The sequence below is a fragment of the Esox lucius genome, chromosome 15 (genome assembly GCF_011004845.1).
Source record: "Esox lucius isolate fEsoLuc1 chromosome 15, fEsoLuc1.pri, whole genome shotgun sequence".
Classification (NCBI taxonomy): Eukaryota; Metazoa; Chordata; class Actinopteri; order Esociformes; family Esocidae; genus Esox; species Esox lucius.
The window spans coordinates 6,631,605-6,737,824 of NC_047583.1; the positions used below are offsets into that span (position 1 = coordinate 6,631,605).

Sequence of the window (106,220 nt, forward strand, 5' to 3'; positions counted from 1 at the left end):
GAGATGATTTTTAACATTCACTGTCCAAAAATGTCAAAACGTTAGGCTGTGCAACTTTGTCATTTGTTCACCCACTTCCTTGGTCAGGCCCTCCAAGTTATGGCATATAGAGTGTGTGTAAAAAATGCAGCCGCCGAAGCCAGTAGAACAGTTCCATTGCAGGAAAGAACATTTCTCGGCTTGGTTGCAGTGATTCCCTTCATGTACATTTCATAAATAAATAAAGACTCCTTATAATTCACACCATGGTCAAATTGCCGGCATTTGTGCTGCGTATGAATGAGATGGGATTCTATGTATCTAACAATAATGTCCCCCTTCTGTTTGTAATGTTTTATGACTTTGTCCATAACAAGTGACTCTGTATGGGTTCGCTTTAGTTCCGGACCCATCAATACAAATTAAATGCTGTTGGAAATCAGTGTCCTAATTGGCCATTTGTGAATTATATTGATACAGTTAAACCGACTAACGTTTCTTACTAAGTTTTCCTCCACCACAAATAGCGTCTATGAACTGTTAGATTTTGCCACTGGCGTTTGAAAACCCAGTAATAGGCTGTAACAGTATCTACTGTTACAGGTCTTCTCTAACCAATACGCTATTTAACTAGGGGTAGTCAGTCAGTCAGTAAGAGACATTCACTCTTCTTAGCCGGCTCCACTTACGTGGAGAGACAAAAACTTTCTCTTGGTGCACAAGCAACACAACACAGGTACTAGCTTATCTACAAGTACCTCTTAGGCAAATCCTCTTTTCACTCAACCTGTTACTCTATATCCATCCTACTCAATAGAAATCTGCACTCTAGTAGGTACCTCACACGGGTATCACACTTCCTTTCTCATTATTTTCAGTTGTCTGCTGCCAATAAGTGGAAGGAATTGCAGAACACTTTCCATTACTTATATCTTAAAAAACAAATTGTCTGATCTGATTTCTGAACACTGCCCCAAGCGCCTTTTCCATGTGTATTTTCAATTGTGCTCAAAAGTTTGCATACCCTCGGAGAATTGATAATATATTTACCGTTTGTAAAGAAAACATGATGTGCAACTGTGATTTGCACATCATTGCATTCTGTTTTTATTTGCTTTTTACGTGGCGTCCCCAATTTTTTGGAAACGCTGTTGTGTAGTATGCCAGATTAGTATGTGGATTGGCACGCATATAAGGTCGGTGTTGCAAGCTGCTCACACATTTCTGTTCCCAGATGCATTTGTAAGTTGTCTTCCAAAATGAGGTGCTAAGACGACCACGTTGCTAACCGTGTCCCTGAGACGACTGAAAAATAACTAGTCGCGATTTGATGTTTGCACTGTAGATTATAATAATAGCTAGCTAGGCTAGAGAGTTTGCTCACATTAGCATGCGCTCCCGATAGTTAGCAATATCAAGTATTGACAAAAAAGTACTTTACCACAAAAAGGATGAGATTTCTCAAAGGCTGTGTCTGGTAAGCCCACTTTATTGACGATGTTTCTTGGGTTGAGTGAATGTTAAATTCGTCAATTAAAAAATTTGATTTTAAAACCGGTGTTAAGGACCTCCGGACGCTTTAGGCGAGAGAAACGGTCTGCCATGTTTTTTGACTTATTGTTTCCGATAGACCAACACTTGCATATGCAGCTTCTCATCATGTTGACATGGTTGTGAATTAGGCATAAAACATCAAATTCCTATAATTTAACTGGTGCCAAAAGCATTCATTTTAACACGTATTTCCTATTAAATCAGCAGTTATTGCTTGGTCTGATGACTTAAAACATGCTTATTCACAAAGGATGCTCATCAGTTTCAAGCAGAAGGACCCTGAAGCAGGAAGGTATACGCTCTAGTTCAGACAGAACCATTTCACATTTTAATTCCTACTTTGCGTTTTTAACAAACGCTCAATTTACTATTCATGGCTTACAAGTAATTATTTTTGGAAAAGTCAGTGTTATCCCTTATATGTGAATGTAACTTGGATTCACAGTGATATTAAAAACTTTCACATCTAGGGGTGGAGAAGGGCGCCATCTACTGTTTGACAGGAGCAGTGAATAGTTCCAGGAGAGTAACACTTGAATGAAGTCTTCTCAGACGTCCTGAGGTCAATCAGTCAATCAATCAAATGTATTTATAAAGCCCTTTTTAAAACAGCAGTTGTCACATAGGGCTTTTACAAAAACAACCTTAAAAACCCCAAGGAGCAAACAACAGTAGTGTTGAATTTCACTGGCTAGGAAAAACTACCTAAGAAGGCCGAAATTTAGGAAGACCCAGGCTCAGAGGGGTGACCAGTCCTCTTCTGGCTGTGCCGGGTGAAATATTAAGAATCCTATTGTAATAATTAATAAATGCATGTGAGCAAAGTCCAGAGTCTATTTAAACTTAGACCGGGTCAGAAGCCTGACCAGATGGACAAGGACAGGGACAACATGGGGGAGGGGGGAGATTTCAGCACAGTGGCGGCTGAAATCGTCAGGTATCGTCTTGATCTGCAACACAACCAGGAGGACTTTGGACAGGGACAGCAACGGGCCCCCCAAACCAGGTACTCCGCAGGTGTGGACCAGAACCTCATGTCCTCCTAAAGTTTAAAACGAGGAGACTGGGAAAATTCAGAAAATGCATTCCTCATATAAACAACGAGAACTTAGTGGGGAAGGAGAACTGACCATTCTGTACAAAAATAAGGGATTTAATAGAGATTGTTGCCTGTTTAATCAGACAGCTCTCCCAACCATGAAGTGTTTGCCAGAACCTGAGTGACCTGCCACAAGGGGCTGCTAGAATGCGAGGAGGTAAGGCAGCCCTAAGCAACATCCACCCCACCAAGAACAGAAGTGTTGCAATGGAGACGCCTTTTGCTGACCTGTTTCTTCCAGGACCACAGGCCCAGTTTTCTGTGTGACTTCACAATTTTCTAGTGTTTTCTAATCCAAGGAGGATCTACCCTTCTGGTGGTGTTATATATCAAAGAGCATTTGTCTGTTCTCTATAATGATGTCCATCTCCAGATTCTACATTATAAACATGCTCAAAAATACCATGATACAAATCTGAGGCTCCATTGAGCTAATAATTCACCTGTTATTGCTGAGACCACTCAAGGTTGTGAAGACTTAGGCTTAATCTCTGTAACAAATAAACAACATTATGAATAGAAAATCTGAGTGTATTTTATGACGGAGATGTACTCATTTATCATAGAGGAAATTAATTGCGTATTTGCATTCTTTACTGAAGCTGGTGATTTCATGATTAAAGCCTATTAAGATTGAGCAATGTTGCGCATCTTCACCTTTCCGGTCTTCAAAGGTTTAACTAAGAGTACGTGCGCCCTAAAGCGAAAGCCTACGCAACAATTTCGTGTCATGTGTAGGTTTGCAAAACCGTACAGCTGGTGTGTACTGACAAACTCCCATGACGCTAGGACACTAGGAATACCCTTCAGGCTATTTAAAACAACCTCCCGCCCTGCTTCCTTTCGTGAACTCATGGTTATTCTAGTTATTTATTTTTTCAATACTGACTTCGCTGATAGCCTACCTACAGTTCATTCACTTAAGTTAGTTGTGGTTGGATGTAAGAGCGTCTTTTAAATAGCTAAAATGGAATAATAAAAACTAAAGTAACAAAATGTGGGACGTTTACAGGTCAATCTGCCCAGAATCAAATAATTCTTGTGTCATTTTGTTGTAATTCACAGAGGGAATAGTTAGTGAGGGTCATACATAAATCCTTAACTTGACCCACGTTTTTTGCGTTCCGATGTGCTGAGGTTTTACTGACTAGGTGTGTACCCGATGACGCACCAGGTGAAAGATATATAACGCCTAAAGACACGTACTGAGCTAGTATAGACCACAAACGAACAATGGATGAGAATCAGCAGAAGTCTGTTCTTAAAGAAGGATTCCTAGTGAAGCGGGTAAAATTTGCTAGACCGTTATACGACATAGAATGTTGCTGCTGAATATTATTAATGTTAAAAGCTGATCAAAAAGTAATCTATATTTATATAACTTTTCTTATTCTTACTACAGGGACACCTAGTTCACAACTGGAAGGCTCGCTGGTTTGTGCTCATGCCAGATACGTTGATGTACTACAAATTTGATGGGGGCAAGAGAGACTCATCTCAACGCGGAAGAATATTGTTGACCGAATGCGAAATAACGTGTCCGTTTCTGGACTTTGACAACCGGCCGGTGAGTTAACTACACTTTTACCTGTTAGTTGGTATTTAACTTTCTATAAGCTGATGGCCATTAAACATTATTACAACAGCATTATATTAAGTATTCATTATCAGATCAGAAGTACCTTACTATATTCAGAACTAAATTCTACTGTGTTTTTAGTAATTTAGAAGACCATATTATACAGAGCGACTCATATTACATAAATTTGTTCTATACACGTTGTATTTGTGGCAGTTGGAGGAGATGGGATTAATTAGTCATTTTGAAGCTGATGATATGAGGGTCAGATTGGCTATTTTGCCATGACACTGGGGTTATCACCTCTACTCTTATGATAAGGGCCTTTGATCTTCAGTGTCCTAAAAGAGTCAGAACTTAATGGGTCATAATGTAATATCCCATGAGAAAGATGACATGTTATACAAGGCAATGTCACGTCTACTGCCCTGGGGTATTGGGATTTAGTCTTTAGGCTCATCCATATTCGGGAGCAAATCAGTTATCCTCTGCTTCACAGCACACTTGACCGTTTTTAGGTGCCGTTGGTTTGTCCAATTATCAACATTTCAAGCTAGCTTTGGGGTGAGCTTCTGATACCTTCTGATAATTACGGGTTGAACATTAGAAAAATGTGTGATTGAATATTCATGCGATTGAATATTTGTTTCCTTGCAGAATACTCACCAGACATACAGACATGTCATCATAACCAGAATACTCTGTACATATTTTTTACATGATACCGTTTAACCATGAAGCAGTTTCACACCGTTGTTGCGAGCACAGTGTTTTCAAAGGTGGGATACATCGTCATCATCTTGTGGGTGTGGTCTTCAGGAACTAATACCCAGGGATATTCTCTGTGTTTCCTTCGTCCTCAGCTGGTCTTCAAGCTGCGGACCAAGTGTTCAGCTGAGCATTTCCTGGAGGCGTGTTCTCGCGAGGAGCGGGACCAATGGGTAGCGGACATCCGTGCGGCCGTGGAGAAACTCCGCCCAGCAGATTCGTCTCCCTCCAGCCAGCCTAAGACCCCTGTACCCGGGTCATTACAACTACACGATGTCAGCCTGAAGTAAGACACATAGACGCCTTTGCTGAAAGACTTCCCTCAGCCGGTGTTGCTTGTGAAAATGACGCTATTACAGCCAGACGATTGGTTAGAAAATCCACTTCAGTGATGTCATTCCAACGTGTTTTTCTGTCTCAACAAGTCCATTCATCACATGATTGAGGTCTTCAGTTAACCTATATGAATGTAGCTAGCATTGCTGGTTAGCGGTGAAGCCGGAGGGGGAGTGGCTAAAGCTGACTATGTGTGTGTGTGTGTGTGTGTGTGTGTGTGCCCCCTCCTCAGTCAGGTGGTGGACTCCATGTATGATGTCCACAGTGGCATCAAGCTGTCCAGCCACGCAGAACAGGCCATCACCCACAGAAACTGCTTCACAGGTGAGACCGTCTGACCCGCGCCATGACACACGCAACACGTGCCACTCAGCAGACATCTGTGATCCTAGCGGGAACTGAGTCTGCCAATGGAGCAGCCCGACGGACGCCGTTGCTTCGTGTGTTGTAGATGGATGGAACGACAGTGGTGCTTCATGCTGAGGTCCATTGATGTAACACACTGCCCCCCCCCCCCCCCATCTCCCTATCCTTCTCTGTCCTCAAGGTTCTGCAGTGGTGGACTGGCTGATGTTCAGTCAGCGGGCTCTGACCCGTGTCGAGGCCGTGACCCTTGCCTCGGCCATCCTGGAGGAAGGTTTCCTCCGGCCCGTGGGTCTGAGGAGCTTGGAGGCCCAGCGCATCCATGAACTCAGCGAGCAGTTCCTGGACGATTCCACCGCTCTGTACGGCTTTGTAAGTGACTGCCTGGTCCCTGGCTGCGATACCCGCTTGGCTTCGTGAAGGCTAACCGAATGACCTGCGGGGTGGCTTGTTGACTGGTTTTCTTTCATCCATTCACTCCCTGCTGTGGGTTCCGTCTGCGTGTTATCCAGATGTAGCGTGTAACCGCCCTTCCTGGTCCGTGTGTCTGTGTCGCCCCAAGCAGGCAGAGAATTTTAAAAAGAGAGGAAGTGTGAAGGCGGACACGTCCCCGTCGAATTCAGAGCTGAGCGGGAAAGTCGTCAAGAGGGGCTATCTTCTGAAACAGGTGAGGAAAATTCCCATCCCACCAGCGGTTGGCAGTTTCCAGCCCAAACCCACCCCCCTCCCCCCGCCCCCTCGTCCCGTCCCCCCAGTACAGTGCTGCTATTCTCTGCGTCACCTGGGGCGTGTTGGTTCAAGCCCCCTCTCCTTCTCTGACACAGGGACACAAGAGAAAGAACTGGAAGGTCAGACTGTTTGTGCTGCGCTCAGAGCCGGGGTACCTGCACTACTATGACCCCAGTAAGGTGAGAGTCTGTTGCGTCGCCCTGCGTGTGATCCTGATCCTAGATCTGTAGCTGGGTGGACCCCTTCGGAGTTATCATCACTCACTCTGTCTGTCTTCTTTGGTGGTGAATGACCTCATGTTGTTTGTGTTGACATCAGGATGACGTCAGTCCAGCGGGAGGGTTCTCTCTTCGAGGCTGTCTGGTCTCTGCTCTGGAGGATAATGGGGTTCCTTCAGGTGAGTCACACACACGCGCACACACACGCACACACACTAAAACAGTCAGTCAATAAATCAGTCAATAGGTAGCTGTTCTCCAGCAGAGGTGTGGCTGATAAGAGTCTGGCTTGCTGCCTGTGTTCAGGAAGGCACACCTTGGCAAATGTTTTCCTGGGAAAAGAAATGCAGGTAGTGTCTCCTTATCTGAGGATGTTGTTTAGTTACTAACAAGCAAGGAGCAAATGGGAGAATGTCAGGGAGCCACTGTCCGTTCTCAGGTGTCTTCCTCTCTTCCTACCCTCAATTCTAACTCCTCATGTCCCCTTCGTCTTGCTCTCTCCATCATGCCCACTTTTCCCACTAGGAGTAAAGGGTAAAGTACAAGGAAACCTGCTGAAGGTCATCACTCAGTCAGATGCCCACTACTACATCCAAGCCCCCAGCAGACAGGAGAAGATGGAGTGGATAGAAGCTATCAAGGCACACAGCTAGTGTTGGACATCACCTGGACACCTCGATCCTTGAAGAATATAATGTGTGAACTTAGTTAAACTGGCATTAACTGTCAGAACCTGACGAGGAATGCTTTGTTTGTTTTTTTATTCAACCACAGATTATTGATTTGTCTTCAGTGCTTTAGGTCAACCGTTGGGTCAACTTTGTGTTTTAACTTTGATCTGAGGTTATACATTCCATGAATGTAACAATATACAGTTACGTTTGGAATAATCGTAAACATGTAAATAGATTTATAATTTGACTCTGTTGTTTGAGTGTTGAATAATGTATGTTGTGTGAATCAATTTCAGTACTGTGTGTGTGCGTGTGTGTGTGTGTGTGTGTACATGTAAATCAGTAGTTATGTAGTTCAGGTACAGACACGTAGCCAGTGCTACTTCATTTCACAGCCATCTGGTTGAGGTTCAAACACACTGTGACCTGTGGGAAATAACATCATGCTTGCAGCCAGACCAGACCAGACCTGTCATCCATAAACACACTACATTGCTTAAGTATTCATCCCTCCTTGGACTTTCACAATGTGTTGCGTTTCAAGTGCGACTGAAGTGTATTTAATTGTGTTTTTTTAATTTTATATAAATTATCTCCTCAAAATACTCTGTCATGTCAAAGTGGAAGAACAATTCAATGAAAAATAAAACGCTAATAAACTTTGATAAGTATTCATCTCCCTGAGTCAATACATGTTGGAAAACTCCTTCGGTAGTGATTACATCTGTGAGTCTTACTGGGTGATGCATCTTTAAAAGCTTCGTAAACATGGGCTGTGCAATATTCAGCAACTCCTAATACAATTCTTACAGTTCGTCTGTCAAGGTATTTAGGATCATGAATAGACCACCATTTTAAAACAAGTCCAGACAGGCCACTCAGGAACATTCAAGGTATGCTGCAACATTTTAAATAAACAAATATACAGACAAATATTCCAAAACCCGCCCTCTGAGTAGCACACTAGTCTAACCCACAGCCTCAGTACAGCTGATTCACAGCAGCCGGGGGTTTCCGACTCCAGAGGTTCAGCAGAAGGCGACACAAACTGGCTCAACACTGCCCCGCAGTGGATGTTGGATAGGGCTTTATGGTCTCGCTGCACTCTGGTTCCGTGGGATAGGGTCGAAAACCTGCAGACTTTATCGTGGTCGTTGACCAGGGACTGTGCTGTCCTCAGGCGAGTCTCTCCAACACTTCCTGTTTGAGCTAGTTGTGTATCTTGGCTATCTCGTCGTAGCGCGACGTTCACCCGAGGTGACCCCTGTGACTTGTCAGGGCGCATTTGGCCTTGATGTTGTTACTGTCCTGCTGAAAGGCGAGTTCCTCACTGTCGTTGCCACCACCACGCCTGAAAATACGGTGCCGTTTCCTGTTAGATTTATTCCAAGTAATTTCATCATCAATTATCTTGTGAGGTGAACCAGAGCTGTGGCTCATTAATGGGGGGGGGGGGGGCATGAGGAAACAACTAGCAAACTTGTCTCCTGCCTGCCTGGTTTGCTAGGTCTGATTATTTGTCTGGTTTGCTAGTTGTCTGGTTATTTGCCTGGTTGGCTAGTGGGCTGGTTATATGCAGAGGTGTCGCACAAAATTCTGGGCCTGTACATAGGCGGTCTCAGAAGGCCCCTCCCCTCTTTAGTCAATATTCAAATATTTTCCGAGGGCCCCTCTACAGGTTAGGGCCCTATATACTTAGTACCCCTTTCCCCCCCGGTCCAACGCCACTGGTTATATGATACAACTTGAAGGACACAATAACATAGATCTGTTAAAAAAAGTGAAAAGAACTGAAACGTTTATTATTGTAATCGATACAATGATTAATTTCAAGTATAATGAGGTTCTGTCCTACAGACGCACCAAAAGTAGAATATAGATGCTTACAGAACTTGATACTGGGCTAATATTTCTGACAAGAACTAACACCAAAGGATATGACATGCATTAGTAGCTCTGTAGCTCTAAGCAATGAGCTGGGCACTGTTCTGTACACGGGAACATATTAAAGACATTCTTGCTTCAGTGGAAATGTTGAACTTCTTGCACTAAAGGAGTGTTCAGAGGACCCTTAGCAGCAATCTCAGTTCTCTTTTGGATGTGTTCTGGCAAAAATCTGTCTGACTTGGAGATGCAAGAAATGTTCTGGGTTTAGATCGCTCAAACTCTCTGTTCTCCAGGTTTGTCTGTGTTCTGCCGCAACAGATGGGCATGTATTTTGCATCACAGTCATCAGACAGATGTGGCCAAATGCAGCATTGTTGATTTTGATATTTAATATCTCATCGAAAATAGTGTTTTCCCAATGGCAAGGTACTGTAGCATAAAGGCCATCAAAAATTTCAAAAACAAAATATTTCCAATCATTTTGTTTTTTTCTTGTAAGGATATCCATCAATCTTGACAATTATATTGACTACATTCAGTGACTGTAGTCTAAATCAGGGGTTGTAAAAATCTCCTCTTGGAACCACAGCCTTTCCATGCACATGAACAATTCCACAGCTAGCACACATGATTTAACCTGTCTACTAATCATCAAGCCCTTGTATAAGTGGATCATGTTCGAGGCTAACACAAATGCGAAACAACCGGGGTTCCCTGAGGACAGGTTTGAGAACCTCTGGTCTAAATTAACTAGTCACAACCCTAGCAACAGATCTAGTGAAGGCACTTGTCTCGACACACAATAATTAAGAAGCACGTGTTATTTGTTGCAATCAAAAGTGCCGAACACAAGGATCGAGTTATTACCAATAATGTCCACCAATCTTCTACACTAATACCCTGCCCGCCTTTAACAAAGTCCACTACTTTGGTAGCTTCGCTCAGTCATCCTGGCCCCAAGCTGCAACACCAGGTATAGAAAAGTAGTGCACTATATGAGGGTTGGGGTGTCACTGTGGACGCCCCCCGGAGCGCGGTGCCGGTTTAGGCCACCTTGGTGAGCAGCAGGTCCCCGGAGACTCGCAGGGCGGTGAGGGAAGCCAGCGGGGACACGCGGTGACTGAAGCCGCACAGCGGCTGGCCGTCCACCAGGATGCGAAACTGCTGGTGTTCACACACTATCTCCATCTGGGGGATTGGGAGGGGGATACAGACCAGAAGAGGATCGGACAGACAGGGGGGGAGAGATGTTGTATATTGGCCAACAAACTGCAGTGAACTGTGCAGTCCTAATGCATGTCAAATAAAATCTAGTTGGAAAACATTAATAAATTGTGTTTTTAACTGCTGAAAAGGATGTTATTGAGGTCTTTTCAGCAGGTCAGAGGTCAGTATAAGTTGGAGTTCAGGAATGACACACTTATTACCAGTTGTTGTAGAAATATTTCCTGGTTGTATGTGGTTAAAAACACTGTCCCACTTACGTCTGAATGCAGTTAGTGTGGGCTGATTGCAGCATTAAAAACAAGTCTAGATCGGTAACTCTGAAACCACAGACCTCCTAATTCAGAGCTTTTTCAAGGCAACCGTGAAAAAGAGAATTACCGAACCCAGAATTCCACAACTCAGAGATTATACTAAAGCTCAAACCTACTGACTTTAAGACCACTGATGTGATCATTTTAGATATCCCAGTGGTTGTGAATGCTCCGTGCTACATGTGGTTCGTGAGTACAGGGCTGATCTGCTCCTGGGGATCCACCCACGGGATGTAGGGATTTTCTCCCACTCCAGACACGACTAACCTAGCTCTTATCTAGTTAGTTATCAGAATTAGGCAAGGGTTGGAGTAAAAAAACTACAAGGCAGCACCTTTCCAGGATCAGTGTGGAGTAGCCCTGGTTTGGGCTCTGAATTACATGTGTACAATCCTCAGATTCAAATGTATAGTTCAGCTTTCTTTTACACCTGCCCCGTAACTGCCCTGGCGTAACAGAACGGTGCTAGCTCAGCCCCCGTTTATCACCAACTACTGGTTGCACAAGACCTAGGCGAATAGAAGGGCATAACCCTGGCCAGAGGGGTAAACACACAACGTTTACAGGGCTCTAACTGTGGACTCACCTTAAATGGCTCACCGGCAGCAAATGGGAAGTAAGCCAGAGTGTTTTCTGAGGTGCCCCAACTCCCGGCCTGACGGGCATTACGCTGGATCGCCTTGTTCTGGAAGTTGACCTTCATCTGCAAACCCACGTCTCCCTCGGAGTCCTCGTCCACAGGGTCACTGGACAGGGACACCACCATGCTGTACACAACACAGCTCAGAGTTCAAAGGGGCAAGTACAAAACACGCTGGACAGAAATGAAGAGAACAGACTCAAGTGGATGAGTACCGGAGAGAGAGTCCAGCAGACATCAGGTAAGGATGTTTCACGCGGCGATAGGTCGCCTAAAGGGCTTAAGATCCCAGGTGAAACAAATCTGGGGTCCAGTTCCTGACCGAGGCAGTTTGCTCAAATCATGTTTGCACCCCCCAAAAATCTCCAGGTCGGAGGGGTTGGGTTAAATGCAGAAGTCAAATCTCACCTGTCCGTTGCGTGTAGACGGACAAATGTCCCCTTTCTCGTTTTTACCAGGATCACCTGCAGATGCCTTCAGCATCCTTTATCATATTCTGACCACCTCACTACACTGGAGCCATTTACCATTGGTTGGCCTGTCGCGATATGCTGCTTGCCTGTTTTTTCCCTTGAGCACTATAGGAGTTGAATAACTTATTATTATTAACAGGATAGTGGGGAGATACAGTAGAATGGAAAGATAGAACAGAGAGATTGAACAGTGACAAAAGACAGTGAGCTATTTGACAATTCAACAAGCTTTGTGAATACAGTAGCCTACTGTATTTGGCCAATGGGGCTGAATAACTTAGAGCTGGGATCCTTCATTTTCACAATAACAAAGCAGTATTTTGGGTTCTGATGGGGGACAACAATTTGACTAAGCTCGCTAGGAATGTATAAGTTATTATTTTTCCAAGTAGTGACCTATCGTGGTCCAGCGTTCAAAGCCACTGCTGAAGCATGGGTTGAATCCAGCCCACTGTTCCTTCAAAAGATATTTCTGCTCCATCATTCCCCATTGTCTAATAAAGCAACAAGAAAGCCTTTAAATACATGTAAAAAGTATTTAAATAACGAACCCCGCATTAGAAAGTAACCTTTATTATAAAGCACGCAAAATCAACAATTTGGTTAAACCAAATAACTCGCATTTTAACTGATACTGCTATTCTTTCCAAAAAAGGAGGGATAAATGGTAAATGCCCAAATAAGGGGGCCTTGATCTTATCTTCTCCCAGAAGAGCTGAGCTCACCAATCCTTCACGGAATCTGACGTTTTCCCACGCATATTTTAAGCTACAAAGAGAGTAGAAAAATGGGCATAAATCAAGAAGCTCTTGTAATTCCGGTATATCTTCCATTATATAATATCATTTTATATATGGTACCATTTTTTATTAATGTGCCCTTATATCATATTCTATACTGCATTATTCTATTTTATAATTTTCTGTTTTAGCCTATTCTATGATTTTCTATCGTGGTGTCCTAAAATTGCTTTGCTTAGAGTCTTGTATTTGGATTCAATTAAGATCTTAACGGTGTGATGGGCTGAACAATCCTCCCATTGTCCCAGTGCATGCCGGTCGTGGCCGTGGACTTGCAAATGTGAAATGCATGCACAGTCCATTGATTAATTAATTAAACACATAGATAATGTACATTATTGGAACAGATAGAAAACAGGTGTGTCGCTCAACCTTTGGGGCTTCTTGTTAATAATTCCCATGACAACCAGTCTCATCGTGGGCCGGAGTCCACCTTTAATTTCCCCGACATACTCCTCCTGAATGACATAAAATATTGGCTTGTAATAAGGCTTCATGCAACAAAAAGAATATATTCACAGATAACACAAAATTAAATGACTAAACGGCAGTATATGGACGTTTATTGCTGTATATCCGTTTTAAGGTATTTCCTTGAAATAGCTGATCAGTCTTAATAATAATGGTATCCTTATTTAAAATCCTAGGAATGCTCAGGGCAAACTTTAGCATTTACCCGCTGAAACACGGCATGAACAATTCCCTACAAAATATTATATTAAAATAAAAAAACGGATTCACTAGGCTATAATTTAATGATAAGAAGAACAAACGATTTGATAAATCTATTAAATTATTCTGTGATATCTTATCAAAAAACGAATCCAACTGCAGCAGTTGAAAATGAAATTGCAATCCAAACAAAAATATAAGAAGAACCGATAATAACTCCGCTACTTACATTTTCTTTATTGTCCTTTTCTGCCATTCCCTTTTCCATTTCTTTGAATGTGAGACAGGTTGGAGCGTGATGCCAGCAGGGACCCCGAGATAGTAGCCTATAGTAGAATTGGCAAACCCCGCCTTCTGGTTGTCATAGAGACAGCTAGGCTCCTGCCGAATAAATGGCGCTTGAATGATGAAGGTTATCAAATATTAATAAAAACACCCATAAATAAATGTAATTAGGATGCGTAATCCCACCTATCCAGTGTGACCCTTTTAATCCAATTATATGACATTTAAAATACAGTGGCAAACAAGACTAGTCTCAACGGAACAAGTCAATCCTGCTTACAGTTAAATTATGAAGAAATACATGAAATTCAGGATTCAACCAAACCCAGCAACCAATATAATTTCAAATAACAGAGTGTGTAAATGACAGCCGCACATTCGCATACGGAAACCTAACAATCCAGGTATGAACCGGTATGAACAGTAGCTATAAATATTTATTTCCATTGGCTGGCAGTTCAGAGAAAACTCCCATCATCCAATTCTTTGATTTTATCAATAGGCGTTTTTCACGAGCAAAATAATTAAACTTTTATTTTTAAAAAGATTGTGATACTTTAGTGAGAAGATGTAGAAATATTTGCATACTGCTGCACAAAACGTGGGAGCGATCTATTTTAACCTTTGAACCGCGAGCGCCAATCAGCTGATTACGTCACGTGACATCACTCTCATGGCCACTGTGTGCACGCAGCATAACAAGTCGGCAGAGGAAATACCAAATATTAAAATCTTCTAAAAAGTAATACATTCTACTCGGGAAACAGTAAGTTCATGTGTTTGAGTTTTTCATCAAGCGATTATTTAGTTGTTAGTTGCTGTAAGCATAAACAGTTTTCATTTTGCTTGTAGTTGGTTACATCTTTGATGAAATGACAGTCCGTCTGACATTTAGCTGTTCCTCGTTATTTGGATGTGTTTAATAATTAGCTAATGTCTAATAATGTTGTCCATTGTTGAATCGCTCTTCATTAAAATATGCACAAACCTTGTTGTATAAAGTGTCGAGGTTACTAGAACGTGTCCAATACATGTCTGACAGCCTTTATTGATGGAACAAACTAACAAGTGAACAATCTGTTTTCAAACTATCTGCTTAAGTGCGATTGCATAGAATGTTTCTAAATATACGCTGCCAACCCTAAAATGCAATACTGCTCGACTGCATTGCAACGATCCTACGCTTCTAGATTCTGATTGTATAAAAATCATCATAATTATATTGTCTTCTCGGTCTTTTGTTGTCTGCTCTCTACACGGAACCGGAGTTGTTTTTTAATATCATCATAATAATATTGTGATTATATCATATATTTTTCCTCTCACAAGTCTTGTATGAGCACTGACTACTGCTGATCTTAAAAGTGCTGTATGATGAAATTATTTTATGATTGATTTTGTGATTGTGAGTTATTTTTATTCTCATTATTGTTATTCCGAGAGTTTGGATTTTAAATCAATCACTATGTGGCTCAAGTAAGGATTTCTCGTGTTTTTTCTAGGGTTTTGTGTACTTATTGATTTCATTAGTTCAAAATGACAACACTTTATGCCTAGTGCTAAATGTATACCAACATTTTTGTGATAGAATAATATGTCAAAATTGAGCGCTCTGTTTAATATGAGTTGCCTGGACTGCCAGAAATCTGACCCATTGACCCCACCCAACTGGTATTTTATCTTCAGTTGTTGGTCTGAAGGGAATTTGTATCATCTCAAAAGTCTTGTCTTCAGCCAATGAAAGATAGTTCAGTTGGATTATATTCAGGAAAGTCAAGACTCCAATAAACAGAAGGGTAGCTTAGTGCTTAGAGCTTCTGACCAGTAACCAGATTCGATTGAATCACCAAACCCCCACGGTTAAAGAAATAATTTCTAATGATGTTCCAAAATGTTGTTTTTGTTAAGCCTAATGTTTGATCTCTGTCTCTGATAGATGTTTTTCTGTGCCATAATGGCTCCCTTTCATTTCAAGGCCGTTTGTTCCTTATGTTGACAGGCGCCAGTAGCATACAGTAAAGGTAATGCCCGTAATCAAGGCCAGCCACCTAACTCTGTTATGCCTACTCAGGTGATGTGACAGACACACCTGACTAACCAGTAACACTCGTCCAGCCAATTAAAGTGTTGTCATTTCTAAATCATGAAACACTATACTAAACGCTATGTACACAGATATTCTCAAATAACATTTGTGAATCTAACCTCGAGGAATTTCTTTAAAGGTGCACTCCAGTCACGTGATCGCCCCTCTGAAAGTACCAAGCTCCTTGAAAAACACACTGTTCTAAAACCCACTGTTTTTACCTTGGGTCACATTGTTTCAATGTGACCTCGTCCTGTCTCGGACAGATCGCCATCAATCACAATCTCAATCCGACTGAGTTCCAGGGTTCCAGCAGGCGATTTGTGGAGAGGGTTGCACTGCTCCCTCTGTCTCTATCTTGTCTTCTAAACTAATGTGTGCTTTGCAAGTTGGCACTTTTTAGCTGGGAAGTGATTTCAGATTGATTATCATGTGACTTTGGTCATCCATTCATTTTAAATGCAAAAAACATTTGGAGTGAACAGCCAAAAGAAAAGAAAAATGCTTCACTGTGTCAGAATTGCAGAGGGCACTGTAAAATCAAACCGACACAAGGTCTTCCTTTCCTTGTTTCAGATGAGGGATACTTCTGCTCCTGGTTACTCCTCCACCACTATGCGGTGAACAACCGGGGCTAACCCATTGACCCTGAGGTGACCACGTTGTCTTGATCACTACTCTCAGCAGGAGGGGGCAGATATGCACCCATACGGCTGTGACCCAGGGACCTCGCTGCGGGAGCTCTTTAGGTTCTTCACCCGGTGCCTGCAGGGTGGGGAGTGGGAGCTGTCCGCGGCCTGTGTTCCTCAGCTGGGAGAGGCTGGAGGAGAGGTGTCGCGCCGCCTACGGGACATAATTAAGGCCATCATCACACACCCTCACCTGCTACCGTGAGTTAGGCTGTATAACTTGAGGAGAGGGGTGACAGGCGGCAGGGCTTTAGTTGGTTTTCACTTCACTGTAGCAAAACCTTTGCTTTGGTACAACATTTTTGAATGAGAACTAGCTTTTCTTACTGGACGTCTTCAGTCCCCTCCCGTCACCCTGTTTCAGGTGTATTTTTTGTTGTTGTCATCACACAGTTCTGGTTACTTTCCCTTTAGTTGGGAGTTCTGCTTTTTTTAATAGCCTATATAAAAGTCTTGTTAATGACATGGTCTTTGGTGTGGTATAGATGGAAGAGTGTTGGCAGCCCCCACAGACTAGCCTGGTTCTGGCTTCAGGTTCTGGAGAAGTGGACCAAGAAAGAGGTACACTGTTGTCTGTTAAATGCAGTTTCCCCATCCTACATGTCTTTGGGTCTAAACAATCAGTCAATCCGAACATTAATTAATGATTCAACCAGTCAGTTAATTACACAACCACAATATCAGTAAACCAGTAAGTCAATCACACAACCACTATGTCAATAGACCAGTACGTTAATCACACAACCACTATGTCAATAGACCAGTACGTTAATCACACAACCACTATGTCAATAGACCAGTACGTTAATCACACAACCACTATGTCAATAGACCAGTACGTTAATCACACAACCACTATGTCAATAGACCAGTACGTTAATCACACAACCACTATGTCAATAGACCAGTACGTTAATCACACAACCACTATGTCAATAGACCAGTACGTTAATCACACAACCACTATGTCAATAGACCAGTACGTTAATCACACAACCACTATGTCAATAGACCAGTACGTTAATCACAACCACTATGTCAATAGACCAGTACGTTAATCACACAACCACTATGTCAATAAACCAGTTGGGGATATTCTGTTGTGCAGGTGTCTAGGTCGGTCAGGAGAGAACTGGAGTTTCTACTCCTCCTAGAGGAGCTGGGAGAGGAGGTGCCAGATACAACGCTCCAGGTCTTTAAACACATGGATAACCCTGTTGAAATTACAATACAGCACGAGTTTGTACGATTTATAGACTGTAGATTTCAGACCAGAGATTACAGCTGTTCTTAGAAAACCAGAACTTCCATAATCTTTAGAACAGAAACAGGGTTTTAGTAAGTTTGTTTAATATCCTTGGAAATGGCCTTTAGTATCGCTCTAATCCCCAGGGGCTCCATCAGGCCTTCCAGACCACCCAGTCGGAGGAGAGAAAGGCCCCAGGGGAATCACCAGAAACCGGAGATGCTCTGAGTCCAAGGATTGAGTCCTGTCTCCAGGCGTTGTTGGAGAACAAGAGACCCAGACTGGCCCTGGCTCTGATACGCTTCCTGGAGGACCACCCTGGAGCCAGTAAAACCAAGGGACACAGCCTACAGGTAGGGCCAACCTTATTTTTCTAATTTAAAAATCTTTCATCTATTTTCAGATATAACATTCCTGGTTTTATGTTCTGAAATCAGTTGCGTTGTTATGATGATGATTTATTTATTACAGGACACATTCATTAGATATCTGATTGAGAGGCTGGAGGGCCAGAGGCCTGGGACGGAGCCCCGGCCGGAGAAGGTGGATGGCTGGGCAGAGGAGTTGTGTACAGTCCTGGCCCTGATGCCCTGGAGGCCTGAGCGAGGCGGAGGTCAGCTGGAGGCGCTGTGCGAGGCCCTGTGGAGGGCGAGAGAGGGCTGCCTGCGAGAGGAGAGGGTCCTTAGCTCCATGCTCCGCCCCAACTGCCACGCCCTCCTCTCCCTCTACTCCTCCACCGCCCTGAGGCTGGACAGAGACCGTCTGCTGAGACAAACCCCCGGCGCGCAAGGTGAGTCGATGCGACGTGAGCCTTGTACTCTGTTCAGCAGACATGTCATCTTCAGGTTCTGGCTGATAAGAGACAGGACCAGGCCGACTTAAGGGGGAGATAAAGCTTTTACCGCTTAGATTTGGGTTGTTTAGCGCAGGTGTTCCCAACCTGGTTATTAGTACCTCTTGAGGAATTATCACAGGAGGTTATTGAGAAGAATTATGACTCAATTATGACGTGAAGCGGGACTTCAGGACTACTACACGCTAAACAAAATTTAGTTGGTGATACAGCAAAGGGAAAAAGGTGGGAGCGAGTAAATGTGTGACTGGTTTATTGCGAGGCACACATGACTGGGGTTGTTCGTGTTTCTTCATACTTCTGCTTCTGTGGTTGATTTGTGGAGCATTGGCTTTGCCCATTTCTTGCTGATTATCAGGACATTTGCTTGTGATGATGTGACTAACCTAGTCTCTTGATATTGTGTCAGGAGATACAATATCAGTTTCTTTGCCAACCATGTTTAAACACACAATTAGCTCACTTTGTGTTTTCAGAGGAATGGAATCAGTCAATATATTACACTCTGAATGATTAGGGCGTCTGCTGTCTTCAGCATCTCATTCCTGTCCATTCTTCCCTCCATTCCTCTCCATGATTCCACTGTCCCTCCATCCCAGTGGATCTTTCCGAAGCAGAGAGATTGCTCCTGGGCTTGTGTTGTCATAGTGATCGTCGCTCCGTCTGGAAAACCATCTACTTTGAGTGCCTCAGCAGCGGGAAACACTTCCTGGAACAAGCCCTGGTGAGTGCGTAGTGCTGCAGGGGGAACAGGTCCTGGTGAGTGCGTAGTGCTGCAGGCGGAACAGGTCCTGGTGAGTGCGTAGTGTTGCAGACAGAACAGGTCCTGGTGAGTGCGTAGTGCTGCAGACGGAACAGGTCCTGGTGAGTGCGTAGTGCTGCAGACGGAACAGGTCCTACTATTAAACATTCAGTCTCATTCCCGGGTAAAAGTATTCTTTACATGCATTCACACAGGTCACGACACAAATGGGTTTTAGGTACAAAGGAACAAAGTACAACCGGAGGTACAAACAACAGGGCAGACTTGTTGTTAACAATATGTGGTTCTAGCTTCAACCCCTGTACACACATACTGTTGTACAAAAGTTAGACTGGTGAACAAAGGCTCTGGGGGTGTAAAAACTTGTGGTCACTGTTGAGCTGTCTGTGGTGGCTTCTTCAGTCCCACAGGAAGGTGGAAGACCTCTGTAGGCATGCGCTCAGGAGAGGTGTGACTCGCTGGTAGAGTACTGGTAAATACACAATGGGTTCTCACTGGTAAGGATTCTTAGTCTTAGAATCACACGTTATGACATGGTGTTTTCCTGAGCGGGTCGTCAAAACCTCACGGCTTTCCCCCTGGCCTATCATAGTTTTTGAGTTGCCATCGAGTGTCCGTTTTATCCAGTTAAACCGTGTAGTCGTGGTGTTTTCTGTGTGACAGGCTGTCAAGTATTTCATGCGGCAAGTAGGGTATTTGGGTCATTCAACCAGTGTACTTAGTTATTTTCGATAGAGTCCTTGTTAGCTTGTGAATAGCTAGTAACTTCTCTTCCTGTGGCCCAATCAGACAGAGCACTCAAAGCAGAAACACAACATCGCCTCAGTCATGACACCCCCCCCCCCCCCAGGTGACTGCTCTGGACCTGGTGAAGCGGGAGGAGTTCTCCAGACTCAAGGACCTTCTGAAGGGAGAGTTCCAGCCTCTGTCACGCCTCCTGCTACTCCTGGGGTGGAGCCATTGTCAAAGCCTGGCCTCTGCTCAAACCCTGCTGCACCTCCTTCACCATGACCAGGTGAGGCGGCTCTGGGAACAGTTTAGCATTTTCTCCCCCCGGTAATGGTTATGGTTGGGGTTGGGGCAGGGGAAGCCCTTCCAAGATCTAGGATTATCGGAGGATTTCCCCAAAAGTTTGAGGCAGACAGAAGGACCTAGTAATTATCGTTTTTTCTTCCGGGCAGCCTTGTCTAACACTAACGCTGTGACCGAACAACTATCTGAGTTCACTCACATGATCAGCGGCCTTAACTAAATAAGGATGTGAATGGGAATATTGTCTGTCCTCTCTGCCCTGTTTATTAGTCATGTCTGAAAATGTCTTACAGAATCCATTAGGGCCAAGCGTCTTGCTTAATGGCACATCAATCCCTTTTGACCTTGTGGACTTTCGGCCCCTTTCCCCAGGCGCCGGCCAATGACTGTGTTCTTCGGGAGTTTGCCAAGGTTCTGTCCTCTCAGTTGGGAGTGCTGGAGTGGTGCGCTAAGAACAACCCGTGAGTACCACGGTTTTCCCTTCACCCCAGACTGGCCATGCGTACTACACTTCAATTTATGGCCATTTAAATAAATAAAAGCTATGTGTGCGTGCGTGTGTGTGTGCAGTGCGATCCCCAGGGAGGCGCTCCTTGGTCAGCTACACACCCTGGACAGTCACTCTGCTCTGCATGTCCTCCACTCCCTGACCCCTCTGGCTCGCTGTGAGGAAAGCAGGGTTCTGGACCTTCTCAACACTCTTCCCAAACCCACCACGGCAGGTCAGGGTCACCTATCGCCTCTCTGAAGGGTTGGGCTCAATTCCCTTTTTTTATTCCGACAACTGTGAGGTGAAAAAGGGATCTGAGATTCTGCTTCTGTGATTCAGTTCTGTCCCCGCCCCCCTGTGTAGAGTCCGGTGAGCTGGCGGACAGCCCTACGGTGCAGCGGAACCTGGTTCTGTACAGGGGATTCTGTGCGATGAAGTATGCCCTCTACGCCCTGTGTGTCAATGCTCACAAGTACAGCGGCTGTTCTGACTGTGTCGCTACGAATTCCTGGGGCCAGCACCCAGAGAAGTGCCCGAGCCAGCACCCGGAGAAGGACCCGAGCCAGCACCCGGAGAAGTGCTCGAGCCAGCACCCGGAGAAGGACCCGAGCCAGCACCCGGAGAAGGACCCGAGCCAGCACCCGGAGAAGGACCCGAGCCAGCACCCGGAGAAGGACCCGAGCCAGCACCCGGAGAAGGACCCGAGCCAGCACCCGGAGAAGGACCCGAGCCAGCACCCGGAGAAGGACCCGAGCCAGGCCTCTGCTACCTCAGAAGGTACTCCAGTACTGAAGTGGCTCTGACATGCCCCCTTGCACCAATGAGCAAATTTTTCAAGTGCATAGGGCGGAGTGGTTGAGTCGAGTACACTACAGTGTAGGGAAGAGAATTGAGAAGTGGTTTTGGTTTAAAGGCTGAAATGCGAAGGACACCTAAAGAAAAACACCAACACCGTTTTCAATTGCAGGTTCCTACTCGACATGAATAGAAAGGAAACAGAATAGTATTGGCATGAGTCACTGGAAAATGTGAAGTTACACTTCTAACTACTAACAGAACATCACCGTCAGCAATATCCGTCCTATTCCTTCTTGAGAGCCGAGTTGTGTTATAATGTAAAGCGGAGAAGTATCAGTGTCACTCCTCATTTCTTTCAGTAGGTATCTTCGCCTGACATTTCCTTCGTGTTTTTGCTTTCACTTCCTCCCATAGCCTTCTACTTTAAGGCTCTGTGTGAAGAGAATGGCAGGGTTACTGTCTGCGCTGTCAGTCTGTAACATTTCAGGTCATAAAGTCCCTTTTGCATTGCCAGTTATCACAAAGTGTTTATACAGATACAGATTTTCCAAACAATTAACCGCAAAGAGCAAGCATTAGTGTGTTCAACCAGAGCAGCTAGAAAAACACCTTAGAGACAGGAACCTTGGAAGAAACCTAGAGAAGATCCAGGCTCTGAGCGGTGGCTGGTACATGACCTTTAAAGACCACATGGTTCATGATTTATATTTATATTAGATTGTGGCCAGTGGGTCAATAAATCCCAACAGGAACAGGTAAGTTGTCCAGTCCTGGTTATTATTGCTGACAATATTCCCCTCTCCAGCTCTCTTTAAATTCAAATAGATTTGGTGAGATGGTAGTATGTCCTTTTGGCCAAAGCGTACTCTGTCTCAAACTGTCTCTGTCTGTCTGTCTCTCTCCCTCTGTCTCAAACTGTCTGTCTCTCTTGGTCGGTCTATCTATCTATCTAGACTGTCCTCCCTGGTTCCAGCACTGCCTGTTTGAGTGTCAGATGTATTTGGAGGCAGTACCTGCCATGTACCGGCTGGAGCTCCTGGAGAATATCTTCTCCCTGCTGTTTCTGTCCAGCGCCGACTTCACCCTCCGCCACAACCAGGTGCCTGCAGCTAGCACAGAACCCACTGGCCAGCCAGAACACACTGTGGAGGGCAGTGGAGCGGGACCGGAGAGCTCAGCCAGTCTGGGTGGAAGAGGAGAAGAGGACCAAAGCAAAGGGAACCAGCATCAACCCCCTGGTGTCCCCTCGCCAGCGCCCCTGCCAAGGCACCTGGATCTCAGCCACCTGACGGCAGGCTGCCGGGGCTTCCTGGTGGATCTGGCGGCCATGGGGGGCTTCCTGCGGTTGCTGAGGGAGAGCCTGGAGGGGTTGGTGGTGGTGGGCCAGCGGGCGGGGCAGGAGGAGGGCCGGGCGCTGGCGGGCGAGGCCGAGGTGGCGGAGAGCCTGGGCTGCTCTGTGACGGCGGAGACGTTCGGCGCTCGGCTCCAGAGGCTGTCCAAGAGGACCGCAGAGGCCCAGTGGAGGCTGCAGATCGTCACCTCCAACCAGGCCAGAGGCAACCGTGAGTGACCCCTAGTAACCCTGACGTATAACCTGTTCAGACTCTGATTCTGCGTAGAGGTTAACTGCCAAACACACTGTGAGATCAGGAGGGGACCCGTGTTTGGTCGGCGAGTGACTTGGATGACTGCCGTGTGTGATTTTGGTTTGCTTGGTGCTGCTCGGTTCTTCCATAGCCTCCGATGGCCTGCCACAGCGACAGGCGTCCAGAGTGGTGAGTCCGACCGCCGGGCTAAAACGCAGCGGTACCGGTGTCCGGAGGGGGAGGAGGTCTGGTCGGAACCACTCTGACGGGCCTGCATCGGCAGAGCCGCACGATCCGGACGTCAGCGCCAGCGCCTCAGGTAACAGACGAACAATGTGCTGTTAAACCGTTAGAGATGCCCTCAGACAAGGACGTTCACCAGAATAAATTCTGAACATGTACGATTAGTCCATGCCTATATTGCTTGGAGGAAGTTAGTACACCTCCTGTGAATATTTTAATTGTTTGACATATGGATATTTGGCCTTCATTTCAACACTATTGAAAGGTAGTCTAATTCATAAAAACACTGAAACGTTGTATTTTCATCGCAGCAACCGCCAAAGGCGTGTTTTCTATTTTGCCTGGCTATTTTAATGTGATGTCGCTGTGCCCTGTCCTAGATGGAGGTGGCGGGGAAGCAGGCCGGACAGACTGGGAGGTGTGCCCCCATGGGGATCCTCATAGCTGGGTGATTCCTGCCATGCTGTCCCCCCCGGACTCCCTGCTCATGGCCTGCATCCGCCGGGAGAACTACATGGAGGCCCGCCAGGTTAACCACACTGGGCTAAAGGCCCGGAACCAGCCCTAATACACCGATAGACACCAGCGGCCACACACACACAAAATACTAATCCCGTGGCCTCTGACCTCTGTGTTCAGGTGTCCCTGATGTTCGGCCTGGAGGGGTCTCTGTGCTGTGCGGAGCTGGTCTTCATGGAGCGCTACCGGCAGGTTCTGGAGGAGCTGGCTCGTGTGGAGCGGAAGATGGACACCCGCGCGTTGTCTTCGTCCTCGTCCTCCGAGGGCCTGGGGGCGTCTGCCGCGCCGATGCCCAGCCCGGGGCGGAGCCGCCTGGGGAGTAGTGGGCGGTCCACTCTGCAGGCCATCGAGAGCGCCGCGGCTGCCGGTACATTTGAATCGTTTTACGAAACCGTCCTCGTCACGAGAGGCTCCTAGTCAGGACAGTCGGTGAAAGCGTCACACGCGCTGCCCGGGGGGTTTACCGGTACCGTTTGGTCCCCTTTGTCGGCGCCAGCGTATCTCACTGCAAACGCCTCGCCGTCTCAGCCTCACACGGCTGTTTGGTCCCCTTTACTTGGTGGGAATGTCCTTGTGGTCGTATCCTCTCCACCGTAGCGCCTTCCTCCTTCAGGGGTGGCCTCCTGCGTCTCCAATTCTGTTCTCCTGCGTCTCCGAGTCTGTTCTCCTGCGTCTCCGATTCTGTTCTCCTGCGTCTCCGAGTCTGTTCCATTTGTAGTCCTGTCTGTTCTGCTGCGGTCAGACACTGACCCATCTGTATCTCTGCTAGGCATGGCCTTTTACTCTCTCTCCGACGTGGCTGACCGCCTCCTGTCCACCCCGGCTCGTCCCGTCCCGTCGCTTGAGGAGGGCTACTGGCTGGGCCGCTGCGTCCCTGACCCCCCGGGGACCGGCCTCCTGCACCCCCTCCTGGAGGAGCTCAGCCCCCCTGCCATGGCTGCCTTCGACCTGGCCTGCTGCCACTGCCAGCTCTGGAAGACCTCCAGACAGCTGCTGGACACCGCAGAGAGACGCCTCCTCAGCAGCCTGGAGGGACGAGGTCTGTGGGCTGTGGCGGGGTAATGTAGCGGGGGCAGGGTAATGTGTTAGGTGGGGGTAATGTCGTGCGCCCCCCCCCCCAACATCAGGACTGACTGTGGATCTCTTTCTTTCTGCAGGCCTAATAATGGATTCTAAGGTTACTCACTCCGAGGGGATCCGGGGGTTTCCTGCAGTGCTCCAGCAGATCAGTAAGATCCTCAGCCACGCTGCCAGCAGCAACAAGGGAGCAGCAAAGACAGGTCAGTGCATGTCTGTCCGTGCAAAGCTGAGTCAAGTTCACGTCCGGAGATCGGGGACTGATGGGACATGGTCAGAGGTTGACGTGTTGGAACTGGGATGGTTGACGCCTGGTTCCTGCTGGTTCCCTCTGTGATCTGGTCTCTGTAGAAGCAGCTGTGGAGGACCATGCGCCGTCCAGTCCGTTTGGCTGCTGCATTCAGGAAGTGCTGCTCTCCTGCCACCCTGGGCTGAGTGAGGAGGGCATCGCTGCCAGGCTGAGCCTGGCACAGCGCCTGGAGACCACGCTGCAGACCCTGGCCACCGCAACAGACACTGCAGGTCAGCTAACGTACGCCGCAGGTCAGCTACTTATGGACACTAGGTCTTAGCTACAGACACCACAACTGGGGTTAACGGACAGTGAAGCAAGCATAAGTGTGAGGGTCAGGGGTTAATGGTAATATTAGGAAGACTGCATAAAATGTCTTGTGTTCCTGTAGTGGATGTCCGTGCTGGCGGATCACTCCTAGCTGCCCTGGTAGAGCAGGCCGGTCTGAAACAGTCGGAGCTGGACTCCCACCCTGTCCGCTCCTCCATGAAGCAGCTCCTGTGTTCCCTGGACCAGATGTGTCCCTTTGAGCCTCAGAACGCCCCCTGCAGGCCGGACTATGTTAGGAGCTTCCTGGACTATGTCAACACGCTGGCCTCTGTGTTAGTTCGCAGTCTGGCTTCTGGGGGTGAGCAGTTTTCCTTATGGGACTTGTAATGTGATTGTGCATGCACTGCTATGAATTACATGGAATAAAAGCTGTAAATGGTGCATGTTAACCAACGATGGAAAACCTATTATCTCCAAGCTGGAAATGTTTTGTTAAAAAAAAGAATTTTGTCGGCCCTAGATTCGCTCCCTCCAACGTTTTTGCACACTAGGACAGCAGAATACATTACGAGCAGACCTTTTTTATAACTGAGACGCTGTGGCTGATCGTTAAAGCCATTTCCCCTGACGTGGTTTTGATGGTTCTGTTAAATCTCTCTCTGTGTCTGTCCGTGTCTGTCCCGTCAGACCAGGGAGGGGAAGTTAAATTGGGGAACCCTCTCCTGGTGCTCCTCCAGGCTCCATCCCAGCTGCTCTCCTACCTGCTGTTTGACAGACAGGTGTCTCCAGACAGGTAGCTGCACCGGTCCTCCTCCTTCCTTCCAGCATAACATGTATCCGTCATACCCATTTGCTGTTTGTTTTGGGAATGGGCACTTTTCATTTTACACTGTCTTTCGTGCACCATTCCACTAACGTCCGTTCCTCCCTCTGTTCCCCTCTGTCTCTATGATGTATGCCGTTGCACTAATGTCTGTTCCTCCCTCTGTTCCCCTCTGTCTCTATGATGTATGCCGTTGCACTAATGTCTGTTCCTCCCTCTGTTCCCCTCTGTCTCTATGATGTATGCCGTTGCACCTACATCTGTTCCTCCCTCTGTTCCCCTCTGTCTCTATGATCTATGCCGTTGCACTAATGTCTGTTCCTCTCTCTGTTCCCCTCTGTCTCTATGATGTATGCTGTTCCACTAACATCCGTTCCTCCCTCTGTTCCCCTGTCTCTATGATGTATGTCGTTCCACTAACAACCATTCCTGCCTCTGTTCCTCTCTCTTCAGGATGTTGGCTCTGTTGCAGCAGGAGGGTATCCACCTGAGTGTCCAGCAGGTCATCGTTCAGCACTGCTGTGAGTCTCTGCCCGTCTGGGACTGGAGCACCCGTTCGGGGATGGAGGCTAGCCCTGGTGCTTGCCCAGCGAGCCGGGCTGATCCCGGCGGGCCGGGACAAGGACCGACCCGACCGGAAGGGGCATTCGGGGTGGACAGCCTGGCAGCCCTGCTCCAATATCATGCCCACAAACACATGCCAATGCTAGGCAACGCTGAGCCCACGTCCCCTGCTCCGCTCAGCTCCGAATCTGAATCCCCGTTGGAAGATGCCCGACCAACCACGCCTCCAATCATCATCTCCAGTTCTCCTCCTTCGCCTTCGAGAACAGCCTCCTACTTTTCCCCCACCTCCTCTTTTCTCCTCACCACATCAGCCCTGGCATTCCTCAAGTCCTGCTCCCCCCTCGTAGCCACCCTGGTGTGTCTTTGTGCCAGTCGGGGGGGCGCGTCCCGGATGCAGCCGTCCGGTTGGTTGGTTTTCCGGGGCGCGACGCGCAAAGACAACACGCTGGACGGTGAGCAGGTCTCCCGGGAGGGGGACGTCCTGCTCCGGGAATTCCCCATCCTGAGGGCCTACCTTCAGGTCATGGCTCAGCCTGTCCTGGGAACACCTCTGGGGGCCGGGGAGGAGTCCACAGGGACCGTGGGAGGGGGAGGTAAGATAATGTAGCAGTTGTGGTCTGTTGTTTTGTTGCTGGTTTTGATAAATCCATCAGTTGTTGATGTCGGACAACTTCATTTTAAAATGGGTTTGTCAACATTTACTGTGCTTTAAATGGTTTAAAGGCAGTTCAATGGATGAAGTGTCTGTCTGTCTGTGTCTGTCTGTCTGTGTCTGTCTGTGTCTGTCTGTCTGTGTCTGTCTGTGTCTGTCTGTCTGTCTGTCTGTCTGTCTGTCTGTGTCTGTCTGTCTGTCTGTCTGTGTCTGTCTGTCTGTCTGTGTCTGTCTGTGTGTGTGTGTGTCTGTGTGTGTGTGTGTCTGTGTGTGTGTGTGTCTGTGTCTGTGTGTGTCTGTGTGTGTCTGTGTGTGTCTGTGTGTGTCTGTGTGTGTCTGTGTGTGTAGGTCTTGGAGCGTCTCTCTGTGGGAAGCCCCTGGCAGGTCTTCTCCTCTCGGGCCCTCAGGAGCCAGCTGCCCAGGCGGTGGCGGCAGAGGCCTTCCAGGAGGCCCTCGCCTCCAGAGACCTGACCAGAGCTCTAAACTTGTTGGAGTTGTACGGGCAGGGCTGCAGCCAGGAGGGTGCGCTGCGGGATCAGCTTCTGGCCTGGTCCGCTCTGGAAGGTTAGTTTCCCACTGGGTTCAGATCTGGGGTGAGTTTCCCACTGGGTTCAGATCTGGGATGAGTTTGTGTTGTCTGCCTGGGGGTTGTTGTCTGCTGGGTCAACATTTTGGAGACCATGTGATTTGGTTCTCTTCTCTCATTCTCACTCACTCACTCTTGCCATTGCTCCGTCCCTCTCCAGATGATGATGACCGTACAGATCAGTTGTTCCGAGTGCAGGACCCCAGTCTGAGGGCTCGTGTGGCCCTTCAGGGCCTGCAACGGTGGCCCCTGGGTCCCGCTCTGGATCTGCTGGAGTTCTGCCTCAGTCACTCCAACATGGAGGCCTCACTCAGGGGACAGCTGGAGCTCAGGAAGAGAGAGCTAGACATCTATCAACAGGTAGTTCTCATTCCGCTTTTCAGGACTGGATAAAAGCTGGGACTCTATGATTTACCACGGCTGTCTTTACCACAGCACTATTTCAGCATAAAACGTCACATTTTATGGGGTCTGTATTTCAAGTGAGCCAAATCATCTTGTGTAGTATCACTTTTGCCGTAGCAATGTCTAGCGCTTTACCGAAAGATGGCAAAATGACATATTATCAACCTCCCTGCCCAGATGCTGAGCATGCAGCCTGCGTTACCGTGGGCGACCTGGCAGGAGCTGAAGGCCGAATCTGAAAGAGACCCTGAGTCCGTCTTGTCCAGGATGTTGGAGGCCAGGGTATGCCATGCGATACATTAATGAGCCTTTATACTATCAGTCTTTATTACTTTTATAGTACACACATCTTCTCCTTGTTCATTATTTGTTAAGAGCATTCTTGGTGTGACGTCTCCGAGAGTTTCTTAAGAAGATCTATGATTTATGTTAGCAGTAGAGACTAATACGTTGTGTCTCTGTATGTAGGAGTATTCTCTGTGCGCCCAGTGGGTGGTGCTGTATCCTGTATCCGATCAGCTTAGACTGCAGCTACAGACTGAACATCTGCTACACCTGCTGGAGAAGGGACTGATGGACGACGCTTTCCAGGTATGAGGCTCAGACTGGCTACCATGGGGACCGAAGCCCGGGTACCATGGGACCGAAGCCCGGTTACCATGGGGACCGAAGCCCGGTTACCATGGGGACCGAAGCCCGGTTACCATGGGGACCGAAGCCCGGTTACCATGGGGACCGAAACCCGGGTACCATGGGGACCGAAACCCGGGTACCATTAGCTGTCGTGATGATATTTTCTAGGGTCAGATTCAAAGTGGTTGTATCAGTACTCATATCGGACCTGCTATAGGGATCAGTATGAGTGGTTTCACATCCCCTGGGGAACCTACATGAGACACATTCTCCAATTCTTTATATGAGTGGTTTCACATCCCCTGGGGAACCTCCATGAGACACATTCTCCAATTCTTTATATGAGTGGTTTCACATCCCCTGGGGAACCTCCATGAGACACATTCTCCAATTCTTTATATGAGTGGTTTCACATCCCCTGGGGAACCTCCATGAGACACGTTCTCCAATTCTTTATATTAGTGGTTTCACATCCCCTGGGGAACCTCCATGAGACACATTCTCCAATTCTTTATATTAGTGGTTTCACATCCCCTGGGGAACCTCAATGAGACACGTTCTCCAATTATTTCTAGTGTTGTATAGCTAGTAGTTTTACACATTTCTAATGCTTTGTCTTCGTCCTTTATTTCAATTTGTCCTATTTCATCCAAAAACATTAAGTCAAATCCTATCATTAATCTTACTCAGAATTGCATTACCATCTCGATGTGCCAGGCACACCACCACCTCAGGGCCCTTCCATGGTGCTTTGCCTGTAACAGGGAGAACATCAAGGGCTTTGAATTTCCTCTTGGACCGCTTGGTTTGGTTCCTCAGTGACAGTACATTCTTGAGTTCTCCCGGTGTCCCTGGCCCACCACAGTAGCTCAGTGCTCCTACTCAAACCAGACTTATACTGTTAGCTTTTGAGTTGTGTTGCTTGGGACCTCATCTTGTTTTGGTGACGCTGATTGGCTCAGCTCCTGGATGGCCTATCAGATCTGGGCCTGGAGGTGTGTGAGGGGGCTCTGGACCGCCGGCCCGGATTGGCTGCCTGCCACTTCCTGGCCGACTACCTCACACTGCACTTCCAGAGCCAGATGTCCCCCGCCCGGCGACGCCACATTTATAATCTGCACCTGGGGTCGAAGGTCAGTGTGTCTGATTCTCTTCCATATATCTGTGCGATCTAGAACTTTAGATAGTCTCTCTTTTTGTATAACTTAGAATTATATATCCTAACTCTCTCACTGAGTCTCTAAACAGGACTACTGCTCACCCCTCTCTCACTCCTCCCCTGCAGATCCTCCTGACGCTCCCCCCAGCCTCCAGGGAGGACTACTTTTCCCTCCTCTCTGAGCCACTGTTGTTGCTGGAGCAGCTCCTGATGAACCTGAAGGTACCACCCCAAATATTGTCATTGGAAGATTGTTTTATAGTGGCGATATGTTGTGTGTGTATATATACATAGACTCAAGCATTTGACCTGTTGTATTGTATTGTGCTAAGTCAGTGTTCTGGTTGGCTTGGGCTGTCTAGCTATATATGTTTATTTCTTGTTATTACTTTAGTATTCAAGCACTGTAGCAGTTGAATGTGTTATTGTATTTATGTAGGTGGATTGGGCTGTCGTAGCAGTAAGGACACTTCAGAACCTGCTACTGGGCCAGGAGGCCGGCTTCACCACCCAGGACATCGACAAGCTGCTCTCCAGCTATGCCTCCAAGGCCCTGGACTTCCCCTATGCTGCCAGTGAGAGGTCTCGCTCTGGTCAGTAACACACACGCATGTCCCCAGTGAAAGGATATCGCTAAAGCATGTCACTTCCTTTTTTACTTCAGTGGTGGCATGCAAAGTTGCTTTTATCCTGAAGAGGAAACGACACCTAATTCTACCCGTTTGCATTTTTGCGCTATATGCAGTTGTAACTTTTTGGCTGTGGAATCAATAATTATCATTCACAGAATGTTTAAATCACCCTCATTGTTTCTGCAAAGCCATGGACAAATCGTGACATTGCAGACAAAAACCAAAACCAGGAATTACTGCTGCTATAAATTAAATACAAATGTATTCATTGATACAGTATGAGGGCCTAGAAAGATTCTCGCCATTTATTCTGTCCATGAGAACCTGTCCACCAGAGAACTCCTCCAACGTAATTGAATTTGTCCACCAGCGAACTCCTCCAACGTTATTGAATTTGTCCACCAGAGAACTCCTCCAACGTTATTGAATTTGTCCACCAGAGAACTCCTCCAACGTAATTGAATTTGTGCACCAGAGATCTCCTCTGCCGTAGTTGAATTTGTGCACCAGAGATCTCCTCTGCCGTAGTTGAATTTGTCCACCAGAGAACTCCTCCAACGTGGTTGCTAGAATTGTTTGAGAAGAAAATCTCTGGGGCTGCAGTAAGGTGCAGGTCAGCGTTTCTTGATGAATGAGTGACTGTCCGACCTCTCTTCCTGTTTCCCTAGACTCAGTCATCAGTCTACACAACCACTCCCATTGTAAGTCTGTTAACATTCCTGAGCTCCAGCTGTGCCCGGTCCTCTTTGGGATTGTGTTGGCACCAAATGGTTGCCGGGGCATCTCCCCTAAATGGGTGTGGCTGCACATTGGTGGTGGGGACAGTGGAATATATCTTTACTATGTAAACACTGGTTCCATTTCCCCTTATAATGTCAATATATCTAAAACAAATGTTTTTAAACCTGACTGGCTTAATGGTGTTTACATATGCATTCTGTGATTTATAAAAAATTTTGTCCGGTGGTTGTAAATGTGGGCCCAGTTGAGCAAAAACATGTCCCAAAGAATAGTTCTGTCGTGTTTGTCCATATGCATGTCATGCCTTCAGAACCACTTACGTAAGCTTGGAATGTTTTGGCTACATGTGCTATGATAGTGATACATAAAGATCAGGTACATATATCATTACACATCCAGACCAAATTTAGGAGATTTAAAAGATTTCCCAGAATGCACCTGTAATATGTAATTGTTTTCCATCGACTTAAAACAAGTTGCTCTTTTAATGGATCATTTGTTTCTAATGGCCATAAGATACCTCAGGGTTTTTTGCATATTACTAATCACACATTTCACTTACACTTTTGAAATTACAGCGTAAACACTTTGCTTTCTATCTCGTTCTCCAGAATCTGTGATCCTCGGGATTGAAAATAAATGTAACTGCCTGTTTCTCCCCAGACTCTTTGATCAGTCTCCAGGATGACCAGAGTCCTGCCCAGGACAGCTGTCCCTCCACTCCTTCTAGAATTGAAACACCTCCGCCTGCAGCAGGTCTGAGGTCATTCTATTGTAGTCCGCTCTTTTAATCTGTTGCGTTATACTTGTTTCTGTATTCTGCTGTACTCTATTTCCTATAGTTCCCAGAATGCCCTTTACCCACTGGTCTAACCAAATACTTTCTGAATTTAACGATGATCCGTCCTCTAAATGCAGGTAGCGGCCTTTTGCACACCTCATCCTCCAGTGTGTCCCTGGACAGAGGGTCGACCGGCAAGAGGGCCCAGGGCCCCCCGACTCCGTTCCGTCCTCCAGACAAACCCCCGGGTCGTAAAGACTGGGTCCCAGATGCCCAGCAGAACGTCTGCATGGTCTGCCAGCGAGAGAGGTTCACTATGGTAAGTTACAGACTTTCGTCTCGTTCTGTTGCATATTTCTTCCTTCAAAGACATTTTTGCCTGTCTACAGTTAGGTTGTTTGGGCTCTAGGCCTGTCTACAGTTAGGTTGTTTGGGCTCTAGGCCTGTCTACAGTTAGGTTGTTTGGGCTCTAGGCCTGTCTACTTTGAGGCACTTTGGGCTCTGGGCCTGTCTACTGTAAGGCTCTTTGTCATCTAGGCCCGTCTACTGTTAGTCTCTTTGTCTTCTAGGCCTGTCTACTCTGAGGCTCTTTGGGCTCTATGCAGCTGACACATTGTTTCCTGTGTGTAACTGCCTCTGCCTCCATCCCCTGTCCCCCACCAGTTCAACCGGCGGCACCACTGCCGACGCTGTGGCCGCCTTGTGTGCCACGCCTGCTCCGACCACAGGATGGCGGTAGAGGGCTGCACTGAGGAGGAGCCGGAGGTGCGCGTCTGTGACCAGTGCCACAGCTTCTACCACGCTGAGTAAGACCCCACACTGCTCTATGGTCGTAGCTAGATGCCGTACAGCTGCACACACATGTGGCGCATTGTCCAATCCAGTTGTATGGCTTACTTACCTAATATTCCTAGCCTGTTATTTTAATTGGCCCTAACCAGCTCTGAATAGTTATTACGGTCAGAAACTGACTTCATCCTATTGGATTGTAATAGCTGATGTTTTTTTCCTTTAGCCTCTTTGTGTGTTGTCTGAGCTATGAATCAGAATGTATTGATCTCAGTTGCAATGTATACTAGATTCTGACACTGTTTTCACAGCTCTTTTTTTCACTGTGATCCATCACTGTTTTGTACATTCGCCTGAGCTAAGTAGCTATACTTGATAGTTTTCTATCTTGTTTGTGTCTCCTCATAGTTCTGATAACGAGCTGGAACAGGCTGAAGGTACAGATGTTATTATCTTTTAGGGGTGTTATCTTTTAGGGGTGTTATTATCATATAGGGATGTTATTATCACACAGGGATGTAATGATATAAAGATTTTATTGTCATATATAGATGTAATTTTCTTATGAAGATGCACATCCATGACAGACATTAGTTTGAATGTCTTCCTCCACATACTTACTCGGATTCTTCAGAATGGGGAGAACATTCTGACCATGTGCCAGGGTTAGTCAGCTGGCTAGTTGATCACAGTTCTGCCCAGAATTACAATCTGACTGTAATCCTTGGATATTGTGTCTTCTTTCTCTCACTCATTAACTGTGTCCTTCCCATCCAGTGGCAGGAAGTCCAGGGTCTGCTGAGGGAGAATTAGACGGGATGATCTTTATCCCGGAGATTCCTCAGCGTCAGTTTCACCTCAGCACCAATCCCGCAGAAAACCTACAGATACAGACACAGTTCTACTATGAACAGGTCTGGGACCAGCTCCGCCCAGTCAACTGTACCACCAACCCCATGTCAACTGTACCACTAACCCCCTGTCAACTGTACCACTAACCCCCTGTCAACTGTACCACTAACCCCCTGTCAACTGTACCACTAACCCCCGGTCAAATGTACCACTAACCCCCGGTCAACTGTACCACTAACCCCCGGTCAAATGTACCACTAACCCCCGGTCAACTGTACCACTAACCCCCGGTCAACTGTACCACTAACCCCCGGTCAACTGTACCACTAACCCCCTGTCAACTGTACCACCAACCCCCTGTCAACTGTACCACCAACCCCCTGTCAACTGTACCACCAACCCCCTGTCAACTGTACCACCAACCCCCTGTCCTATGTACCACTAACCCCCTGTCAACTGGACCACCAACATAATGCACTAACTCCTTAAAACATTCTTTGACCTGTCAGTTTTCCTTCTGGTCCCATCCAGGCTCCCAGCACATCTCTGTGTGTGGCCATCCTGTCCCTCCACAGTGACCAGACAGCCTGTGGACACCAGCTGATTGGACACTGCCGCTCACTGTCCCGTAAACTAACCAATCCCGAAGTGGATGCCCGCCTCCTTACCGATGTAATGCATCAGTTGCTGTTCAGTGCCAAACTGATGTTTGTTAAGGTGGGGCGGAGTCAGGACCTGGTCCTGTGTGACAGGTGAGAGAGCAGGCCAGACAGAACTTTACCTGCCTACGTTTTCCTCATCTTTTCTTAAAAGGGCAGTTTTCCTTTCATGCTGTTTTATCCTGAATTGATTGCTTGAATGCCTGAGGTTCATTCTTGCTTTTTGTCCTAATAATGTAAAGCACTTTAAATGTCCCTTGTGTATGAAATGTGCTATACATATAAAATTGCCTTGCCTGGTATCCCCCCCCGCCCCTTTCTGTGCCCAATCTCTTCCTCCTTCCTCCATCTCTCCCCCCTCCGCCTCCAGCTACATCAGTAAAGTGGACGTGTTAAAGATCCTGGTGACGGCCAACTACAAGTACATCCCTTCCCTAGACGACATCCTGGAGACGACTGCCGTCACACGGCTACGCAACCAGTTGCTGGAGGCAGAATACTACCAGCTGGCTGTGGAGGTATGACTATCGGAACCGCCAGTCAGCCACCCACCCAGCCAGACTATCGGAACCGCCAGTCAGCCACCCACCCAGCCAGACTAGCGGAACCGCCAGTCAGCCACCCACCCAGCCAGACTAGCAGAACCGCCAGTCAGCCACCCAGCCAGCCAGACTAGCAGAACCGCCAGTCAGCCAGCCAGACTAGCAGAACCGCCAGTCAGCCACCCAGCCAGTCAGCCACCCAGCCAGCCAGACTAGCAGAACCGCCAGTCAGCCAGCCAGACTAGCAGAACCGCCAGTCAGCCACCCAGCCACCCAGCCAGTCAGCAACCCAGCCAGACTAGCGGATCAGCCAGTCAACCACCCAGCCAGTCAGCCACCCAGCCTGCCAGCATCTTTATTGTCTAAGAGAAGACATTGATACTAGGTAATATTACTCATGTGGGGACAAGGTGGTCATCTCTGGTGGGTTTTCTGTGTTCCAGGTGTCTACTAAGAGTGGTCTGGACCCGGGTGGGGTGTGGCAGGCCTGGGGTATGGCCTCCCTCAAGGCCGGAAACCTGCTGGTTGCCAGGGAGAAATTCTCTCGATGTCTGAAGGCACCAGTGGACAAGAACCAGATCAGCCTGGGACCTCGACTACTGCGGGAGATAATCTCTCATCTGGAGAGCACTGTCCGACCCGCACTGGCCAAGGTGAGTTCCACTGTCAGACCCCCACGCTGGCCAAGGTGAGTTCCACTGTCCAACCCACGCTGGCCAAGGTGAGTTCCACTGTCCGACCCGCACTGGCCAAGGTGAGTTCAACCTGGCCAACCCACGCTGGCCAAGGTGAGTTCCACTGTCCAACAGCGTGTTGTTTACTGAGAGAACTGATGAACCCGGGTTTACCTTCCATTCACGTCTCAGGACAAATGCGTCCAGTCTTCACTGTAACTATGTTGTCCCGGCCCAAATGGCGCCGTGGCCCATGTATAGTGCGGTAGACCGGGACCTCTGGCCAACAGTCCACTGTAAAGGGAATAGGGTCCTGTTTGGGACCATACCCATAACGATGAATCTGCTTCGGCTCTTTCATAACGGCCTCTTTCTCCAGATGGCTGACCACCAGGACAGCCTCCTGGCACCAAATGAATGGCCAGGCAGGTTCCCAAATCACACCCTATTCCCAATTTAGGTCACTGGTTTTGCCTGGAGGCCTTGGACTCTGAGTTTTAAACAGTGCCAGACTGTTAGCATGGCCGGAGTACTAAACCCTCCCGACTGGGCCGCTTTAGATTTAATGACACGAGTTCTTTTGGGCAGAAGAGACGTTGAGTTATCGCCTTAGCAACAGTGAGCCTTTATAGCCCCAGCGAATAGGAATGGGTTTGTCTGGATTTAGGGAAGCTGTGTTAAATGGACCGGACTGGATGTGGAGGAGTTACACAACACTGTATTGTCTGAGCGGCCACATGCTGTTATTGTTGATAAAGCATCACTCACTCACTCCCCCTCCCTCCCTCCCCCCCTCCCCCCCTCCCCCTCAGTCCTCTAATGAGGACATCCTGATATCTCTGCGGGAGCTGGAGGATGCTCTGTGTGGGCCCGGGAGGTCGTTTGACGGGCCCGAGGGCGGGTCAGGTCGTGGCGGTGTCCTGTACCAGGAGAGTCTGTATTACCTGTCCAGCTACGGCACACACCTGGCCATCATCTCCTTCCTCATGAGGCACGACAACATGAAGGAGGCCCTGCAGCATCTGCTCACCAAGGTCAGGGGCTAAGGACCCTATTACATGCTGGGGCCTATTAGGCCATGTTACATGCTGGGGCCTATTAGGCCATATTACATGATGGGGCTTATTCATAAAGGGGACACACAGCTTCATGTTCCTCCTAGTCAGAGGCCAACACTTCTCTATCTGCTAGTGGTCCCGTAGCAAAGGCTTCCAACTCCCTCTCTGCGTCCCTCCAGAGGTGTCCTGAGGAGGTGTTCCTGGAGGGTGTCCTGCAGCCCAGCCTGGAGAAGGGTCGGCTGGGCACTCTGCAGGGCTTGTTGGAGACCCTGGACCCGGGCCTGGAGGTCTGTAGCCGGTACCTCATAGCCTCCTGTCACCTCCTGCAGCGACGTGGCCACTTCAACACACTGTACCAGGTCCAGCAGTTCATGATGGTTAGTTACGGTACAGAACCGCTGTGTTGTCGGTGCTCTGCCGAGTTATCGCCACGCAGATCTTTGAGGCCGTCCTCGCAGCTACACGCCCCTCCCTCCTCTCTTACCCTCCTCACCGTCTCTCCTCCCCCTGCTTGTCAGGACCACGTGCGGGCGGCCATGACATGCATCCGTTTCTTCACCCACGGGGCGGTGTCCTACGTGCAGCTCGGGGACCAGCAGAGGTGGCTGGTCCGGGCCAAGGAACACCTCCGGACCTACCTGCAGGAGCAGCAGGGGGGGCGGGGCGGCACTGCCGCCCGGAAGAAGAGCTCCACCAACCCCTTCAGGAAGAAGATGTCTTCCAGTGACGTGTCCAGGTGAGAGACGGAGGCCGGGGGGGAGGGGTCAGTGTAACCAACTACAGTTCGGTGTGGAGGGGGGGCGTGGCGTCAGACGCCACCGCTGTCGTCTGTCATGTGACGCTGTCGTCTCTTCCAGGCATATGAACACCATCGAGCTCCAGTTGGAAGTGACCCGGTTTCTACATCGCTGTGAGATGTCCAGCTCCAAGCATGCCCTCCCCTCGTCCTCCTCCAACTCTCCTCCTACTCTTTTCGGCCCGAGCGCCATGAAGATCGATGTAGCCTGCAAAGTACGCCTGCCCTGCGAGGCTTCTCCTGGAGATAAATACCACCTACATCCCAACTACAACCAGTTTCCTCCCTGTGTAGCTGTGAATTGTTCCACATACACTTCAGTTCACTAGCGTTTACAGATATAAAGCACTAGAAACTATAGAATATAAGACATTCTATTTGTTTTGTTTCTATGTATTTGTTCCAGGTGGCACCCTAATTCCCCCCAACAGTGTGCTACTTCCCCTATAGGCCCCTGTCAAATGTGGAGTACTACTCATTATTACTAGATAATGTAGTAAATGTAATTACCCCTGTCAAGACTGAACAGAATGTGGTTAAGCGATGTGGTCGTACAGTTATGATGACGTTGTGTTATTCCCAGGTGATGTTGGGGGGGAAGAACATAGAAGAGGGCTTTGGAATCGCATACAGAGTCATTCAGGTGAGTTATAACGGTCTTATAGGTAGCAGAGGTCATAAACTCTTTCTTCTGGAGGCATCATCAATTATTTATTTTTGGCCCAGAAAGCCAGAAGGAATGATTCACAGTGTAGACGTGTTCATAGTAAAAGCCATGTGGTTTTACAGAAGAGATACCGTCAGCTGTGCGCATAGGAGCGTGTACGGTGTGTGTGTGTCGTACTCCACCACAGTTACACGTTCCCCAATGGCCATCAATTATTGATCCTTTAAATGTGTTCTTTTGTTAACTTTTGTTAACCCTTTTTCATACTTTATTTTCCCTTGTCTCAGGGATTTCTCCTCTGGTTCAGTGTTTCAGCATTGTCCGCTCTTCCTCCCCCCCCTCAGGACTTCCAGCTGGAGGCACTGGTGGTGTATGTTCGCGCGGGCCAGAGGCTGATGCGCCAGCGGCAGTACGGTGCTGTCCGGCAGCTGTTGAAGTGCGTGGGCGAGTCGGGCACCGGCACCAAGAACGACTGCGACACAATCGTCCTCAGCTGCGTGTCCATCGCAGACAAGGGGCCCAACGATGTAAGTTGGTTACAGCAAATCCTCCAAGACAAGCCGTTCATAAATAAAGCAACCTGTCCATCTTTCAGTCAGTCCGTTTGGCGAAGAGGTCACTGGCACTTCATCAAAACTGTTTAAGCTGTAATTTGAAGTCTTCTGAATGCAATGCAGTGGAAACCACCGATATCAAAATAGAACTTGAATGACCCCACTGTCACAATAAATACATCTTACGGACTTGCCAAATATCCACATGGATTTGATTTGTTAAATTAGCATCAATGATGGCACTGACCTCTTCGCCACATTTCAGTTTACTACTGGCAGCCTTGCTCACCTTGACTGTTTTTCAGAGATGGTTTTAAAGATTTTTGCTGGTCTTGTTGTCTGTACTCAGGCGAAGGAGTTGGAGGGTCTCATTCAGGAAACCAAGAGCACCGAGACCAAGGTCACCACCTCCTCCATTCATGATATATATTAAACAGAATCCAATATAACATACAGTGTAATATACTAGACAATGTCTGTTTATACCCCCCCCCTAAAGGATTATTAGGAACACCTGTTAAATTTCTCATTAATGCAATTATCTAATCAACCAATCACATGGCAGTTGCTTCAATGCATTTAGGGGTGTGGTCCTGGTCAAGACAATCTCCTGAACTCCAAACTGAATGTCAGAATGGGAAAGAAAGGTGATTTAAGCAATTTTGAGCGTGGCATGGTTGTTGGTGGCAGACGGGCCGGTCTGAGTATTTCAAAATCTGCTCACTTACTGGGATTTTCACGCACAACCATTTCTAGGGTTTACAAAGAATGGTGTGAAAAGGGAAAAACATCCAGTATGCGGCAGTCCTGTGGGCGAAAATGCCTTGTTGATGCTAGAGGTCAGAGGAGAATGGGCCAACTGATTCAAGCTGATAGAAGAGCAACTTTGACTGAAATAACCACTCATTACAACCGAGGTATGCAGCAAAGCATTTGTGAAGCCACAACACGCACAACCTTGAGGCGGGTGGGCTACAACAACAGAAGACCCCACCGGGTACCACTCATCTCCACTACAAATAGGAAAAAGAGGCTACAATTTGCACAAGCTCACCAAAATTGGACAGTTGAAGACTGGAAGAATGTTGCCTGGTCTGATGAGTCTCGATTTCTGTTGAGACATTCAGATGGTAGAGTCAGAATTTGGCGTAAACAGAATGAGAACATGGATCCATCATGCCTTGTAACCACTGTGCAGGCTGGTGGTGGTGGTGTATTGGTGTGGGGGATGTTTTCTTGGCACACTTTAGGCCCCTTAGTGCCAATTGGGCATCGTTTAAATGCCACGGCCTACCTGAGCATTATTTCTGACCATGTCCATCCCTTTATGACCACCATGTACCCATCCTCTGATGGCTACTTCCAGCAGGATAATGCACCATGTCACAAAGCTTGAATCATTTCAAATTGGTTTCTTGAACATGACAATGAGTTCACTGTACTGAAATGGCCCCCAAGTCACCAGATCTCATCCCAATAGAGCATCTTTGGGATGTGGTGGAATGGGAGCTTCGTGCCCTGGATGTGCATCCCACAAATCTCCATCAACTGCAAGATGCTATCCTATCAATAAGGGCCAACATTTCTAAAGAATGCTTTCAGCACCTTGTTGAATCAATGCCACGTAGAATTAAGGCAGTTCTGAAGGCGAAAGGGGGTCAAACACAGTATTAGTATGGTGTTCCTAATAATCCTTTAGGTGAGTGTAGATTAAGGCCTACCTGCAGTGTGTTGATAAATGTCTATATCCTTGTAGATTAAGGCGTATCTGCAGTGTGTTGATAAATGTCTATATCCTTGTAGATTAAGGCCTACCTGCAGGTGAGTAAGCTGCGCGCGGCCTACCTGCTGGCTGTGAAGCTGGATGTGTCCAGGGCCGGGCCGCTGGTTCAGGAAGTCCTCCTGGCGGCCGAGGATGCCGGAGACTCTGTCATGCAGGATATCTGTCGCCAGTGGCTGTCAGAGCACCAGGGCACGGACAGGACGACGCCCGCAGGCTTGAAGAAAACGCCGCCGGGCCGCCCCAACGCCAGGTAACGACGTGGGGAGAACGCTTGGACCGTGATCGTAAGACACCAAACGGGCGTAAGCCGGACGAAACTGGAAGAGTACCAACAGGACACGCTTCAGTTCTCTGTTCCAAACTGTTGTCAGTTCACTCTATGCCCTAATTTACACTGTTGTGGCAAAGGCAATGTTTAGGAGAATCCTCAAACAGCTGAAACCATAGCTACGACTAGGTGTATGTGGTACAATCAGGAAATAATAGATTGCACCTAAACTGATAAACGCAATTCCTGAACTGAGCTGGACTTTTGGTTAGGAGTAACTTCCTCCAAAACTAAACTTAGTGAAACACCATTGTGCCAACTCTTTCCCTCTTTCTCACATCTGGAGGAGTGAATGACTACAGTACTTTAAATAATACTTCTCAGTTAGAGAGGTACGGAATGTTTTCACTCTGAATGGGGATTTATTGACCACTTTATCTGGACTAAGCACAGTAAAGTAACTACATTCGTAAACCCTAGTTCTCGCAAGTCTCCTACCTGTCTTGAAAGGGATTTATCTTTTATCGCTGACTGCAGAACCACTAAATATATTTATTTCTGACAAATTTAAGATGTGGTGTGATCAATGTAAAGGAGGAGACGTTTTACCCCATTTAGAGTTTCTTGCCGTTTGTTAATAATACCAATTTTCATAAGGTATGTCTTTGTGCTGGAAATTTGTCAAACGTATGACCTGTGTAATGTGCAAGTTATAGCAGAACATTTTTCAGAGCTAATGATTGGGCAAATGATTTGCCTGTGTAAAAAAGCCTTTGACAATTAGACCATTATGATGTTGTATAGCCTGAAACTAGACCTGGCCTGTGGTTCCACTCCGTATACTCTGTGCCCTGTGTTTAGCATCACTGGGAGTGGAACGTTAGCACAACCAGACCCATACCCAGGCTAGATATTTTCTGAATCCCTCTTTCAAACCCAAGGGTATTTTGGGGTCCCGAAAGGGCATTTCAGATTACTAAGATAAGACTTGCCTTTCCGTAGAAGAAACCTTATATTTTGAACAAGTTGGATTTATTAAGGGAGTCTGTCTGGGTGTATTCTAGGAGTTTTCAAACAGTGTGGACTGAAGTTAAGGGTAATTCATGATGATCAAATTCTGCAGGTTATTGTTACTACTCAGTGTTAAAGTCCTACATACAGTGTTGGACCAGACACCTGTTATAACCATGTTTTACCTGTTATTACTTGTTATTCCTACTCCCAATGTGTGTAGCCTCTGTGTGTTTTTGGGGTGGCTCCTGAATGCACCCCTCTTCCCAGCATAGTAACACACAGAATGGGCAACAGGGTGTTGTTTGGGACTTGTATATGACCTCTGAGCTGTGAAGATTCGACATTTATAAAAAGGGATTTTTGCCATAGATGTTATAACCATGATACATTTAACGACATATTATGTAATTGTTACTCTCGTTTACTCAGTCGCTTGTATTTACATTTACAGTGTAGTCCTTTATCTGACGTTCTTATTGGTGGGGGGCTACTCGCTATACTTTTTATTTTGTACTTGGAAAATAGACAGTCTAAAGTTCTTCAGGGTTAATATTAAACATATTGCTATGTTCCATGAAAATCCCTGGTAAAATTCTACACTTGGTGTTATTCCACTTTTTTGAATGTTTGAGTTGGTAAGCGGAGCCTTCAAGCAGCCCCTCGGGGTCACCTGACGAGGGGTCATGTGATCAGGGGGTATGCCGTGTGTTGCCTGCACGGTGCACCCTTGGACCCTGGTGGACAGTAATGCACTATCCGGGGATTAGGGTGATATTGCAGACACGGGCGGCGTGTAATCACTCTCTGATTGGTGACTCTATCCACACAAAAGCTGACCCCTAACCCCGTTCTCCCTAACCATCAGACCCTAGCCACTACCACCTGTTCCCTGACTCGTAACCCCCTAGAAGTGTTGTTGTTCCTTCACTGATGCACTTTACCCTCTGACCTTATCTGACATCTGGGCGCTACCAAACTGCTCTTTCCTAATTATTTTTTTTATGGAATGAAGCAATAATGTCATTGTTATTTGAATTACATCATTTCTAACTATGAGGACTATGGTATTGAATTGATAATTTACTGTTTTACAGTGGCTGTGTTGGTATAATAAAGAATGGTGTTTTCAGGGTGTTTCGTGTGTGTGTGTCCTTCCATCCATTTGTATCAGATAGAACACAGGTGTCAAACCGGTTCCACAAAGGGCCGAGTGTCTGCAGGTTTTTGTTTTTTCCTATAAATTGGTTCCTAGTTCATACCTACACAACCAGGTCAGGGTAGAAACTAACCAATCAGTGACCTAATTAACCAATCAAGTACAAGGAGAGAGCAAAAACCTGCAGACACTCGGCCCTCCGTGGAACCGGTTTGACACCTCTGAGATAGAATATGGTTGTATATAAAAAAAATTAAATAAAAAAAAAGGTCTGACCTCTGCTAGTATCCAAGAATAAAATTTTCTTAATTAACCTTTTCACGCGTGGGTTTCAAATATTCCTTACCGACCCCCCAGCGTGAGTTTTTTTTGCGCGTGACTTCAGTACTTTCTCCAGCATTTGAACTCACGCCAGCATTTGAACTAGCTCTTTCTCAATGTCAAGGATCCTTCCTTGACATTGAGAAACACTCAGTCACCTTGCTTGGTAAGGAACACTACATTCATTGCATTGCCAGCTTCTCTCGTTGACTGGAATTCTAAGAGCTGCAAAAGTTGGTTGATTTATAACTAGCTAGCTAGAAAACGTCAGCTACCCGCTAGCTAACAAATCGTGACCAGTAATTCAGTGCAGTGAAAATGAATAAACTATATAAAATGCATACAACGGGTAACGTAACTTCTAGAAAGTTTTTGCAATGGTTTTGATCGGTAGTAGTCGCTAATATAATTCGTTTTTGTGTATTAGTGTTGGCTGTCTGTTGGTACGTAAGTAACACTTCTTGTCCCGATTTGAATGCTTTCTACCTGGTTAATATCATAGTATGGTCTTGAAACAATTATAATCAGGAAATAAAGTTATAAACACTGTTTGAGCTAAATGGTGTGACCGTACGCGTCAAACGGTTAAACGACTAATAATGTAATCCTCAAAACGTATGCATGTCAGCAGTCAGGTCTTAACAGCATAGCATGTTATATTTTTCTTTGTACTGAAATTGCTTGATCTCTAACCTCAACCATATCTTGAACAGTTAACATGTCAACTTTTTTACGATAATATGACGATCCAAAAGGACTCAACTTCTGTCAGCGAACAAGCCAGTGTAGGGAAGCGTGACAACCTGTTTGTCTGGTTACCTGCTGGCATTTAAGCAACTTTGGAAATATTTTTCCAACAAGACCTTTTAAACCAGATACACTGCCTCTAGATAGAAAGGAGGGTTGTGTCTTCCGGACTGGAGTCTGACTCATACTGAAAGCCATGTCTTGTTGCGTGATGGTGAGCTGTCGTTTGGTTTCTGTACAGTCTGTGGACCCTGCCATTCTGCCCAAATACCCAGTCTGTCTCTTCGCTTCCTACTCACCAGCGCAGGGCTACCTCCACATACCAATGAGGTGGATTGACTAGTTCTACAACTGGAAAGTATGTTGAATACATCAGTTCTTTAGTGCATGTAGTATGGCTGGCTGATTTGAGAGCTTGTAAACCTGGTACGTGGAGCTGCCCAGTGGAGACAGGACGTACCAGCTGAGGAAGACTCTGGAGGTCAGGACAGAGGAACTGAATGAGAAACACAACTACACCTGCACCGCCTCTCACCTCAGTCTGGACAACAAGCTGGATGTCAGCTGGGTTCCTGAACTAGAAGTCAGAGACGGACGATTCATCCTTTTAGTTCCTCTGGTGATGATGGGGATCTGTCTGTTGTGTGTTTTCATCTGTATCAAGAGGAAACGGTCCACTAATAGTTCCAAGACATCGTCACAACTTTTCAACTCGGATGAAGTGGAGCCAATCAGCTAAACAGAAAAACATGTTAGTTAATTAATGGCAGATTTCTGACTTTTTTGTATCACAGGGATGGATTTTTTAAGTTAATGGTAAATTGTTTTTCACATTACATTTAAGTGGCAGTTCACTAATATCGGGGGTTTCTTTTGTAATATAATTTGTTTCATCCCAGAGATCATGTCTTTGGTTAAATAGACCTGATGTAAATTAACTGTAGCAGTAATTCAGGGCAGAGAGATGATTCAGAATGGTTTTCAGATTAAATGTGTAGATTTTGAGCTTTGTACAACATAGATAGAAATATTTACATAATGAATTGTAGTTTATTGTAGTTATGTGATAAGTCAGCAGAAAGTAACAATCAACATTCTCTTTAACCAAACCAAATATTGTATCAGCTTAACATTATTTGTTTTATATCCATGATATTAGTGTTACACTTTGGTGTAAATACATTGCTTTGAAACAATTGATTTTCAGTCACTATGTGTGTGCAGGTCGATATTATACTCTAATGCTCTTCCAAGTGAATGTTAATAACTCTGTATCTCCTAGTGACTGTATTAAACTATCTGCCTCCCTTACAGTGACTGTATTAAACTCTCCACCTTTGCCCTCCAGTCACCCCTATACCCTCCTGTTAGGACCGCCTCTCTGCCCTCCAGTCACCCTTATACCCTCCTGTTAGGACCGCCTCTCTGCCCTCCAGTCACCCCTATACCCTCCCATTAGGACCGCCTCTCTGCCCTCCAGTCACCCCTATACCCTCCCATTAGGACCGCCTCTCTGCCCTCCAGTCACCCCTATACACTTCAGTTAGGACAACTTCTCTGCTCTCCAGTTTATTCTGACGCTAAAATAATCTAGGGTCCAAACAGAAATCAGATCCAAACAGCCCAATTTAATATATGTAATAATAAAATGTACACTCACCTAAAGGATTATTAGGAACACCTGTTAAATTTCTCATTAATGCAATTATCTAATCAACCAATCACATGGCAGTTGCTTCAATGCATTTAGGGGTGTGGTCCTGGTCAAGACAATCTCCTGAACTCCAAACTGAATGTCAGAATGGGAAAGAAAGGTGATTTAAGCAATTTTGAGCGTGGCATGGTTGTTGGTGCCAGACGGGCCGGTCTGAGTATTTCACAATCTGCTCAGTTACTGGGATTTTCACGCACAACCATTTCTAGGGTTTACAAAGAATGGTGTGAAAAGGGAAAAACATCCAGTATACGGCAGTCCTGTGGGCGAAAATGCCTTGTTGATGCTAGAGGTCAGAGGAGAATGGGCCGACTGATTCAAGCTGATAGAAGAGCAACTTTGACTGAAATAACCACTCATTTCAACCGAGGTATGCAGCAAAGCATTTGTGAAGCCACAACACGCACAACCTTGAGGCGGGTGGGCTACAACAGCAGAAGACCCCACCGGGTACCACTCATCTCCACTACAAATAGGAAAAAGAGGCTACAATTTGCACAAGCTCACCAAAATTGGACAGTTGAAGACTGGAAGAATGTTGCCTGGTCTGATGAGTCTCAATTTCTGTAGAGACATTCAGATGGTAGAGTCAGAGTTTGGCGTAAACAGAATGAGAACATGGATCCATTATGCCTTGTTACCACTGTGCAGGCTGGTAGTGGTGGTGTAATGGTGTGGGGGATGTTTTCTTGGCACACTTTAGGCCCCTTAGTGCCAATTGGGCATCGTTTAAATACCATGGCCTACCTGAGCATTGTTTCTGACTATGTCCATCCCTTTATGACCACCATGTACCCATCCTCTGATGGCTACTTCCAGCAGGATAATGCACCATGTCACAAAGCTTGAATCATTTCAAATTGGTTTCTTGAACATGACAATGAGTTCACTGTACTGAAATGGCCCCCACAGTCACCAGATCTCAACCCAATAGAGCATCTTTGGGATGTGGTGGAACGGGAGCTCAGTGCCCTGGACGTGCATCCCACAAATCTCCATCAACTGCAAGATGCTATCCTATCAATATGGGCCAACATTTCTAAAGAATGCTTTCAGCAACTTGTTGAATCAATGCCACATAGAATTAAGGCAGTTCTGAATGCGAAAGGGGGTCAAACACAGTATTAGTGTCACGTCCTGGCTGTGCCCCTAGCCATCTCTGCGCTGGGCTTGGAGACAGGAGGTGGCATCTAATCCTTTTGGTCTCCCCAATTGGAGGCAGATGTTGGTCGTTGCCTCCAATTGGGGACCCTATTTAAGTTCCCTGTTTCAGCCAGGGTGTGTGGTTTATTTTGGTTTGCATGTTTTCAGTTAAGCCCACGTCACTGGTTGCTACCTTTTTGTTTTGTTGGAGTCCTTTTTTATTTCATTAAACATGGATTATCTCCATTAGCTCTACTCTGCGCCTGTGTCCTTCTCCTACCACGACCGTGACAATTAGTATGGTGTTCCTAATAATCCTTTAGTTGAGTGTATACTTCTGTTAAATATTTTACTGTCAATGTGTTACTTAATTATGACTGTATAAACATACACCAATCAGTCATAACATTATGACCACCTGCCTAATATTGTGTAGGTTCCCCTTTTGCCGCTAAAACAGCCCTGACCCGTCGAGGCATGGACTCCACTAGACCTTTGAAGGTGTGCTGTGCTACCAAGACACTAAGATGTTAGCAGCAGATCCTTTAAGTCCTGTAAGTGGTGAGGTGGGGCCTCCATAGATCAGACCTGTTTGTCCAGCACATCCCACAGATGCTCGATTGGATTGAGATCTGGGGAATTTGGAGGCCAAGTCAACACCTTGAACTCGTTGCTGTGTTCCCCAAACAATTGAACCACTTTTGCTTTGTGGCAGAGAGCTTTATCCTGCTGAAAAAGGCCAACACCATCAGGGAATACCTTTGCATGAAAGGGTGCACATGGTCTGCAACAATCAGATAACTGGTACGTGTCAAAGTTACATCCACATGAATGGCACTACCCAAGGTTTCCCGGCAGAACATTTCCCAAAGCATCACACTGCCTCCACCAACTTGCCTCCTTCCTATAGTGCATCCTGGTGCCATGTGTTCTCCAGGTAAGCGACGTGTGGTCCAGTTCTGATGTTCATATGCCCATTGAAGGCATAGTGGACAGGGGTCAGCATGGGCAACCTGACTGGTCTGTGGCTACACAGCCCCATACGCAACAAACTGCGATGCACTGTTTGTTCTGACACCTTTCTATCAGTACCAGCATTAACTTTATCAGCAATTTGAGCTACAGTAGCTTGTCTGTTGGATCAGAACACACGGGCCAGCCTTCGCTCCCCACAAACAGTTTTTTCAACCAGCAATATTGACCTATGATCATACTGATCACATATGAACATTCCAAATGATCTGATGTCGTTTCAGCTACCTTCAATGTACATTAGAATATGATTTTGTATGTGCATATCACACTCATATTATATTTATAACATTCATATTTTTACTTTATTTATTTCTTAATTCTTACTAAGAACATGTCCTGTGACATGTCACAAGAATTTCATTGTTCAGAATGACGCTGTGTTATTCTGTGCATTTGATAAATAAACCTGGAACTTTGCATATTAGAAGAATCTCAGAAATAATCATACATTTTGTTAGACATAGTGAATTAAATGTAAACTAGTAGTCATAATAGCTAATATTTCTTTATTTACAGTGGATGTAAACATTGAATTCCTGACATGACTGCAATGTAATAAAAGGCATGTTTCACATTTGTATAAAAGACATCTTGGCAGCTTATCATGTGAATGCAGAAGGGACAATGGGAAGAAACGGCAGGACACTGCAGGAAAAGTCAGACAAAATATGGCAGAAAGGTGTAAAAACTATAAAGCCTGGAATGGTCAAGAAAAGCCACAAGATAAAGACGTTTGGTTAACATTACCAAACCTCCCTGGAAGATTTGGGAAACTGTATAAGTAATGTAAGATAAGTAATGCAAAACTCACTGTAATATGTTATAATTACCCTGGCTAGACTCTTCACAGCACAGTGATGACACAATACTTCCAGCATTATGACCTCACATACTTATGTGACACTACAACATTCTATGGCAGCCGTGTCCCCATTGAAATGTGGAATATTTAAACTACTAAATGTTTTGAAAACTATTCATAACTTGGCACAACCCTCTAAATAAATATGGTATCGTTACTAGCCAAATCCTTAAAGATGCATTCTGCGATTTTTGGCCCGTGGTTATAAAATTGGCACTGTCAAGCCATTTTTGGGTCATGTATGTGCCGCACCTGATCAAAACCACTTGCTTTCTAACTTAAAATTGACTTGCTAAGAAACGATAATCATTCCAGTAATTGATGAACATATTTTAACTCCAGCTGACAGTGGAAGGGTTAGAAAAATAGGATGTTTGTCCTAAAAGCCCAGAATTCACCTTTAAGTCTTGTTAGATTAACTACAATTTGAGTTCACTTAATGTCATGAAATGATAAAAATGTAAATATTTAATCAGATGTAAAACAAGGTGTGGCTCAATTCAGATGGTCCAGTCAAGAGCAAGTCCCCTTCAGTCACTCAAGTCCCCTTCAGTCACTCAAGTCCCCTTCAGTCACTCAAGTCCCCTTCAGTCACTCAAGTCCCGTTCAAGTCACTCAAGTCCCCTTCAGTCACTCAAGTCCCCTTCAGTCACTCAAGTCCCCTTCAGTCACTCAGTTGACTTACAGACTCAAATGTGACAGAGCATTTCGAGTCATTAAAGGAAACTGAAGCCAAGTTAACTACTTCTAAGGAATAGAACCGACTTGCCTTTATTCCCTCAGCTTGTCATTCTCAGGGAAGTGTTGCCATGGCAAATGCAGTCATCATGATGCACTGAGGGCAGATTCAGCTTGACAAACACCCTCATGTAGACTCACTTCAGTGGAGTGAATGAGAGATTGGCGGCCATAGCAACCCTAACTTCTCTTGTCCTCCATTGGAATCCGACTCCTAAATGCGGTGAATTCCCTCACCTGGGGCTTCTGGGGAGTCCTCGAGTGAAGTGGACTTCTCATGTTCACTCTCACCATCTGAACTGAGCCTGCTTGTGTCCCTAACGGTACCCCATTCCTATTACAGTGCATGATTGGCTTTTGATGACATTCATAAACCAGTCTTCCATCTGAAACTTGTGCTCATTGCCAGAAAGATTCAGTAGATGGTTTTATCTAACAGCACAGCAGACAAGCGGTAATCTAGAGATGGTGAACTTAAATAGCCAACTGATTCAACTGTCTTCATATAAGTACCTGGACATTTTAGATGAAAAGTTCAAATTTAAACAGAACATTGACATCTTGGAAAGAACTGAAGACTAAACTGGGTTTAATTTCAGGATTAAATCTATTTTTATTTTATTTTCTGTTAGAAAAGCTCTTGTGCAATGAACATTAGTATTTTTGTTGGAGTATGGTTGGATTTCTTAAAATGCTTAACTCTACCAGTAAGGGATACTTAGTCCCAAAACTAGATTTCAGTATTTTGCTCATTAGTTCCCCGATAATGACCCACCCTGTCTACCAGAGACAGAAGCACAGGGTCATTTTTTGGTCTAGGGCTACTATGAAAATATCTTTGTACCAACAAGTGAGTGCTCTTCCACAGTTTCAAGGGCGAGGTCTAAAGCAGGAAAATTACCCTTCTCTGATAACACCCCTTTGTCCTGGAATGAACTACAAAAATACCTTTAAATGAGATTTAAACATTTTAAAGGTCTGACAGAAGAAAATGTCTTTGAACACTATAATTGTTTTTAATAAATGTAATTAAATAAATGTAATTTTGGCAATGTGTGTTTTTTTGAATGTATTGTATTGTACACACTGACTTCTTCCTGCTGACCGGTTGCCAGGTCTTCCTGGGTAAATAAAGGATCAATAAAAGTACCCTTTTGACCACAACCCTCCAGGAACCTCGGCTTTGGCCAAACGTACTGTACTTTAAGGGTGATAGGATCCCATGAAGGACACGACCAGTGTTTGACGATGAAGGGGGTGGGTCAGGTTAGTCATCCCAGACGATGCCCAGCAGCTCACAGCTGGCATCCCACAGCTTCCTGGCCGTTTCCTCGTTTCTCCCCTGGGGAGCCACAAATGCTGGGGTGCAGTCACTGGGAGGGAGAGAGTTTAATACAGTCACTGGGAGGGAGAGAGTTTAATACAGTCACTGGGAGGGAGAGAGTTTAATACAGTCACTGGGAGGGAGAGAGTTTAATACAGTCACTGGGAGGGAGAGAGTTTAATACAGTCACTGGGAGGGAGAGAGTTTAATACAGTCACTGGGAGGGAGAGAGTTTAATACAGTCACTGGGAGGGAGAGAGTTGAATACAGTCACTGGGAGGGAGAGAGTTTAATACAGTCACTGGGAGGGGGAGAGTTTAATACAGTCACTGGGAGGGAGAGAGTTTAATACAGTCACTGGGAAGGAGAGCGAGGTTAAAACAGAGAAAAGGTAAAAACGTATAAATTACTGGTTAAGAGCATGGTCCCAGTAAATGTGGAAAAAGTAGATCAGTGTAGCTGATTGTTAATTCAAGCACTTAACCCTAATAGCTCCTGCATGTGGCTCTGGATAAAAACATCTCTTAAATGACAAAAATGTACATGTGATGAATAATTCGTTCCACTAGCAGATGTTTAATCCAGAGTGACAGTGTACTGCATTCAGTGCTCGAACCCCCCGAGCCATTGGAGTCACAGATCCATGTGACCTGGGTCAGGACCAGAACCTGAATGTGTGGTTCCTTGTGAGGCCTCCGTCTGTCTCCCTCCCTCCCCGTTACCTGAAGTGTTTTCCAGTGATGGAGTGAAGCTCCTCCGCCACGGCGCAGTAGATGGAGGTCTGGGCCCCCTCCCGAGGGGTCTTCAGGAACAGCGAGAACAGAGAGAAGGCGAGAGACATGACGGTGGAATGGCGGACCAGCTCCGACCGCACCGAGCCGGGATGGACGGAGTTCACCGTCACACTGGAACCTGGGAGGAGAGGATCCTGTTACCATGGAGACCGTCTTTCTGCGAGAGCATCTGTCATGTGAGGACGACTAACCGGAGGGGTTTTCACACGGTCCTAAATGGGATTTTCCTGTGCTTCTGTGTGCACCCTTCAGCAGGAAATAGTTCATTTACTTTATGTGATAACTAATCCATTAGGTAGGCTCAGCAGAACGTCATTGCCAGAACGAGCAGCACCGCAGAGAGGAGCGAGATCAAAGACTTATAGTCACAGATGTTCTGGCAATTTCCATGGGCTTGGCTGGTTGCAGAATGGATTCCACAGGCTAAGTATAAGAAGCATTCCGGTTCAACGCTCTTAGTTGTTACGCAAATTGAGCCAGTATGCTTTGTTTTACTGAGCCTACCTTTTAGTCATGCGGCAGGTTGTAGTTCTCGCCTACCTTTGAGTCTGCGTGCTAGCTCCCTCGCGAACAGGATGTTGGCCAGCTTGCTTTGGCAGTACGCAAGGCCGCTGTTGTAGCTCCCCTGGCTGAGCAGGTCGTGGAAGCGGATCCAGCCGAAGTTGTGAGCCAGAGAGGAAACGACCACGACGCGCGCCGGAGCGCTGCGCTTCAGCAGGCCAATCAGGAGGTATGTCAGCAGGAAGTGACCTGCCAGGAGTAAACAATAAACCACGACATATGATCCAATCTATTGCTTTGTTAGAAAGTAAATAATGACAGGATTGTTGTGGAAGTAACACTGTTTTCATGTCATTTAATGGCAACAGGAAGTGACCTTCCAGTAGAAATCAACAAAATAATAAAAATATGTCAAGGAATGCTTTACAAGGAATGATACTTAACTTATAATGATGGTTTCCTTCATACCTGCCCATTGAAAATAACTAGACTGTTTCCTGACTGGCCAGTGATTTGGATGCCAAGTGAATATGAACTACAGGTTAATAGTTCAGTACAATAACTCAAACTGATTACCTGAGAGGTTCTCTGAGGGGTGCATTTGAGTCCTTAGTATCTCAGGTTCACTCTTTCCGAGGTTCTCTGATGGGTGCATTTCAGGCCCTAGTCTATCGGGTTCATTCTTTTCAGAGGTTCTCTGAGGGGTGCATTTCAGGCCCTAGTCTATCAGGTTCATTCTTTTCAGAGGTTCTCTGAGGGATGCATTTCAGGCCTTAGTCTCTCAGGTTCAATCTTTTCAGAGGTTCTCTGATGGGTGCGTTTCAGGCCCCAGTCTCTAAGGCTCACCCAGATGGTTGACCCCTAGCTGCATCTCGAAGCCGTCATTGGTCTTCATGTAGGGACACATCATGACACCAGCATTGTTGATCAGGATGTGGAGGTGGTTCACTTCTGCAGGGGTCATAGGTCAATGTCAATATTATACTGTGTTTGACAGAGAAGAAAACACATCATAATATTTGTGCTTGAGCCTTTAAATAACTGTAGAAACACTAGAATAAATACTGTAGTAATAACTGTACAATAACCTTAACAATATAATTAATATGTCAATAATACTGTAATATTAACTAGAATGAATACTGTAATAATACAGTAATAAATACTGTAATAATACAGTAATACATACTGTAATAACACAGTAATAAATACTGTAATATAATATTGTAATAAACACTGTAATCATAATGATACCGTAATACTATTGTAACAAACACTGTAACAATAATATTGTAATTGATTGCATCCCAAATGGCACTCTAGTCCCTGCAGGCATTAAATAGGGCACTACTGAGGGATTAGTGCACCGTGTAGGACACTTTGGCTCACCTCGGAGGAAACGTTGTGCGAAGGCTCGTATGGAGCAGGTGTCGGCCAGGTCCAGCTCTCGGACCTCCACATTAGCGTTGCAGTAGATCCGTCTTATCGACGCGGCTGCCTCTTCTCCCTTCTCCATGTCCCGGCACGCCATGATCACCCTCGCGCCTGGCAAATATAATCACCAGCACCGGTTGACCCAGTGTGCGTCCCAATTGACACCCTATGCCCTACTTTTGTTTTTGCCTTACTGGAAAGGAAAGTAGCAGAAGGTAGAGGACTATTCCCTAAAAACAACAGTAGGTTGGATCCAAACCCATGCTACAGCAGTACATGTGCACCAGACGCAGCGGCTTAGAACGCTGGAACACCGTCGTTCTACTTTCTATATATCGCAGTGGTGATGAATGGGAGGTGGTAAGGAATGGAGGAGAGGGCAGTAGATGAGGAAATGAGGCATGTTAAGGAGGTCCATGTGGCCGTCAGTCACCTCTGATTGCCAGGTCCAAAGCGGTCTCCTTCCCAATGCCAGTGTTGGCTCCAGTGATCAGGACGGTTTTTCCATCTAGTCGAGCCATGGACATGCATGCTGAACCAGCAGCATATTTCCTGACAGAGAGAGGAAAGAGGTCTCATTGTCTGAAATTGAACTTTTATTTGACCTATATTGCTAGGGTTGCCATTGGCACATAGCCAATGTCCAAACTGAAGGATATTTAACAAATAGTACCCTACTGTCCAGATAGTGCACTACTTTTGACCAAAGCTCAGGACAAAAATAGTGCACTATATTAAGAATAGGGTGCCATGGGCGATGAACCCGGAGGCTACGGAATCGATATAAATGGGTCGCAAAATTAATGATATTGATTATTTAACGTGCAACATATGTTATTGGATACCCAGGATGACACCTGGACAAGAGTGATCCGACTCAATAACGCAACGCAAAGATCAGAGGTCAGGCCGACTCAGTCACAACATAGAACCTGGCAAGGTCCATTAACCAATGGCTCACCGGACACAATGGTTACAAATAGAACTCCGCCCACGCGCGCACCGCCTCTTATGCATAATCAGAGACCGACACTTTGAAGCGCTCTACTTGTACCACAAGCTGCCCCTCGCCAACGCAATTGCATAATTCAATGTACTAGTAGCCCATATTGGCCAAACAACGTTTGTCAATTGACAGCGCATTTAGAGCATAGATTGTTTTCCACCTAACACTTACAGAAATACATGTTATTCTGAAAGCGAGTTTGTCTTCTTGAACGTCACTATAACTATATTTCAGAAGAATATTTCAGAGGAATAATCCCCATTTTCATCATCAATACTGATGTCGATTCATCCATTAATTCCTGCTACCTGCCAATGGCAAAACACATTACTTTAGTTTTTTGGTCGCCTGACAGTGATAATAATTCATAATGTTTAATTACATTGTCTATCAGATGCAAAGCTTTATGAAGAAGATTATGTATCGGCTGTAGCTTCGAACATAATGTGTTTGTCTTACCTAATATGGGGTGCAAATAAAACCATGAGCAGTGCGACCACACCAAGACCCGCGACAATAATTACGAGCACCATCATGACATAGATCCGCGCGAGCACAATCTACTGCGGCTTTTCTTCACTGTTGGTCCAGCATGGCTCGGTTCTGCGCTCCACTGACCGACAGCTGAAGATCAGAGACTTCAACGCTATATACAGATAAGGTGTAGGAGGATGGGTTGTCGCCGATACTGGTTCAATGGCATCCTGGGATTGTAGTTTTTCCAATTTATTCGACGTAAGCGTTTTCACTTTCCATTCGAAACAGTATTAGCTTATGTAAATCAAATTTCTCATATTAGTTTGTGAAAGGCCTATTTGTAATTCACTGCCGATGTCTGGCTATACTATACATTTTATAATTTAATTTAAGCTATTTTATATAATACTTTTATGTTATTATAATTATTTTTAAATATGTTTTTCTTGAACGTTAGTAGACCATAATTTAATCTTCAGGTAAAACATTTTTTTTAAAACGGTGAAGAGATTTTTGATTTCTGAGGTATTAATACAAAAACAACGTTAACCACAATGCATCAGTTATAAAGCTAAAGATTCGATGCCTGTATATAAACGACGTGCAATATATTCAGTTTAACTACAGTATTTCAATAGCAATCATCTTATGAGTAGATAACACACTCTGTTGTTTTGAATTGGTATTACTTTAAAGTTAAAAGCATGCACTTGACTTTAATTTTGGCAGGATCTTCAGGCGGTAGACATGTGACCCACAATCACGAGGACCACAACGCGGAAAGATCGCTGAAAGAGTCTCGAGGTTCTTGTTAGTTGTTTACGGTTTATCAACTCTCTTTAGTCTAATGTTTACCCTTCTAACCGTAATATCTGGGCGTTTGTATTGTCAACAAAGAACGGAATAATTCAAAGCATAAGCCATTCTGCTAAAATAAAAGCAAAATGTCATCGGAAGAGTTTGAAAAGCTTGACGAGATCTACAAAACACTTTACGACGAACTGAGGCTGCTGCCTGACAGATTACTGAATTGTCAAGGAGGTAAAGACCAGTTCAAATGTGTGTAGCAAGTAGGACGTACTTTGCCTTGAGTGCTTAATGGTCTTGTATTTATAACTTTAAGTTAGATGATAAAATGGCGGCTAGGAGCTCCATCTCCAGCTAGTACAGTGTCCCTTTTCTTCCACCATTATCAGTTGATTACCATGGGCTGCCTGATATCGCAGTTTTGTTTTGAAAACATTTTCACAATTGTTTATATTAATTCAAAAGAAAAGTATGTAATATCTGGCCATTTATAAAGTTGAATTATTTCATATAATCCAACGCCTAGGCCTGTACAGTATTTTTCAGCTAAACTTCTAATGTAAACATGATATATTGGCCATATACATATTTGGTAACAACAGTTGGGGTTTCTTTTTTCAGAGGAGAAGAAACGTTTGGTGAGATGCTTTGATGAAAGACATGGAGAAGCGGAGGAAGTGGTACGTAGGTATTCTAACACAGGCAGGCTTTTATTGGAAAGTTTAGGTTTTATCTTTGTGAATGTTCATATCTGCATTACCTGCATTTCAGTTGAACATGCATCTAGCACATGCAGTATGCCTCACTGTACACATACTTGCCATCGTACTTCCACTTTTAGAGTTGTTACATACACGTCTACCTCGGGACCTCATTGCAAAATCTAATCTTTATGCATGGCATGACCAACTGAAAATATACAGTATATTCTGTCTGTTTTCAGTTATTGTTTTTTTTTTACCCACTTCACCTGGTCAGTGTTCTTTTGGAAATAAAACGTTTTTTTTTATTCTGACTCCAGTTACAGGGAATGGAGCAGGAGCTGGTGGGCGCCCCGTTGTCTCACCGCAACGCCATGTCGGCCAAGGTGAGGCTCTACCGCCGAGACCTGGGCAAGCTGCAACGAGAGATGAAGAGCAATGACCTGTCCTCCTCTACCCGGCCAGCAGAGGGCGCCTACGGCATCTATTCCTCTCAGAATGAACACAGCGTAAGTCTAGGGTAGACTTACTTTGCTCCAGCAGGATGTTTTCCCTCTGAACAGATACAGGATCAGCTTATTCTCACCCAGTCTGAACCATAACCGTTATTGGGAGCTGTCCCAGTCTGATTTGAGATCTGTGTCTAGAATAGGGCTGCCCAATTCCAGCGCTGAAGGACTGATGCACTTATGTATTTGTTGTTAGCTGGCAGTAGACTTAATTTGCCTGGCTTCCCAGCACTGAAACATGCCCTGTTTAAAAGGAGCGGTCCTCCAGGATTGGAGCTACTTCCAGAGATCCTTTACCTTCAGCTGTACATTAGGACGAGGGGTTGTTGGTTAGGTGTGATAGTAGTAATAAATACACCATTGACTCGGGGCTATGTTCACCTGAACACTACTTGAACCTTCCATGCAGTTACTGATAACGATGATTGTGTAATTGATTTGTTCCAGACGCAGGTTCAGTCTCAGAGGGCCATGCTATTGCAGGGACACGAGCACCTCAACAACGCCACTCAGAGTATAGAGCGGAGTCATCGCATCGCTGCCGAGACGGACCAGATTGGCGTCGACATCATCGAGGAGCTGGGAGAGCAGAGAGAGCAGCTGGACCGCACCAGAGACCGGGTGACTCAGCAGGGTCTGGGCGTTAGGGTCTCAGTAGGAAGGGTCTCAGTAGGAAGGGTCCGGAGACATTAGGGTCTCAGTAGGAAGGGTCCGGAGACATTAGGGTCTCAGTAGGAAGGGTCCGGAGACATTAGGGTCTCAGTAGGAAGGGTCCGGAGACATTGGGGTCTCAGTAGGAAGGGTCCGGAGACATTGGGGTCTCAGTAGGAAGGGTCCGGAGACATTGGGGTCTCAGTAGGAAGGGTCCGGAGACATTGGGGTCTCAGTAGGAAGGGTCCGGAGACATTGGGGTCTCAGTAGGAAGGGTCCGGAGACATTGGGGTCTCAGTAGGAAGGGTCCGGAGACCTTGTCCATGTCACTTCAGTTAGCCCATGTCAACAAAGTGCTAGGACAGATCGTCGAGCCTTAAAATAGATCTGGGACAAGCTTGAGTTCTAAATGATAGAACATATAGAGTTCAATTAACCTGTACATCTTTCTTCCTCACATGTCTCTATTTTTGTCTGTCTCTTTCTGTTCCACCCGTCTGTCTCTTTCTGTTCCACCCGTCTGTCTCTTTCTGTTCCACCCGTCTGTCTCTTTCTGTTCCACCCGTCTGTCTCTTTCTGTTCCACCCGTCTTATGCTCTGTTTCTTCACTACCCTTTAGCTTGTCAACACTGGGGAAACCCTCAGCCGAAGCAGGAAGATATTGAGAGCCATGTCTCGACGGTGAGCCCCCTGGTCTATAATCTTTTTTTCAGATCCTTCTGTCATCCTTACCATTGAAAATATATTTTTTAATCCGTATCTTTTCATAATTGTTGGTCTTTCCTTCCTATTTAGACTGGTGACCAACAAGCTGTTGTTATCTGTAATCATTTTGATGGAGCTGGTTATTTTGGGTGCAGTCGTCTACCTCAAGTTCTTCCGCAAGTAACAGGCTCCTACCAGCTTCTTATATAAGCAGTACACTTCACAGGGAGGTGGGCTCCTCTCTCCTCCCCTGTCTCGTCTCTCCCTCTCCTTTCCTCCATCACCTTTCACGGTGCTTCTCTTGAACTGAAGCCATCGCCACCAAACTAAACGGGTAATAAACCCCTCTGGCTTACTGGGACACAGCGTTGATTTTGTTGTGAAGATGAGGTGAATTTAAGAAGAATGGATGTCATTTCTGTTCTTCAGGACAGGAGTGTATGTAAGGGACAACGAGCTGAGGTTCCATATTGGATGTATGGAGTCAACCCAACCCTGGGTTTATATTGACACTGGACCAGGATGTGATGCATGTTGTTAATGAACTATCCACCAGGAGTGGCACACTGCACACCCTATCATGGACGAGTGTCTGCAGATCCGTCCTACAGTGGAAGATGGCTGTGTGGGCAGGTCCCAAATGAAAACCTGCCACCCGTGGAGTGCACTACCTTTGACCACTGACTTTTAGTTGAAGACTTCATAGGACGTAGGGTGCCATTTGGTACAGCCCGGCCAGACATGGTCTTTTTGAAATGGATACAATAGAAATTGGCATTTTAAATAAATGAAGTTACTTTCTTGAAATTCTTTGGACATATGTAATAACGATGACGAAAAAGAAAGTGCTGATTTTATCTGAACGTAGTCTCAGCGTTTTATTTTTGGCAATGCTTTAAGTTGCCAGGGGAAGGGGGATGTACGTCACTGCTGACATATAACTCAGTTTTGAGATGATGCTTTGAAAGTGGTAAAACCCAACTAACGTGGCTGAAAAATATAAATGTATGTCTTAAACATTAAGGCATGGTTTGATTTTCCTTAGGTCCTAAATGTAGTATTTAACATGAAAGTGGGATTAAAAGCAATGTTTGTTTGTTTTTTTTATATTATTATCGTATTGTTATTGAACATCTAGCATTAAAGCAAAGTTAACACTGAACTTCAGACTGTGATGAAGACTAGAGTTTATCCTAGGGCAGGCTAAACCAGAAAGAAAACATCCACTCTTAAGCTGCGATCAAAGACATGGAACAGATAACCTACTGGATGAGGAAAGGGGATTGGCCCCTAAACAGACCGCAGGTGCTGACCTCACAGAATACACTTCATGTAAATAAAGTAATAATGTCCTAATTCTCTGAACTGAACAAGGAAGGTGGAACAGTGCAGATAACAGCTTGTAAACCACACCTGCTCCTGAAACTAGTTTCCCCAGGCTGCTCATACAGGGTTGTTGATGTTTTTCTCTGTGCAGGGTTTGCCGTTTCCAGGCCTATCCATCCGATGTTGTCTGCCAAAACCCTGTTATCAGTCTGTACGAAGTGTTTGTGTCCTCAATGGCACCCTATTCCCCTGCGTGTTGACACATCTATAGTACACCACTTGGGGGTTGTGCACTATGTGGGGAATAGAGTGCCGTTTGGACCACATCCCATGAGTCATTGAGAGTGTGGGAAGACATAGTGAAACACTCCTGTCCTGTGTTCTCCATCAGGGGGTGTGGTCGGCATCAGGTAACATGCAGTTCATACCTGGTTCTAACATGCAGCATTTCTCCTGATCTGGTCCATATTCTGACTGTGCCCACAACTTACGACTGTTGGAAGCTTGGAAGGAAACATTATGGTCCGACTGTGATGAGATCTTCTAGATTGGACAGACATTCGGGATGAAGGTTACATTTTAAAGGCCGATATAACTACTGTTACATAAAACAACAATTGTAATCATATACTGAACTGAAAAATATACGCAACATGTAACGTGTTTGTTTTTACGTCTAATCATTTCAAATTAGAGATCCCAGACATTTGTGCACAAATGTTTTAGTTGAACGTGCATTGTTACAGTTAAATTGGGGCATGTTGCATTCATATTTTCGTTCAGCGTAATCTGCCGTTTAAGCAGACACATTCCATGTAGAGGTGGCCCTGGGAACTCTGGCTTTGCTCGGGCCATGAATGTGAGCTGGCAAGATCAGACGAACTGAGAGTGAGAGCATGGGACTTAATGATAGGTTATAATTTCTGGTTTTAGACGATGTGTACACTTTGTTCTACCTGGACGGGGGGAGGGGGGGGGCACCACTCATCAGGCACACTGTGTTCCCAGTTCACCCCTCCTTAGAGACGTTCTGTGAATGAGGGGGGGAGGGGATTAAGCGATTTAGGCTTTTTAGATGTCATATGTTAATTTGACCCAGTTTATCATGGTAGGAAAATAAACCTGTAGCAATGGAAATTGTGAACTCTTATGTTGATTCAAGTTATTGGAAGTTTTTTTTAGGGTTTGTTGTATTTTTCATGGTAAATCAGGTCTGATTCTTTAAATTCACTTGAAAGGTTTTGCATTACAGACATATTTTTCAGGCATCCTTTGAATTTGCTGGACAGGAAAGTGGAGGGAATTTGAGTTTGTAGTACTGGAACAGTGGGACAGATTCAATGCCACAAAAATCAGCATTTTCTGTGTTTGCAGCATTGTTTTTGCAAAATAAAGATAAAATATGATACAGCATCTGTACATGATTATTCTAGAACATCATGTTGAAGGGTTGCTGATAATGTTAGTGGTTAGTAACCCTAGGCTTTATTCCATTCAATAAGCTGCAAGGAGGGACAATGTACTGAACTCTCCATATACAGCAGTGTCTCCCAACCTTTTTCAGTTACTGTACCCCCCAAAATGTTTTTGCACTGCTTTCAGTACCCCTGAAGTACCCCCTCATGTTATTTTCACTACTAAGTCTATGGTGTCATGACTGTTTTCAAGTACCCCCTGTGGAGAGGCCAAGTACCCCCAGAGGTCCTAGTACCCCTGGTTGGGAACCACTGAATATTTCATGTAGTAGACCAAAACAAACAAGACTTCCTTTGTCAGTCGTAAGCCCCACAACATTAACAGAAAACACAGGCTGATGTCATTGTGGGAGACTAAATTACTTTATTTAAAATACAGTCATTCAGTGGTCACATCAAAAGGCCTGTGCTTACATTTTGTAAATGACTCCATCAGCATTCCCTATACATACATCCATTACTTACACCCAGCCCGTTTAAACTAACTGAAATGAACCGGATAAAAACCTGACCTTATCAATTAGACATTCAACACATTGACAAAGTCCTTCTTTCATGTAAAACTACAGTACAAAACAATTTTAGAGAAAAGAAAATATTCAAAACCAACTCTGGTCCAAAAGTGCTAACGCTTCATTACAATAACTGAACTGGCATAGCCAATTTGTTTTGTCCAAATCACACCATGGACACACATCAGCAGAATAATAATATCAGCACAGTCTGATAAGTCAGTTTGACACAAATTCATACAGTCCTGTCGTAAAGCAGAGCTAGCACCAAATCTAAAATACTGAGCTTTGGTGATAGCGTCCAACATGTGGCACTAACCAAATCATACACATCCATAGTTGAAACCGTGGCGATGGACAGCCTGTGTTTTCAAGGCCAGGTTTTCCAGCTGTTGGACACATCAATTATAGTTAATTTTGGATCAGGGCTTTTTATACCGTGGTTACACATTTTTTTGGAGACTATGTTTTAGAGCCAGCCATTATGGACCAAAATCCATATAATTAAATAATTGCCTGAATTTATGCAATGCAGAGTCATTTCACACTTTCACTGTCTAACAAGAATGTGAGCCACCATCTTATTTATTACCATTTGAACTCCTACTAGTTTCTTGGTTGAAGCCATGAAGTTTAGCAAACCGTATTTAGTTTGAAGTTTCGTTTCACATTCCTCTAGTATAGGCTACTTATTGTAATGTTCGGTATGGTGCATAATGTTTTGGTTTATCATCCCAGCTCAACTGTGTTCGGCCACTCCCTGTTAAGCCAAACCGTTGACATGATCGCACCAACAGATCTGCAGCTCATCCGGTCGTCCTAATAAATAAGCCACACGGCCCTTTAACAGGGCTTACTAGCTATCATACATTACGTTTAGTCACGATGGATGTCTGACTGTTAAACAGGTCTACACACAGAAGGTGCAACAAAAACCCCTTTAAATTCACTCCAGCTGCATGTTCTGTGTATTTGTCCTTGTTTCAGGAATGCCAAGTGGTCCTAGGAGTCCTTAGTGTCCTAGAAGGTTCTAGAATGCGGTTGGTTGTTCTAGAGCCGGAGCTGCTCCGTGTCGTCTTTCAGCGTTTGCGTCTGGGCAATCGGACCACCCTGGCGGCTCTGGCCCAGGGACGACGCAATGATGTCCACCGCCAAGGAAGCCGTGACCTCCACCGCCTCACGACTCGCACCCAGGACTGGGTTCACCTCGACTAGGTCCATCACAGACAACAGCCCTGTGGATTAAAACCAAAACATCCAAACTATTAGTTTGTGTCTTTAGTAGAATTCTACAATTGTAAGTAAATGGTATGTTGTCCTTAAAAGAAAAATAGAAATTCTGCATGAAGGAGTGCTGAAGATAAATAAATGGAAAAATACAGAAGATACAGATAACTCTGATTGTACCAAGAGCATAAGTACGCACAGTAGTACTGTGTTATAGATGATTACACACTGCCCACAGCTGTGTTACGATTAGTTATGATGGTCATAAAAGTGTTGCAGTTCATTATAATATATCCTAATTGTGTTGCAGTAAATTACAGTCCATAATTGTCTTATAGATCATTAAACTGTAATGAAGCCCTTAGGACACCTCAGTGGTTGTCTTATAAGGCCAGTATACCATAGCTAAGAGCTGTCTTTGTGCGTCACTGCGTGTCGAACAACAAGCCTCAGCTTGTAGCTTCCCCCAGCAACCTTGTAAGGGTTGATTAATTACAGGATGTTCCCATTATACCGGTGTTATGAATCTCCTCTGTGATCCAGATTCCTTCCCTGTAGGTCAGGCCTCCGTTTACTGGAGTTCCTGTGGCCGGGGCCAGAGAAGGGTCCATGGCATCGATGTCAAAACTCAGATGGATCGGCCGCTGCTTTCTGTTGGGACAAGTGAAAGACGGCAAAAGTTTAGAAAGCAGTGTGAATGCATCCTATTGAAGATAAACATCCAACTCTCAACTGAATTCATTCAAACTGCCTGCATTTCATCCCTTGGATTGAGGGAGTTTGCGTTGACAGACCTAGGGTGACAACGCTAGCTTTTCTTGCACATCCGTGAGTGTTCTCGTTAGACAGACAGCTTTCACAACCAATCAAGAGTTTGCGGGGATTAAACAAAAATCAAATGCTAGCGGAAGGGCAGTGAGGTAACTTCACTCGATGTGTTGCATTTTCAACAGTCTGCTACTCTGGTCTCAATGCAAACTGCTTGGTTTCTAACTTCACACCATAATATTTAGATTTTACTACCTGGACAAGAGGTGGTCCAAAGTAACCTCCATGACCCTTTGGATGCCAAGCCTGTCAATGTCTCTCATTGTGAAGCACTGGATCCCCAACTCTTTCAGGATGTCGCTGTGAGGAGAGAGGACAGTAAACTGCCATGAGAAAGATGTGCAGAATGTTGTTTTAAACTGCCATCACTTGTGTTCAGAAACCCTTTTATATTTAAATTAAGGTCATTCAGAAGCAACTCTCATCCAGTACCAACATATGGAATACAGAAGTACAAATACACATGCAAACTGAAGTGTCTGTATTTTCCCTGTGATTCATACCAGTCACCTAGTTGTCATTACTAGCTACTAGGGACCAATGCATGTAATTATGCACAGTAGTGGACATGCAGTAAAAGCCTAGTAGTGAACTTAGTAGTCGGCGTGTATACTCACTACTCTCCAGGGTCAACGTCTCTCAGTCCGATGTAGACGAGATCTTTAGCTGACAGAAATGGCTTCACCCAGCTAAACCCTGGCAGCTCCGGCATCTAGAGACAACAACAACAACAAGAACCACCACAAAAGAACATGATTCTGGGTGTATACTGTAATGAGGTGGAACCATGTTGCAATAAGAACATAGCCTGGTCTCAGAAGATGACAATAACCACAGGAGTTATGGAGCTATACAGCTCTAAGAGTTCTGTCACCAGGCTAGGACCAGGACAGCCCAGAAACATGGCTGTATACTACTACGGTCTCTACCAGAGTTGGACTGATTCCATTTCAAGTCAGTAAGAACCAAATTCCAACTCTACGTTTTTCTTACTGAAGTGTTCTTCCTAAAATACTGACAGTGATGACCAAAATAAGGCTTACAGGCACAGAAACCCTTGAAGACCCAAAGTTTAATGATAAAAACACAAAATAAAACAGAGTATTGCGCTTGTTGCATGAAATCAAATGCGACCATTGCCTCTAAAGGGATTTCAATTCTATTGTTGGCAGAGCCCGTAAAATTATTTCCCACATTTTCAAAGACAATTGTGAGTTTGGAAAGAAATCCTTCTTGCTGTAAAGACATGTTCAGACCGTCATTAGAAACAATATTCAACCACCGACAAAAGTAGCAAGGTTTTTGAACTTCAGACAAAAAGTCCAGGCTTCATTTTCCTTAAACCAATCTGGCTACCTAGCTTCCAATCGGATCATTCATCTGCTCTCCTCCCTCTAGAACTATTCCTCAGGTAATTGACTGAGAACTCATTCATATTTACAAGCAATCTAAAAAACTAAAACAAAGCCTAGCCACTGGAAAGCTGACTAATGTAATGTCTGTGACCCATCATATATACACTGCTCAAACATATTAAGGGAATGTAATCACAGTATAACACCAAGTCAATTAAACATCAGGAATATCAATCTGTCCAGTTAGGAAGCATAAGCGATTGTGAATCAATATCACCTGTTTTGGTGCAAATGAAAGTTCAACAGGTTCACTTGAGGGGCAACAGCAAGACAACCACCAAAAAGGGAATGATTTTGCAGGTGGTGGCCACAGACAATTGCTGTCTCCTTATCCTTCCTGACTGACTCTTCTCTAGTTTTGCATTTGCGAGTGTCCTTGTCATTACTGGTAGCATGAGGCGATACCTGCAGCCCATTCAGGCTGCTCAGGCAGTCCAGCTCGTCCAGGATGGCACAAGGTTTGCTGTGTCTCTGACTGCTGTTAGGTACCGGGACAAAATCCTCAGACCCATCGTCAGACCTTACGCTGGTGCAGCGGGCCCTGGGTTCCTCCTGGTGCAGGACAATGCCCAGCCTCATGTGGCCAGAGTGTGTAGGCAGTTCCTGGATGACGAAGGCATTGATGCAATTGATTGGTGCTCACGTCCCCCAGACCTCAATCCAACTGAGAACCTCTGGGACGTTATGCATCGTGCATCTGACACCGCCAAATAGCGCCACAGACTGTCCAGGAGCTCAGTGATACCCTAATTCAGGTCTGGGAGGAGATTCCCTACACCCAGCTAAAATGTTTTACCCATGTGTTCACCTCTTCTCAACTGTAAGCAATAACACTACGCAACAACACTATTTTGGCTTTTAATCAGTGGGTTAAAAAAAAACACACAATACACTAAACAAACAAGGCCTCTACTAGAAAGGCCACATGAGTCAATTGTCTTACTTTGTTCTGCAGCTCTTTGAGCATGAAGGCAACCGACTGCCCATGGAGGTTTCCCGAGGGAGACGTGAGAGGCGTGTTTATGTCCGCGTGGGCGTCCACCCAGATGAGACACAGATCGGGACACTGCCGTGCGTGGCCCTCCACTGAGCCGATAGCCAGGCTGCAGGGAAAGAGACCAGGAAGTGAGCTCATTTAAAAATTGGCACACTAACACAACCTGTGGGTAAACCAGCCTACCGATAAACCTCCTCTCACTGCGTCCTGCCTTCGTGTCACTCACTACCAAAACGCCGTTCTCTGTTGCAAACACAGCCCTCCATGAGGAACAAGTGGGACTGGATGTTCTGGCATTCACCTGTGGTCCCCGCCCAGCATGACGGTGGTGTGGCCACTTGCCACGGCGCTGCCGACAGCCTCGGACAGCAGTTTGTTGGCCCTGCCCACAGAGCGGGGGAAGGGGACTTGCATGTACGGCTCATCCTTATCCAGGTTCTGGAAGCTCAGGTCTCCAAAGTCATGCACGGGGTAGTCTGAATGACAAAACAAGATTCATTGATCATCATCATCTTCCAAAAGCTGATGGTATGGATGAGTTGGAGCGGTTTTGGTAGGGTAGCCGATGAAATGATTATAATTACTGCCTTCCTAAGGTGTGGGAAGTACTGCCAACCCAGATCCTAAAATGGCCTGTGCTTTTCTGGACTTGATGTGGTGCGATTACAATCGTGTGCGCGCATGCGCGCGTGACAGGCCCATTAAGGCGGTATATCGTTGAGACATTACTTCAAACATTTCTCCAGGGTGTCATGTCCAACCTCCAATGCCCTGGCTGACTCTGGGCCTCGCCCCCTCGACCATAAGTTTCAACTGCCAAGGCTGAGTCATTCAATCTGTCATTGAAACCGCTGTTGCCCTGACTAGACACTTTCCATACGCCTCATTTCCCAGGATTCCCTGAATGCCAGATGATCCCAGGCTGCCACCGTTACGTGGCAGTGAAGTAAACACTGAAGAATTCCTCCCGAAATTGGGCTGCAACAGATCCCCACTACCAGTATAGCCACCAGTGACTCATTGGTTGAAATAAACAAGACATTTGAGATGGGTAGTAGTTTTATCCTGACTGGGTGTGGGGACCAGTGTGGCACCCTGTCACAGTTCAGAACACCCCATGTTACCATCTAAGACTCATGGACAAAAATAGCTACATGAAATTGCTGAATAACCACCACATCTGTAAATGCAATCATGATCTTGTTGGAAAATGTGCTGCGCTGTGTCTGCTGTTTGGAACTGAACTTCTTACATGTGCACTTTCAATTATTGTAAAGCTCCAGAAAAAATTTAGACCACTGCACCTTTTTCTTTCCTTTCCAAAAAAGTCAAAAAGGAAGGTTTTGAGTGAGGAACAGAAGGGTTAAAATTAAGAGACCACTGCAAATTGAACATTGCTGTTCCTCACTCAAAAAAAAGTAATTAAAAAAAAAAATGTTTGGAAAGGAAAGAAAAAGTTGCAGTGGTCTCTTAACTTTTTCCGGAGCTGTATTTTAACATGCTGTTCTTACGCCAATGACTTCTAGTTTGAGACTTTGCATGAACAGTATCTCCTAGGGTCTGTTTCTCTTAACTTGCCACCAAGCCAGTGATGTTTAATGCAGTTCATTGGTATAATAAATACAATGTCTACCTCTGTCAGTCTCAAAGCTATCAAGGAGGATACAGTTCTTATTTCCTCCCGGCTGCCAAACTGACCTAAGCAAAGGTGACTTTGCCTACTGTTCATTATAATAAACTTTGCATTAGAGCAGTTTGTAATCCATCTTAACTGACAACTAAAAGCATTCTTTATCAAGAAAATATTTGGGCATAACAGATGTCCAAAGCAATTGGTCTTCAGGGACATTGGCCTATTACTGTCTGATTTCTCACAGACGAAGCTGAAAATGTTGTAAAAGATCGAACTGGTTATTTAAGTCAAGAATACTTGTGATCCCAGACCTCGAGAAGGCCTACAGCTATAGGCTGAAAATACTAACGTTCTTTAATGCCATGAAATCCCAAATGTACAGTGTATTACTTACAAATCTCAGGTTTCTCAAAGACTATGGGGTTTTATGTCTAGCCAAGAGTATGTCACTCATTCAAATATAAAAACCGAAGAAAAAAATGCTATCTATAGATAGGTTTCTTAAATTACACTGCCGGCCAATCCCGCGAACCGTTAATTGCAAAACTGGCAAGAACGCCTGTCGTGCCATGCCGGGCGATGGCCCGCACACTGTCTGTCCAGCAGTTGGGTGCTCAGGGCCGACAGCGAGACGGGTAGAGCATTACATGAATATGACTTGCACATTCCAGAACTCAACCTACGCACGTCTGAACTTGAGCATTCAGTTTTACTGTTACACTTGACCCGTGTTGGCATTTTGGGATTTACCCAGATATCGTTTGGGTGATGAAACTGACATTCTCCGGGACATCACAGTCAGTGATATTCCCGACGTGATAATGTTATTGTTGTGGAAGCACTGTCTTTCCTTGCTCAGGCACATTCAGACTCCGTACATTAGCGCTTTATCATGGACCATTTTCGGAGACTGTTGTTTTAGGGTTTCATATAGATGTGTTTTATGATCATATAATGAATATATTGGACTGGAAGTGGAAGCATCTAGTCTGACGCAATTCTCGCCCCTCCCTTCCAAGGATTGGTCTTCTATCGGAAACAAAAGCATTAACGTCACATGGAGCCGACTATGTGACAACCTCCTGGTTATACAAACTTTTTCCCTATCATCTTTCAAGCACGGGAAGCAGCGATAGGACCTCCTATTCAAGCGTAATAGGCAGCAGCGGATACAATGGGAGACTGCTTGCATATACGGGAAAGGCTGTGCGTGCGCTATCCTTAAAAGGTGACGACATCAGATTTGCCCACCCCATGTGGTTAAAAAACCCCGCTCTTTTACCGTTTTAATTGCAATACAAATATGATTTATGACTCAACGTCCTAACAATATACTTTAAATAACGTTAGCGTTACATTAAATAACATTAACTTAATGACCAATGTAGCTAATATTGTAGGTTAGGTTGCTTCCTCGAACGGAAAGGTCCCCTGGAAGCCACCCATGAGCCATTACAATTGTTTGATTTTCTTTGATTTAGGACTCCTAAAAGCCAAATTATGAGACGAGCTTATCCAAAGCAACTTATGGTTTTGGAGTAAAATAAACGTTACATAAAAGGGGTTTAGCCAAACGGTAGATTTGTCAGTTTAAGGCTAGCCCTATACGTTGGTAACAAAAACGATGATTCAGGACTTACCCAAATTTGAAAGTCTCTCTATCAGCCCGGCATCTCTGATGGCTTTAGGTCCATGCTCAACTCCCCGTCGTTTCTAAATGAAAAACTGTAACATTCAGTAATTCTGGTAGCTCAAACTAATTAGCCATATAAAGGCATTGCTGTTTAGTACAACCAAATTATACTAAGACATAATAATACGAGTTTTTCTTACCTGTCCTTTGGAGAACGGAGCTCCTAAGACAGCCACAGAATGTGTGCGGTTCTGACAGGTAGTACTGAATTGTGTCCTCAGAAGACGAGACAGGGTCCCTCTCAAAGCCATTTTATATAATCTTACTTTCTTTATCCGTTTACTTCTAAATACTCGAAACCAACGGTCCTAACGACAGCGTAAGGTACAGAAAGCTCTTCTGTTCCACGAGATCCCTCTGATGATGGTAATTCTCTGACGTAAGCGCACGGCGGGGGCTGGTCTTATTGTCCATTGATGTCATGAATATTCATAAAACGGGGAGAATGGCCCTAAACGTTAAGAGCGCCATCAACTGAAACGCACAACCCCTAATCTGTCTCCCAGCACCACAACACTGGCACGAGTGTGGATTTTTTCCCACCCAAATCTCAAGTAAATACACTCAATACCACGCTTAAAAAATATTAATAAATTGCCTACTTTCATGTGCCTTTTCAGGAATTCCGTTTTCTCGTTAAGTAAAACGAACGTAAATTATATATGCCACTCCTCCACACTAGCCAATGAGACTCGTCGAATAGATGGGTTTGTCAGGTAGGAGAGTTGTTTATGTTTCCAAAACGCAACCACGATCCCGCAATTTCGCAGGGGCGTACATTTCCACATACACAGCAAAGCGTAGAGGATAAACATGTTGTCTGACCTAAAGGGCTACTTTCCATAACTGTGTCAAACGTATCAGATATCAGCCAGCAGGCCTCGATACTTGTTTACATGCTATGGAAAATGACCGACTTACTATAACCAAAACACCAATGTAATCATTTATACCTTTCCCCGAAAATAGTAGGCTACTCAAACTTAAATTGGAAATACAATAATTTCAATTCATTGTTTTGTAATTGAGAATGTAATTTAACAGAAATGTGCATATCAATTAATAAAATAATCAATATCGTGTAAGGTGACATAAATATAGTGGTTTGTGTTGGTTATGTATTATTGGCCGGTTGTTAGATATAAAAACAACTGGTATGGACCAGTCACGGTAATGTACTAAAAATAAATGTGGTTTGCGTCCCGTTACGACCCAGTCACTAATACATGGTCCAGTATGTTTCTTTGTCGCCCCTAAGTGTTTAAGAATGGTAATACTTTGTTAAGATGACATCCCACAGTGCATTGCGAAAAACACAGGTCCTTGTTAGCGGCATAAACATTGCTAGCAAGCAAGTTACAAAGAGATACATAATATTTTTCATAAAGTAATTTAGATTTCACACGAAAGCTATACTACGTTGATACAAGAGTACATTTTGTACGAGACGCCTGGTTTGAGGTTTGTAAACACCCTAGCGATTTAGCAAAAGTTAACGTCAGGAAAGTTCAATTAGCAGGTTAGCAACATTAGCTGTCTTCTAGCGTGGTGGTAGCTGTGTTAGCTATTATGCAGTTATAACAGGAAATGTAAACTAGATATTATTTTGACTAGCTAGAAACGCTGTATGCTAGAGTTATTTTATAGGTGTACTTTTTAAGTGAATGTGATACATCGGTTATTCAGGCTTACCGCCTAGGTTAACAGTAAGTAACCTACACTAGCCAGCATATTGTAGTTAGCCTAGTAGCTATCTCCGCAGTCGGCACAGGCCAACATCTAGCCACCGTACGGGTTCCTGAAGAGTCGCTGAAATTATGCATTTCTGTTTCTTCCAGGTTACTGCACCTCCTAAGATGTCGTACCCCCCTCACCTGAACCGCCTTCCCCAGTTGCCCCCCGGGATTCGGCCTCCCCAGTTTCCAGGGTTTCCTCAGGGAGTACCAGCAGGTGAGACAGAATGGTCGAATCTGTGTGATCAAACTGGATGTTATCACGCAGCCAGTTTGATTGGTATCAAAATAATTTCACATTTTCTAATCTAGTTAGTATTGATAAATACTGTGGTAAAGTTCTGTCTGTGTCCTCTAGGTACGCCCATGATTCCAGTACACATGGGGATAATGACTTCTGCACCTACGGTAGGCCTGAACTGTGGTTACACACACTAAAACTGGGACATCATACTGATTGGGGCCCCAGACAATGCCACCCTTCTAATGTCTGCACTGTTGTTGAGTTGCAGGTTCTAGTTCCTACCACGGTGTCGATGATCCAGAAGCCTCTTACCCCCAGGAAGGAGCTGAACATAGTCAGAGTCAAGGAGAACGAGGAGGGGGGCAGTGGAGGCCCCACCACCACAGTGTTTGTCGGGAACATCTCAGAGAGGGCTTCTGACATGCTGGTCCGCCAGTTGTTAGCGGTAAGCAGGCCAGGCCATGGAAGCACCCAGCTTTTTATGTGTTCTGGCTCCTTCATTGCCCCTGTGCAAACTGCCCTGCTGCTCGGGGGGGTCTAGGCGGATTTCCTGACAAGAACGTTTGACAACAGTTGATGTTAAAAGATCTTCCATGAAAAGGCATTAGATAAACCGTTTAGGTGTATTGCTGAGGATGGCTCACCGATGTTGGTGTTCAGAGACAGATGAAGGTTCTCTTGGTAACAGTCCTTTCCTCTGTCCTGTAGAAATGTGGCCTGGTGCTGAGCTGGAAGCGGGTCCAAGGAGCCTCCGGGAAACTGCAAGGTAAAAATAAAACAGGTACAACCTTTCTCTACTTTCCTTTTTACGTGTTGTTACGACCAAGTCTAAAAGGAGGTGATTGGCAAACCTTCGTCTCTTGATACCTCTTTCCCAAAAGGAACATTTCAACTTAAATTATGCAATAGGTCGTTGATCTCTTTTGAACAATTGGTTTGATCTTAGTTTTAATTGCTTGTGGTTCAGATCACTGGCAGTTCTGTTACAAGAGAACAAAGTTTAGACCCTAAACCTCTTTCTTTTAGCACTCCGTGTCCCCTCTTTCACTTTCCTGTCTCCTCCAACCCGAGTGTTCACTAGTAACCTCTCTGTTTCCTGACGTCAGGGAAGTCCTTCATCTCTGTCTGTCTCTCTGTCTGTGTGTAGCATTTGGCTTCTGTGAGTACAAGGAGCCAGAGTCCACCCTGCGTTCGCTGCGCCTGCTGCACGAGCTGCTGCTCGGAGACAAGAAGCTGCTGGTGAAGGTGGATGCTAAGACCAAGGCCCAGCTGGAAGAATGGAAGGCCAAGAAGAGGAGTGCCAATGGGGTAGGCAGGCATGCACGTTTGTGCCCGAGTGATACACTGGATTCACACACATGTTCAGACCCAGTCTATTGTCCTGTTATCTATGTGCCTGGTAGGTTGTGATTTGAGTTTAACTCGCTCCTGATATTTTGTAGGATGTTAAGCCTGAGGATGGGACCAAGGAAGAGGAGGCCGAGGAAGATGCCGTTGATGAGGAAACCCAGCGCCGCGACCAGATAGTGAAGGGAGCGATCGAGGGTTTGATCCGGGAGTATGGCAGTGAGCTCAACGCCCCTTCTCAAGATGGGGACAATCATCCCCGCAAGAGGAGGGAGAAGAAAAAGGAGGAGGTAGTAGAACATGTGCTTCCAGAAAGTTACTGGACAATGATTGGCCTGCCTGCATGTTTCAGTATGCAGAGTGGTCATTTTGAGGATCCGCCTTCCCCTCTGATAGGCTGGGTGGAAGTTTCTTCGCCCTGCTACCAATCAAATCCTCTAATTTCTCTGCATATGCTTAGGGCATATTACATCAGGATCTGACCTGAGTGTTGTTCTGCCATTTCCTAATGAGAAGGATTTTTATGAACCTTTGTTTGTTTAACGTTCGTTTCTGTTTATCTGTATCCCAGGATGACATCAATGTCATGGAGATGGAAGATGACAAGCGAGACCTGATATCCAGAGAGATCAGTAAATTCCGAGACACTCACAAGGTAACATACGCTACAGTTCTCTCAACACTGACATTAGAGAAACTGCAATACCCACATGTAGATTTTGGCTAGTGTAGTTTTTACATCCGCAACAGGAGTTCACATTGATGTATTGACCTCCCTTCATGGGACATTCATTTCAAATATGGTCAACAACTGCAGTCCAAATGTTTTCTCATTTGGTAAATTTGATCTATTGAACTTTTTGAAATTAAAGATTTATGCTAAACAACAAGTGATGTCCATCGATCAGCAATGACCGATGATTTCCATAGCCTGAACCGCATAGTGTAGTCAACTGTCAGTTGAGGTAAAGCTATGCTGGACATCGCTAACCAGGCCGTGTTCAGTGTTTTATTAGGATCCTCTGTCTCTCGTTTTAAAGCATCAGCTTCTCCTGGTGTCCAGCTAGGTCAAAGTGTAGTAGGGTCAAAGTGCATGGACGTTATGTACCCTTAAAGCTAATCTATTGATTGAACCCCACCATTATGGTAGAGATCATATGGTGACTAAAGCAAGATGAATCTCAGAGCTTTGGGAAAAGTGTGCGAGGATAGGATGTAAGTATGATACTCCATTTATTCTTTACACGTTATGGGCGCTCCCTGCTGAAGGACTTGCACAGGGGCAGCTGGCTCTGAGGGCCCCAACTAGAAGGGTTTCACTTTAGAGGGAATAGGGGGCCATCTTTCCTTTGGCTACACCCATGTAGGAGCTATTTGTTGGTTGGGATGGGTAAACGGAGGTCCCTCTGGCTGTGCGAAGGCCAGATAGCCCAGTCAACCTATGCAGGTCCTTGTGTTACTTAATTATGATGTTTGAAGCAGGCTGAGGGCCCTGTGGGACCCTATGGGCCTTGGTTAGAAGTAGTGCATTATGTAGTGAACAGGGTGGCGCTTGGGATGCGTTTGAGTGAATAACCACTACAGCTACTTCTGCTGTAGTTTCCAGTGTAGGGTACTTAAGCAAGGGGCGCCCCTCCACAGCAGTTCTCTGACCTCTGAAGATCAGGCAGGTAAGACCTCCTCCTCTATCTGTCTGTTGTCTTTACACATCCCCAGCCTTGACCTCCTCTACTTTTCTCTCCCCTGTCTTGCTCTCTATCCCTCTGAAATTCATACATTTTAAATTGCTCAATTGGAAATAAATTGTGTAAATATTTCCAAAGCATCAGTATGCACAACATATATTATGAGTTAAATGTGAGTTAGTAACAAACGCTAATTTTCATAGTAGAAATAAAACCAATCGAATGGTAGTTGTGAATACCAATGGAAATAAATAGATTTGATTGAATGATTGGGATAAATAAACAATAATGTATTACCAGTATTAGCACAATTTCAGCATTTACAATAATACAATATAACTATCAGTTCTACTTCCACCATCATATCTGAAATCTATATATCTACCCTCTAACAGTGTTACCATCAGAGGTAATTCCCTTTGGATACAGGTGTACTCAGTGGTTCTCAGGCTATGGCAGGAAAATACCAATATGGCTGCAAATGGAGCTGTTGCTCCTCCCATGAGTATTTTCTGTTTTTCCTGTGGGTGTAAAGAAATCCTCCTCTCTCTCCCTGTAAAATGGGAATTCTGAAACATGTACTGTATGACGTTAGCTAAAATGCTGAGCTAGCTTGCTGTTATCTAGTTAGCTCCTAATGCTAAACATAGGAGCTACCTTTCTGTTTTGCTATGCTTGCTTAGTACCTATTTACCAAAAAGCGCTTGTTGGTTATATTAAAGGCAGGATGGGCTATATATAAATAGGGTAAATATAAATATACTGAAAGTGGCAATAATATACAAGCTTTAAGTCACCATATTAAAGTACATATTTTGATTATTAAATGTTTTACTTTTAACACAATAAAACCTCTATAGCGGTGGAGTCACCCAGGCTAGGTTGTTGTGGTAGTTTTGGCCGTATGAACGACAGTGTCCGGGTTCTGCTCGTCACCGCTGGTCAGTTCAGGTGGAGGTAAGTTCAGAGACCGAGACATCTGCTGAAGTGATGTCATAGCCCCACATCTCGGCTCATTCATTTCCAGTGAATAATCCAAAGAATCAGTGCGTCTGTTCTCTTTGTACGTCCTTCCTTCTTTCCTTTCCTCTCCCTTTCTCACCTGCCAGACAGGAGACCAGCTGTAACGCCCAACCCGTTCGGCCGTCATACCCATGTAAACGCGTCACTAAACGCCTCCCAATTACATTCCGACCTCTGTTGGTCTCCTCGTGACCTTCCTAATGAAGGACCGTCCCCATAGACATTTTGTAGCGCCCATTCTGGACATGTTGACGGGCTGCTGGTGCCTGTCTGGCGGGGCGAGTTGGTGGCTGTCTATCATGTTGTTGGTCTGATACGACCCGATGGCGGACATCAGAAGACTACCTCTGGGTAAGACCCGTTCTATGATTTTATTCCTTCTCCCAAAGTGGAATACCCTACCTGCATTGACTCAACCATCAATGTAAAAGGCCTATGTCTCTCTTTTGTACTGGCTGTGGATGTGTGATGACTGGAGAATGTGCCCAATCATGTCGGCCCCCCTCTGGGCCTGGTGAAGTGGGTTCTCTGGCCTCCCCCTGAGGACTGACTCCCTTCGCCTAGTCAGGCCTAGTACAGATCTGTCACCGTGGAGCGAGAATGCAGTAGATGGTGTGACGCTGTTCTCATGCCTGGACTCCGAGGAAGGGATTCCCTCGGTGCTATAGGCTTCAGTCAGTTGTCTTTGTGGTGCCGTGATGTTCATGAAGATGTTTGATTACTGTTTGTCCAAGCCTTCCTACAGTGTAGCATGCCTTATAATGTGGTTTGTACCGTGGTTGAGATAACCAAACAGCGTCTGTGATGTGCTCTCCAACAGTGGAAATCATAGCTATGTTTGCACGCAGTCACATGAGAATCACTCTGTCCTGTGACTTCCTGAGTGGACATTGGCTGTAAAGTAACTGCAGCTGAGTCAGTGTCTGGGGCCTTAAGGTGTGTTGCTAAAATAACAGGATATTACATCATCAGAGAGAGCCTCAGCGTTGGGACAGCAGAGGACAGGATATTACATCACCAGAGAGAGGATAGGACAAGCTAGCCTACTTAATTTACCTGCATGATTTTTGCATTATGCAAGCAAGCTTAATCCTTTAATAATCAAATTAACTTTGCCAGTGGAGGTTATTTATACTTTGCAATGCTCATGCATCAATAATATCGCTGAGGCTGACAGAAAGTAAACTGTTCCTTTAAATAACCGCATCTGACCTTGTAAATATTATAAAGTTACTACTGCTACTACCCTGCTCAATTATACCACTTCTTTAAAGGAAATTTGGCCGACTGAGCAAGTCACACAGTTGTTCTTCAGGAAAATGTCAGTTTTCAGGAAAATAAGTCAGTGATATACAGCGCACATCTGCTCAAACCTGTTCAACACCAGAGCTGAACCCACTGAAGAACCATCAATCAAGATACGCTCGGAGGACATCGTTCTACCCATGAGGCCGTTCTCTTGCCCCCCCCCTCTCCCAAGAGGCAAGGAGTCTCAGACAGAGACTGTATGTGAGCGAGGCTGGACCAGCCGGAGACTGTAACCAGTAGTTACATCATAATGTTTTACCTCTGTTTACCACATACAGTTTCCTCTGCAGAGAGTAGCTCGTTCTCAATGTGTTTTGTTGGCTGTGGTTGTCCATGGTGGATACTTTTGTGGAGGGATTGACTGTTTCTGATTCTTCTTCCTGTTGGGCCCCTGCAGAAGCTAGAGGAGGAGAAGGGGAAGAAGGAACAGGAAAGGCAGGAGATCGACAAGGAGAGGAGGGAGAGGGACAAGGAGAGGGAGCGCGAGCGGGAGCGCGAGCGGGAGCGCCGGGACAAGGAGAGGGAAAAGGAGAGAGAAAAGGAGAAGGAGAGGAACGACAACTCCAAGGAGAGAGAGCGGGACAGAGACCGGGACCGGGATCGGGTTGACCGGGATCGGGTTGACCGGGACCGCGAACGGACGAAGGAGAGAGAGAGGGAGCGCGGAGAGAGGGAGCGAGGAGAACGGGAGCGTGGGGAGAGGGAGCGGGTGAAGGAGAGGAGTCGAGAAGTCAGCAAAGACCGCAGCCGATCCAGGTGGGTGTGATGCTGATGCTGAATACATCTCATTTACCATACCATCCATCTTTACTCAGGGAAATAACCTTCCGGTTCGTTCGTAGTGTCCTCTGTGATCAAAACCGACAATCTTTCGTTTTCTTGACCCTTTGTTTTTGCCTGTAGAGAACGGAGCCGGGATGACAAGAAACACGACCGCGAGGAGGATCAGGAAGAGGCCTACGAACGCAGGAAACTGGAGCGGAAGATGAGGGACAAGGAGGCTGCCTACCAGGAGGTGAGTTTGACCGGGTCCCTAATGGATCCTCGGCTGAAAACTAGTGCACTACATGCCAATTGTGACCTAAGCTTTGGCTTAGAACTAGTTGTTGGCTAGGTGACGTCCTTAGACAGGATGGGATGCAATAGCGCTTATCATTTGACTCATAACAGCGCCCTATTCCCTAGGTTGACAGCTACTGTTGACAAGGGCTCATTGGCCCTGCTGAGCCCCATGGAGTGAGCTGTGTGTCAGTTAGGACCCTAGTGTTAAGGGGGCCCATGGGCCCTGCTGAGCCCCATGGAGTGAGCTGTGTGTCAGTTAGGACCCTAGTGTTAAGAGGGCCCATGGGCCCTGCTGAGCCCCAGGTAGTGAGCTGTGTGTCAGTTAGGACCCTAGTGTTAAGAGGGCCCATGGGCCCTGCTGAGCCCCGGGTAGTGAGCTGTGTGTCAGTTAGGACCCTAGTGTTGATCCTGCCTCTGTCTGACTGCAGAACACTGATGAACCTGTCCTTAAGACCCTGGCTTCTGATTGGATAGATCACCATTCCAGTTTTTTGTATTTAACAAGCTCTCTTCCTGGCTCCCACCTTTCCATGCACTGTATTGCTCTATACATCATGTGCCTGTATGTTGTAGATGACGTGTTTAATTCAGCTTGTTGCCCGTCCTCTTTCAGCGTCTGAAGAACTGGGAGATCCGGGAGAGGAAGAAGGCTAGAGACTACGACAAGGAGAACCAGAGAGAGGAGGAGAGGCGCCGTGACATGGTAGAAACACTGAATGCTGATTGGCATGAATAAAACAAAAAGTTATAAAAAGGGCTTTTTATTCTCCTGATTGCATTCGTAACCATTTAATGAGGGCAAACATGCATCTCTGGTGTTTGTGTTGTTTGGCCAATATACTACCGTTAGGGCCGGTGTCCAGGAACTCCGCATCGTCGTGCCTAAGAACAGCCTTAATGCCACTGTTATGGCTCAGTCGGTAGAGTTTGGTACGTGTAGTTTGGGTGGGTGGTGAGAGAGGCACATGGTATCTTAACGTGTAGTCACATGTATGCCCCCTGGGAGCTGGTTCTGGCCCCTGGGAGCTGGTTCTGGCCCCTGGGAGCTGGTTCTGGCCCCTGGGAGCTGGTTCTGGCCCCTGGGAGCTGGTTCTGGCCCCTGGGAGCTGGTTCTGGCCCCTGGGAGCTGGCTCGGTCTCCGTGGATTCATGCAGTGATCCTCTGTTCCCTCCGCAGACCAAAGAAGGCAAGCGTCTGAAAGAGTTCCTGGAGGATTATGACGATGACCGGGATGACCCCAAGTACTACAGGTGAGATCACACCCTCAGAACCCAGACACACCAACGTGTGGGGTGTCACCTCTGTCACTGTCGCGCCGGGTTGTCACGGCGCCTGGCGTTTCCTCAGAGCACGCTGGTCTTTAGTGTCACTGTGTCTGTTCCTTCAGGGGCAGTGCGCTGCAGAAGCGCCTGAGAGACCGTGAGAAGGAGACGGAGCTGGATGATCGAGACAGGAAAAGGGAGAAAGAGGAGCATGAGGAGATCAGACAAAGACTGTTAGCAGAGGGACATCCTGACCCTGACGCTGAGCTACAGAGGGTATGTCTGTCTGTCTGTCTGTCTGAGGGGCTGCTCTGTCTGTCTGAGGGGCTGCTCTGTCTGTCTGTCATCATAGTTTCAGCTCTTAATTATACAGTCAGTCTCCTAAAAGGGTCACTTGAATCTCGAATCTTCATTCAGTTACATTTTGAAGTGGATATTGATACGTTTTACTTTTTTAGTCCATGTAGGTTTGTCTCCAATTCAACCCACTGAACGCGCCAATGATCTTTAATATCCATCACAAACTTCAGGCGTTGCACCCCTGGATGTTCTTTTCAAACCAGTTTTATATGACGCATGATATGTGCACGACTCATTTCAAAATGTGGCTGTGTTCCCATGTGGTGCAGGAGTCAATCAAATGAGAATATGAACGGTTCAGATGTTGCTAGTGTCCGATTCTCTTTTGATCCACTGTGCTTTGCTTTGAAGATGGAGGAGGAGGCAGAGAGGAGGCGTCAGCTTCCAGTGAAGCCAGAGCCTGAGGAGGAGGTGCAGCAGGAGAAACCGCACCGCGAGAGGGAGCACCGGGAGCACCGGGAACACAGAGAGAGGGAGGACCACAGGGACAGGAGGGGAGGCGGAGGCGGAGGCGGAGGCGGGGGTGGAGGTGGAGGAGGAGGAGGAGGAGTTGCAGACAGGCCTCCTCCCCAGCACATTCAGCCTCAATCAGACGATGACATGGAGGAGGGGGAGGAGCTTGACGATCGTGATGAGGAGGACTCGTCGGACATCAGACCTTACCCACACCTCAAGCCCACCCTGCGGCCAATCACGTCGGCCCCCTCTGTGTCGTCAGGCAGCGGTGGTGCCACTCCAAACTCCCCCGGCAACGAGTCTCCCTGCGGCATCATCATCCCTCATGAGAACTCCCCGGAGGCTCCGCCCACTGAGGAACACCGGCCCAAGATAGGCCTCAGCCTCAAACTGGGTATGTCGGCCCAGGGGCCAGTCTCCTGGTTAGATGAGGAAAATTGCGGCATTCTCTAACCAGGATTTCAGGAAGCCTGAGTATTGGAAATGTTACTAATTTCAGGAGTTGTACCTGAATTTTCTGCCACCATAGCACATCAGTCTCTTCCCAGCCTATCTAGTCTAGCATTTCACTCTGCTCATATTTTGTGTCTGTCCCTTGCCGACACCGGTAACCGACACCGGTAACCGACACCGGTAACTGACCCTGTGGTTTATTCCTGGCAGGTGCCGGCGGGAGCCCCAACCACCAGACCCACAACGTGAGCAGTCGTAAGAAGCTGGCCTCCGTCGACAGCGTCTTCAACAAGTTCGGGGAGGAGGAGGCCGACGAGGCGCCGCGGAAACGGAAGCTGGTACCCCTGGACTACGGCGACGACGATAAGAGCCTGGAGCTGGACGGGGCGGAGGTGCCGGGGGGAAAGGCGGGGCAGAACACTGAGGAGAAACGGAAACACATCCGGACTCTGATCGAGAAGATTCCCACGGGCCGCCCGGAGCTGTTCAACTACCCTCTGGACTGGACAGCTGTGGACACGGTGAGGAAGAAGCCCCGTACCGCGGCTTCCAACGGGCTGGCTAGCATGGTGACAACGGTCGCTGCCAAAAAGGAAGCAACGTTATGGACATTTTCCTTAAGAAATAAAGTTTTAGTTTGTTTGCCACGATAGTGATATGAGCCTGACCTGACCTCGTGACAGTTCTGATGGGTGTAGGTGTTGGACCAGCAACAGGTCTGGGCTGCTGTAACGGGCTGCTTCAGGGTAGGGGTTGGTGTCCACAAGCCTCATGTGGGTCAGTTGGTAATACAACGGTGCTAGTGACTCTGTGTGGCCTCACTTCCTCTGTGGTTTGCATTCAAAGGTCTAATCTGATCTAATCGATGTTCTCGTTACATATTGAACCTGGAGTTCAGCACTCCGGTCTCAGACCTGACCACACGGCTGCAGTCCCAATGTGTCTGACGCTCTTGTCCTCCTCTCTTCCTTCTCCTGTCAGAGTCTAATGGACCGTCGCATCAGGCCCTGGATCAACAAGAAGATCATAGAGTACATCGGCGAGGAGGAAGCCACGCTCGTCGACTTCGTCTGTTCTAAGGTCCGTTCTTTTTGGTTTGCTGCTCTGGACTTTAAGTCGCTGTGGGGGGAAGCGCTACGTGACATGGCGGTGGGTGGGCGCCGTTTAAACCCCGGCTCTTATGATGCGTAGCGAGACCGGCCGTTAGCGTATGGGGCCCTAGGTTTGCTCGGCGACGGTGGGAGTTGTGGGCGCCATGTCAGGGATGTTTCTGAGGCACTCGCTGCTCCTTGTTGTCCTACCCGGTGTTTCACCATCTGCCTCCTCCCCTGTAGGTGATGGCCCATGGGACTCCACAGGGCATCCTGGATGATGTTGCCATGGTGAGTGTCAGACCCCTCCGCATCCTCAGGAACCAGCTGATAGGCGTGGCCAGTTGTTGCCTCGTGTGTTTTATAAAGAGATGTTCAGATGAAAGTGTTCTGCTAGATGCCATGTTATTCAGCTTCTACAGAATGTGTGCGTGCATGCGTTTGTGTTTTAGGTCTAACTATGCTCATGGGGACCAAATGTCCCCATGAGTATAGTAAAACCAGATTTTTACCAGAAATGTACTCATGGGGACCTTTTGCCGGTCCTCATGAGGCAAAAGTCAATTTCCGGCTCAGGGTTTAGGGTCAAACTTACAATTCATTTTAAAGTTAGAATTGGGGTTTCTTTAAGGTCCAGGCGTTGTTGGTTAAGTTTAGGGTTAAGGTTAGGCATTACATCTAGGTAAAGTTTAGGCTTAAGTGTTACTTTATTGAGATTGAGTTTAGGTTAGGTTTAGGGTTAAGATTAAGATTAGGGCAAGGGAGCAAGCAATTTCTATTTTCTGGTCCCCACGAGGATAGCCATACGAACTTGTGTGTGTGTGTGTGTGTGTGTGTGTGTGTGTGTGTACATCGTACGGTTGTGAAACGGTGTAGGATGCCGGGCTGCTAACTGATCGGATCTGTCATCTTCCAGGTTCTGGATGAAGAAGCTGAGGTGTTCATTGTTAAAATGTGGAGGCTGTTGATCTACGAAACAGAGGCCAAGAAGATTGGCCTGGGGAAGTAAAGACCAGTACTACTACAGTACCACCAAAGTCCTACTGCTATCTAGTACTATTGCTGTCAGGGCCAGGGTTCCTCTGTCCTGGCTGATCCAATGTATCCAGCCCCCTGTTATCACACCCCTCTAGGGGCCTTTCAGCGCCCCTCTACCATCCTCAAAACCCCACAAACCCTCTTCACCTTCTGCAACCCCCTCTAACATCCTCCACGCCTCCCCCTCCCGTCCTTCTCCCCTCCGTTCTATCAGTGAAGAACCACAGCTCCTGTTTTCGTATGCGTGTGTGTGAGGGCTTGACCGTGCTGAATGTCAAATGGCTCTCTGGCTTGCTGCATGGGTATCCGAGTCTAGTCCGGTTCTGAGCTGGTGGTCGAGGGAGGCTGACTTTTGGCCCTGATGGCTTCCTGTTCCCTGTGTGGTTCGCCCCTTTGGATGTAATTCTCAGTTCTGGTCCTCAACAAATACGCGCCATTTGCATTTGTGTAGAAGCCTGTACCAGACCTCCTGATTGTACTCATCAGCCCTCCGTTCAGTGGCCTTGAGATACAGGGACCCAGACATGCCGCTCCACGACACGCCCATTACAATGTCTTTATCAATGTGGGAAACTCTGGTCTGCCTTTAGTCCCCTCTCTGCAGCCACTGTTTTTCTCCCCTCTTGAGATATTTTCCAACCGAATGTCTTCTAGGCCTTTGCAACTGCTGACCTGTGGCCCAGTTCAGTCGCAGAAATGCTCAGAGGCATTAAAGATAGAGATTTCACTGGCTGTCTGGGCTCCCCTGCTATCTCTGGTTGGAGTCGTGAGATTGTCTGGGCCTACAGCCGTAACTGTATGCTGTGTGGGGGGGGGGGGGGCTCTGTCTGAAGTTGTGGCACAGGGGGCCATTTGGGTCACAGGAACTGTCAGAATCCAAAACCATTATTATTTTTCTGTTTCCACTGTATCTGGAGCACTGGGCTTTATGGTTTAGTATTTTCAGCGAGGTGTCGATCTCCCAGGTAATGTCTGGTGGGGGTTTATCCCCGCTGTGTGATTTAATGATAAAATTAAAGAAGCTTTTTACAATATTATGTGACTCTTTTGTTCAATATGTAAATTTAGAGCTGTCGTGTCAGAGCGGTTTGTCAGTTTTTCCAGCAACATGGTTTGTCAGGTGGAATGAATAAACCTTTGATCTCACTGTATCATGAGGGGGATCTCTTGCACAGTGCCAGCAAATTAAATTCAGTACCTCTCCTAACCTCTAGAGGTCAGGCTGCACTCAAGTGTACCAGACAATACCCCTCCTAACCTCTAGAGGTCAGGCTGCACTCAAGTGTACCAGACAATACCCCTCCTAACCTCTAGAGGTCATGTGTCCCCGGAGGCAGTACCCCTCCTAACCTCCAGAGGTCAGGCTACACTGGAGACGGTACAACTCGTGGTTTAGAAGACAAAACATAATGACACTTAACTCTAGACCTTCTATAAATGACCTGTTGCACATCTGAGCCTTTCTCTATCTGGGTCTGTGATTGGTGATGATGAATGTCTGCCCCAGGTCCCGGTCAGAGCTTCTCACGTAGGCCCTCTGGTCTCGCCTGTCAATCATTGGAATGCTGCTGTGGGTCTGTAGTCCTGGGCCTGTGTGATGGCTTCAGAGCCGGTTGACCAAATAACCCAAAGAATTCGGGAGTAAAAGACTGAGTGGTTCTGGTGGATTGGGTCGATTTCATCTGATGGAGCAGTCTGCTGTGCAAGAGGGATGTTGGGTTGTCTGGTTCTGTTCTGCCAGCATACACACACTAGCTGAAGACTCAAAAGGTCTTCTGGGGCTTTTGGGTCAACGCTGTAAATCTGGTAGTTTACACTGGATTATCCAATTTGTATTTGTTCCTGCACACTAATTGTCATTATTTTTTATTTTTTTACCGTTCTCGTTAGGTATTTCCACAGCAGCTCGTGGCAGGGCTGATTTCGGTTCTGAAATTACAATGTAAAGACCAATTGCAATGAGATATGCAATGTTTTCTGTGAACACAATTGAAAGTTCCACAGGAAGTGGAATGTTTTTGGAGAACCGCATTAACCGTCAAACCGTATGCGATGGTCGAACAGCTCGTGATTAAACTAAAAAAGAAGCTGCGTATGTGGTGGTCACAAAACACGTGACAAAAAGCTCTCTGGGATATGTTGTGACAGTTGAAGTGTAGATAGGCAAGCAGGGCATGTGACAAACGTCTGTTTTTGCAGAGACCTGCAGGTGTGTTTTACATGGTGTGGGTTGGGTGAGGTTGTGATTGTGGTGAAATGGTAGGGTGTTGTTTCTCAGCATCCTGCCTGTTCTTCAGCGTTCAGAGTTTTGTCTGACACCACATCCTCTTCTCGGCTTTCTCTGCTCCTCTCACTTCGCCCCCACAGAGCTGCAAGGCTGACGGGTTCAGTTTCACTGTGACCACTAACACACACTAACCCCATCCTCCACTAACACATGGAGGGAGCATTGACTTCCTGGTACGAGGTACAACTCTGTCACATATTAACCACTTCATTGCTGCTTTGCTAATTACCCCCTAAGACTGTATATCTATTAATCAGTTTAGTAACATTCAAAAAGTGTAAACAGCCATACAAAACTGCAGGGAAAAAGGTGTTCATAATTTCAGACTGACAAACTGTTGTTAAATGTAACCTACATATAAAACAATTGGAATAAAGAGGTGACCCAGATGAACAACAAGTAGGTAGGTCATGTGACCTCAAGACACTGCAGCCTGCAGAGCATCTTGGAAACTTCCTGTCTGTGTGGGCAGGAACCAGGAAGTGGTGGGTTTTACAGAAACAGGTTTAAGGTTAGGAGTGGAAGAGACAGATCAGAATCACCTGCACTAAAACACCTGCACTAAACATCCTCCTTCATGTTCTGGAAATAATGTGACATGTATTTAAAGATCTCTAGAGTTGTCAGAGCTTTGAGTTGATATTTTGTTTGTTACACTGTGATGCGTTTCTTTTCACTTTATCTTACAAATCATAGAGAAATGCATGTCATGGCGTGTGGAAATAGCCTGGGAGTAAGTGCATTGATTTCTGATAATGGCTCTTTGTGGTAAATGTTTGAGCCTTCAGCTTCAGTCATTATGACTCTTGCCAGGTATCAACATCACTAACTTAGGAGGAAATATGTCTGTCATAAATTGACATATCAGCATAATGGAATAAGAAATGAGTTTGATGTAACAGTATATTCCCCTAGTACTGCTGGTTGACACACTCAGACAGACTGATTATATACCCTTTATTTTTCATTGATGAAATTATAAATTTAGGAAGAAAATGCATTCTTAGAAATTATACATTACTCATGAAAAACACGTGCATTTGTGTTGCAATTTAATGGAAAAATGAATTACAACAACATACATAGACAAATATTGCAAGGTTACATTCATAGGAAATTATAAAGAACATCATAATAGTAGTTCAGAAACTAAGCAAAATGTACAATATAATCACATAAAGGAAATGTGTGTTTGTGGAACCAGTTTATTGAGCCCAACTTCCATGGACTGATGGATCTCGGCCAGTGATCAGTTACAACGTTTCTCTGAGGAGCCCTGCGTGAATAACAAACAGATGAATATAACATGAATAACAAACAGATGAATATAACATGAATAACACACACAGGTGAATATTACATGAATAGCACTGACAGATTAATATAATATGAATACCACAGACAGATTAATAAAACGTGAATAACAAGGACAGATTAATATAACATGAATACCACAGACAGATTAGTCGATTAATATAACATGAACACCATCAACATTAATAGAACAGAAGTGTGGATGTCCTGTATGATATTGAAGAAAGAGGAGTGTGGATGTCCTATATGATATTAAAGAAGAGATAGAGGAGTGTGGATGTCCTATATGATATTAAAGAAGAGATAGAGGAGTGTGGATGTCCTATATGATATTAAAGAAGAGATAGAGGAGTGTGGATGTCCTGTATGACATTATAGAAGAGATAGAGGAGTGTGGATGTCCTGTATGACATTATAGAAGAGATAGAGGAGTGTGGATGTCCTGTATCACATTAAAGAAGAGATAGAGGAGTGTGGATGTCCTGTGTCATAGTTGCATTGTACCCACGTGGAACTTCCAAAATAGAGCCGTGATGACTAGCCCGTAGAATGTACTCTTAGCGATGACGATGATGTAGGCCAGTTTGGCAAAAACTGAGCTCTTCACAAGGTTTTCTGTGAGGAAAGTGAAATTAGTCATATTACCTTGTTAAAGACTGTCAGGTAATATTGTCAGCCAATCATCAAATAAGACAAATTCCTCACAATCAGTGATCTGGCTTGTGTGTTTGTTCATCCTGGGGACATAAATAAGGGCCCTATTTGCCCTTTACACCTAATTCTACTATTCAAAGAGTGGATGTTGAGATGATTAGTGGAATCAGGTGTGTGGGAGAAAAGATGTCCACACCTTTGGGTTCCCAGAACCAGGAAAACATTGATAAACTGTGTTCAGTAGGTTCTATGATCATGAAAGGTTTGTATATGGACACATACCAACGTTAAATGCATCATGTTCAGCACCTAAAGGAACCCAAACAGGAGAAAGTTACATGACATTATACATCAAAGAACACCATACATTCTGATAGTAAATGTAACTTCTAAGACAAAATGCAAATATAATACAAATATATTACTATCAGGACAATACCTTCGGAGCTTCCGTTTATAGAGTCAGTCACATTTTCATTACTTTGTCCATTGAAGAAGTCAACAGTGCATGTGAAGGTGTTGGACTCTTTGTGCCACTTTTTGTTCAGGACTCTCAGTCTGCTTGTGATGCTGTATTTCTTGGTGTTGTCATCCCATTTAGCCATGCTATCAGTCCCCACTCCCTCAACAACTTTGTCTTCATTTATCTAATAAGGAGAACATGATAAAGGGTCTGTGACAAACTATGTTGCATAAAGATGGATTTGTCTTTCACTCATTATCCTTCCCGGTATCAGAACAACATACACCAACGCTGTATTTGTTAGACTTCATTTACCTTCCAGGACACAGTGACATGGTCAGGGTAGAAATCAGTGGCCACACACACCAGGGTCTTCTTCTCCCCCTTGCCTTTACCCTCCTGAGAGGAGGGGGGCAGGATCTTCACATTGGGTTTAGTAATTTCATTATTTGGATCTGTTAGGAGGGAAGAACGAAGAACGTGTTAACAGTCAATCAGTGGCTCTGTTTGTTGCTGACCGGAGTGCTCTAGAACAGAGTTATACTGGTCAGACGTCTATAACCGTGTCCTTCTGAGCATTTCCATCACGACAACATCAACCCCCACTGAGTCCAGTGTCCAGACAAGCACACAGAAACATTCTATATGTTGCAGATCCGATTGAACACCTTTAAATCCAACTGTCAAAGACGTATCAGACACCATTGAACATGAAGGCTATAATGTATGGTTATTGCTGTATTCTGGAAGTATTACCACAAAATACTGTGTTCTTAAATTAGTATTACAGTATTCAAATGGTATTATTATTATTCAAATGTGTTATTATACATTTCAAACAGTATCCTTACATTCATATTCAAGTATTTTTACTCTATCCTCACAATATTATTAATGTATTATTAAATAATTATTTTATTATTCCTACAGTATTCTTAAAATATTAATACAAAATGATTTTAGTATTCTTACAGTATTCTTCAAGTAGTTCTACAATATTCTTACATTATTATTACAGTAATTTTAAAGTATTCATAAATAAATTGCTTAGTATTATTAGCCATTCTTGCCGTGTCCTTATAGCAATACATTTAATGTATTTTTACAGTATTTATGCAGAATTATTTTAGTATTCTAACAGCATTACTACATTATTCTTACCTACAACAGTTAGCTTAGTTCCTTCTCCAAAGTAAGCAGGATAACCACCAGAACACATCACATACTCACCGACAGAAAACCAACATGATTCTAGCTTTTACAGCAGTTTGGTTTGTAGGAATGGTTGTAGCTATGTCTACTGTATTTTCCTGTAGCAAAGCAGTTGATACTTTAAGTAGGTTTTTGTCAACAGTTACGACTTTGTCCATTATCTCTTTTCACAGGATTAAAACAAACCAAGTTGTTGTTTTATTGTTTATTTCATAGCTCAAATAATGTTTCAATGCAATAACCTCAAATTCCTAATGATGTAATTATTGCATATTGATAATACTATTCTTAAGAGGTGCATACCTTACCTAGAACCGTTAGTCTGGTTCCTGGACCAAACACTGCCTTATCAGTGTTCCACAGAGAGAAACCCTAATGTTCATTATGGTCCTGCATTTCAGTTGCCACACTTCTATTACTTCACACATCAACCTAAAATACATTTTAATTCAAGCTGATGTAATGCTACAATTCAACACCTGGGAATAAGTAGAACCCAAACGAGTGGGGTTTTCTCTTCAGTTTACACACAGGATTTTAAATACGCCACAGTCTCTCTAACATCCACCTCCATCTACAGGTATATGGTGATTTCTGAGTCTTTACAGTCGGTTAATTAAAGAAACAGGTTTCTTACCCAAAACTGTGAGTTTGGTTCCGCTGCCAAAATATGCTGGGTTGCCATAGGTCACATTGATGCATGGCTACAGTTAAAACCCTCTCCTCAGGACTCTAGCTAAATACACCTTAACCCGCTGCTGTTTATTTTATCAATCTCAAATACACAAAATAATCATATAGATTCCACTAAGCTTTTTAAGAAAAACTCTCCTCACTACTCCTCAAATCTCTCCTTACCATTCCTGAAAACTCTCATCACCACTCCTTAAAACACTCCTCACTACTCCTTAAAACTCTTCTCACCACTCCTCACACTCCTCATTAGTAATGTACATCCTAATATATAATCTGCTGTTACATTTCATTCACTGATTCTATGAAGTCTATACATCAGACAATAATTTACAGCAGACTCACAACCAGATTCTCATGTTTTTCCTTCCTCAGACTGTGAGTTTACTTCCATTATTAAAGTTGTTTCTGGAAACTCAGTGCTTTGTTGTCTGATGATTAGTAGAACTGGGAGAGTTGTGGAGACATTCTGGGCATGGAGCCAGACCATTTTATACCCCATCACCAAGCCTCGAAACAGAACTAGCAAACTACTTTTACTGAGTCCCACAAAAATCGAAATATTCTGTCAGTAATGGTTTAGTATTTTTAGTTTATATAAAAATTATATATTTCTTATACAGACATTTTTGTCCTTGCTGCTCCAATCTGTATTTTTTTTTTTAAATGAGTACCCCACACCTTGTTGGTAATTTCCTTACCTAAAACGGTGAGTTTGGTGCCTGCTCCAAAGTATGCTTCTGAGTATGAGCACAGAGTTACGAGGCTGTATAACAAGCGTCTACTACTTTACTGAACCTCCAGTTCCTTCAGCTCCAGTTCCAACTTTAGAGTTTCTCTGTTGAACTTCATTCTGATTCCCTTTACAGTAACCCAACTTCCCAAAACTTTCACCTGGGATTAATCTGACATTGTTTCTTCATGCATATATTACTGTGATAATTTTGACATATAGGTGCTTTTCCCCTCCAGCCAGACCAACGTAACATTCAAATCCATACAACATCAACCAAACACTGCAGTCTACAGATTCTAGCTATAATATGAAAATACTGTGATCATTATGTCAATCATGGATGTAACATGACCTATTTAGGGTGATTTCTCACCTAGAACAGTCAACCTGGTTCCTCCACTGAAGTAAGCCTGGCCGACACCACTAGCACAGTGGATTTACCCAACCTTCACGCAACCACGAAACGAGCTAATTCACACCGTTTTGTCTTAGAAGTTACACTCACGTACATTATAAAATCATCAACTGCATAGTTAAGAAGGTATTTAACCACATAGATTATTGAACTCTTTTGTGTGATTTCTCACCTAGAACAGTCAACCTGGTTCCTCGACCGAAGTAAGCCTGGGCACCAACACCAGTAACACAGTGGATTTATTCAACCTTTATGTGACCACGTATCAAGATCATTTAAAGATACTTCACAGTAGTAGATTTTTTTAAGGATCTGTGGTCACTTACATTATAATAACATCAACTGAATAGTTTAAATTGTTCATAACCAGATAGATTTTTGAACTCTTTTGGTGCGATTTCTCACCTAGAACAGTCAACCTGGTTCCACCACCGAAATACGCCTGGCTGAAGCTACCGCTAGCACAGTACACTGGATCACTGTTATAATAATCTGAGTACACTGGATCACTGTTATAATAATCTGAGTACACTGGATCATTGTTATAATATACTGAGTACACTGGATCACTGTTATAATAAACAGAGTACACTGGATCACTGTTATAATATACTGAGTACACTGGATCACTGTTACAATATACTGAGTACACTGGATCACTACTGTAATATACTGAACACACTGGATCACTGTTATAATATACTGAGTACACTGGATCACTACTGTAATATACTAAATACACGGGTTCCCTGCCATGCTATACTGAGTAAATAAAAATAATTTCCCTTCAACTTTACATTCCAATCAAAATCTGACCGTTGATAACATTTTCTCTAAGTCCTCATCAGCTCAACACTGTAATAAAACCAGTTTGAAACATAAAAATATATGAGCCAAACACACTTCACAACTATGATATCAAACATCTTGTCCCTAAAGTTTGTTGTCTCAGTCACATGTACTGTCTGTAAGACCAGAATAGCAGCCTGTATGGATTACTTACCCAGAACAGTCAGTTTGGTGCCAGACCCAAAGTATGCCTCATAGTTAACACAGTGCACAGGCTTAACATCAAAAAGCACTGAGTGGACTGGAACCAGCATCATGTATCAATCTACTGTTTCCACAGTCAACCAATTCATCCATCACTTTATCAACAATGACAATTAGAACAACATTAGTTCTTTCTTTCACGGTAAATATTCTCTTACCCAGAACAGTTAGTTTGGTCCCAGGTCCAAAGTACGCTGGATCATAGTTGTCACAGTGCACATGTACTGAGCAATAATATGTCTCCTCCTAGTTCTGTTTTCTTCCACTAAGTTCTGTTTTCTTCCACTATATTCTATTTTTTTATTAATGGTATTGTTAATCATTCTAATAAATAAACCATTCATAGAATCATAAAGCATATCATCAGGCACAGTAGGTAAATTGGTATTTACAACATTACTTCTAACACAGTAAATATTCTCTTACCCAGAACAGTTAGTTTGGTTCCAGGTCCAAAGTATGCTGGGGACTGGTTGTCACAGTGCACATGTACTGAACCTTAATTTGTCACCGCTACTGCTTTTTGTCTGTCTACTAATGCCTTGTCATTACTGGTCAGTTGTTTTAATAAATAAATAAGTCATATTAATAACATCGTCAAGGACAGCAAGTGAATTGGTATTTACCTAAAACCGTGAGTTTAGTTCCTTTGCCAAAGAAGGCTGGTTGGGTTGAAGTCACAGTGTTTTCACATCAACCATTTAGTTGGTCTTTGTCATGAACATTTTATTATTCTGTTAGCAGTGTAACATCATCATGTTTTCAGATCAATATACATGCTATGAATCTTTAAGACTTACCTAAAACAGTGAGTTTCGTTCCTTTACCAAAGTAGGCTGGATATGTATTTGTCACAGTGTTTTCACATCAACCATTTAGTTCAGTTGATCATGAACACTTGAATATACTGTTTTTATACATACAAAGACTTACCTAAAACAGTGAGTTTTGTTCCTGTGCCAAAGTAGGCTGGTTGGAAGTTGTTCACAGTGTTTTCACATCAACCATTTAGTTCAGTTTACCACAAGTACCTTTTATATTGTTGTTAGCAAACATATTTATGGTCTCAGTTAAATATCTGTTAAATTCATATTTAAGACAGAAACTTACCTAAAACAGAGAGTTTAGTTCCTTTGCCAAAGTAGGCTGGTTGGTTGTAAGTCACACTAATTTGACATCAACCATTTAGTTTGTCTTTGTCATGAACATTTTATTATACCGTTGTTAGCAATGTAATGTCTTTGCGGCTCCAGATCAATATACATTTTACAAATCTTAAAGACATAACCTTACCTAAAACCGTGAGTTTAGTTCCTTTGCCAAAGTAGGTCTCAGTTAAATATCTGTTAAATTCATATTTAAGACAGAAACTTACCTAAAACAGAGAGTTTAGTTCCTTTGCCAAAGTAGGCTGGTCGGTTGTTAGTCACAGTGTTTTCACATCAACCATTTAGTTTCTTTTTCATGAACATTTTATTATACTGTTGTTAGCAATGTAATGTCTTCACAGTTTCAGATCAATACAAATGTTACAAGTCTTAAAGACATAAACTTACCTAAAACTGTGAGTTTAGTTCCTTTGCCAAAGTAGGCTGGATTGGCATTCGTCACAGTGTTTTCACATCAACCATTTTGGTCAGTTGATCATGAACACTTGAATATACTGTTTTTAGAAATGAAACATCTCCATGCTTTCAGATCAATTTTCACACCATGAATCTTTAGGACTTACCTAAAACAGTGAGTTTAGTTCCTTCGCCAAAGTAGGCTCCACTTCCAGTGTCACATCATTATCCTCCTCTTCCAAAATGCCCAGCCCCAGGTTTCATCAAACCCAGAGGAATGAACAGAGTTGCTCCGATAATCCATCAGGAGCAAAAAACACGCAGTCACCTACTTGACTAACCATTTAGGTGAAGGTTTGCTGTCTAAAACAGGACTTACATTTCGAACACACTTGACTTGAAGAAGTTGTGTTTAGAAGATAAATGTTAATGTTTCGGGCCTAAAGTAGATCCTGTTTAATCCACCAGTAGAACTGTGGTCTTCAGAGCATCTCTTCAACCTCCTGAAGCGTCTCCTCAGTGTGTGTGAACGGGCCCCGGCTCTCTCCTGCAGGAGGTGAATGGAGGGAGGTTTTTGTACGGCGTGTCTATGGTAATATATCACTGTGGCCCCCTGTCCCCACAGTGTTAAAGCATCACACAAAAACATAAATTCTCTTCTTTCTCGTCTTTCTTCCCCCTCCCCCCGTCGCTCTCTCTATCTTTCTCCCCATCTCTGTTTCTTGGTATCGGTCTGTTCCAACAGGTGTGTTGGCGGACAGGGTTTAATGGGACCGGATATGTTGTAGCTCTATAAATAGTCAGTCAAATTCATCATATTAATTATAAACATTTACATTTGGATTATTGTCTTTTTTATTTATGCCATGAATACAAGACATTTGAATAGAAAAGACAATATTCCAATGTGAATGTTTATGATGAATATGATGAATTGTGCTGATGTTGCTGGAGTTTGTCCCTCTTCTTTACTGACTACTTCTATTTCTGTCAGCAGCACTGAGAGACTGAAGGAGGGGAGGATGGTGAAAGAAGAGGAGGAGGATCATTCGTCATCATCATCACAGTCCTGAATCACTCCTTCCTCCCTCTACTTCTGTCATTCATCATCATCATCATCATCATCATCATCATCACAGTCCTGAATCACTCCTTCCTCCCTCTACTCCTGTGATTCATCATCATCATCATCACAGTCCTGAATCACCCCTTCCTCCTTCTACTCCTGTCATTCATCATCATCATCATCATCATCACAGTCCTGAATCACTCCTTCCTCCCTCTACTCCTATCATTCATCATCATCATCACAGTCCTGAATCACTCCTTCCTCCCTCTACTCCTGTCATTCATCATCATCATCACAGTCCTGAATCACCCCTTTCTCCTTATACTCCTGTCATTCATCATCATCATCATCATCATCACAGTCCTGAATCACTCCTTCCTCCCTCTACTCCTGTGATTCATCATCATCATCATCACAGTCCTGAATCACCCCTTCCTCCTTCTACTCCTGTCATTCATCATCATCATCATCATCATCACAGTCCTGAATCACTCCTTCCTCCCTCTACTCCTGTCATTCATCATCATCATCATCATCACAGTCCTGAATCACTCCTTCCTCCCATACTCCTGTCATTCATCATCATCATCATCATCACAGTCCTGAATCACTCCTTCCTCCCTCTACTCCTGTCATTCATCATCATCATCCTTATCATCATCAAGTGATTTCTCACCTAGAACAGTCAAACTGATTTCTCCACAAATGCATCCCTGTTGGAAGCTACTGCTAGCACACTGCACTGGATGACCACTATTGTATACTGAGTGCACTTGATCACTGCTCTGATATAGTGAGTGCACTGAATCACTGCTCTGATATAGTGAGTGTACTGGATCACTGCTTTGATATAATGAGTTCACTGGATCACTGCTCTGATATAAAGAGTACTCTGGATCACTGCTGTAATTGACTGAGTACACTGGATCACTGCTCTGATATAATGAGTAATCTGGATCACTGCTGTAATTGATTGAGTACACTGGATCACTGCTCTGATATAATGAGTACTCTGGATCACTGCTGTAATTGACTGAGTACACTGGATCACCGCTGTAAAATACTGAGTACAATGTATGCCTCAAAGTTAGCACCAGAGGTGGGGGACTCGAGTCACGTGACTTGACGCGAGTCTGACTCAAGTCACAATTTTCAGGACTTGTGACTTGATTAAAGTATTAAAATGACTTGACTTGACTTTGACTTGAGAACAAGTTACTTGAGACTTGACTTGACTTGAAGTGGAAGACTCGACAATGACTTGAACTTTTAATAAACAAACAGCAATACAATTATTTTATATGTTGTGACATCAGCACCACTAATCAGCGTATGTGCCTTTAACGCTGCACAATTCAAACCGCGCCAAACATGGCAGACAGTAACGTTAGTCGAGCTCCACAAATAGTATCGTTTGGATACAAGGACTTTGAACTGGACCGTGTGAATAAAAAAAGATTTGCCAGATGCTAAATATGCAACAACGTCAAATTTCCTTCGTCATTTTAAGAACCACAAGGAAAGGTAAGAAAGTAATCTCTTTATATTCAGTTTCACTAAGATCTATAACGATTAAGTTACTAATGTAATGAATTCATCTTTTGTTTGTCATAATTTGGCCTTGGTTGCATATTATGTTTGTTTTTTTCTTGTTAGAAATGTGACCATTATCATTACTGAATACGTCTGGTAAATAGATGTAAGGAAATTTGACTATAACAGTGGCATAGCCTGAATTTTAATGTTGATGGGCATCTTAAAATGAGCGGGCATGTATATTATTACACGTAGGCTATAATGTCTGTATTAAATGTGCGCATTTTCAAGTGTTTGTGGACTGCGCGTGGAAACTAAAAATCATTGTGCTTACACCATAACAGTTAACTTTACTGCATGAAAGGCTAACATGGAGGCGCCGATGTGATTACTAGCACCTAAACATTTCGAAGAGTTAAATTTTTTTACTCATACAGACAAGAATAATTACAGCGTAATTACATATTAGGCAGTTTTTCAGTCACAATAATTAGTTTATAAGGTTGTTATTATTAGCCCTTATTACATGGATTGGCTGAATTCCAGTGCAGAATGCGTGTTATTTCTTGATAACAGACCGTTCCCATGAAAAACCGCGCGTTGCTATGGACGCAGCAGGATTCTAACCAGAGACGGAACGGTATTTGATTTTGAAATCGAGCTTCTCACCGAGCGCACGTCAGAAACCGAGGACAGTGTGTGTGTGTTCATCTCTTTAGTACTGTGACTTGACTTGACTTGACTTGAAACTTATAAGGACTCGACTTGACTTGCTTAGGGTGAACCCTTGACTTGACTTGCTTGATTTATCTGAACTGTGACTTGAGACTTGACTCGAGACTTGATGGTTAAGACTTGAGACTTGCTTGGACTTGACCATGTGTGACTTGTCCCCATCTCTGGTTAGCACAGTGCATAGACCAAACATCAAAAAGCATTGAGTGGACTGCAACCAGCATCATGTATTAATCTACTGTACCCACAACCAATTCCTCCATCACTTTATCAACAAATGACAATTAGAGCAGCATTAGTTTCTAGAATGGTAAATATTCTCTTACCCAGAATGTTTAGTTTGGTTCCAGGTCCAAAGTACCCATGGTACTTGTTCTAACAGTTCAGATGTACTGAGCATTAAATTGTCACTGCTGGTTAATCATTGTAATAAACAAAACATTAGTCTTCATAATAAGCAGGATTTACATGACAGCATGTAAATGTACCTAAAGCAGTGTGTTGAGTTCCATTGCCATAAAAGGCTGGTTGGTTACACAATGTTTTCACAGCATTTAGTTCAGATTTGTCGACTAGCTTACAATTTTTGTTCAACAAATATTTCTTGAAATTGTAGTGCATTTTCTCAAAACTATAAACAAACTTCTTGAAACTTACTCAAAAAATAGAAGACGTTTTTACTCAGGTATCAGGTTTTATTCATAAAATTTTTAATTTATTCTGCCTCATTCTCTCTGACGGGGGCCAGAGATTTTCAGAATACATTTTCTTATTGTTTCTTTTCTTTGAAAAGTGCCATTGTGTAATTTTTCTTCTTGCCTGGGTTTCTCTAATCATGCCGTACCTTCATCCAGTTTCCTTCATGGTCCAGTACACTTCTTATTAGCGATCATTGTTCCTTACCTGTGAGCTTACCTGTGGTGCTTTCTATTCATGCCATCATCCTGATGGCTTGTTGAATAATTATGCTTTTTAATGTTTATATCTCGACAACAGTGTGTTGAGAGTTTTAGAATTGTGATTATTTAAGTTTGTTATTTGTTATATATGATTTGAATTTCTAAATGAAGCATGATGACAATTGTACTTTACAAAGACAGTTGTGTGTAAACTCTTAATACAATGTGTGAATGTAACAGTTTTAGCGTGTTATTGATTATGAAAAACAAGTGCAACTTATGAGTAGTTCCACATTCACCCTCCAGATGTCAGCATCTCATCATCTATTCATTTCATGAGTATGTCTGCATTTGATTTCATTGGGGATGTGTGACAGCCAGACCTGATATCTCTCTTATAAACCATGACAGCTCTGACTGGTACCAACCTGCAGGAAGGAGGATGCAGAGGAACACCTGGTCCTCCACTACGTCTCCACAGGGAGGAGGATACAGAGGGACACCTGGTCCTCCACAACATCTCCACAGGGAGGAGGATACAGAGGGACACCTGGTCCTCCATTACATCTCCACAGAGAGGAGGATACAGAGGGACACCTGGTCCTCCACTACATCTCCACAGAGAGGAGGATACAGAGGGACACCTGGTCCTCCATTACATCTCCACAGAGAGGAGGATACAGAGGGACACCTGGTCCTCCACTACATCTCCACAGGGAGGAGGATACAGAGGGACACCTGGTCCTCCACTACGTCTCCACAGATCAGTTGTCTGAAGATAATAGCTGGAACACGGTTAATATCATATGTTTTTCATCTAAGAAACAGAATGTACATAGAAACGTTAAAGATGTACCAACACCAGATGAACTACACCCCCTCTTGTTTGTCATACAATGTTTTATTAAGAATGTTCTCAATATTTAAGATAATGGATCACCATTTTAACAAAATCACATCTTATTAAAATATAAAAAAATTATTAAAAGGCAATCCTAGACAGAGCTTGGGTGATAGCCCATCTGGCTACTCGTTTAAAGACTTTTAACTGAAGGGAAACGCAATACAACATCAAATAGGTAGGCTTGCTTTTTAGCTGTGAATCTGAATGGATTTCAAGTTTAGAAATCGCACAGTTGAAAGTGATGTATTTTCATTTAACCTGGGGTTAACTAGCTGGTGTTACCTATCATCAGCCAATCTTAGACAACTTAGCGAGCGATAGCCAATTCAGCTAGGGTGAGCCAACTTAGTTAGCGATTGCCAATTCAGCTAGGGTTAGCCAACTTAATTAGCGTTAGCTAGCAAGCCTAAGCTTCTCTACTGTCAAGTCTTGAAACACCTGCTTTGCAACATTTGCAACTACTAATTTTACTAGTGGCTGTTTCGTGTGTAAAGTAAGTCCAGACTACACACATAATTGTTGTGGTAACTGAGTTCACTAGGCATATCCGACCTGTTTCCAGTATGCCAATCATCAACAATTTCCAATGTGTTTTCTGCACATTCTTATTACAATTGTGGTATTGGCTCATTACATAGACTCGCTGTTGCTGTATTCTTGGCCGGTATTGGATGCATTTCTGATCCTGGAATCGGATGGGTGCATCACTAATCACAACTGATACTTTAGAATCCAGACTGATACTTTAGAATCCAGACTGATACTTTACAATCCAGACTGATACTTTACAATCCAGACTGATACTTCAAAATCAAGGCTGGTATTTTGTAATCACATTTAAAATGTCATGCTCAATATCCCACATGTTCTGATGCCTCTCGGTTGCTTTTTCGGTTCCAGAACATGTAAAAGTGAGTACTGTTGTCATGGTGACAAAGTCGCATCAATAGATTATCTCCTTTCCGACTGATTGACAGGACAGGAGATGATTGAACAGTATGTGAGAACATAGACACAGAAATGTGAGAACATAGACACAGAAATGTGAGAACATAGACAAAAACAACTTCTGAGTTTTAAAGTATCAACTTAAATGTGTCTAAAATTAAATCATTTATTTGACAATGAACAGGAAATAAGCTCTCTTTTTAACCAGATTGATTTGTGTATCAGTGCAAGTAGGTCAGAATATTTTTTACTGGCACTGAGGACATTCACATTGACATGCAAACAATACAGTTTTACCCCTTCATGTTTCCTCTCTCTCTCTGTCTCTGTCTCTCTTTGTGTCTCTCTCACTCTCTGTCTCTCTCTCTCTCTCTCTCTCTCTCTTCTGTCTCTCTGACTCTCTCTCTCTCCCTCACATTCTCTCTGTCTGATTTTCTATCTGTCGTTCGCTGTTTTTCTGTCCAGTGGCAAGAGATAACATGTTGTAGTAGGAGGGAGATTTTTTAATCATGATGGATTTCTGGGGGAGCCGGTTCAGGTATCTGGTAGAAGGGAAGCTTTGGGACAAGTGCTGTCAGCCAGAGTGAACAGCACACAGGCCCGTAGAGAGGACAGGAGAAAGAGGGAGAGGTGAGGAGTGGAGAGAGAAGTGGTGAGGAGAGGAGAGGGGAGGTGATGATACAAAATAAAATTAAAAAATCACCAGGTATTTTCATACTTATGAACAGAAAGCATGTTGTTGTGAGCCAACCAAACCAACTGAGCAGGCGGGCTTGCATTCTGGATTTGTGTTTCTGTTAATTGTGATCTTCACACAACAGTTCTGACTCTTGCCCCTCCCACAGCACCAATCAAGCAGTTTCTACACTTGACATGTGGTGGATTAACCACAGTATTTTATATCTGACTTCCTGTGTGCGTGTTGTGTACAGAAGTGTTCCTCCCATCAGGATTTACGTCAGGTATTGATATGAACCCACATCACTGTGTAACTGGCTGCACAGAAATACACAGCCGAGTCTGTTGCCATCAGACTGGAGATAACTAGAGATCCATTCAGACCACCTGCTTTGTTCAGCTTGAATCTCTCCTTGAACTGAGGCTCGTTAGTAGGTTCACTGGTGCCGTATTTGTACCCTGTTGAAAAAACAAAATCATTGAACGCTACCTTGTAAAACTAGTGAGTAGAAGTTACAATTTGAATGGGAGAATGCAGTCTAGATGTGAGTTTATACATCACCTATCAGAGACAAAGCAGAACTGGCCTGTTTCTGTTGGTACCACAACATCACATCCAGGTTATTGTCATCATGGCTACAGTGAATCTCCACGTCTCCCCCATCTTTAACTATCAGGGAGGGAGACTGATGGAACTCAACACACGTTACAGGACCTGTGGAAAAGACCAGGGAGAGTGGGGGGTTATGAGATCAGAGTTCACCAAGGGCCATTCTTACAGTATGTCTGAATAAGGCACCAAAAGCAACATTTGTAACATTTGGTCATATTTAAAATGAGAGAATCTCACATGGAAACAAGAGGAAGAACAAGCCAAGTCCATACATTGTTGAAGACATCCTTTAATAGCATACTAAAAGTACTAGCTACCTTCCAGAGCAGTGGAGGACAGAATGAGAGAGAGGAGATACAGTAGCAAGAGAGAGACAAAAAGAAAGAGCATTGAGAGGGATGGAGAGAGACCAGAAAAAGGAGTGGAGAGAGAGAGGGGTGGAGAGAGAGGTGGATAGAGAGAGAAAGAGAGAGAGGCGGAGAGGAGAGCAGAGAGAGAGAGGTGGAGAGGAGAGAGAAAGAGAGAGGTGAAGAGGAGAGAGAGCAGAATGAGTTTTAATCCAACACCACTTCCTCTTGATAACTAAACCAATGTCTGGGCTTTGCCTCCCTCTACTGCCAGGACAGTTTTCAGACTTGCATCACATGTAGAAGTATACATTTGTTAGGTGTCAGAGAGATTGATAGAAAGAAACAAAAAGAGGGAGTATGTGTGTATAAGAGAGACTGAATAAAATCCACCCACAGGTCAGATAGTAACTGAGCTGAAAATTTACACAACAATTCAAAATCTGGGGTTACTTAGAAATGTCCTTGTTTGGGATGCTGGCCTTCTAGGCAGAGTTATTCCCATGTCCGGTGTCTGTGTTCTTTTGCCCATCTTAATCTTTTCTTTTTATTGGCCAGTCTGAGATGTGTATTTTTCTTTACAACTCTGCCTAGAAGGCCAGCATCCTGGAGACACCCCTTCACTGTTGACGTTGAGACTGGTGTTTCTAAATTTAACAAAATGGTCAGGGACTGCTATCTTCAAAGCAGCTTCTAAGCAGAGCTGGTTTCACCACAGGGCTGCCAGGACAGAGAGGAGCTTTAAATGTGTCAAACGGGGAGCTGTTGGGATGGCCAGAGAACTCATAGGTGGCAGGGTAAAGCACTTGTATATTGTTATGTTACTAAATGAATGTAGACGAACTACACTGGAACTTACCAGTAGGGATTTAGGTTAAGGAGAAACGTAGCTGAGTCTCATCCACATAGCAGTGATAGTAAAGGGAAACATCAGTCAGGTGTCACAGAAAAGTGAGGGACTTGGCAGCCTCCCAGAATGTGATTCTGTGACAGAGTCAAGCAGGTTGTTGTAGAGCAGTGTAACAGATTTGAGTCAGTGTGCTTTACTGGAAGCACAGAAATACACAGCCGAGTCCCCAACCTCTAAGTTCTTGATCTCCAGAGACGAGTTGGTGAGCTTTGGCCTGATTTATTAGAAACAAAACTACTAATGTTCTCCAGCCAGAGACAACCTTACATTCATAAATTAGTGGACAAGACAATCAAGGCTTATACTCTACAATCTAGACAGATACTTTACAAACCAGACTGATACTTTACAAACCAGACTGATACTTTACAATCAAAAATGATATTTCACGGTCCGTAAATTTAAAATGTCATGCCTGTTCATGATGTACTTGGTCTTCTCAAAGGGAGCCTCAATTTCCCAACTGTCCTGACCCATGGAATACGTTAGCATCTCCATCTTGGTGCCTCTCTGTCGGTACCAGTACATGTAGTAGTGTGTGCTGTCGTCGTGGTGACATTGTAGCCTTACTGTGTCATCTCCTTCCTGATGGACTGACTGGGCAGGAGACTGTTGAATGGTTACGGCGCCACAGAAACCTGAGAACAGACACAAAAGTAAAATAATAATAGTAATTGATTTAAAAATGATCAGAATGAAGAGAAAATAAGCCCTCTTTAACTTGGCAAATTTTTTGTATCAGTGTATGTAGGTCAAAATAGACAACAGTTCTTACTGGCAGTGAGGAGAGCCAGCGACACACACAGAAGATTCATACTGGCACACACACAATACTGTTGGACCTCTTCATGTCCTGTCTCTGTGTTTCTTTCTCTTTCTCGCTCTCTCTCTCTCTGTCTCTCTCTGTCTCTCTCTCTCTCTGTCTCTCTCTCCCCTCCCCTTCTCCAGTATCTGGCTGTTATAGGTTGTCGCAAAGGGGAGCAGGTCTCTTCCACTGTGATGAGTTGGTGGCACAGTAATACACAGCAGAGTCTCCGGTCCTCAAGTCCTTTATCAGCAGGAAGGACTTCAGTTGCTCTTCATGGGTCATTGTGTACTTCTTCTTGTCAAAGATGGGGTCTGTTTCTGTCACTCCCTTCCCCAGAGAATAAGCGACCAGTTGGATGGTTCTGTTGGTGTTCTGTTTGTACCAGAACATTCTGTAGAACTCTGCATTATCATGAGAACATTCTAGAGTCTCCTTTCCTCCTTCCGCTGAGAGAAGACTAGGAGGATGTTGAACCATGTTTACTGCTAACGTTGATCATGTGGGTTAAAACATTATTAATGATTTAAACAAATCTAGTGTTAATAATGGTGATAAAGGTCCTGTTGATATTGATCTTACTGGTGGTCAGGAAACAGAACACCATCACACAATGCAACTTCATATTTCCAAAAGAGGACTGTAAAAGGACACGTCACCCAATCTCTCTTATTTCCATTTCTCTCTCCCTCTCCATCTCCCTCCCCCTTTCTCTCTTTTCATCCACCTCTTTCTCTCATATTGTAACATTGGCTTACGTATGAGTTTTTTTTGCTCTATAGTTTGAAGTTTATCCTTACTGTCTGAAACACCTCTTTGGTAAGCCAGATTACTAATTAGATTTGGCTTAATTCGTTCATTGGGGATCTTGAAACAGCAAAGGTCCTTATGGCTTCATGGGGGTGTTTTGAAACAGAGAAGGACTATGTGGGTGTCTTGAAACAGTAAACGACTATTCGGCTTCATGGGGGTATCTTGAAACAGTGTAAGTGTAAAGGACTATTCGGCTTCATGGGGGTATCTTGAAACAGTGTAAGTGTAAAGGACTATTCGGCTTCATGGGGGTATCTTGAAACAGTGTAAGTGTAAAGGACTATTCGGCTTCATGGGGGTATCTTGAAACAATAATGGTTACATGGCTTCATGTGTCGATCTTGAAAGAGTATAATGAATGGATGTTGCACATTATTTACTTTTACTGTCTGTTGTACTGTAATATAGAGACAGTCTATCCTCAAACCAGAAGAACCACATTTAACAACGTCTTCCTGCCAGATACACCATCTGTTAGACAGATAGACTGGCAGACAGAAATGCAGGCAAACAGGTAGACAGGCGGGCAGGCAAGTATAGTACAGAGACATAAACATTTAAATATTTGTATGGCCCCCCAGCCTGTTGCTTTACTGTGACTGGCTGCGCAGTAGTAAACAGCAGTGTCCTCCACAACCAGGTCTGAGACCTGCAATAAATCAATTCAGAAATTAATCAATCCATTAATGAATCCACCAAACAACTGACCAATTAACCAGTCATTACATCAATAAAAAGAAACCAGTGAATTAATGAATGAACAAAACAATCAACAAATCAATACAAAGGATTCATGAAACAAGTTTGTGCATCAGGAAGTGTCACAGGGTTCATACAACAGAACCTGGCCTGGAATCAGAACCAGGGGCACATTAGCTGGATCAGACACCGGTCCATCACCTGCAGGACGAAGCTGTTCCCTGTCGGGTCCAAGGTCACCTGGTACTGGCCCGTAGGGGCATCGTATTCCTTTATGAGGAACTCTACCGGGCCACCGTAGCGGACCTGTTGGTACCACAGCATGTTATAAAGGTGGCCCCGCCCCTCCACCAGACACATTTCTGGTTTACGTTTTTATAAATTATATCAGTTAATCGACTCATTAATAGCATGCGTATTCCCCAACTACAGAGTCAGACCCCAATAATACTGTGGTGACCATTTGGACCTGTCGGTACCAGTACATGGTGTAGCTGGACATGCTGATGCCAGGGCCCATGGAGCACGTCAGGATGACCGGACCGGAGGTACTGGTGTTACCAGGAAAGGAGAAGAGGTCTCTGGGCTGGAGCACGACGGGGCCTCCTGCTCCACACTGACCTGTAGAGAGGAGAGAGGTGAGGAGTGGTGATGAGTGGTGAGGTGATAATACAAAAGTCGGAAAAAACAAGCCAATCTAGAAATCACCAGGTATTTTCATACTTATGAACAGAAAGCATGTTGTTGTGAGCCAACCAAGCCAACTGAGCAGGCGGGCTTGCATTCTGGATTTGTGTTTCTGTTAATTGTGATCTTCACACAACAGTTCTGACTCTTGCCCCTCCCACAGCACCAATCAAGCAGTTTCTACACTTGACATGTGGTGGATTAACCACAGTATTTTATATCTGACTGGATTTCCTGTGTGCGTGTTGTGTACAGAAGTGTTCCTCCCATCAGGATTTACGTCAGGTATTGATATGAACCCACATCACTGTGTAACTGGCAGCACAGAAATACACAGCCGAGTCTGTTGCCATCAGACTGGAGATAACTAAAGATCCATTCAGAACATTTGTTGTGTTCAGCTTGAATCTCTCCTTGAACTGAGGCTCGTTAGTAGGTTCACCGGTTCTGTATTTGTTCCCTGTATGAAAACATGTTGAAAAAACTAAAATCATTGAACGCTACCTTGTAAAACTAGTGAGTAGAAGTTACAATTTGAATGGGAGAATGCAGTCTAGATGTGAGTTTATGCATCACCTATCAGAGACAGAGCAGAACTGGCCTGTTTCTGTTGGTACCACAACATCACAGGCAGGTTATTGTCATTATGGCTACAGTGAATCTCCACGTCTCCCCCATCTTTAACTATCAGGGAAGGAGACTGATGGAACTCAACACACGTTACAGGACCTGTGGAAAAGACAGGTCAGAGAGTGGCATTCAGAGTTCACCAAAACAATTGAAAGAGAGAGTTGATACAGTTGTTTTAAGATGTATCGACACACAGTCATACACATATGTAGTTAAATGTCAACTGAAGAAATCTCACATAGAAACAAGATAAAGAACAAGCCAAGTCCATTTGTTGTTGAAGACATCCTTCAGAAATGACCAGTTACCTTCCAGTGCTGTGATGAATGAAGAAAGTGAGAGAGAGGAGGAAAAACGACTGAGAGAACAGAGAGGGTGTGGAGAGAGTGAGGGGTTTTATCCACCACCACTTCCTCTTGAGAACTGAAATAAAATTGGGGCTGTGTCTCCCTCTACTGACAGGCCAGTCTACAGACTAATATACTGACACTGACAGGCCAGTCCACAGACTAATATACTGACACTGACAGGCCAGTCTACAGACTAATTTACTGACACCGACAGGCCAGTCTACAGACTAATATACTGA

General features: G+C 44.8%; 7 protein-coding genes, 1 non-coding gene and 1 gene segment (V, D, J or C); 4 read left to right on the forward strand and 5 right to left on the reverse strand.

Moving 5' to 3' along the window:
• Positions 1-1,201: 1,201 nt before the first annotated feature.
• Positions 1,202-7,970, forward strand: plek2 (pleckstrin 2). Of its 4 annotated transcripts, none has more exons than XM_010879424.4 (9): positions 1,202-1,456; positions 4,035-4,199; positions 5,075-5,265; positions 5,548-5,639; positions 5,863-6,050; positions 6,241-6,345; positions 6,503-6,586; positions 6,726-6,804; positions 7,151-7,970. In XM_010879424.4, exons 2-9 carry the CDS (start codon positions 4,077-4,079, stop codon positions 7,276-7,278), a joined length of 990 nt encoding a protein of 329 aa, XP_010877726.1. In that variant the 5' UTR covers positions 1,202-1,456; positions 4,035-4,076; the 3' UTR covers positions 7,279-7,970. The 4 variants fall into 4 exon arrangements, with proteins under 4 accessions (XP_010877726.1, XP_019910025.1, XP_010877724.1 ...); XM_020054466.2 differs by lacking the exon at positions 1,202-1,456 and adding an exon at positions 2,699-2,789; XM_010879422.5 differs by lacking the exon at positions 1,202-1,456 and adding an exon at positions 3,326-3,919.
• A 1,105-nt stretch (positions 7,971-9,075) lies between these two features.
• si:ch211-10a23.2 (GLECT and Gal-bind_lectin domain-containing protein) lies at positions 9,076-13,684 on the reverse strand. The gene is made up of 4 exons (XM_034297243.1): positions 13,539-13,684; positions 13,010-13,095; positions 11,311-11,491; positions 9,076-10,374 (listed from the first exon to the last, which is right to left on the reverse strand). Exons 1-4 carry the CDS (start codon positions 13,575-13,577, stop codon positions 10,231-10,233), a joined length of 450 nt encoding a protein of 149 aa, XP_034153134.1. The 5' UTR covers positions 13,578-13,684; the 3' UTR covers positions 9,076-10,230.
• Positions 13,685-14,268: 584 nt separating this feature from the next.
• On the forward strand, positions 14,269-43,307 carry zfyve26 (zinc finger, FYVE domain containing 26). Of its 6 annotated transcripts, none has more exons than XM_020054236.3 (45): positions 14,269-14,360; positions 16,257-16,570; positions 16,855-16,930; positions 17,478-17,561; positions 17,762-17,968; positions 18,087-18,405; positions 19,068-19,192; positions 20,082-20,246; positions 20,636-20,724; positions 20,834-20,985; positions 21,093-21,530; positions 22,505-23,113; positions 23,289-23,456; positions 23,761-23,909; positions 24,020-24,266; positions 24,669-24,938; positions 25,057-25,179; positions 25,328-25,519; positions 25,660-25,896; positions 26,226-26,331; positions 26,815-27,521; positions 27,929-28,144; positions 28,327-28,526; positions 28,749-28,853; positions 29,040-29,162; positions 30,167-30,337; positions 30,490-30,585; positions 30,803-30,956; positions 31,664-31,696; positions 32,400-32,492; positions 32,655-32,836; positions 33,181-33,323; positions 33,715-33,743; positions 34,084-34,220; positions 34,690-34,910; positions 35,188-35,335; positions 35,803-36,012; positions 36,846-37,067; positions 37,271-37,468; positions 37,610-37,827; positions 37,949-38,102; positions 38,471-38,530; positions 38,899-39,081; positions 39,458-39,508; positions 40,912-43,307. In XM_020054236.3, the coding sequence occupies exons 2-45, from the start codon at positions 16,380-16,382 to the stop codon at positions 41,143-41,145; spliced, it is 8,235 nt and encodes a 2,744-aa protein (XP_019909795.3). In that variant the 5' UTR covers positions 14,269-14,360; positions 16,257-16,379; the 3' UTR covers positions 41,146-43,307. The 6 variants fall into 6 exon arrangements, with proteins under 6 accessions (XP_019909795.3, XP_012993029.3, XP_019909797.3 ...); XM_013137575.4 differs by having other exon boundaries at positions 25,328-25,498; XM_020054238.3 differs by having other exon boundaries at positions 21,117-21,530.
• Positions 43,308-48,775: 5,468 nt separating this feature from the next.
• Positions 48,776-55,621, reverse strand: rdh12 (retinol dehydrogenase 12). Its single transcript, XM_010879431.5, has 7 exons — positions 55,408-55,621; positions 54,376-54,494; positions 53,898-54,053; positions 53,355-53,459; positions 52,548-52,757; positions 51,936-52,125; positions 48,776-51,262 (listed from the first exon to the last, which is right to left on the reverse strand). The coding sequence occupies exons 1-7, from the start codon at positions 55,482-55,484 to the stop codon at positions 51,157-51,159; spliced, it is 963 nt and encodes a 320-aa protein (XP_010877733.1). The 5' UTR covers positions 55,485-55,621; the 3' UTR covers positions 48,776-51,156.
• Positions 55,622-56,079: 458 nt separating this feature from the next.
• Positions 56,080-59,965, forward strand: vti1b (vesicle transport through interaction with t-SNAREs 1B). Its single transcript, XM_010879432.3, has 6 exons — positions 56,080-56,466; positions 56,854-56,912; positions 57,254-57,442; positions 57,890-58,063; positions 58,713-58,774; positions 58,889-59,965. Exons 1-6 carry the CDS (start codon positions 56,370-56,372, stop codon positions 58,980-58,982), a joined length of 675 nt encoding a protein of 224 aa, XP_010877734.1. The 5' UTR covers positions 56,080-56,369; the 3' UTR covers positions 58,983-59,965.
• A 2,244-nt stretch (positions 59,966-62,209) lies between these two features.
• arg2 (arginase 2) lies at positions 62,210-70,809 on the reverse strand. The gene is made up of 8 exons (XM_010879434.5): positions 70,045-70,809; positions 69,852-69,924; positions 66,880-67,054; positions 66,525-66,684; positions 64,784-64,878; positions 64,362-64,466; positions 63,853-63,989; positions 62,210-63,346 (listed from the first exon to the last, which is right to left on the reverse strand). Exons 1-8 carry the CDS (start codon positions 70,153-70,155, stop codon positions 63,162-63,164), a joined length of 1,041 nt encoding a protein of 346 aa, XP_010877736.1. The 5' UTR covers positions 70,156-70,809; the 3' UTR covers positions 62,210-63,161.
• Positions 70,810-71,145: 336 nt separating this feature from the next.
• rbm25a (RNA binding motif protein 25a) lies at positions 71,146-84,000 on the forward strand. Of its 2 annotated transcripts, none has more exons than XM_013137560.4 (18): positions 71,146-71,365; positions 71,743-71,854; positions 71,996-72,045; positions 72,150-72,326; positions 72,590-72,662; positions 73,029-73,189; positions 73,324-73,518; positions 73,800-73,883; positions 77,642-78,000; positions 78,148-78,259; positions 78,920-79,009; positions 79,483-79,556; positions 79,694-79,844; positions 80,280-80,778; positions 81,048-81,358; positions 81,819-81,917; positions 82,172-82,219; positions 82,845-84,000. In XM_013137560.4, the coding sequence occupies exons 2-18, from the start codon at positions 71,761-71,763 to the stop codon at positions 82,935-82,937; spliced, it is 2,670 nt and encodes an 889-aa protein (XP_012993014.3). In that variant the 5' UTR covers positions 71,146-71,365; positions 71,743-71,760; the 3' UTR covers positions 82,938-84,000. The 2 variants fall into 2 exon arrangements, with proteins under 2 accessions (XP_012993014.3, XP_012993015.3); XM_013137561.4 differs by having other exon boundaries at positions 72,590-72,647.
• Positions 84,001-86,281: 2,281 nt separating this feature from the next.
• LOC105015946 lies at positions 86,282-105,933 on the reverse strand. The gene is made up of 12 exons (XR_003782926.2): positions 105,870-105,933; positions 105,578-105,730; positions 104,784-104,935; positions 104,516-104,620; positions 104,216-104,264; positions 97,981-97,991; positions 91,744-91,780; positions 88,000-88,139; positions 87,661-87,868; positions 87,504-87,530; positions 87,076-87,182; positions 86,282-86,529 (listed from the first exon to the last, which is right to left on the reverse strand). It is a non-coding gene; the product is annotated as a M1-specific T cell receptor beta chain (transcript).
• Positions 99,830-101,083, reverse strand: LOC114840929. The segment is given in 3 exon segments: positions 99,830-100,586; positions 100,690-100,842; positions 100,978-101,083. Coding segments are annotated over 3 exon segments (381 nt in total).
• Positions 105,934-106,220: the final 287 nt, after the last annotated feature.

Bases quoted from the DNA above. Each gene is read 5' to 3' on its own strand.
- rdh12 (XM_010879431.5), bottom strand. From the start codon at position 55,484: ATGATGGTGCTCGTAATTATTGTCGCGGGTCTTGGTGTGGTCGCACTG. The intron at 53,460-53,897 runs GTGAGCCAAAGT...TGACCCCTGCAG, and splicing joins CGCACAACGTTTCCTCCGAG to AAGTGAACCACCTCCACATC. The intron at 51,263-51,935 runs GTAACGGGGAGG...TCTCCCTCCCAG, and splicing joins ATCACTGGAAAACACTTCAG to TGACTGCACCCCAGCATTTG.
- zfyve26 (XM_020054236.3), top strand. From the start codon at position 16,380: ATGCACCCATACGGCTGTGACCCAGGGACCTCGCTGCGGGAGCTCTTT. The intron at 25,897-26,225 runs GTGAGCAGTTTT...CTGTCCCGTCAG, and splicing joins TCGCAGTCTGGCTTCTGGGG to ACCAGGGAGGGGAAGTTAAA. The intron at 37,828-37,948 runs GTGAGAGACGGA...CGTCTCTTCCAG, and splicing joins TCTTCCAGTGACGTGTCCAG to GCATATGAACACCATCGAGC.
- si:ch211-10a23.2 (XM_034297243.1), bottom strand. From the start codon at position 13,577: ATGGAAAAGGGAATGGCAGAAAAGGACAATAAAGAAAAT. The intron at 11,492-13,009 runs GTTGAGCGACAC...TGTTGTGTACAG, and splicing joins ATTAACAAGAAGCCCCAAAG to CATGGTGGTGTCCCTGTCCA. The intron at 10,375-11,310 runs GTGAGTCCACAG...CCAATCCCCCAG, and splicing joins CTGCCGGTGAGCCATTTAAG to ATGGAGATAGTGTGTGAACA.
- rbm25a (XM_013137560.4), top strand. From the start codon at position 71,761: ATGTCGTACCCCCCTCACCTGAACCGCCTTCCCCAGTTGCCCCCCGGG. The intron at 79,010-79,482 runs GTAGAAACACTG...TTCCCTCCGCAG, and splicing joins AGGAGAGGCGCCGTGACATG to ACCAAAGAAGGCAAGCGTCT. The intron at 82,220-82,844 runs GTGAGTGTCAGA...GTCATCTTCCAG, and splicing joins TCCTGGATGATGTTGCCATG to GTTCTGGATGAAGAAGCTGA.
- plek2 (XM_010879422.5), top strand. From the start codon at position 3,866: ATGGATGAGAATCAGCAGAAGTCTGTTCTTAAAGAAGGATTCCTAGTG. The intron at 4,200-5,074 runs GTGAGTTAACTA...CTTCGTCCTCAG, and splicing joins TGGACTTTGACAACCGGCCG to CTGGTCTTCAAGCTGCGGAC. The intron at 5,640-5,862 runs GTGAGACCGTCT...TCTGTCCTCAAG, and splicing joins CCACAGAAACTGCTTCACAG to GTTCTGCAGTGGTGGACTGG.
- arg2 (XM_010879434.5), bottom strand. From the start codon at position 70,155: ATGGCTTTGAGAGGGACCCTGTCTCGTCTTCTGAGGACACAATTCAGT. The intron at 69,925-70,044 runs GTAAGAAAAACT...TTTTTCATTTAG, and splicing joins CTCCGTTCTCCAAAGGACAG to AAACGACGGGGAGTTGAGCA. The intron at 66,685-66,879 runs GTGAATGCCAGA...CTTTCCCTGCAG, and splicing joins ATGCTGGGCGGGGACCACAG to CCTGGCTATCGGCTCAGTGG.
- vti1b (XM_010879432.3), top strand. From the start codon at position 56,370: ATGTCATCGGAAGAGTTTGAAAAGCTTGACGAGATCTACAAAACACTT. The intron at 56,913-57,253 runs GTACGTAGGTAT...TTCTGACTCCAG, and splicing joins ATGGAGAAGCGGAGGAAGTG to TTACAGGGAATGGAGCAGGA. The intron at 57,443-57,889 runs GTAAGTCTAGGG...GATTTGTTCCAG, and splicing joins CCTCTCAGAATGAACACAGC to ACGCAGGTTCAGTCTCAGAG.